The sequence below is a fragment of the Equus asinus genome, chromosome 27 (assembly GCF_041296235.1).
Source record: "Equus asinus isolate D_3611 breed Donkey chromosome 27, EquAss-T2T_v2, whole genome shotgun sequence".
NCBI classification, from domain to species: domain Eukaryota; kingdom Metazoa; phylum Chordata; class Mammalia; order Perissodactyla; family Equidae; genus Equus; species Equus asinus.
The window spans coordinates 14723394-14867572 of record NC_091816.1 but is presented as its reverse complement, the minus strand read 5'-3'; the positions used below and the strand labels follow the sequence as shown (position 1 = coordinate 14867572).

At 43.0% G+C, this 144179-nt stretch overlaps 1 protein-coding gene and 1 long non-coding RNA gene across 3 annotated transcripts; one reads left to right on the top strand and one right to left on the bottom strand.

Moving 5' to 3' along the window:
• Window positions 1-24321: 24321 nt before the first annotated feature.
• Window positions 24322-118856, bottom strand: MFHAS1 (multifunctional ROCO family signaling regulator 1). 2 transcript variants are annotated; one of them, XM_070499720.1, is made up of 4 exons: window positions 115688-118802; window positions 38600-38726; window positions 32412-32522; window positions 24322-27029 (listed from the first exon to the last, which is right to left on the bottom strand). In XM_070499720.1, exons 1-3 carry the CDS (start codon window positions 118665-118667, stop codon window positions 32495-32497), a joined length of 3135 nt encoding a protein of 1044 aa, XP_070355821.1. In that variant the 5' UTR covers window positions 118668-118802; the 3' UTR covers window positions 24322-27029; window positions 32412-32494. The 2 variants fall into 2 exon arrangements, with proteins under 2 accessions (XP_070355821.1, XP_014686019.3); XM_014830533.3 differs by lacking the exon at window positions 32412-32522 and having other exon boundaries at window positions 115688-118856.
• A 6235-nt stretch (window positions 118857-125091) lies between these two features.
• On the top strand, window positions 125092-143667 carry LOC123281468 (uncharacterized). The gene is made up of 4 exons (XR_006520976.2): window positions 125092-125532; window positions 139889-139982; window positions 140687-140889; window positions 143343-143667. It is a non-coding gene; the product is annotated as an uncharacterized lncRNA (long non-coding RNA).
• Window positions 143668-144179: the final 512 nt, after the last annotated feature.

The following is a 144179-nucleotide window of genomic DNA, read 5'->3' as shown; positions in this document are numbered from 1 at the left end:
TTCCTATTTTTCCTTATTAAAGATTTAAGTGACAGGAAACATTATTCACATAAATAAATGAAAATGAAAGGTACATTGTTACTGCAATATTATTCAAGTCTTCGAATTCCTTTGGAATGATGTGTGAGAACTACGCAGCCATCTTTCATGAGTTATTTCCAATCTTCTATCAGCTGACGCATCAATTAGCTTCTCTTTCATTTTGCACCTGATTTGCAAGAACCTTTGTTACCTAGACTTTGAAGTCCCACTGGACATCAATATATAAACCTGTTCTTTTCTTGGTCACCCCAGAGGTTTTCATGCTCCAGGACAATGAACAGCCTTGGTGGGGAGGGGGCGGTGGGAGGAAGAAAGGGTAGGTGGGGAAAAGCAGCCCCCTTGTGCCTCCACACGTCCACTGCAGAAGGATTTTAGAAAAAAGTACAAACGGAAGCTACAGATCCGTAAACGAATGCCCTGAAACCATCTTGCAAGAGACTCTTGTAAAGCTTCTGTATAACCTCAGGGCTGTACGTCCCCCAGTTTAACAACCGCTGAAGCGAAACTCCAGGACTACAGGTCCTTCCTAAGAGCACGGCCTGCGGAGAGAAGCGCTATTTAGTCAAGATGCCAAGGGACTGGAAACAATCCGCCTCTCCAGGTCAATGTTTCTCTAAAGGAGGTTCCTGGACCACCTGCATCAAATAAGATCTGGGTGTTTATTTAATACGTTTAATATGCAGATTCCTAGACTCTGCTCCAGACCAACCGAACTGGAATCGTTAGCGAGAGGGACCTAGGAAGCTGTTAATTTCACAAGCAACCTATGTGTTTCTTAAGCACCCTCAAGTTTGAGAAATACTCTCTCGGCCATCTAGTTTCTATTTTTTGCATCTAGCTGGAGCATCAGAAGGATACATACTTAGCTACATCTTTTGGTCACAGCTGCCTGTACTGAATTTCACCTTACGTTCTAAGATTTTGTAAAAGTCGTTATAAGAAACAGATAAATGCATGGCACTATTGTATCGGTTCATTAAAATGTCATGTTGCATATTGATATTTATATCACTCAGTCTCCCCTCTTGTAAGACCTGCTAAGGAAGTTGTTTTAGAAGGCAATGCTTAGAAATAGAGTTTTTCCCTTGCTGGTCTGGTATGAAACCCTGTTACACATTGCAACGAAAATTGTGCTGATCCTATTTTCCCTTTTGCCCTAACTTCCAGAAGCTCACAAGCTAATTTATTAACAGTGACTATGGTGAACCTTAAAATTAAAAGAGGGATATTCTCGTTTTTATTGATCCTGACTTTTTACTTCGTTTTTTAAAATTTCATGATCTATGTTTTTGTGATATGCTATATTCAAATCTAAATCTTTGATGAGACTTTCCACAAATAACGTAGGCCAGAAGGTTGGGTCACACCCTTTTCATATTTTATTCCATTTATTAAAATAATATAGGTTAATTAAATAAAATTTTAGAAAGTTTGAAAAAGTATAAAGAAGAATCAATCTTCTTTTCCTCTTTTTCTATACATATGAAATTTCTTTACAAAATTGGAATCATATTATACATTGTGAATCCAATTTTTTATTACTTAACATGATTATATCTATCAAAAGCATTCAACCATGTCATTAAATATTCTTAATAACATAATTCTGTTTATCACTTCTTTTGGTTATATCCAAAATTTGTATATCTCCTCTGGACGTTTCTAGTTATTTTCTGCTATACCAATACTGTGATAAGCATATTATACACACATTTTAGGCTCCTCTGAGATTGTTTTTGGATAAACTCCTAGAAGTAAAATTACTAGATCAAGGGCTGGGAACATTTAAGGCTTTCATGAGTTTTTACCAAGTCACTTTCTAGAAATTATCTCCGAATCTTTTTTAATTCTCCAGTTCCCCAAATTGCACAGCAATAAAACCCATCAATTTTCCTTCTGCAAATCCCTTTTTTCCATTTCTGCTGCCCTAGTTCAAGTCCTGTGGTCTCTCACCGGGGCTGTCAGGGAACTTCCCAGCCACGAGTCCGGCTGCCTCCTCCCTCACCTCCTCCTCTGCTCTGTCTTCTCCTCCCCCCTCACCTCCTCCTCTGCTCTGTCTCTGCCTCCTCCCTCACCTCCTCCTCTGCTCTGTCTCTGCCTCCTCCCTCACCTCCTCCTCTGCTCTGTCTCTGCCTCCTCCCTCACCTCCTCCTCTGCTCTGTCTTCTCCTCCTCCCTCACCTCCTCCTCTGCTCTGTCTCCTCCTCCTCCTTCTTCTTTTTAATTGGGATGATTTTTCTTCTCAGTATTTTTATTTTCCCTCTGCTCACATTACCTTTTTTTCCTCTTTTATGAGCATAGTTCTTCATTCCATGAGACAGAACTTTCCAGAGCTGACTAGTGTAGCGAGCAGCAACATTCTTTATCTCTTGTTAAAAATGTCCGTGATCAGGGGCCAGCCCCATGGCCTAGAGGTTAAGTTCAGTGAGCTCTGCTTCAGGGCCCTGGGTCTGGTTCTGAGGTGTGGACCGACACCACTCGTTGGCAGCAGTGCTGCGGCAGTGACCCACATACGAAATAGAGGAAGATTGGCACAGATGTTAGCTCAGGGTGAATCTTCCTTGGGAAAAAAAAAAAAAAGCTGCATTCTTATGATTATTAGGTGAGGCGCTTGAATGGTCCTAGGTCTTTGGCAGAAAATAAGCCACATTTGGGACATGTGCCCAACAAAACTCAGACATGTAAGTTCTTTGATCATGGATCTGCCTCTCTCATTTCTTTGCTTAAAAATGTTGAAAGGTTAATATTTCACTACCAAATAAATGAAGTCCACATTTCCTGCCATGGTAATCAAGACCCTCAAGATCTGTCCCAAGCCTCGTGTCTAGTGCCGTCACTCATTACCTCCACCTCCTGAACATGCTATACTCTAGCCAAAATGCACCACTAATCCTGCTGAAAATTCTCCCAGTCTACGACTTCATTTCATGCATCTCTCCCTTTCTTTTCCCTCTGTCCAAATTCTGCATAAACTTCAAGATCAACTTCGATGCTCCTCCGAGAAGCCCTCCCCTATCCTTCTGCTAGGAATCAATTGTTCTTCTCATCAGCACCCACAGAATCCCGCTGTGCCTAAGGCCTCCGGATGTATTGCCCTGCCTCTGCCACAACCCTGGCGAGCCCTCAAGCACAGTGACTGGGCGGATGCCGCCATCTTCTTTGTACTCACACGTCCCAGCCAAGCGACTAGCACATACCTGTGCTCAATAGATATCTGTTGTGTGAATGACTTAATACTGAACACGAGATACAAAAATGAAGAAGATGGGAAGCATGGTTGAGGACCATCCTCCACCAATATAGGGTTAGCACTCAATTACATGCACTAAAGAGATGTGTGATGTGGATTAGCATAACCGGAAGGCACCCTCCAAATCATTTCTAGCTGACAACATATGTTTCCTATTATCTTAAAACTGCATAGTGAGACAGCGTCTGTGGTGGAGAGGGCAGGATTACGGGGTGGAGGATGGGGTTATGCCTTACATTTTTCGGAACTATGGGACATCAAGATGGAGTGCGTGAAGACCCCGTAAGCCTCTTAGGGAACAGGGACAAGACCTTTGGCGTGTTGCCAGGATGTTGGACACTCTGATTGACATGTGTGAGCCAAGCCTGGAGATACTCCCCACCACTCTGGAGTCGAGGTGATGGTCTCAGCGGAGGACCAAAAACCTGCTAATTTGTTTGTAACCTGCTAATTTGATTGTAAACTAAAAGAGTCAAATTACCCATTAGAAGCCTGATTAGCAGCTGAAAATGCTAGTGAGTAAAGAATGCTCCTCATCTCAGGGAGAAGAGCCCGGAAGCCTGAGTCCAAAACGGCAGCAGGGAATACAGCAATTGCTAGTTGTCACCACCAGGTGGCGCAGCAGAACTCAAAACGCAGCCGTACAGGGCAAACCCACACCTTGGCAGTTTCCCCAAAGACGGTTGGGGATGCCAGAAATTTGACCGGAGGAGGGCTCAGAGGCAGACGCCATTGAGAACTTAACTGCACCTTTCTCCCAATTTTACACTAAGAGGTACTTGCAGAAAATGTATTATCTAATAAAAATGGCTCTTGAGAGCCAATTGCTAAATTTTCAGGAATCAAAATAACCTTTTTTAATTACTGTTAGATTATATAAATTTACTGTTAACTAAATTATATTTTTAAATAAATACTTAAAACTCATTATTATCTAATTCTTTTATTACGTGTTACTATATTCTGTGCTCTTAGGTCGTATACATCTATCGTATCTATATGACACACTGTGTAACGGGGTGCTGCTGCAAGTTCAATGGCATTAACGTGGTAATTTGCAGGCGGCCACTTGGAAATTGACCATGGAAACCGGCAGTGCTACAAATCAGCTTTTTAGAGGGTTGGCTGTTAAATATTTACCAGATACAAATGGGTGAGGAAACAGGGAGACCACCCATAAATTACGCTAGGAGGCAGAGGGAAAGGAGTTTGGCATTACAATTTGCCTCTAAAAATAATTCAGACACAGCCAAATGCATAGCTAAAAACTTGTACTCTGTAGTCAGGATTGAGCCTTTGACTCTATACTCGACCATTTATTAGCTGTGGACCTTGGCGATCGACTCTCGGTTCCTGTCTATTTATCCCAAAAGGATATAACAGTACCTACTTCATAAGGTTATTGTAAGGATTAAATGAGTTAATGTATATAAGTCACCTTGAATAACTGATAATAATAATCATTGACTATTATTATTGCTAAAAGGCAATGGAATTATTAATACCCATGACAGAAGTAATGATGATGCAAACAGCAGAGAGATGCTTCAATTCTAGGATCCGGAAGCCATTTACCCATCTTGTTATATTTTTACAGTTAATTTCACATCATGAGTTAAATTTGTTTTCTGGAAAGAGGCTAAACAATGTCAAATTTCAATACAGAATAATGGTTACTACCATAAATTCCATTTTTAATATTTGGGAAGTAAATTTAAAATTCCCAGGATTTTGTTTTAAAGGCTTTTATTCTGATTTCTTAGATCTTTTGTAAATAGAAAATCGGTTGGGTTTTCCCAAAGAGCGTGTCGTTTAACACAAGAGTCTATCTTGCATTGTCTGAGTCAAAGAGAGAGGTCGATCAGAAATTGGGTTAATAGAAACTCCACATCACATTCCTTTAATGAGGGGTTAAGAATTTTTCTCCATATTTGAATGGTGGCAGCCTTTGAGAAGAAATCCAGGAAATGATCTCTCATGGTGACAGAAGGGGTTGAGAAGAATCCAGAGTAACGAGACATGTGATGCTTGCTCTGAAACCACAAATCAAAGACTCAGCTTTGTGATGTGAAGAGCTTAACCAGTTGGGTCTCGATTTTGAGGGAATCAAAATCTAGGGTGTCCACTGTCACAAGGTTGTGAAAGTCCTTTCTGGAAGTTTTGGAGAATGTTGGGGTACAGCCTACCCTCTGAGACCTTGATGTGTTAACACTTTCCTGCCTGAAGTGAGAGGAAAACTCAGTGATCCATTAAAGTTACTTGCAGCTGGCAGGAACTGGAAAACTGTGAAATAAATTGGTCAGAGACTGTCAAACCCATTGCATAATCCAAACTTTAAAACCCGGGCTGCAGAGATTTCTACCCACACCAGCCATTCACACCTTTTAGATCCAATTTTCAATTAGTTAAGCAGACTAGTATTTATCAGCTCTGTATTATTTATGCCTAACACCCTGAGAAGTGCTGTTGTAAAATTTATTTTAAAATCTATAACTAGAGGGAAAGGAGTATTTTTCCAAGGCACCTGAAGATTAAGAGGGCATGTTCTATAAATCTGTAGTAAATAATAGTTTGCTTTAAAAAAAACTAATGACACTTTAACAATACAGACACACTGGAAGTTCATGACCCTGGAACTCTTATGCTGCCAGAAAGTGACAGGGTATTTCTGCACTGAAGAGCAGGCACATTGCCATTTTTAGAATTCCTTCTGTCATATGGTATACTCATCGCCTCAGGGGACAAACATGTGACACTCTAAGTCATTGGAGACCACAGCTGTCTTACTGTCATGATTCCATTCAGAACTATTTTGGCACTGCCACAGCTGCTGGGAGAGCCCAGATGGGTGTAACCACGCATGAGGAGGGTAGTGACACGAACAAGACAACTGACACTCACGAGGTGCATCATGACAGATCAAGGGCCACCGCTCCACTAGTGCTTCTTAAAGAATTAAACGCATATTATCAAAACAAATACATGCTCGTGGCTAGACAGCTGTAAAATATAAAAGCATAAAGATTAATTATTGATGTAATAGTTTCGTTAATATGTAATTCCAATATTGAGATGTAAACACTATTAACAATTTTGCGAAATTTCCTTTAGATGTGTTTCTGTGTGTGTGTACGTGTAAGGACGTGGGGGAACTTTCTTTTCTCACTCTCTCTACCATTTATTTTGAAATAGTTTCAGATTTACAAAAGTTGCAAAAATAGCATAAGGAATTCTAATATGCTCTTCACCCAGATTCCCCAAATATACGTTTTATCACATCTGCTTCCTCTCTTACTCTCCCTCGTATGTGTATATATTTTTTCCTGAGTCATCTGACGGTAAACTGCAAACTGATCCCCCTGGCCTCTCCATACTTCTGCGTCTTCTCTAAAAACAAGACCAGTCTTACACATACCCACGAGAGACCTAACAAAATCAGAAAATTAACAAGGATACTATTGTATTACTTAATCTACAGAAGTTATTTAATTTCACCAACTGTCTCCCCACTCCTCATTTAGCAAAAGAAGAAAAACATCAGGTCCCGGATCTGATCCCACGTCGCTTCCGGCATTTAGGCGCTTTGAGATCCTTGCATCTGGGCATTTCATAAGGCTTTCTTGTCTGACTTTTTGAAGAGCACAGGCCAGTTATGTTGTAGGAGAGTTGTGAGTCTGTTAATGTTTCTTCAAGGCTGGATGCGTGTTACGCATCTCGGGCAGGAATGCCACGGAAGGGAGGCAGGCAGGGTTTTCTCAGGGCATCGTATCAGGGGCACAGGCCCTGTTTTAGACACATTACTGGTGACGTCAACTTTGATCAGTCCGTTAAGGTGTTGTCTGCCAACGTGCCCCACATAAATGATACAATCTTACTCTTTGTAACTAAAAACTATCTTGTGGGGAGATAACGTGAATATCATGTAAATGTCCTATTAGTCTTCCAATTTTTACCATCCTTGATGATTCTTGCCTGAATTGATGATTATTATGATGGTTACCAAATAGTGATTTTCTGATTCCATCGTTCCTCACTTATTAGTTGGCATTCTACTGTAAGGAAGTGCTTCCCTCCTCCCCATTTATTTATTTATTCGCTTATTTATTTCACTATAGATACTCACAGATTCTTATTTTAGTCTGAGTTATAATCTGTTGCTATCTTTGTTTATTTTGATGCTCAAATTGTCCCAGATGTGGTCAATGGGAGCCCCTACAATCTGATTCCAATGTCTTTTTGGCATGTCCCCCAGCATCCTTTGAGCATGCCGTTACTTATTTGCATAGTAAGATGCTCCAGCCCTGGAATCAGCCAGTTCTCCAAGGAACTCCAGTTCTTCTTAGTGGAAAATGATGCTTGAAAACCAGATCTGGGTGTTGATATATTCATTACTACCGGGATGTCATTGCTTTAGATGCTGTCAGCAAACAGAGCCAGGAAAACACGTTTGTGTCCTGAGATTCATATTGATTTCTATATCTATATATTTAAAAACAATGTGTTTAGGGGCCAGCCCTGTGTCTGAGTGGTTAAAGTTCACGCACTCAGCTTTGGTGGCCTGGGTTGGGGTTTGGATCCCAAGTTCAGACCTCCTCCACTCATCGGCCATGCTGTGGAGGCATCCCACATACAAAATGGAGGAAGATTGGCACAGATGTCAGCTCAGGGCTAATCTTTGGTATGTACAAGCATAAGATTATTCTAATGTGCATTTCATTAATAATGCAGTTCAATATTTTCATATGTGTACTTGCTACTTGTATTTTTTTGTGAATTTTCCAAGTTGTTTGACCATTTTGTTAATTTTAATTAGTTTTTAAGGTTTTCTTATCGTATACTATCTCTTCATTTGTTGAGGTTGCAAACATGCTTTAAATTTGGCTTTTACTTTCTTATTTTGTCTGTGGTATTTTCAGATGGACAGAACTTTTATAAGATGCATATAATCAAATGTGATGATTTCCTTCATGGCTTTTGTCAAAAATCCACCCTTATTCTGATATTAAGTAAATATTCACTCTATTTTCCTGGTGTTTTTGTTTAATTCCAGTTTTTACACTTAATCTCCTTATTCCCCTCTGGAATTTATTTAGATGTACACTAAGAAAAAAAAAATTAACAATTTTTTCCCCACAGTTAGAAAAACACATTTTCCAGGACCATTTTGGTGGTATTTCTAAAGAGTTAATAGCTGTTAAAAAACATAGATTTCTATTTATATTGTCCTGATTTTCCTATCTGTAAACTGGGTATGATAATTTCCACCTCATCACTGCATCGCGCAGAAAACCTTAGGTCATATCCTGCTGGACCAGTGGGTTCTTACATGCTAGATAAGCATTTCGAAAAAGAGGACTATGGACCTCTCATGCCCTGAATTAAGGCACCAAGAAGGGCCTAAATTAATTACATCTGTAACTCATCTGGAGCCCAAATGAAGCACTTTCGGGGAAACAGTCTCACTAACAGTATTCTCAGTGTTATTCCTAAGCATCTTTTTTTTTTTTTTTTCCTAATCCCTGGATGGAGCATTCATCAGACACAGGGGAGGATAAACCAGATCAGCTGTAAGACAAGGACAGCAAACGAAGGAAGGAAGTGGGTGGTAAAATTCACCAGATTAGAAGAGAAATCTACAAATAACTTCAGCTGCATGAATTTGACTCCACATTTTTCCTTCTATGTGCTATTCCCATATTTATTTCTTAAACACACACATTTGTTCAAGAAAAAAAAATGATGTTGTGATGAACCGACTGTTGCCTTTACAGAAGTATTAAATTTTACAGATTCAACTCCTAACATCTAATCAGTAAAACTTCAGGTTTATAGAAAATATAAATTAGAGAATAAGTATGCTACCGCAAAATTATCTACTTTATGGATCCTTTTAAGGACTCAGCTACCCTGCTACATTTAAACTCTGACCCAGTTGACAAAATACAATGTTTGTAGGGACAGAAAATGAAGCTCATGCCATTTCTGTTTGGCTTTTAGTCTATTTATAACTGAACTTCTACCCAGGGAACACTGTAATCATCTCTTTGACCTTCATCCAGAAAGTATTTTATAAATGGTCTTACTAGTTTAATAATATAGGAACCCTTTGTAACATTTTATGATTACAAGCTTGGATAAACCATGGGGTGCATTATACACTTATAAAACAGTCACCAAACAGGGTCACCGCATCCAACTCTGCCCAACACGGTCAGCTTTATTAGCATTTCCGGCCTTGTGGCTCTGGGTCCTGTTCTCCCTCTGATGCCCGCATACACGAGCAGCTGGAAGCGTCTCTGCAGGGCCTCACTGTGCTGACATTATTACTGAAGCCTCCTTGTTGAAGGGCTCGTATTTTGGCGGTCTGTCTCACCAGTGGCGAGGTTACACTCCTCGTATGTCTAGTGGTGTGCCTTAGACCATTCAGGCTGTGATAACAAAATACCATAGACTGGGGGGCTTATAAACAACAGAAATTTATTTCCCATAGTTGTGGAGGCTTCAAGGTCCAAGATCAGAGTGCTGGTAGATTCCATGTCTGGTGAGGGCCCGCTCCCTAGTTCACAGAGGGCCATCTTCTCAATGTGTCTTCACGTGGCAGAAGGGGCAAGGGAGCTCTCTGGGGTTTTTTCATAAGGGCACTAATCCCATTCATGAGGGCTTCACCCTCGTGCCCTCATAACCACCCTATGGCTTCACCTACTAATAGATTTCAATTTATGAATTTCGGGAGAACACAAACACTCAGCCTAGAGCATGGGTTCAAAACAGTTTTCAGGCTTTGGGAAACTTTGAGGCCAATTCTTAGCCATCTATATAGTGGGGCTCTGTCCTTTTTGGAGGGAGTAGAACTCCTGATTTCTTTGGATCGTAGAGAGACTTTTGGGAGGAGGTAGGAGAGAAATAAAATTGGTGGAATTCTGTCCCAGAGAGTAGCAGGGAAAGAGTTAGTGGCTGTTGCCAGATCCTGAAAGAGGAGGTCTGGTGGCCTAGAGGTCTACCTAGCAAGGCTTCAATGATTCTATGGACTGACTGCAAATCCTGTGTTGAGGGCCTTTCCTCCCACCACCCCTCATCCCCACTCTCATGGCTTTCTGCAGGAATATACCATCTGATGGAGATGCTCAACTCACTGCTCCCATAACATCCTCTGTACCTCCCTCAAACGTTTACACGGCAGTGGTCCTCCAAGGGCAAGCCCCGGGCCAGCGGCACCAGCCCTGCCTGGGATACCCCGACTGACTGAATCAGAAAGTCTGTGGGTGGGGGTCCAGCAAGCTATGGTTTAAGAAGCCCCCCAGGTGCCTCTGATGCATGCTGAATTTTAAAACCAGAGCTGTACTGTGATTGTTAACTCATCCGCATTCTCAGCAGGACAGAAAGTTTCTTTAGGCCAGAGACAAATGTGTTTATCAACTCCTTTAAAGTATAGACTATCAGAAATCTCTGTTGAATGAAGGAATAAAGCAAATGAACTCCTGCACACTCCTAACTAGTTCATAAATGCTCAGCAAATACTTTCGACGTCATCAGACTTGAGGTAGATCCCTAATGAAGCAGAGCCAGCGAATCACTGAGAAAAAACCCTCCCCCGCCCCTGGAAATAAAAGGATCTCTCTCTGTGAAAACAAACATTTCTCCAGAATCCATTTAGTACCCATTTACGTAAACGTTTTTTGTTTTTTGCTGATGAAAAATGGAATGCAGTTTCATTGCAAAACAATTGGAAAATGCAAAGGATGTATAAAACAGAAAAGAAAAATTTATCTCTTACTCCATCACCTTCTGAATCTCTTCTATGACTTTTATACATGCGCCTCTATTATGATGTTAAAAATAAAAATAACTTTTTTCCCTATAAACATAACACATACTCACTCAGAAAGATTGGAAAATACAGAACAGCATCACAGGAAAATAACACCAATAATTTCACCATTCGGAGATGTTAATACCCCGGAGGATGTCCCTCCAGATTCTGTGTGTGTCTTTGTATGTATTTTAAAATGTCCTATTTAAGTTCTACAACCTCCTCATCTGTGAGTCCATCCCCAGATCCAGCGTTGCATGTGTGATTTCTTCCTGTGTTGTGTAACTTACAAAGCACACTTGCAGTTATCCCACAAGACGAACTTCCAGGAAAAGCTCCTGCACGGAACATGGCCCAAAGTCCCAAGGCTTGAAGACTATTCCCTGATTTTCCTTACCACCAACTTGACTTATTTCAGGATGAGATAATTTAGGAGACAAAAATGCTGGAATCTTCCTAAAGTTGGGGCTTTCAAAGAGTGAAAAGTCTGGTCCAAAAAAGTGTGAAATCTCCCGGTCTTCCTCTAGGATGGAGCTTTGCTGGGGCCACTCGGCTTTCTTCTATCCCTTGGGTGATGCTTAGGATTCCAGAGCCCAGCAGTTGTCCATGAACGCCCATCTTGCTGTGTTTCTTCATATTGTCTTCAAAATAATCATTCGGAAATAGATAGAATATCGCCCCCATCCACCCATCTCAGAATTTTCCATTAAGCCTGTCTATATGGGCTGTGACATTTGCAATCATCACTAACAAAAGTGAATTCTGTGGCTTTGATTTCCTCATTTTCAGAGTGTCTTCAGGGAGAAAGGAATGGTGGTGATGGACAGGGAGACGGGAAATCTCAGAAAAGGGAGGGGTGATCATCTAAGGAACACTCATCAGGTTTTTGTAATGATTTTGTAATTTCAAGGTAAAGCTTACTGCGGGTAATTTGGAAAGCAGAGTAAAATGTAAAGGAGGAAGGAAAAAATGATCCATTTTCCCAAATCTAAAGCAATCTCTGTTGGCATTATGTCTTCGGCTTTTTGTCTGCATTTATCTAGATGCGTGTTGAAAAAATATCGTATATAAAATTTGCAACCTCATTTTTTCACTTAAAATTGTAGCAGAAACTTTTGTACGTTATAAAACATTCTTCAGAAGCATCATTTTATGACATTTCCCATCATATACTTTACTGAATCATTTTCCCCTTGTTGCTTTAAATAGAAACATCCTTGTACATATACCTTTGACCATATCTCTATGATGTTTGGATACAGTTCTGACAGTGGGATTAAATTTGGACACATTGACACCTTTTGATGCTAATCCTAATGGCTTTCCAGAGTGGTCCAGCTCCCACTGTCATGGCCTCAGCATGTGAGCATAAAAGAGGCAAACTTGAAAAGCACATTGTTTGGGAACGTGCTTAGCTCTGGGTGGCACAAGATGCCAAAAATAAGGGCATTTACTGACATGATCCCTCTTAGCATCTTCCTTTTACAATCCTAATAATACAACACAAGTCCATTTTGGATTCCATCTGGAGAATCTGGACTCAGAAATGCTTCACATTATAGTCTAGTCAGTCCACATTTCAAAGACATGGGTACCAAGAACAGTGTTCTAGAGGCACCCCGGGGTGTCAACATTTCTGGTCAAGCCAGATTCACTGTATTCCTTTAGCTGTGTGAAATGTCCTCCTCGTTTTTACGAGGAATCACCAGTGCACAGAAAATGTATCACTCATCCTACCTCTCCACGTAAGAGCTTGAGCATTTAGTTCTTTTCACTTGAGTTTAAAAATAACACTGTGATAAAATCCGTGAAGGCTGGTGATCACATGAATCGGTCATTAACTGTCTCTTAGATTCTGTAGCTAAGGAAACAGCAGTTCTGGAGGTCATTCCCCTAACACCATGTATGAGTAAGAGGAAAAATGTCACAGCTCCAGCCAAATCCCATTACCTTAGGCTGTGGTGTGACTGATGCAGGGTTAGTCACAAAGATAACAAGGTCAGAACACGTGTGTGGATCAGTGCAAGTAGAAAAATGACCCTAATGTTGGAGGGTCCGCTCCAATAATTTTGTAGCTGTGCGACAACAGTGCGATGAACTGGTGTAGATTCAGCTCAAACTGTGGAAGGGACCTTCAACAATCATTGTATACAGATGAGCAGTCTAAGGCCTAGCAAAGTCCAGTGACATGCCCAAGATCCCATGGCTAGTTAGTGGCTATCTGGGTCTTCAACCAGGTCTTCTGATTGCAACCAAGTATTCTAGTACTGCATTAGCTTCATCTCTGGCTCATGTCCCTGGAGTCTTGGCAAGGTTAATGGGGCTTGGCAGAACTTGTTGAGAGAGAAGCCTGAACACAAGAGAAGATATCCCTTATCATGCTTTATGTTGCTGCCACCTGCATATAGGTAGTGGAATTCTCTGATGCAGCCCAGACACTGTCATCCACTTGTCTTCATCTGTGTCTCTCAGGAGGAAATAAAATTCACTTAAGAATTCATTTCCCCAGCCCCTTATTTATAATAAGCCCCTTATGCATGAAGGAATAGCTCCAAATCCAGATTCTTTTCTGATGAGATACAAACCAATCTGCAGTGAAACATGTAACCTGGGAGCTGTAATTTCCTGACCCCAACATCATTAAACCTCAGCAATGCCATCACATTAGCTTGTTTTCATGTCATTGTATAAACACAGTTTTGCTGGTTCAGAGCACTTGGAAGTATTTCATTATGCCTTCCTCCTAGCTGGGCAATACTGACCACATGCCAAGGCTCAAAAAATAACTCGCTTGTCTGTGTGCTAGTGATGATTCAGATTTGTAGGAAGGCAGCTGGACCAAAGTCTTTGGGTATGCGTCATCATTTTAACTTTAGTCCAGGAGATGGGGTGACAATGAGCGGCTTGTGACCATGTGCTTGGATGTGGAAGCTGGGAATAAGGGAAGAGGGACATGGTCCTCCTCACTCTCTCCCTTCCTAGCTCCCCCTAGGTTGGACTGAGTTCTGTTTAACCAATATGCATTGAAGGGATCCCATCTGGAAGGTTTGGTGATAGGCCCAACGGAAAGGAGGAATTGGGCCCATTTCCCAATCCCAAGGAGTTTAAGTTCCTGAAGATGAACAGGCACAGAAATAACTTTAACTCTGAGGCAAAATGGCAGAAGTGCCATGTTGGCCGCAGAAGTGCTAAGTGGTACAAGAAAGAGGAAAATTAATTTTGCCTGGGAGATTCTGGAAGGCTACGAGGAAGGGGTGGCGTTTGAGCTGGGCCTGGAAGGAGGGTAGTGTTTAGCAAGTGAAGATAATTTTAGGAAGAGGAACCATTCTGAACAGTGTGAGCCAAGGGCACACGGCCAGGGGTGTGCAAGCGCAGGGCACGGGGATGGGGGCAGTAATACAGCATGAGTAGTGAACGTTACAGTCTCTGACCACAAGATAATCAGCTCTCGGCAGAGACCTGGTCTGCCTTATCTAGTGCTGAAATCTCCAGTGCCCCAGACAGCACTCAGCACAGAATGAGTCCTGAGTAATTGAGAGAAGGCCTTCTGAGGAAGGCCTGTTGCTTCAGCTGGGTATTTTTGGTGCAATGCAGGGATCCATTCATGTTACGTCTAGCGAGGGGTGGGCCTCTGGGGAGGTGGGTCATTTAAAAAATATATTCGGACTGGAACAATTATCTCCAGACCTACCCACAGAACAATGATCTCCAGACCCACTCGCAGAACCCACTCTCCAGACCCACTCATGCCACTCCCAGTTATCTCCAGACTCACATGTTTCTGCATTGTTCAGCTCTCCTCTCTTTCACCCAGCTTCCGTTGCTTCATCCAGGTCTCTGCTCCACTTACCTTTGCTCTGGAAGTGGCCATGATGGCCAGTCTGACTGCTCTCTCCTCATCACAACATTCCCCTTGCTCCTACTGTTGGTTGACTCGGTCTTTCTCATTTCTAGTCCTAGGAGCAGGAAACTTGTTGGCCTGGACAATTTTTGCAACCAGGCCACCACATGCCCACACCTACTTCAACCAGCGATGTTGGACTGGTGGAGGGGCAGCAGGAGCTATGGGCAAAGGTGTTTCCCTTAGAGTCAGGTGTGGTTGCACTGATCGTCCCAAGTCACCTGTGGAGGGAATAGAGTTAACCTACATTTACACCAATTGACCAAGGAATTTGAACTGAACTCAGTAGGCACAAGGTTGTGGAAGGCTTCTACCATGTCATAGGTTGCTGGCTTTATGTCCTTCATGTCATCAGACTCCACCATGCCACTAGCCAGCAGCCTGACAACTCATTGCCCCAAAATATTTACCTTTAATTCAGTTTTGTGTCTTCACTTGAAAGACTCATCACTCCATTCTCGTTTTGGCTCACTCACTCTCTTCGTACTCTGAGGCTTTCTCACTGAAGCCTGTACCCTCAGTTTTCGCAATGGCAGATCACCCTCTACAATATGAGTGGGGCTCATCTAATCAATTGAAGCCTGAATAGAACAAAAGGATCACCCTCCTTCAAGTAAGAGAGAATTCTCCTGCCCGATGGCCTTCAAACTGGGACACAGGATTTCCAGATTTTGGACTCGCCAGCCTCCATAATCATGTGAGCCAGTTTCTTATAATACAGATCTTCCTCCATTTACAATGGGGTTATGCCCCATAAACCCATTGTAAGTTGAAAATATGGTTAAGTTGAAAATGTGTTTAATATGGAATATCATAGCTTAGCCTACCTTAAAAGTGCTCAGAGCACTTACATTAGCCTACACTTGGGCAAAATCATGTAACACAAAGCCTATTTATAATAAAGTGTTGAATATCTCATGTAATATATTGAACACTGTACTGAAAATGAAAAACAGAATGGTTGTGTGGGTACAGAATGGTTCTAAGTGCAATAGTTGTTTACCCTCACGACTGTGGGGCTGACTGGGAGCCGTGGTTTTCTGCCACAGGCCAACATCACGAGAGACTATTAGACCGTCTATCACTAGCCCAGGGAAGGATCAAAACTCAAAGTATGAAGTGTGGTTTCTACTAAATGTGAGTCACTTTTGCACCATGGTAAGCTCAAGAAATTGTAAGTGGAACCATCGTAAGTTGGGGCCCGTCTGTAAATCTCTAATATATGCCATTGGCTCTGTTTCTCTGGAGAACCCTGACTAATACACTCCCCTAAAAGAAACTGGACCCATAGCAGTCGTCCTCTATCCCTCCTCCCTCCAGCCCTAAGCAACCACTATAAATTTGCCTGTTATGGATATTTCATATAAATGGAATCATACAATATGTGGTCTTCTGTGACTGCTTCTTTTTACCCAGCATTACGTTTTTAAGGTTCCTCCAAGTGATCGCATATAACGGTACTTCATTTCTTTTTATTGCCAGATTATATTCCATTGTATGGATATACCACAATTTAGTTATCCACTCATCAGGAGATGCACATTTGTGTTGTTTCCACTTCTTGGCTATTATGAATCGGGCTGCCATGAACATTTGTAGATAAATTTTTGGATGCACATGTGCTTTTATTTCTCTTGGGTGTAAACTTGGAGTGGACGAGTAGAATTGCCCAGTCGCAAGTAACTCTGTGTTTGCCATTTTGAAGAACTGCCAAACTGTTCTCCAAAGTATCTGTGCCATTTTACCAACAATGTATGAGAGTTCCAATTTCTCCAAATCCTTGTCAACACTTGTTATTGTCTATATATTTTTATAATAGCCATCACAGCGGGTGCAAAGTGGTATCTCGCTGACGTTTTGACTTACATTTCTCTCATAGCTAATGATGTTGAGTATCTTTCCATGTGCTTATTGGCCATTGGTGTATGTTCTTTGAAGAAACGTCTATTCAAATCTGCTGCCCATTTTTTATTGGGTTCTTTATCTTTTTCTTTTCTTTACATATACTGGATATAAGTCCCTTATCACATATATGACTTGGAAATATTTTCTCCCATTTAGTGGGTTGTCTTTTCACTTTATTGATGACACTTTTTGCAGACTAGTGCTCTCCTACTTTTTGGAAGAATTAGTTCTTCTTTAATGTTCGGTATACTTCACAAGTGAAGCTACCTGGTCCTAGTCTTTGTGGGAAGTTTTTAAATTTACCAGTTCAGTCCCTTTTCTTGGTATACATCTATTCAGATTTTTATTTCTTCTTGAGTCAGTTTTGGTAACTTGTGTCTAAAGGAATTGGTCCATTTTCTCTAGGCTATTTAAGTTATTGGCATACAATTGTTCATAGTGTTCTCTTACAATCTTTTTTATTTCTGTGAGGTCAGTAGTGATGTCTTCTCTTTCATTCATGGTTTTAATAATTCTTTTTTTTTTTTTTTGATAAGTTCTGCTAAAGGTTTTTGAATTTTGTTGGCCTTTTCAGAGAGGTCAACTTTTGGTTTGGTTGATTTTATGTTTTTTCTGCTCTTTGTTTCGTCTGTTTCTGCTCTTTATCATTTCCTTCATTCTGCTTGTTTTGGGTTAAGTTTGCTTCTCTTTTTCTAGCTTGATAAGGTGATTAGTTTACTGATTTGAGACCCTTCTTCTTTTTAATATCAGCATTTACAGCTCTAAATTCTCTACGTGCACTGCCTTAGCTACATCCCATATGTTTTGGTGTGTTGTGTTTTCATCCTCATTTATCTCAAAGTATTTTCTAATTTTCCTTGTGTTTTCTTTTTTGACCCATTGGTTATTTAGTTGTTTGTTGTTCATCTTTATATCCTGGTTCATGTCCCCGATTTCCTTTCCTTCCTGATGAATTGACCCTTTTTTGTAATGAAATGTCCCTCTAGCCTTAGTAACATGTTTTGTTTTAGCATCTATTTTGTCTGATATTAGCCACTACAGCTCTCTTATGGTTGTTTTTTGCCTGGAATATCTTTGTCCAACCTATTACTTTCCACCTATTTGTATCTTTAAATTAAAATCTGTCTCCTGTAGAAAGCATAATTTTGCTGTTGTTATTAATTAAACTTTTTATTTTGAGATAATTGTAGATTCACATGTAATTGTTAGGAATAAAACATAGAGGGGCTGGCCTGGTGGTGCAGAGGTTAAGTCCACACGTTCCACTTTGGCAGCCCGGGGTTCACCAGTTTGGATCCCAGGTGTAGACATGGCGCTGCTTGGCAAGCCATGCTGTGGTAGGCGTCCCACATGTAAAAAAGTGGAGGAAGGTGGGCATAGATGTTAACTCAGGGCCAGTCTTCCTCAGCAAAAAGAGGAAGATTGGCAGCAGATGTTAGCTCAGGGCTAATCTTCCTCAAAAAGAAAGAAAGAAAGAAAGAAAGAAACATAGAGATGCTGTGTAACTTTTACCTAGTTTCCTCCAAAGGTAGCATTTCGCAATGCTATACTACAATATCACAACCAGAATATTGAGACCTTGGTACAATCAAGAGATTGAAGATTTCCATCACCAGGAGGATACCTAATGTTGCCACACTCACTTCCCTTCTGTTCCCATCCCACCTAACTCCCTGGCAGCCATTAACTGTTCTTCATTTCTATACTTTATTGATTTCAATAATGTTATATAAATGGCAGCATACAGCATGTAACCTTTTGGAATTGGCTTTTTTTCACTCAGCATCGTTATCTGGAGATATTCAGATTGTTGCATGTATTTCTAGCTCATTCCTTTTTATTGCTGAGTGGTAGTGCATGGTGTGGATGCACTTCAGTTTATTTAATCATCCACCAATGGAAGGACATCTGAATTGTTTCCAGTCTTTTACTATTATGAATAAAGTTGCTATAAACATTTGCATACAGGTTTTTAAAAACCTAAGTTTTCATGCTCTGGGATAAATGCCCCAGAATGCAATTGTGGCTAACATGGTAGTTTCATCTTTAAGTTTCGAAGAAACTGGCAAACTGTTTTCCAGAGTGGCTGTACGTTCCCATCAACAAAGTACAAGTGATCCAGTTTGTTCATATCTTTTATTTTTATTTTTTAATTTTTACTTATTCATTTGTTTATTTTGAGGAAGATTAGCCCTGAGCTAAGATCTTCTGCCAATCCTCCTCTTTTTGCTGAGGAAGACTGGCCCTGAGCTAACATCCGTGCCCATCTTCCTCTACTTTATATGTGGGACGCCTACCACAGCATGGCTTGCCAAGCGGTGCCGTGTCTGCACCGGGCATCGGAACTGGCGAACCCCAGGCCACTGAAGTGGAACGTGCAAACTTCACTGCTGCGCCACTGGGCTGGCCCCATTCGTATCTTTTAGAAAGCATAATTTTCAGCCAATCAGACAATTTCTGTCTTCTGATTGAGTTGTTTAGTCCATGTACATTTAATGTTAAATTCTGGTATGGTTGGATTTACATCTGCCACATTGATTTTCTTCTCTATATGTTGCATGCCTTTTTTCTTCCTCTATTTCTCCTGTACTGCCTACTTTTGCAATAAGTGGATATTTTCTAGTGTAACATTTTAATTCCTTTAACAATTTCTTAAATATATTTTTGAATTATTTTCTTAAGGGGGGCTCTAAGTCTTACAATATACATCTTAACTTACCAGAATCTGCTTCAGACTTAGACTAGCTTAGTTGCAATGAAATAGAGAAACTTTACTCCTATGTAACTCCACTCCCTCCACCCTTTTTTTGTGCTATTATTGTTATACATATCACATCTACATATGTTACAAAAACAATGCATCGTGATAACTACAGCTTTATATGTCTTTTAAAGAAGCTGAGCAAAGAAAGAAGTGGAAGTATATTCTATAACATTTATTATAATAACTTTCTTATTTACCCTTTTGGCTCATTTCATTTCTTCTGTTGGATTTCAGCTACCATCTGGTGTCATTTCACTACTCCAATGTAGCTTGGATCCACTGCCTCCTTTGTGCTTTGGTTGTCAAGTACGTTACATTTCTATATGTTATAGGACCAACAAAACAATTATATACATATTGCTTTGTGCCATTGTTTTAAATCAGTCAAGAGAAGAAAGGAGAAGACATATGCAATTATACAGTTTTTATCATTACCTACATAATCTCCTTTACTGGGGCTCTTTGAGGCTCAGATCTTTTTCTGCTATTTTTATCTTTTAGCCTAGCCACCTAGGGCTAGCCCCTGGGTCCGCATACCTCACTCATTGGTCAAAGTTGTGTTTAACTCCCTTTGTCAGTTCGATCTTTACCCTTTCCTGTTGGATGTGTGTTTAGCTTGTAGGTTGTTATTGCACTTCAGGGAATTCACATCTTTGGGTTCCACATCCAGCCAAGGACTAGCAGCTTGGAGTTCGCTCTCTGACCACTCCTGAGAGGACCCAGCCCTGGACATGCACAGTCTTCCAGGAATGAGTGTGATTTTAGTTACAAGCCTGGCCTGGCTTCCCAGGAGCAGCCCCTGGGTTGGAGTAGCCTATTGGGTTGGAGTAGCTTAACTCAGAAGTTGTGTTTAGGTCCTTGTGCCAGTGAGGCTCTGCCTTGCGATGATGGGTCTGTGTGTGGCTTGGAGATGCTTTGATTACTTTGTCTGGCTTCCATTACTCCTGAGTGGATGCAGCCTAGAGCACCCCCAGAATTGACTGTGATCCCAAGAGGGCTCCTCTTGGCTCTTTCCCTGGTTCTGTTAAACTTCTGGCTGCTCTGCTGTTTTACTTGCATCCTGAGCTACCATCCTCCTTTATTACTCTCCATCAAGATCTCCACTGTCTTCGAGAACAGCCTTAGGCATGCAGTTCTCCGGGCTCTGTTCCAAATATAGTCAGTCTCCTCAGGCAGAGCTGGGGTGATCTTTTCCCTTATGGCTTGCCTTTCCTCTGGGCAAACCCCCATGCCTGTGCACTGGAACTGAGGGTGGGGACCCTCGTTTTCTGAGAATGACATCCCTGCTCTACAAGTAGGCACTGAGAGAGGAAGAAGAGGTAGCCCCTGGTCTTCTTGGCTTTCCTCTCTTGTGGTGGCATCTCCACTCTATTGTGGCAGGGGCAATTGAGCCCCCAGTATTCTTGGCCTGTCCTGCCTGCCGTGAAGCTTCAGCCTGCAACTGGAAGGATGCCCTACTCCTCTCAGCCACTCCTGCCTGGAATAGAGCTTCTGTTAGCAGCCTGTCTCTCTCATGGTGCAACTGTAGCCCCAGACAGGAGTTGAGGGGAGAGAGAATCTCCATCTTCCTGGCCATGTCTGCCCAGAAAAGAGGACCTAGGATGGCATTTCTGGAACATGGAGCTATGAAGAAAGAGCGGGTGGGGACGTCATGGCTCAAATGTCATAGACTCTGGCTGATCTTATATTTAATAGTATATTTTCTTGAATGAATATTTCTCCATTTGCTGTAGGTCCTTAGGACAATTTCCAGAAATTTCAAATGATTGACTGTGTTTTTGGGTTTTTTAAAAACCATTTTCCCATTTTAGTTCCCCTGGGGAGAATTCCCACCGAGCTCCTTAGTCTGTCACTCCGTAAGTTCTGCTCATCTGCCATCTTGGCATGCTTTTTGGAGTAGGAGAGAAAATGAGTGAATGCATTGCTAGTGTGCCGGGCATTACATCTACCCTTGACACTCACTGGGCATGTGGCCTGTACCCAACTTAATTTCATGCCATGATTTCTCAAGTACTGAGTGACTATAAAATAAATCCAAGCAATTCGTTCTCTTCTACTCGTGCCGAATCGGTTAGTGGGTTTTCATTTTTATTTTTGATGAGTGAAAACATGAGTTCACTTTTTCAGTCTGGCTTCAGGAAAATATTCAGGAAAAAAAGTGTGCCAGCTAGAAGGGTCTTCTAAAAAGACATTAAAGATTTCACAAATCAAATCAACTTTCCCATTCACATTTCAGAGTTGAATTTATACGAAAAGTCTTTGGCTGCATGAAAGCAACGTTTAAGAAGCAGCAGAACTTATTTTAAATTTCAAATTTAAGAAATACTAATTTTCTAACAATATAACAATTCTTCTTTAATCTTTCACTGTTTTTCTGGCAGAAATTTTAAAACTGGGGGAAGTATCTTTTAAAGCTTTTGGGCTCTTTAAGACTCACGGGAAAACTGCCTGGTCTCTCTGTGGGTTGCATTAGACTGTGTCCCTCCCTCCTTTACAGTGCACAGTCACATGCCATTTTCATAATTTCTGCCATATACTCACCATTTTTGTCCTCTTTGTACCACCTGCACTTACTTAATATTTTTCTTCCTAATGTATTTTTAGATATTTCTTTCTAAATGCATTCATTTATCACTAATGTAGATAACCAACTAGTAAATATGATGAAAATGAAAATTGTTAAAAATTCTAGCTAGATAATGTTACAGACTCAGAGCTTGAGGCCTGCTTTCTTGGTAAAAAAAAAAGAGAACTATGCAAGGAAAGAGAATAAGATTAGCCATGTTTGATTGGTGCTTACTAGTGCTAGGCACGGTCAGAAGCACTTGACACGTGGTATCTCATTTCATATTCGAAACAACTGTAGGAGGTAGATTGTTTCCTCCATTGTACACGTGAGGAAACTGAGGCACAAGGAGGCTAGATGGCAGAGGCAGGATTCAAACCGAGGCAGTCTGGGGGGGGCTCTTACCATCATGCCATCCTGCCTGCCAGTAACATAACGTGCCTCCAAAGAGAAGGGGCTCTCATCATTTGATGCTATGCCTGCCTCGCCCCGGGTTGCACTGGCGGAGCACGTCCCATGCTTCGGCAACACTGGTGTCAGAGGACGTCCACAGATGACTCCTGGGACAGCTTCCTTCCACACTCAGATACACGTGTGGAAATGCACATTCTCCTTCCATCTTGGACATTCACAACTGATATCGACACCTAAAAGGTTCGAACTGACTTATCTCCAAACCTTTCACAGAGGAACATGGGTGAGCATCTCAGGAGACACGAATGTTTCAGGGGGCAGTTTGGGAAATCCTGAGTTAGTCTCAGTATTTAGAATGAAATTCATGTCATACAAAAATATTTCTTGCATATAAAGATGAAGAAAGTACTTCTTACTGAAGCTTAAATATTCAAATAGGGTTTCTGTTATCAGGTGAATTTTCTCCTGCCATCAGACTCAGATAACTTCAAAGGGTCACCTGTTTTATAAAACTTCTTCCGGTAACTCCCATCCCTTCCCTACTTGGTGTCACAGCACCAGGTCCTACTAGGTGTCGTTACCAGTACCACTGGGTGACATAAGCAGTCACGTAAGCACGTAAGTAAGCATGTAAACAGTCACAGGGCAAGGAAACCCTGGGCGTTTGAATTTAGCACTCAAGCAGCCACCACTTGTCAGGCATTGTGTATTCAAAGCAAAACTTGGAATCTACTTCAAAAAGCTCACAATTAAGCAGGAGAAATAGCCTTGGGAGGGAATGATCTATGTGATAAATTATGCACTTCTAATTGTCCCCACTGACACCCGCTTATCTGTGACCTGCTCAGCAAGTTTGAAGAACTTGATTCTTGGTAAAGGAAAACCAGGCCCAAAGCAATGATGTCTGTTCCTTCTGCTCTCTTCCACAGGAGGGAGAGCAGTGGCCCTCTGCTTCCCCGGGCACAGGCGGAAGAGCAAGCCTGTCCACATGGGGCACACCTCGTTCGGCTATTCTTTTGAAAACTCTAGCAGAGCTGGCCGAAGTACGTTTGGGTTCAGGGCACCCAATGGCTTCACCCACCTTCTCAGGAGTCTTACAATGAGGCAGGCCTGGTTGAGGGGGCCTCTTCCTCTCTGCACCCCCAAAGCCCCAGTGCCTCAGGGCCCGCTCTTCTGCTCTAGGTCCTTTCCTAAAGGCTTGTTGCTCTTAGACAAAGCAGCTACATTCTTTTCCTTCTCAACTGTCGCCTCTGACCCAGCACCTGAGGTCAGCTCTTTCAGCCCGAGAATACGGACCCCGGGGAATATTTACAAGGTGGTGGCCAGGACTTCTGCCAAGAGCCCTGGAAAGAAAGTTCAGAGCAACGGAACTTGCAAACCTCTCTTCAATTCACAGGCTTTGATTTAGGGGTATAGGAGAGCACTGGCAAAAGGATCTGATTTAAGAGAGAGAGCCGATATTCAAGGGTTGAACCCACAGCCTGAAAACAGAGGCAGAGTTTTAAACAGGCACTCTTCAGTTTTCATCTTGGGGACTCAATCCCCAACCACAGCTGCCACCATCCACCTCCCATAGCTCAACAGTGACTTAAGAACTAAAAATAAGTAGTTATTCTTTAACTGATAAAACTAAAAAAAAAAAAACCCAGAAATAACTAAACTCTGGAAATACAATTGCTTAACCATTCCTTTGTATTTTTATTGAACTTTTTTGATTTTTTTTTTAAATTTCTGCCCAGTTACGACAATTAAATGGGAAACCACAATTACAATTCACAAACTGTGGCATGAAAAAGAACACACACCCCATCAGGAATTACACCCAACCCTTTCCTTTTTATTCATTCAAAAGAGTCCAAAGCACAAGTGTCAAATATGAGCACTGTCATTTTTTTTCTTGGAAGGAGGAAAAACATTTATTCTGGCAGCACTTTCACAATTCCAGGAAGTGGTTCTGATACCACAAGTTGCAGGAATAGAAACCATAACAAACTTGGAGGGCGTCTGTTTGCGAGGCAGGGGACCACTTGGTTGGAAAAGACCCCGTTGTGCTTAGTGAACTGCCTGTCAGCCTCCGCTGGCTGAGTCTTCCCAGGTGTCGAGAGAGAAGAGTGAGTTTCCTGCATAGACGGCGAAAATTCTCGTAGAGCAGAGTGTTTTCCGGATCTCCAACCCTCCCCCCGACCCTGAAGCAAGTTCTCAAGCTTTTCTGGAGCTTCTTTCAGTCACATGATCCTCTATCGTCATGACCTTTTTGCTAAAACACATGTGACACCAAGATTTCTTCTTACACTGCTTCTCTAGGGTTCAGATGACAGCACAAGACGTCACTTGTCAAAAAAGAGCAGATATTAAGAACATGGGCATTTATGTTCATAGTAACAGCAAATACTTTGCAGGGTATGTCACCCAAAGGACCATTTTTTTTTTTTTTTCATTTCATATGGTCCTCTGGGGAGTTAGCCCGAAGTCACACACTTCAGAGTCTTTTTTCAAAAGACGGGTCAAAGTCGGTTAATTTGACAGTTTAGGAACTGTCTCATGCCAATTAAAAAATTTTTATGCCCAACAATTCAATGGTCCATAAAGCAATTAAATGTTATCATTCGGTTACACTTACACACACACACACGCACGCACACGAGAACTGTGACAAAAGGACTAACCAGATTAATCTTGAGAATGGGCTCAAAAAGAAAATGAAATCTCAAATCTGAGGCGTCATATTCAAGTAGTAAAAAACACAGAAATGGTCTGATCTCATTCGATTTTGTGATCATAAGAAATCATACTGGTTTAACTAGAAAAACCGATTTGTGAGTTTTTACAATGCGGCTGCTTGCTTGTTTGTTATTTCTCTTAAAAATAAGCTGAGACTTTGTATACTGTGGCATTCTAAGAGTCAACACTTTATAAAAGAAGTAACAGAATACTACTAGCTGACTCCCTTTTCTTGTCTTACTAACCTGGCGAGAAACAGTTTTACACATTTTCAATCAACACATGAAGGAGGCAGACGTAAAGGGTCTTTTACATTCTTCAGAGAATGCATTACCGTTGCAGCAGACGCTGTTTGGCCCCAATTAAAAGTTGAAGAGACAGCAATTTGTTTGGTTTGCTTTTTAAGTTTTACTTTGTGGAGATTTTTAAACACAGCTTTTACTAGCTCTGGGCAGTCAACAGTCCAATCAGAGGCTCTGTATTTATAAATAACCAATGTGGGATTATGCTCTCCAATTAGGCAGCTCACTATCTTAAGGTCTGACAGCCAGATGTGGAGGGCTTTCAAAGTGCTCTGCGAAATTTCACAGACTGTTCTAGAAAAAAAAAGGACTTAGGAGCAGAGCTCTTGGCATGCTTTAGCACTGACTCCTGATTAGCTTAAGCTATTGAAAGACTTGCTGACCCATTTACCCCGCTTACTAGAGAATCCTAAGACCAGGCCTCCATCAGCACATCACCTGTGACAACCCACGGTCAACACCAAACCTGCAGGAAAGGACACTGCCCGGCACTAGTGACATGTGGGGTAAAGAAAAGGAATAATCCCATTATCCTGCCCAATGGTGTGCCCTTATAAATAAAGGGACCTTTATTTAAAAGCAGGGGAGGGAAATGCACGTTTGCCTGAAATGCATGTTTAAGGTTCTTGCAGATTATTGACAACCTCTGTGAACCAACGTTTACTCCACGGGCAGACAGATATCTTTTTTTTTTAATCTGAGAAGGATTAAAGAACAAAGAATGAACAAAAAGGTCTTATGCTAAAATAAGAAATCAGCCCCATCTTGGCACAGTTCTCATGCAGAATATTGCACCCAGTGTTAACTAACGCTAGAAGCTTCAAACTGTATAAATTTAAATGTATTTGCATATTATAAAAATAAAGATAAAACATATACATATTTTACACTAGTTATGGAACAGCAACGAATGGTCAGTCGATCCCTCTTTCACATTTAACAGAACTGAAATCTGAGTGCTCTAAATACTGCCACCTGCACTGGAACTATGGCTTATATGTGCACGGAAAACAAAATCCCTGAGAAGCCATTCGACTTTTTTTTTTTCTTTTCTTCAAGTAGCGCTCTCCTTGGAGGATCACAGTTCTGAGGTTCAGGTTGTAAAACATTTGCTCCATATCCTCCCACCCTTCCCTCGGCTCTTCCCCCCCACCCCTCGTCCGCAGCCCAGGTGTGCTCCTCCTTTGTGAGCATCCTCAACACTTAGGCACCCAAGTTCACGAACACTCTTGGGAGCGTGGAGGGTTGGCCAGGTCCGAAAGATGGTCCAGGTGGGTTCTGATGCTCTCTTTTCTCCACAGAAATTCCACAGCCATACAAGTCACTGGTTTCTGTGCTTTTCGCCAACGTTCTTCCTACATGGGTAGATGAGAAGAAAGCACAGAAATGACCAAAGGTAATAGAGAATGATATTCTCAATGAGAAGAACAGGAAGCGATAATATAAATCTATTTTTTTGCATAGATTTTCATTGCTATTTCTAGAAATCCTTATAAAAATGTAAATGTCAGGCAATTAATGTTCCTACAAAGGAAAGTGTCTTTTTACTAGAAAGCTAGGCAAACATTTCTGTTTGTGAGTTAAATTCAGCTCAGACAGAAACAGGGGATTGCACTAATTAGCTATAACCACTCATTCCATAGTAATTTCACAGCTTAACTAGATTTCTAATTAAGAACCCCAAACTCTAAACACAGCACCACTTCCTTTCAGGAAACACACCTGGACACACACAGACACACGCTAAGTAACCCTCTAGGAGGAGGAATATTGTACAGATGAGAAAGTGAGAATGGATGTCTATCTGGACTAAAAGGCATGATTTTACTTAAAGTCTTATAAGCAAGGCTGTCAAACTGAAAACTGGAGTCAGACGAACAAAAAATGAAGATAGAGGAAAAAAAATGTCAAATGTCTCCACCCCTTATTTCAGCTTTCCAATAATGACATGCAACATGCTGTTTTTAGAAGTGTTTTAGCAACAGTTCAAAAACATACAAAGACAAAAAAGAGTGGTGATGTTCCCCCCCAACCTCTGCCACCTCTCATCTTCTCATCTCTCTTAATGCTGCCTCATTTTACAGAAACTGATAATTTAGTATCTACCTAAGACATCTCTCCAGCCCAGGTAAGCATTGGTTGAGCATAACTTTAATAACAACAGCACCAAAAAAATGCACCTTCCATTTATTAAGCACTGACTACCCACCAGGCATTGCACCATTCACCATACTGCATTATTTGATTAATCTTCAACTCATAACACTCCTACCAGGAAAGCTGCATCTTACTCTGCATTTTACCAAGAAAGAAACTAAGGTTCCAAAAGGTTAAATAACTTCCCCGAGGGGACACACCAGAGAGCGGCAGAGCCAGCCTTTAACAAGGGTTATTTGACTCCACAGCGCGCTTGACAGCTAAGAGCAGGGCTGAACTATTTGAATCTTCAAGACGTTTCACATTTCTCTGGCACTCAGCCAGGGGGACTTTTCGAAGGCCCATTAATATAGGAAACTTCTCGGTAGAGAAAGTTTTGAAAACTGCCTCAAATTCCAGTACTAACATAATAAATCTAATTGTAAAGAGGAGGGCCGTGTGAAAACGCACATCTCCGAAAGCAGTTAATTCTGGGGGTGCGAGTTTTGGGTTTGCGTGGGAGATGTGCTATGTAAATGTTTTTCTCACTGAATTTACAAACCTTCGGAAATGCAGACAGTGGTGTCTGGCTGGCTGCTCCCCTGAGCCACATGTAAGACTGAGAAACACAAGAATACCTAATCAAGGGCACCTGGAGGGAATATTCCACTCTTTAAGGGAGAAAAAGGAAAACTGGTTTGAACATTTTTCCACACTGATACCACTTTTCACATTTGGGCTCCCAGGGAAAGAAAAGGTCCACCACATTGCCAGCCTTCGCCACCTCTCACTGCTTGTCCATCTCAATAAATGCATCCTCATCTGTCAAGATCCATCTCAAATGCCACTTCCTGGAGCTTTTCCCGATTCTTCCTGATGGAGTTCCTTCTTCTCTGTGCCTACAGAACTTCGTTGATCCACCGATCGTAGCAGGTATCACATTTTAATTATAATCAGACACTCACAAGGTTGTCTGGTCAGGTCTTTGATCCCCATTCTCTCCAAGGTGACTGTTAGATTCTTGAGGACAGGGTCTATCTTAGTCATTTATGCATTCTCAGCACCTGGCACAATGCCTAGTAAAAGGCAAATACTCAGCAAAGATCTGCTGAATGGATGACGAATAAGATGTGATGAAAAAGTCACAGGTCAAAAATAGCCAAGCTGCTAAGAGCTCACTGCTCTAATGGAGGTGTCTAAGAAGTACAAAGGAGATGTGAAGGAAAGAGTGACTGATTACAGTTAGAAAGGCTGAGGGTGGCTTCTTGGAGGAGCTGACACATGCCCTTGGCCTTAGGGATAACAGGCCTTTATCAAGTAGGAGAGAAGGAGTGGCAGCTAGCCATGGCCTGAGAGCCAGACAGGGGCATGGTGTGGCTGACCTCTCCCACAGGAAGGGAGTGTCACGCATGTCAGCAGGGTGACTGGGGTCTGCTTATGAGTCACGGCCAGGATTTTGAACTTGAACCTATAATCACCAGGAAGCCATTCAAGGTTCTTAAATAGGGAGAGAAGTGACAGGGCTGACACTGAAAGATAATATTTGTTTGAAGGACAAAAAGACGAGAGAGTAGGAGGCCAGCTGAGACTCAATCATGGGAATCTTGGCTGAGACAAGTGGACAGGTGGACCTAGAGGAAAGCACAGGCCAAAGAGAAAGTTGTATGGCCAAATTCACTGACGTCAAGACGCACTGATAAGACGGGGTGACAGGTCTCAGGGGAGACTGCACATGGGGAACAGGGAGAGGGAAGCAGGAAGCTGAGACTCCTAGCTTGACAGATGGGTGCAAAGCTATGCCATGACCTGAGACAGGAAGCAGAGACTGAGGAAGAGCTTTGGGGGGCGGGAGGGGGGGCTATGAAACCGCCAACAGGACATTGTAAACAGAGGTCTAGAATGAAGGGAGAGGTCAGCTTGGGGGCTCAGACCCGGAATCCTCTCAGGTTCCTGAACCTGCTCTCCCTGGGATGCACCAAAATTATTCAAGGGATTTAGAAGCTCAGGTTGAAAATGAAGCCAGACCATGTTGTATTAACCATGCCTTTTATCTTCTGGGTTCTGATGCTTTGATATCTAGAGCCTTGCTGACCCTGGAGACTGCCCCTCCCAGCGCCAGCCAGTTCCCAGAGACAGTAAACAACTCAAATGTGAGTGTGCTTCTCAGATACAAACCAACTAACCCAGAGCCCACACCCAACCACCTCTTTTATTGGGCTGTCACTCTCTGGGCCACCATCCATCTGTCCTATCACTCCAGGGCCAGGTACCAGACAACCAGGGATACGCCCTATGCCCCACAGCCCGCTGAAATGATTCCAAAGGGGCGGTCCTTGGCCTGCTCACTCTGCCTTGCCTGTACCTTCCCGCAGACGCCACACTACAGGCTCTTGCCCACAGTGCTTCCCTTTCTCTCTCTGCCTCAGGACTGATCCCAGTGCTTCGCTATGTAGCCCCTCATGGCACAGCATGCCCCCTCCTCTGGGGAACTGCGAGTAATAAACCATCTTTTCAATGGTAATTGTTTCCTGATCTGTTGGTCTTCCTGGACCTCCAATTTTCCATTATTACGCTGTATTGTAAAACGAGCGTGCAAGCAAGAACGTGCTGTGAAAACAACACTGAACTCAGGAGCCTGATGTGGATTTCAGGCCCAGCTGTGGCACTCAGTAGCTGTCATGGTGGGAGCATACCTTGGTCTGGGACTCAGCACTCCCTGCCCTACGTGACTTACAGGGTTGTTAGGAGGAGCAAATGAGTCAGGGGGTTTCGTTCTGAGAAGTTTATCCAGGCATTGCAGGCATCTGTGACTAGAATATGGAAGAAATGATACCACTCACCGCCTCTTTATCCCAGGAAGATGAGGTTAGGGCATCAACATGACTGAGTAACTGCAGGTGGCCCTATAAACAGATCTTTGTGAATTCTACCTTGACTCCTTCATGGCAGTGGAGGGGAAGGTAAGCCAACGTTCTTACCTACCCATCCAGCACGCACATTTACCTTCCTTGGGTTGTTGTTACATGCTGTCAAGTCGGCTCCCACTCCTGGTGACCCTAAGAATGAGTGATGTCCACAAGGTCCTGTCCTCAACAGACCTACTCAGCTCCTGTAAACTCAGGCCTGTGGCTTCCTTTATGGAGTCCATCTATCTCATATTTGGTCTTCCTCTTTTCCTGCTGCCTTCCACTTTTCCCAGCATTACTGTCTTTTTGAAAGACTCTTGCCTTCTCATGATGGGCCCAAAGTAGGACAGCCTCATTTTTATCATTTTTGCCTCCAGCAATAGTTCAGGCTTAATTTGCTCTAGGACCCACTTGTTCAACTTTCTGGCAGTCCAGGGTGTCCGTAAAGCTCTCCTCCAACATCTTATTTCAAATGAATTAATTTTTTTCCTGTAAGTCTTCTCCACTGTCCACTGTTCGCACCCGTCCATAGTAATTGAGAATAGGAGGGTGTGGACAATCTTGACCTTGGTCTCTAATGACACTTCCTGGCACTTGATGATTTTTACCAACTCTCTCATTGCTGCCCTTCCAAGTCCCTGTCTTCTCTTGATTTCTTGGCTGCAGTCTCCATTTAAATTGATGACCGAATCAAGGGAAACGAACTCTTTAACAATTGCAATGTCTTCACTGTTTACGTTAAAGTTGTGTAGTTCTTCTGTAGTCACGATTTTTGTCTTCGTGATGTTCAAATGCAGTCCTGCTGTGGCACAGTCTTCTTTCATTTTTGTCAGAAGTCATTTCAAGTCACTGCTGCTCTCTGCCAGCAAGATGGTGTCATCTGCATAGCTTAGACGGTTGTTATTTCCTCCACCAATTTTTCACTCCTCCTTCATGTGAGTCTAGCCCAGTTTTCGTAGGATATGTTCTGCGTGCCTTGGGTAGGCACCTCAATTAATAAGCTAAACACTGCTAGGTAAGTCAGGGGGTGGATTTTACTCTAATATCTATATTTGCATTTGGGATTTTTAAATTATTACTTTTATATGCCATCTACAGTGTACATCACTAATATTCCTAGCAGAAATGACAGTGACTAAATTTACTGAGCACTGTTCACTCAGTGTATGGAATGATGCTAAATGCTTCCCCTGCAATTGTCTAAAAGCTCACAGAGATAAGTGCTTCTGTAATCTGCATCTGACAGATGTCTACAGTCACAGCGCTAACAAATCGTCAAGATTCAACCCAGGAAGCCCAGAGCCCATGGAAATGCCTTGAGAAAATAAATACAAACAGTGCTTTCAAAAAGCTATTTTGCTGTGTTAAACAACTTGAGCTTTTCCTGATGTTATAATCTTGCATAATATTAGAGTGAATTTTTTTAAATGACTTCTTTTTTTCCCACAAGGATCTGAATTACTGATAGATGCAATACTATATAGTAAATTAGGCAAAAGAATCAAGCGGTTTCTATATTTCTAACTCCCAAACGCATCTTGATTCTGGGTAAGTAAAAGATTTGCAATCTTACTATGTCCTGCTCTCTAGAATCTCTTCATCCCAAACCCCAGCCGCCCTTTTTCCCTAAAGTCTCCAAGTCCTTAGGAAGCCCTCATATGTTTAAGAAACCCTCTCTGCTTCCCAGAGACTTACCCTTAAGAATTGGTGCTCCTAAAGTCACAGATTGGGTACAGTAAAAATGATGGCATAAGGGAAAGAAGCACTATCTTTTCCACTTAATTTTCCAAGAAAGTATGGAGATACCTAAGCAGAGAGGGAATAAATTCCAGTATCAATGTGGTTGATGGGAGACGAAGGCATCAGAGCAACACTCTTCCTCCCAGCCCGGAAAAGCTGCAAGGCAACGAGCTGCCTCACTCTTTGCAAAGAACAAAACAAATCAACGCAAATCAATGTGACACACCCCACAGGCAGCCTCCACACTCAGCCTCCTTCTCTTCTGAAATACCACACCATCCCCACCCTCCATGTTTTAAAATTCTGCGGTCAGTGAAAAATTCTCCATTGTGATAAAGCCAAATTCATCTTGCTCCGTTGATTTTTTAAAAAATTGCATCAAGTCCATACTAACTAACCTGAGTGCAGATAAACACACTTTGCCTGTTTATTTGGTGAGATAAGAGCCACAGTCGTCATCCTAGGCTTTTATAAAAGGCTATTTCAATTGGTCTTAAATATTCTTATGTCATAACAATGTAACTGCCAAAATTCCTATGCAAAGTAATCAATATACTTTTGAGAAAACTTAGAAACAGTAAGTAACTGGAATTTTACTGGGATCTTGCTTGAATGAAAATGCTACAGTATAAATGCAATAATCCCAGTTTAAAAGGTAGTTTTGAAATGCAGTGTCTCCGCCTTGCCTTTTATTAGCGGTAGTATTTTCTGGAAAAGGGGAAAGCTTAGCCCAACAATTTTCAAACCTGCCCATTTTTTCTAATCCTGTAACACATGACCTGCCAAAATCAGAATTAACTTCCTTTTTCAGTTCCACCACTCCACATATGATGGAAGGCAGACAGACATGGTACCACTCAAGAGAGATGGCAACTGTCAGGAAATAAAAATGATATATTTCCATTTCCTGTCTGTTCAGGGGTCAGTCCATTAAGAAACCACATGGAAGAATGTGGGTTGCATTCCAGTATGCCTCAGGGTAAAACATTTTCATAAGCTAACCTGTTGAATTCTGTCTTTTAAATGAAAATCAGTAGATAAATTGGGTTATCTAGCAGTTAATCAAAGTATATACTTTAACTGGGGGAGGTGGGCTGGTCTAAATCTCTTTGGAAATGAGAAAGAAAAACATTCTACAAGATACCTAAAAATGAAATGCAAACAGCAGCCTGTCATTGCCTAGAGAAGTTCACACTTCCCTTCTGAATTGGAATATTAAGTGTCTCAACCTGCAGAGCAACAAGACAGAGACAGAAATCCACAAACAAAATTTTAAAAAATAAATCTAAGAAATTATCCTTCTACTTTCTCCTTACTTTTAACACTGAAAACAAATACATATATATATATATTTTTGAGGAAGATTAGCCCTGAGCTAGCATCTGCCGCCAATCCTTCTCTTTTTGCTGAGGAAGCCTGGCCCTGAGCTAACGTCTGTGCCTATCTTCCTCCATTTTATATGTGGGACGCCTGCCACAGCATGGCTTGATAAGTGGTGCGTAGGTCCGCACCGAAGATCCGAACCAGCCAAAGCAGAGCGTGTGAACTTAACTGCTACGCCACCCGGCTGGCCCCTGAAAGTACATTTTTGCCCTTTATCACTCCTCATGTCCAAGCCTCAGCATCCCTTTAATGTCTAGGGGTGGGTTAGGCTGTCATTCAGAAGTTCTGAAGGATAAATATGAGAGGTGATGGATGTGTTAATTAATTAGCTGTGGGACTCTTTTAACAATGTGTACATACATCAAATCACCACGACGTACATTTTAAATATCTTACAATTTTATTTGTTAATTATATCTCAATAAAGCTGAAAAAAAAGGTCAGTGGGTGCCAAGGGTAAAGGGGGTAGGAGGAGCACAGAGGATTTTTAGGGAAGGGAAAATACTGTGTATGATACTGTAATGGTGGATACATGTCATTATACGTTTGTCCAAACCCACAGAATGTACAACACCAAGAGTGGACCCTGAGGTAAACTATAGACCTTGGGTGATTATGATGAGTCAATGTAGATTTACCAACTGTAATGAATGCACCATTCTGGTGAGGGATGTTGATAGTGGGAGAGGCGGTGCGTGTGTGGGGGCAGGAGATATATGAGATCTCTCTGTACCTTCTGCTTTGTTGTCAACCTAAAACTGCTCTAAAAAATAAAGTTTATGTTTTAAAAAACGCCTACCTTGGGGCTGGCCCGGTGGCAAAGCAGTTAAGTTCACGCGCTATGATTTGGTGGCCCAGGGTTCACTGGTTTGGATCCTGGGTGTAGACCTCGCACTGCTTATCAAGCCATGCTGTGGCAGCATCCCACATATAAAGTAGAGGAAGATGGGCATGGATGTTAGCTCAGGGCCAGTCTTCCTCAGCAAAAAGAGGATTGTCTGCAGATATTAGCTCAGGGTTAATCTTCATATAAAAAAAAAAAAAGTCATCTACCTATACTAAAAAGAAAGTTCTGAGGAAGACGGATCCCCTCCGAGCAGCTCCACTTCCTCTCTACTGTCCAGTAAACAGGGGGCTGGCAGTACGGGGTGCAAGTCATGCCCCTTCACACTGAACTGGGCCTGGGACAACATGTGTTTATAAGAATTTCTTTAAAATTCACAAACCTGTTTAATAGCAACACACCAGGCAGCCAAACCATTCCTGAAAGGGACACTACAAATATTCATTTACTAGATGCAAGTCATGGCAAACGGGCGTGAAGTTTCTCTTTGGACTGATGAACATGTTCTAAACCAGATTGTGGTGATGGTTGCACAACTCTGTAAACGTATCAATAACCAGTGAATGGCAGCTTTATGGGATGAACGTATACCTCAATAAAGCTTTTAAAAATGTATCAGATCAATCCGTATCCTTAAGGAGGTCAGAATTTTTCAGAGCAACCCAGCAAATTGTTACCACATAAATTTTCATCTCATCTCAAAAGCAGATTTCCTTGATAATCAGCCCAGGATAGCCCAAGTGCGGAAATGACTCCTATTTCTACCTGATAATCGGCAAAGGGGACAAGAAGCCACTCAGCTCCTGAGTTTCTGCCTGGGGGGTGAGGTGCAGGAGGAGAGCATTTTATCCAGTGCATCTAACCTCCTCCCAACGGGAACCACCAACCACCAAGACAAGTTATGAGAGTAAATCACATTTTTTTAAAAAAATCACTACCTACTCTTCATTCTCTGTCTTTTTCCACAGGGGAATAAAACACCTAGGAAAGGTGTAAAATGAGAAATGGAAAAGCTTAGAATTCATAAGGAAGATCCAATCCAATGAGCAGTCATTGATGGTGTTTCTTTAGAAAGCTCATTGGAGCACCGTTATTTTACACATGGTCAAAGGCAGGCAGTTACGTGACAAGTCTCTGCTTTGACCTATAAAGGAGAAGACTAAACTAGTCACAGAAGAGCCTGGAATGTCTTTTTAAAAACCACCGTAAGATCTAGATCAGTGACCTGGAAGTGGGATGATTATGGCTGGTTGCTTGGGATGGCTCTGTTGATGCCTGTTGCCCCAGTATAATTATTAACAGCCCTCCTGTCCCTCTCAATCCTTTCTTGATTTGAACAATACATTACATGTTCAGCCATGAGGGTGAATTGAGGGTGGAATGGACTGTGCGGATTCACACAGCATAGATCAGTTTTGCCTTGCTGCTGCCAATTGGTTATTGACCAGAGAGAGGCCCTATGGTGAAAAATAAGGCCCACTGGCTGGGGAGCCCACCCTTGGAACCTTGGAGGAAACTGAGATAAGGAAGTCCAGCCTACACACATTAGATTCACCTGGGTGGCTCTTTTTTGTTGTTTTTTAAAGACTTGTGCCTGGCCCGTCCCTTTGGCAATTCTGGTATACCTGGCCTGATTATGAAAACCGGGTTCTTACCATCCACCTGTGTTTTATGGGATGATAGAGAAGAAAAGATCACTCTGCGGTGACATGCTTAAGGTAACTTAGCCAGTGCAATAGCCCCAGTCTCCCAATTTCTAGTGCCTTCTGGGACCCCAAGTGTAAATGTCATGTTCAGATCCAAACTGCGTTGACCTAATGACCACCTCCTGTGACAGCTTTCCTCTTTGATGCCCCAAATCTCCCACTTCTTCATGGATATGAGCTGTGTGTGCTTGGCAGCGGAGGGTTGCATTAAACCAGATGGCGCCAACAGGGGTTTTGAATCCAAGTGGATTTTATACAAATGGCCTCAAGAGAGATATTTCTTCCTTTGCCTCCATACTACAAATTGGTAATTTCCAAGAAAAGTCTTGCCAGAAATATGAAACATTCCTATCTAGAGAATATTCCTCTATTTAGAGTTGAGACACATACTCTACATTTGCCATCCATTTTATGAGAGTTTCTTTTTTTTTTTTTTTTTTACCCATTTGAAAATAAAACGATTTACATAGCTAGGTCAAAAGCAGTTAACCCTAAAGGTATTCCCTCCAGCATCTAGATGTCTGAGTCTATGTGGCTCTGATTATCCAAGACTTTCAAGCTGCTTGTTCATTTAGGTCTAACAAACTGTGAGAGAGAGGGGCTGACAGCACTGTTTCAGGTTGGCATCAATTTCCTTCTGTGGCGACACAACAAGAAGCCCACGGGAAAACACCGATAAAGCTGGCTCCGGGCCACTGGTTTCTTGTGCAAATGGATACAATAATTCCTACCTCTCCCTTGCCTATTAAATGCCTCGTGGTTATGGCAAAACAATAGGTTAATGTCTCTCCTGGCTCAGGAAAATCTATGCCAATGCAAGGTGTATTGAACAAGGGTTCCGTCCATTCCATATCCTGCTGTTTCTTTAATATCCCTTATCTTTGCCCTACGTGTATCTGAAAGAAAAGGACCAATGTACACGGATTCAAAGAACACTAACATTTCTGTTGTTTGATACAGGATGGGGATGCTCTGGTTAATATGAAGTCACTGTGATCCTAAGAAGCACTTGAAGATTTCACACTGTCTTAGGGTCCTACTGTGATGAAGTCTACCACGGACACTGGCTAAAATAGCATTCTGAATATAACAGCGTCAGATGAGAGTTTCCACTGGGTCTGCGCTGATATTTCCCAGCCAAGAGAGATTAGAGACGTTCTGTCTAATGAGTACCCGGTTTGGAGAAAAGGGTCAGCCCCTTCTACTGCAGTTGCTAACGGATGAGATGCCACTGCAGCCCCTCGCTCTGCAGAGAGCACACCAAAGGAGGCAAAGCTGACCCCTCAGGGCCATGAGCTCCCAGCACACATAGCTCTCTGGAAGGCAGCCTAACAGCAAGTCCCTCAAATGCAAACTTTCCAACCAGCCTATAAAAAGCTTACATACGAAAAAAAAAAAAAAATTCTATGTGGCCAACTAGGAAGAAAAATGAAAGTTTCCTGCAGGAATACCTTGCCATCTAACTCATGTTGCTGATACCTCCCAGATAACAAGATCTGTTCCAAGGAGACCTGCGGCCGCCACTTTTCAAGATTTGAACTAACAAAGTATCCATCTCAGTTTAAGAGTGGACTGTTTGGTTCTTAATACCACAAAAAAATAAACAGGATGAGTTTTACCTATAAGACTAAGCTAACATTCTATCCAAAAGTTAGTTCGCATGTGTACCTTTGTCTTAAGTCCATTCTGGGGAAGGTGGTTGCAAACTGCACAGCTGCTGATTATCAAGGACTGATAGAGAATCTGGGCCCCGTGGCAAAAAATCATCAATTACAGATTCTCCATAGGATTTTCCTTTTTAACGGGCCCTCACTGCTCTTTGAAGTGAGCGCCTACTTAATTCTGCAATGACAGAATTAAGACTACCCATCAAAAAACTGCTCTTTGTGGTTGCATACGCCTGGCAAATACAGTAAAAACCAATGAATTAGACACTTTGAGTGAACTGTGTGGTATGTGAATGATACCTCCAGAAAGCTGTTAAAAAGTCTTCTGACTTTTATCAGCAAAAGCAAGAAAAAAAGAAAATGACAAATAAAAAAAAGTTTCTAGTTGGCTGCATAAGCCATGGTGTCGATGTCACCCAGATCACCAGGTCTACCCTGGGGTGCTTTTCAAGGTTTGTTGAGAGGTACCTTAACTTGGCTTTTGGTTATCACACCCACCGAGGCAGGATCAGGAGGGGGGTCTAAGGGCAGTTCAGAACTCACTTGGAACAGGGGCTGATCACAGTTGGTGTGGGTGGGTAGACCAAGGCAACATTCACTCGCTCGCTGCCATTCTTGGGGCAAATGATCTCTGCCACTCCTTCTGGTCTGGGCTGACTCAGCAACTCCCCTGCAGGAGGAGAGAGAAAAATGCATTAATGAGATCTGCCTTAAGAATGGGACCACTTCACAGAGAAATACAGCGCTCAGGGATGGGGGAGGCGGGGAGAAGGGCAGGTATGAGGAAGCGAAGGGTCTACAGACAATGGAGTCAGGGAACAAATGTGCCAGGAGAACAGCAGAATTGGCTCAGGGCCCCTAGCCCTGCCTAATTTCCCATCTGCATCACCATGGAGAGCGTCCTCACGGTTATGGCAGGAAGGCCATCGTTCCAGACAAAGACAGCATCTGCCACTATTTTCCTCACCTTCCTTTTCACAGACTGACTCCAGAGACATTTATCTAGACGGCGCGGCAAATTGAGCCAGGGTCCCCAGAGACTGGCGGAGCAAGGGCTGCCGAGGGGGTGTTCCTAATGAGGATTCGGGGCAGATGGGATTCGGGCGGACGGCAGCGGCCTTTCAACAAAGCCCTGGGTAAACGATCTGGAAATGCAGCCGATTGGAGAGGTTATCAAGGTGAACAGCCCAGCTTCATACCAGCAAGAGGACTTCCTGGGCAGGTAGGTGTGTGGATTTGAAAGAACCAACACAATGCTCTCTTATGAGTAATGGGGTCTAGTAAAAACAGCTAATTAACTTAATGGATTACCACGATACCCAAAGGAAATCTGTGTACTCTGCACGCCCTGGATAGAATTTCTTTCCAACCAGATCTTATATCTCTAAGAGCAATGATGACTTCTGTACCTCGGTTTCCGCCCCATCATTGACTTAGCCAGCGCCACCCTGCCCTCTCTCTGTTCTCATGGCCAGCACGAGTTCCTTATGTCAGAACACATCTTTCCTAGAGGAGCCATCTAAAAATAGTATTTTTAAACAATGTACTAAGCATTGAAACATTCCTACTTTTAGGAAAGACATTTATTTCCTGGTTTAAACATTTTCCTATAGCTTTGCACAATCTGATCTAAATGTAATGAGTTCCTTAACGAAACCACTGTAATCACCGAATTACCACGAAAGTTAATTTAGCATCATTAGCTTGTATTGTGAACACATGGGTATCAGAACTACATGCCAACACCAGCTAGGAAAAGACCTCAAAATATAGAAACGCAAGTTAAAAATGTAAACATTAAATGCTATCAAAGTAATAAAACAAGCAAAGGAATAGCATGTTAGAGCTGGACTTCATGAACCTTTTAAATCATCCAGTCCAAAACCACCTTATAAGTCAGAAGCTCTCTGAGTTTAGCAGATTTGCTCCAAGTCCCACAGAGAGCTGGCATCTTTAAACCAACCAAGCCACCATGTACCACAGGGCTGGAACTGCAACAAGAGAGTGTTCTGAACCCCATAGGCCTGTTAACACCCCTGATCCTGGACAGCAACCCCCTGCTTCCTCATCTGATATTTTCAGTTTCTACTTTCTGTCCTAAGATTACCCCCCAGGCTTGAACGTCTACTGGGCTTCTCTGGTTTCCTCTGAGAACTTTCTCCTGCTTGGAATTTCACACAGGCCTCGGCTCCCCCTTGGCTTTCGGCCAGGACAACTGCAGAGTCAACACCCATCCCAGGCACCCATCCCCGGCATCAGCCTGGCACAGCTGGCTTCCTTGATGGGTATGTTATAGGTTTTGGTGAGCAGACCAGTTTGCCAGAGAATTTGAAATAATCTGCAGTAGAGTATTAAGCACTGATTATCAATTTCTATGAAACCAACAGCTTTACGGTCCCCCTCCCAGTATCCTACAGGACCATGTGACTGGTTTTGTTTAGGTCCTGTCTCTAGCAACACTGCCAGCCATGGAAACAGAGCACAAAGGCTGAAGGCACGGAGAACTTTCACGCATACGAAAACTTTGCTTGATGCTATAGTATTGAGCGACAAGCACAACAGTTCACAATCTCCGGGACACCACGCACTCCAGCAAGCTACTGCGTGGTGCCAGTATTCTCAGGATTTAAGAAACGTGCCCAGGTGCTGGATTAAGAAAAACAGCTTTTTCCTCAAAAAGACTTTCTTATTACAAATCCGAAGAGTGGTTCAAAACGTGCTATCTACCAAAATAGAAACTAGTGATTTCAAACTTATTTAGCACAAACTTGATCTTCAAACTTAAGTACAGTCACTCGTTAAGCATCTAATCAGGGACACTTTGGAGCGTGTGAGGAGCTGTAGGAGATGCAGTGGATACAGGAGTCTAAGGCAAGGCCTCTGACGTGGGGCATCTGCGCATCCGAGAGAAAGGCTAGTGCACACGCGGAACCACAGTCCTGTGACGGCGCCCAGGAAACTCATGAGATGCTAGGGAAGTAATGAGAAGGACAGGCTAACGCTGATTTGCAGGATTGGCAAAGACCTCCATGAGTAGGGAGCACTGACTCAAAAGACCCAGTCACGTTCATTATCAGAATGGAGAACAGTGCATGTGCGCTACCCTATCATCGCACTGTCCTATGTGTCAGACTGAAAAACAAACACAGATTAACCCTAGAAGAAAAAATGACCACAGTAGCAGCTAACATTTATCGAGTAGTCAGTATGTGCATATACTAGAAACATGTTATCTCACTTAGTCCTCACGCCAACCCCACTATGAAGTAGGTACAGTTACGATCCCCATTATATAACAGAGGAAAGTGAGGCTCAGAAGGGTTATGTAATTCATCAACGGTCACGAGGAGGAAGTGGCAGAGCCAGAATCTGGACTCAGGGCTGTCTGACTCTGCTCTTAACCGCCGTGTAACAGTGTCCTGTGGCAGGGACCGTGTGATGATTAAATTAGACAATGTATGGAAAGTGCTAAACGTCCTATCTGGCATCTAGTAAGTTCTTGACACTATTACTGTAGTGATAAGACTTTTTTTTAAAGTTTACTTTTCCAGATATATGAAGAATTGATACGAATATATGATCAGTACCTGGCCTCTCTATGGTAAAGCAGCACACAAGGATAGACCATGAATCATCTACATGCAAACACCACCTCTCCAGAAATCTGAAAACTTCAAATGAAAACAATTGAGGTTTATCACACATCTGTCATCACTAGCAAAAGCAAATAAAAAGATAAATCGCAAAGTTGGTGGGAGCTGTAAAAAAAAAAAAAAGAAAAAATTACATTTACAGAAAATATGTCAGTAATAGAGTAAGAAGAAATATACACGTAACCGGGTGTATTTCCATTTTTAGGAACTTGCTTCAAGGAAGTTGGCCTTTCTTTCTGACAAAAACTATATAATGATTGCTCATAGCAACACCATTTATAGAACAGTGGAAACTTGGTACCCTCTGAAATGTCCAACAATGGGGAAATGATTAAAAACTACAGCACATTCATAAGACGGCATTCTCTGTAGTCTTAAATATTATGCAACTGCCATTTCTACATAGAAATGTAAACTTGAAAGCACATTCTAACTAGAAACATAAACTGATAAAGAACACAAGTGACTTTAGAGTGAAACCGATCATTCGAGATTAAATAGTCCTGAGGTTATTTGTTTGTTTATTTTTATATTTGAGTCAATAATAATAAAAAAAAACGACTAAAGTATGTTTCACACCAAAGGGAGATGCCAGCTTTAAATGCTGGTGCTTTTCCCTTTTGCTGGAGAATTTTCATTCCATGAGCAGTTTACACTGCAACCAGTCTTTCTGAAGATGCAGAAATCGGCGTGATGAGCAGAACGCTGCATTTACTGAAGCCGTATTAGCCCACAGCACCGGCTCCTCGTGCCCATTAAACTTATGAAAATCTGCTCCTCATTACTCTGGCTCGGGATTTCTGGCACTAAAATGCTGGCAAATTCTTATCTACTCTTTTTCCCCCGTGGAAGGACAGATCACCAAGTTTATTACGATTTTTTCAAAACCACAGAAGATAAGTGAAATGAGCTCATCTTCTTCGACTGGCCACCAGAATTCTCAAATACTGGGCACATTATATAAAATATTAAAAATTTATCAGCCTGATGACCCAAACCACAATATTAAAAGCCCCAAATATTTCCTTTCAGTGCAAATAAAACCCACTTCCTGAGCTGGGATAAAGATCTAAGGTATGAATATCTCTCAAAACAGCAAAAGTGGTTTAGAAATTAAAACAATTTTAAAATAAACAATTATATACGTTCTATTAAGTAAGGAATTACCTAGATGTCTTTAAGACCTCTCTTAGCTCTAATATTCTAAAATTCATACCCCCTCCCCATTCGCCAAAGTCCACTGGTGTCTTTTCATTAAGAGTGGCTCTGGATGTAGCTGCAATGAGACGCACAAATGCATGCTTCCCACATCTTCTCAGAGCAAAGAAAACATCATCTGAAACCAATGAGCGAGAAGGTTCCCCACTTTGCAAGCCCCCTCAAGCTATCAGAGGCATCAAAGATTGGAGAACTCCATGGTCACTCTCACATGGAAGACGAAAAAGCCAGAGAGAGATAAAATGAGATCCTGTCTTAAATAAAACTCAGACAGTATATACACAGTGGAAGTAAACACTGAATGTTAAAATGTTCAATTTAAGATCACGCCACTGCGTGTACTTGGAGTGTGAAAAAAGGCAGCAGAAGAGTTCTCTCAACTCTGTTGGTTCCAACATAACCCACCATTTGCAGATTGCATGGCTTCTTCCCGTTTCAGGGGAGGGACCCCACGCCTGCACAGCATCCCACCACTGTGCCGCCCTCAGGACCATGGCTGGCGGCTCCTGCCCAGCTGCTGCTCAGAGGAAATAAAGTGAATAGACTAGATTGTACTTTTTGGTAGTCCTGATGATAAAACAAAAAAAAATCCATTTTGTGATGTGACTTTGGTCTCGGCCCTTTGATTATGAATTATAACTGTTTTCAGAAGAGAAAAGGCATGCAGGAAGTCATGCACCAAGTCTGGGCGAAGAGCAGAAACAGAGCTGGGCCTTCTGTCTCCAACCCAGGACTGTGCCCGTCTCTGGCGTCATCTTTCTCACAGAAGTGAAAATTAAGCATAACTATGGAAATATGTCCTTCCCAACCTATGAAAGTTGTCTTAAAGTGCCATTTTATAATAGCCAGTGGGAATAAACATAAAATTTTAAAATTAAATTTAAAAACCAAAGGATGTAGGTCATAAAATGTCTTTTAAAGGTATTTCCTATCATATTTAAACTAAAGGTGAAGTTTAAACGTAAATTTGAAATGAAAATGATTAAGGGTAATGCAGTTTTGGGAATTGATTTTAGAAATGTTACCATAACGTTTAAGTAAACAGAAGACGTCAATAACTGGGGGCCAGGAATTACTTTGCTGGTACAAGACATCCTGGTATAAATTAGATGAGAAATGAAAGAGGAAACTCCTAGGTCCTGGGCCTGGCCCTGCCACTGAGTTCACTCAGTCATTCAACGGATGCAACCCAATCCCCAGCTGCAGACTCAGGGAGGACGCAGGGAATAAAGCATTTAACCATCCCTGAGTTCATGGAGCTTATAGTTTAGAAGGAAGACTAATAAGCAACAACTACATAACTAATAAAAACTTGTTAGCCAGATAATTAAAACAGGCTGATGTGATGGAGAGCGACTGGGTGGCTGCTTACACGGGGTTGTCCAGGACACCTCGCTGAGGAGGTGACATTTAAGCCAAAATCTGAAGGATAAGAAGTGAGCCATAGGAAGAACATTCCAGGCAGAGGGAACCACTAATGCAAAGTCCTGAAGAGTCTGGCTGCCCAGAGAAGAGCCCAGCATGTCTGGATCATGGGGTTAAGGGGAAACGGGGCGAGAGGAGGAAGCGAGGCAGTGAGGGCCAGATGGCGAGGACTTGGCAGGCCAGGGAGAACATGTGGTTTTCATTGTAAGTGGCAAGGAGCCACATGCAATGCTTTAAACAGAGTAATGACATCGGATCTGGCTGCTGCGTCGGGTGGCAAGACGAAGACCATCAGGAGGCTCATGCAGGAAACCCCGCAAGAGACAGTGGAGGACTGGTCTGGGGCGGTGCTGGTGGAGACGCAGAGACTGGGGTATGTTTTGCAGACAGGCGACAGGACTTGCCAATGCACTGGATGTGGAGGTAAGAGGCAGAGAAGAACCAAGGATCATTGCAAACCTTTGGTTTGAGAAACTGGTGGATGTGGTACTACTTGCAAGACTAAGAGAGAAGGAAGTTTATGCAAAGGGGAGAAATTCACAGTTCCGTTCTGGCCAAGCTGGATTTGACTGTTAAACATGGTGATAGATATTAAGTGAGCAATGACATATACAATTCTGGCTTTGCTGGAAAGATTAAGGCTGGAGGGAGAGATTTGGGAGTAATCAGTAAACATAAAAGCGGATGATGTCACCCAGGAAAGTGAGTAGATAAAGAAGAGACAGGAACAGAGACAAAGCCCCAGGGTGCTCCAAATTCAGAGGGCGAAGAGAAGAGGAAAGGCCAGCCAGGAGGTGCGAGAAGGGAGAAGAACAAGAACTGGGCTTCACAAAGCCAGACAAACTCCCTCAAGAAAAGGGAGGGGTAGGGGCTGGCCCGGTGGCGGCAGCAGTTAAGTGCGCACGTTCCGCTTCAGCAGCCCAGGGTTCGCCGGTTCAGATCCCGGGTGCGGACACGGCACCACTTGGCAAGCCATGCTGTGGCAGGTGTCCCACATAGAAAGTAGAGGAAGATGGGCACGGATGTTAGCTCAGGGCCAGCCTTCCTCAGCAAAAAGAGGAGAATTGGCAGCAGGTGTTAGCTCAGGGCTAATCTTCCTCAAAAGAAAAAAAAGAAAAGGGAGGGATAGCTGTGCCAAATTCTGTTGAGTGGACGACCAAAATAACACCAAAATAACAAGAGAAGGGGCCACCGGGTTTGGAGGTTACGGGAGGCGTCGATAAAAGCAGCCTTAGCAGAAGGGTGGGGATGGATGTGTGACTGAAGAGGCCTGAATAAAGGGTGGGAGGTGAAGAAGTGGAGAGCAAAGCCAGAGACGACTTTTCAAAAAGTTGTGTTGGGGCCAGCCTGGTGGTGCAGCGGTTAAGTTCACATGTTCCACTTTGGCAGCCCGGGGTTCAACCGTTCAGATCCTGGGTGCTGACCTGTGTACTGCTTGTCAAGCCATGCTGTGGTAGGCGTCCCACATATAAAGTAGAGAAGATGGGCATGGATTTTAGCTCAGGGCCAGTCTTCCTCAGCAAAAAGAGGAGGATTGGTGGCAGATGTCACCTTAGGGCTAATCTTCCTCAAAAAAAAAAAAGGAGAAGTTGTGTCTTGTCACTTGTACTCTACCTATGAGCTGGTTATACCACATCTGAGAAAAACAATGAGGGAAGTGGACTTGATCATCTGAGTTTTCTCCAGCTCTAAGGCTCCATGTCTCAACCACCAAAATGAATGAGTGGGTAGAAGGAGGAGTGAGCAAGAGAAGGAATGGGAGAATGAATGAAAGAGCACAAGGCTCAGAAGACAAAGGACAGAAATTCGTCCTGGACAAATCCCCTGAAGGGCAATGCAATGAACTGTTTTGTTTGTTTGTTTGTTTTGGTGAGGAAGATTGGCCCTGAGCTAACATCTGTTGTGAATCTTCCTCTTTTTGCTTGAGGAGGATTGTCGCTGAGCTAATATCTGTGCCAATCTTCCTCTATTTTTGTGGGATGCCGCCACAGTGTCACTGGATGAGCAGGGCTAGGTCCATGCCCAGGATCCGAACCTGCAAACCCTGGGCCACAGAAGGAGAGTGCAGGAACCTAACCACTGCACCACTGGGCCGGCCCCATGAACTGCTATTTTGAAAAGATAATCGGGAGTGTCCAAGTCCCCTCCACATTGGGTTAAATAATAAGAAAGCCATTTGCGTGGCAGACATCGCCATTAAAAGAAAATAACAATGGTGAAATAACATTTGCTTTCTATTTAAAATAGATTTTTATCAAAAATATAAAAACAATCTAAAACACTTGAATCGCACAAATCAGTTTAATGGATATGAAACTGCTAGTCATAGAGAAACAATAACAGTCGGGCTCTGGAGTCAGACAGCTTTAGTTCCAGTCCTGGCTAAGATTTACAGATCAGTCAGGGTCTAGGCAGGAGACAGAGCCATAGACTAAGGTTGAATATAAATAATAATTAACTTTTTACAGGGAATTTACCACTAAGAGGAAAGAGAAGTCTAAAGAACACCCTAAGGCTGAAGGACATTATCTACGGAAGAACCCCTTGGACATGGGGGGAGCCTCCCCAAGGCTGAGATCAGACCTCGTTGGATAGGGTATGGTGCAGCCCCCTGGATGGTGGAGAGGCTTGCTAGGCTGCCCCGGGCCACACCAGTCCGTGGTCAGCTGGCCAAAGCTACCAGGGAACCGTCCTCTGGGGGCCAACAAAATTCCCCGGGAAGCAGTTGGAGGCATGGGGAGCATGCTGTTGAACTTACTAGGAAGCTGGATGGGGTACCCGCGGATGCAGTAGGAAGCTCCCTGCTGGGCCTATGGAGGTCAGCTGCGGTGCCCACAGGTCTCATCCAGCGCTTGGCCACATATACTCCTAGGGAGTTCTGGGATTCAGAGAGCGGTCCCCGAACTTCAGGGATGCTGCCATCGTCCTGTAAGCAGAGTTGGCTTTGGGCTCAACTAGTTTCTCTCCGAAACGAGTCAAACGGATGGGGCCACTTAATAATTGGCCACATCCTAAGGTGTGAACTCCAAAGGCGGCTGCGAAACTTACACCATCAGAAATCGCACACCTCTTCCAGAATTGTGTCTTCATTCTCACCAGAGAGCCCTGCAGTTGTTCAAGATGTAGGAATCCACTGGGTTCTAGGCAGTTTAAAAAGGTAAAGACATCTTCGTCTCCAGCCATTTGTTGAATTCCCAAGTCCAGTTTTGATTCCGAATGCTGGGACTTCTTTTTTAAAAGAACACTGAGAAATGTCCTTCTGTGCCTTGAAGCTTTGGGGACTGTGTGTAAAGTCTTATCAGTGAGAGAGGACAATCTACAAGCCAAACAGAAGCAGGCCAACTGGCGTACTTAGAGATGTCCTTGAACGAGGGGCGCAGCTCAGGACCTACTGTCAGAGAGTTTTCCTGGCCTGGTCATCAGGCTGCACTCAACAGATCACATGTCAACACTTCAACTTCTTCCCAACATCCTCCATGGTGGGGACAGTTACAGGCAGAAGAAAAAAAAAAGGTCGCACTGTGGATCCTTCTGTGACTCACACAACGATCCTAACCTGTGAGGCGCTCCGACTCTCCTGACGATTAATGCAACGGATGCCAGGCCGGCCCCACACCGGACACATGCGACTGACACCTTAGATTTTTTCTTTTATGGCAGGTGCTCCATCTGGAGCAAACAAGCTGGGCTTTTCCTCGTTTAGCCCAATTCTTGACAGAAGATGATTGTCCTAATGGTAATGTTTGCTTATAATTAAATAAAGCTTCTGTTTGTTGGTTCGAGGGACAGAAGGGGGTGACTGAGTATCTTAGGTACGCTATGGCAAGAAGAGCTCATTTGGCCCAGGGGACCCCTCCCTGATGGCTAATCACTCAGGTCTCTTCCACATCAAAAATGTCATGACCTCAGCTTCCCTCCAAAGCACTGGGCAAAAGTTCAACCAAAGGAAGAAAAAAAAACGCTAACAATTCCTTTTCAAATCTCCACTTGAGTTTTGTCACTTTCCTCGAATTACAAGCTAATACTTCCCTTTAAACGTCTTTTCTTTTTTGTTTTTTTATTCACACACATCCAATCCTCTGTGCCATTCTTTCCGACCCCTTCCCTCACGCTTGGCTACTGAAATTCCCTTGCCTACAGCCTCCTGTCTCCAGCACCTGCTGTGACCCACAGCCCCATCCCCTCCCCTCGGGGCTGCTGTTCTTCAGAGACTCTTCCACCTGCTGAAAAGCCTCAGGGCCTCGGAATCTCCAGAGTCCAGAGGCATTTCCTTCCCGAGTGTTCATCACAGCACTGGGACGAGATGCCAGGTAGAAACTTCAGGAAGATTCCACTTTGAAGTGTAAGGCCCCAATAGACACAAAATAAATATTCCTGGGGGCCGGAATAAACATCCCGGGACAGCAGGTGAACCTGGCTCATGTGATATTTATTAAAAGGGAGGCGAAATTACTCCAGGGAGGTTGCAGGAAGCTGAGGCGCCTACTGGGAAGGGCTTTGCTTTGGGTTCTAAAAGAGCAAACAATAGCAAAATAAAAGATTGTTCTACATCAAAGTTCTTTACACTTGCTGTCCTCAGCATCTTCATCAGTCCCAGATGAGCCCAGGTAATATTCATGTTGCGATAACACAAGAACAAGCGATCCAGTCTTTAGATTCTGTATGAGATTTCTCTAGAATGTCTAAAAGTGAACGACCCTTTATCCTAGAAACATAGAACCACGAGGACCACTTGAAGCTTAAATATGGTGGTTTTATGAGAAGAAAGCATTCATATTGATGGCAAGCACACTTTAAAAACTCACTACCCAGGAGAAGTGGGGTGGATGGGTCCAAAAATGTGTAGACAAATTCATGCAAGTAAACCAATGATGGGACACACTGAGAAGGCAACGCTTCCAAGGTTGAGGTGACAGAGGACAGCCCCAAGACCTTCTACAACACTGTTCTCTTAGCAACGACAAAAGAAGTGAACGAATCAATCATTCACATTCAGCCCTCCATCTCTCTGCAGTTAATTGATCGGCTGCTCGCTCAGCCTAAGCTGCTCCATAATGGCCTTCTGTATAAGCACGTCCTTCAGAAAATGCACGTGAGGACTTACACCACCCTCTCCTCACTGACACCGTCTGACCCAAGTCACAGGGCCAGCCCGCCCAGTCTCTTCCCGCCATTCACTCCTTCCAGCTCGCCTCTCCTCAGACACGTGCGCCTGCCACTTGGCTCCATTTTCACGGCTAAGGGTTTATATAAATACAAATCGACCCAAGAAAGGAAAAATATTTCCCTTTTTCCTGCTCTGGATCCAGTTCCAGCAGACTTGGCAGAGGATTAGACATGCTTCACAGATCAAAGTGTGCTGGGGGAGGAGGCCAGGGGAGCAGAGCCACGGGCCTTCCCTCCCTCCCAGAGCAAGTCAGGATTATAAAAAGCCCACACGGCCGGCCGCCAGCCGGACTGAAGTGCTTTCAAAAGGTTCCTCTTTATTTGGATAGCCTGTCACCTACTTCTTACTGGAAACGGTTCCAGGTTCAGAGAAGTTGAGGCAGACAGCATAAAAGCATTCCGACTAGAACTGTCTCCCTCCCACATTCGTTTTCCTTTCAACTGAAAATGGGAGGGACTTTTATGACCTGAACAGAAATTTGAAACACTGGCCCAGCAGCCTTGTCAAAATCTACCTGGTTGTGAAGTACAGAGGGAGCCCTTTGAAGTCCTTAAGAATGATCAGAAACCAGATATTTGCTTCTCCTCTCCTAACAAGGAAGATGACAAGGATTTCTGCAAATTCGTTCTTCTCTGAGCAAGGGAGAAAGGCAGAGGAGTGAATGTGGGTTGGGACGGGGTGGGGGGAACCGAGGAGCCCCTGCAGGGGCCTGGGAGACAGAGAAATCCCACAGACTTAGAGTCAGACCCACGGAGCCTTCCGGCTGGAAGGAACCTTGAGCCGGTTCCACTTCCTTATTTTGCACACGAATAATATCTCCCACATGCATAAACAAACACTACAGGGGAACTCTTTCCAGCTCGGATCCTCTCCCAACATGAGCTTTCCTTTATCTACTTCCCCTCCCCAAGTTCCATTTCCAGAAGGTCCAGCCTGGACTTGAGGCCACTCTAAACAAACAAAAAGCATCTATGATGACCTGAAAAACCTTAAATTGCACGAACCATCGAAACCAAGCACTCCATAGCCATGCCAACGTCTTAAAAAGTTGTAACTGAGGACAAGAAGGAATTCTCTATATTTCATTGCCCCTCCTCCTGCAGGCAGATGCAGCTGGCTTCCAAAATGGAGCCCCAATGCAGACAAAGAAAAGACCGTAATCAGAACAGCATTAAAGCCAGTATAGGATCGCCAAAGAGGACTGGCATTGTCAGAGGAGAGGGCAGCGCCATGGAGAAGCCACTTCTGGGGGCAGCTCGGTCTACAGGGAAAGCCCCACTCAACTGGGCCACTTGCCTTGCCATGGCCTCAGTTTACCTCCAGTCCTGAGCTCTTGCTTGAATATCAGACCAAGATCCAACTACCATTACTACTTGGATACTGATTGTCCAAAATCAAACTCTTGATTCCCACTAGTCCCACCTCCTGAAAGTTACTCCTTTCCCAGGCTCCCCTGTATGCATAAATTTCCACTCTGTTCTTCCAGTTACTTTGGACAAAAAACAGAGTGATTTTTCCCTTGCTTTTTCTCGCACGCTGCACACTGAATGCATCAGCACCTTCTTTTCCTCTACTTTCAAACCCATCCAGCATCTGACCGCTTCACCAGCTCCCCAGTCCAGCCACCATGAACCTGGACGTCCGCGGTGGTACCTAGCTGGTCTCCTTGCCCTTCCAGTCTGTCTCCCCCGGAAGCCAGATGGATTGTTTTAGAATGCAGATCAGATCATGTTACTCCTCTGCTCAGCAACCTCCATGGCCTCCTTTGTCACTCAGAACAAAACCCTAAGTCCTCACAAGGGTCTAGGGGCCCTATGTGATCTGTTCCCATCGACCTCCTACCCCTCAGCACTCCCTCATTCTGCTCGAGCCTCACTGGCCTCCTTGCAGAGCACACTCCTACTCCAGGACCCTGTCCTAACCACTCAGCCTCCCAGCCCCACCACCGTCCCCCATACACATTTCACTCAGGTCTCTGCTCAGCCATCACCGCCTCAAACAAAACTTCCCTGACCACCTTGTACAACACGGCATCCTCACCTCCCGGTCATTCCACATCCCCCTGCCTGCTCTACTGCTCTTCATACTTATGTCTGTCTGACATATATGGGTTCATGGTGTGTCGCCTCTACTAGAACGTCAGCTCCACAAACATGGGGATTTCCCCTATTCACTGTTGGATCCCAAGCATCCAGCACAATGCCTGGCACACAGCACGCCCTAGATATATGGTGAATAACTGAATCAATGAACTGATGAATCCGTAAATTAAGGGCATATACGAGGCAGCCGTTTAAGTTTCCTCAAGTCTGGGGTTCCAAATCTTACACTGGTGTGGAGCAGGCAGGCCATTAGGGCCGAAGTCTACACTCTCTTCTTCCAAAGGGGACACATGTCCAGCTAGGGTAGGTTTCCAAACTTCCCTGCACAGCGCTGCCTCCTCCACACCCCAGGCCAGGCACAAAAGCCGGAAGTGCTCCAGGAAGCCACCTGCTTTTCTGTCTTACTTGATTTTTGCATCTTTTACAAACTAGAGAGAAAGTACACCAAAGTCAAGATCCATTTGGGGAGGTTCTAAAGCCAACATCTTGAAATGTTTTCGAAACTTTGAGGATTACGTGACTCCAAGACTCCTTAGGGAAACCCCTAAGTGTAGCTAAAAATGCTATTTTCTGAACTGTAGCTGAAAACGGCTTATTTTGAGAGTGGTGGAGGTGGGGGAAGTGGAGGTACCATAAATTCTTCAGTGCTGGGTGTGGGGTAGGAGGAGAGCACAGCTGAAACAAGAGCTTAGCCCCTGTCCTTCTTTTCCCGTCTCAGATAGTCGGCTCCCACTCACGAGCTGATCAGCACCCCGCTCGGCTGCCCAGGGAGCCCTCTGCAGTTCTCTCTCCTTTCCAGTCCTCAGTCCTGCAAACTCTCGTCACCCTGGTCTCCTTAATTCAGAGCGTCTGCTGGGCTCTGCCTCAGTTTCCCCTCTCTGCACCACAGCCTGGACTCTCACGGCACTAAGCTGGGGCAATTATGGGGCTCACCTCATTCATTTCCTATAGCCCAGGATCATTGTTGCCTGATGCACAGGGTCTTGAAAAAATCATTATTTTGTATATTTTCCTTGTCTTTTTTTTTTCAGGTGCAAGAGGAAATACAGTGTCTGGTACTCTATTTTAGCTGAAAGTGGAAGTATGGATAAAAATTTTGAAGTACCTTTGATACTGTGAATAAAATAGTTTCTTTCTAAATGGTAAGCCCTTCATCAAAGTTAAAAATTTATGCTTTTCCAAAGACACTGAATGAAAAGACAAGACACAAACTGGGAGGAAATATTTGCAAGGCATATATCTGATAAAGGACTTGTATCCAGAATATATAAAGAACTCCCAAAATTCAATAAGAAGAAAATAAACAACCCAATTTAAAAAATGGGCAAAAGTCTGGACAGACATTTCAGCAAAGAAGGTAAATAAGCACACGAAAAGATGCTCAATGTCATCAGGCATTAGGGAAATGCAAACAAAATCAAAATGAGACATCACTTCACACCTGTTAGGCTGTCTAAATGAAAAAGGTTGACCATACCAAGTGTTAGTGAGGATGTGGAGGAACTGGAACTCTCATACACCACTGGTGGCATTTCCTGAGAAGTTGAAACATACATCTACCATGTGATCCAGCTATTTAGTCCTAGAAATTTACCCCCCCAAAAAGAAAGCGTAAATCCATGCAAAGACTTATGAATGTTCACAGCAGCTTTGTGTGACGTAGCCAAAAACTAGAAGCAACCCACATGTCCACTAAAAGGTGAGCAGGTAACAAATTGTGGTATATCCATACAATGGAATACTACTCAGCAATAAAAGAGGAATGAACCATGGGTATATACAACATAGATGAATCTGAAAATAACCATGCTGAGTAAATGAAGTCAGACCAAAAAAGAGTACATACTGTATGATTCCATTGTATGATTCCAATGAAAATGCAGAATAATTTATAGTGACAGAAAGCAGATCAGTGGCTGCCTGGGGTGGGAGGTGGGGGACAGGAAGGGACAGGTATGAATAAGAAGAAACTCCTGAGGGAGATGGATTTGTTCATTATCTTGACTGTGGTGATGGTTTTATGGGTATTACATAAGTTACAACTTATTAAATTGTACACTTTTAAATTGCACATTTTACTGTATGCCAATTATACCTCAACTGTATCTCAATTATATATCAATTAAAAACAAAACCCTATAGTTAACCAAAAACCTGAACTAAGAAACACCCATTGGTGTTACAACATCACCACCCTCCCCAAGAAAATGAAATGCTTGACAGATCTCGGGAAGAACAAATTTCATTTACCACATCCCATGAGTTTCAAGCTAAAAAATCAGGGAATCTCATTGAGCAAATCCATAGAAAGCGGAAATGCCGTAGAAGCATCTATCTTTTTGCTGAGATTCCTTTTCCAGCTTATATTTATGATTATTTCATTTGTGCCTCACTGTGATATCTGTAAAAGGAAAAGTATATTCTATTAGAAATGAAACTCAAGCTGAAGCTATACTCAATCATGTAGAAAGTTCTCATAGTAATAGTGGTGGATACTATCTAATACCTAATAATAATTGGTAGGTGACACTACCTACCAATGGCTATTAAATTAGTAGGTCAAAGTAGTCAAAGACAACTGATGGTTATAAACTTTCTTTTTTTTTTTTTCTTTTTTAAACTTTTTGCTTTTGTTTTAAATTTTTTTTCCTTTTTTCTTTCCCTCCCCAAAGCCCCCTAGTACATAGTTGTATATTCTTCGTTGTGGGTCCTTCTAGTTATGGCATGTGGGATGCTGCCTCAGCATGGCTTGATGAGCAGTGCCGTGTCCGCACCCAGGATTCGAACCAACGAAACACTGGGCCGCCTGCAGCAGAGCGCATGAACTTAACCACTCGGCCACGGGGCCAGCCCCGGTTATAAACTTTCAAGGAGTAGCAATGATATGGAAACACACCAAGGACTGCTGCTGAAGGACCAGACACGCAAGAACTGACACGTATGGTAACACAAGTCAAGAGAAACACACTCCCACCGACTTCTCATCAACTAGAGATGTGTACCCTGGCTTCATTCCCCTCTTCCTCTTCCACCACAGAGAATTACTCTCTGCCTATCTCAAGGTTAAGAATATTATAACTTAGAAGTGAGACATAAGTTTTAGTTCACCCAACATTATCCCACCAGACCTCCAGGAGAAGACAAGGCTAAAGGTAAGAAGAGATGAGGACACACTCCTTTCAGTCTTGAAGCACAGAGTTATTTGGTGGCCAAATCACAGAATTAGCTCCAAAGAATGCCATTTTCTCTCCACCTAGACTGGAAACAACACCAATTTTGATAAAATGAACAGAAAAGGGAATAGCTACCATCATAATCTCTATCAGTTATGAGGAAATTTACCCTGGTTTTTATGGGAGGAAAAATCTCCTTATTTCTTGAGCTGAGAAATTACACCAAATTATATCCAAGCTTTTTAACTGAAGCCCATTTGCATCAGAGGTCATTAGTCAAATAAGGCCATTTGAAACAAAAATTAGAGGCAGCTGACAACCTATAAACATTTGACTCAAAAATAATAAATGGCCCCATCAGTCTTAGCAACGATGCTCTTAACAATTCCGCCTAAGCAAGGCCTCTATAGCCCTGTATCCTTGGTCCCAGCCCCCAGCCCTGCTGCAGCCACACTCCTGAACCCTGTTCCCAGCTCACAGATGTGGGCACTCTTGCCTCTCCTATCTTCTTCCCCGCAGTGGCTCCAGCCTTCATCCAGCCATACACCCTTATCTATGCATTCCACTATGGGCTGAGAGCGCCCAGACATGATGGCCACCAGTACTCTTTTCAGAACACTGTAGGTTATGTGGGCTTTGTGGTTTGGCCTGGAAGCCAAATCAGCATTCAGAGCATCATTGCTTCAGGCCTGTGTCTTCTTTAGAATTAGTAGAAAAAAAAAAAAAATTTGGAACACAGCCCTTTGTGGGTTAAGGACAATCCATATAATCCAACAGCAAACCTTCTCTTTACATCCCACAAACATATTATAAGAGACTTTGGAGGCACAAGCAATGTCACACTCATAGGCCAATGCTAGGTGACATCAGTCTCCTGTAACTCATTGCTCAATGCATCCCCAGATTTGCCACAATGCAAGAGCTACAGAGACTTCTAATTTTCTGAAAGAGAGAGAAGGATCAAACTTTCTGACCAAGTCTGAAAGCTGGCCCTGCCACTTATCCACTATGTGACCTTAGGGAAGTTACATAGCCTCTCTGAGCCTCTTTTTTTTCTCATCTGTGAACTGTGGATAATAAATGCCAAATATATACCTCTGAGGAGTGCTGCAAGAATTAAATGTTGGGGCCAGCCCCATGGCCAAGTGGTTAAGTTCGTGTGCTTCACTCTGGCAGCCCAGGGTTTCGCGAGTTTGGATCCTGGGTGCAGACACAGCACCGCTCATCAGGCCACGCAGAGGGGGTGTCCCAAACAGCGCAACCAGAGGCACTCACAACTAAAATATACAACTATGTACTGGGGGGCTTTAGGAAAGAGAAAAAAAAAAAAGGAAGATTGGCAACAGTTGTTAGCTCAGGTGCCAATCTTTAAAAAAAGAATTAAATGATGATATTTGCAATTGATCTATGCCTACAGCTGGCCCACAAGAGCAGCCCAATGAATGTTTATTTCTTACTCACATGCTTATTAATCTGAAACCTAAGGTTTCAACAAAAATAACTTCTGGAAAGAGAAGTGCCTATGAGAAGAGCGATCAAAAAGGCATGGACTTTGCTATGGCCTCCTCAACAAGCCGCATCGCCACTGCTGTGCTCTATTCCACCTCCCCGCCAGCACCTGCTCTGTAAAGGAGAGCTGGCTCTTGCATCCATTTCTGAAGGAGGAGTAAATTTGTTCCTGCACTTTGGAGAGAAATTTGGCAACGCCACTCCAAGATATTTATTCTATGGAAAAACCTACAAATGTCAAAGGCAAGTATTTACTTCACTATTGTTTCTAAGGTCAAAGACCGAAAACAACTCCAATCCCCATTGCTAGAAGCCAGCTTACACAATGGAATATCATACGGCCAACAGAAAAAGAACCAGGCAGCTCTATGTGGATCAACATGTCCAGTAGATATTTTTAACTTAAAAGAAAAAAGACACAAAGCAGTGTTTATATTATGCTATCGTTTTTTTCCAGGGGAACTCTCTCTTCCCCTATTTATACATTCAAACGTATATTTGTAAAACATAGAGCAATGCTGCCAGGACACCCAGGAATCCCCCTCCAGGAGACGAAATGGATGGCGGACAGGAGAGAAGACCTTCTCTTACCCATAGAGCCTTTTGTACCATTTACATAGACAACGTATTAAACACAAAACTTAAAATAACCTACCCCAGTGTCAATTTAATTTTTCTTCCTTTTCTCTCCCTAGAAAAATCTCTTGCGTTTTTAATCTTACTTTAATTTTTTAAATTCTAAAAATAACACGTGCTGGTTTTAAATAAGTTACTATGAATATAAAATGCATGAAGAAGAAGGTATAGTCATTTTCCCCCCTCCCCCAAGTCCTCCTGGGTTGGACTGCTGTGTGCGCTTTCCGACCTGTCCCCTTGCTCAGATGCACTGACAAAGCATACATACACACCAGGGGGGTTTTGGGGCTGATTTCTTTTCTACCAGGCAGGACCATCCCATAAGCATAAGTGCAATGTTCTTTTCTTTCATCTGACAGCATATTATCTCACAGTTACGTTAGAGGGAGAGATGTATTTGTTCCCACTTTCTTTTTTATTTTTTAAATGTATGTTTTTGTTTTTGTTTTGGTGAGGCAGATTGGCCCTGACCTAATATCTGTTTCCAATCTTCCTCTTTTTTTTCTCTCTCTTTTCTTCTCCCCAAAGCCCCAGTATACAGTTGTATCTCCTAGTTATTAGTCCTTCTAGTTCTTCTATGTGGGATGCCGCCACAGCCTGGCTTGATGAGCAGTGTGTAGGTTCGCCCCCAGGATCCAAACTGGGGAACCCTGAGCCACCAAGTCAGAGCAAGTGAACTTAACCACTTGGTCACAGGGCCAGCCCCTATTCTCAGTTTCTTTATTCATCTAATCTCAATGTCTTTCTCTTCCCTGCCCCTGCCCCGCCCACCGTCATGCAATTTTACATAAATGGACTCAGAGCACATATTCACTTTTTAAATGGGATCCTTCTGTTTGTTTGGTTTTGCTGCCTGCCCCCCACCCCACTTCCTAAACAATCTCAGTCCCCCCGGAGGGTGGGTCCAGTGCCCACATCCCTACCCTGCGTTCCTCCCTGAGCCGTCCTGCTGGGGCTGCTGCTCTCAGGGCATCTCCGAGTCAAGTGCCCTGGGGCCAACTGCAGGCAGCTGGCCAGTCAGTGAATCAATCGTGGGCCCTGGCCAAGTGTGAAGTGTGATTCCAGACTCAAGCCGAGGTGCCATTTGCATCATGGGATTAAATGATCTAAAAGGAGAAGCCACTCGAAGCTTTTCACAAACCCAAATCACGTACCTGATTAAGAAAAAATAGCATAAGTGCCAGGAAAAAGCTGTTCAGCAAGTAAAGGTCTCCAGCTGGGGCATCCTTCCCCACCCCTCTTCCTTTAAAAGCCAACATACAGGAGAGAGCACTGAGTCCCAAGGGCATGTGGGTCTCAGTTACACAGACATCCCCGCTGGCTGCCCACAGGGTCCCAGGCCACTCCCCGCCTGGCCTTGGGTGTGACAGGGAGCAGCTGCCAGATGGAGCTGGAATGAACTGCGGTGGATTAGCGGCTTGTGCAAAGCTTACGGATGCCTCCGAGGCCCGTGGCAGGAGGTCACAGAACGGGGAGGAGGGAGTGGAAATGGAAGGGCACTTGCCACTGAGCCTTCCTCCAGCCTGCACTGCTTGGTTCCCAGACTTCATCACGGCCGATTGCACGGAAGGCGAGGAAGATTTACAACCTCTGTTCACAAGGAGGCGAGGGCAGAAACGATCACCTCCCTCCCAGAGACGCCTACAATTCTATGTCCACGCAAAGTCTTTACGGACGCCGGGGGTTATGGAAACACGAGTCAGTCACCACTGATTAGTCCAAATTTGATTTATGCCAGAGCTCCACATTTTCTCTCAAAGGGATGGAGGGGCCTTTAGAAATCCCAAAAACCGGCTAGCCGTGTTTAAACCTTACCTTGGTGCTTCCACAAGGACTTGACCTAGATCAAGGAAATCCTCCTCAGGCCCCAAGCGGAGCTGTTAGTAGATACCTCGTGCGAGGTTTTCATAAAATCCTACTGAGATCAAGCCCAGACTGACAGCCCAGGTGCCTTAATATGCTCTCATCTTTTTCCAAACACGTGCAGAAGAGAGATGGGTCTACTCAGCAGTAGAGCATTTTGGCATATTAGGAATGCAGTGATCACCTTCAGAAAAGCTCAGAATGAGAAGGAAGATGGTGAGGATGGCCTTCGGAGGCTGGCTCCTAGCTGGACCAACTCCTTGCCGTGGGTCCCTGGGCAAATGGCTTTAAGGGCGCTAAGCCTGAGTTCCCGCATCCCTATGAGGATACCGCCTACCCCACAGGGTTGTTGTGAGCCCTGAATGAGACGACACACACAAGTTTGGCTAACCCAGACCTCCTGAGGCCCCCAGGACCCTGGCCTCAGGACTAGATCAGGGCCGGTCACCTGGCCACGGGCACCCAATTCCAAAGTGTGGCTGCAACACGCATGCAGCCTGGTGAGAAAACTGCAGTAGGCGGATCAGAGGGCTCCCTGGGGAAGTGGAAATTGGGATGAGGGACAGAATTAGTCTGTGGGGGTGACCGAAGCAGAGAGAGGCTGGGGCGGTCATGTGGATCACGCATGAGCTGCAGAGCAAGCTGGTCTGAGGGGACAGAGAAAAATGGAGCAAGTCCTTAGGGAGAGACAGAGATGGCACTGAGAGGTGACCACACCTGAAGCGGAGGAAGACAAGATGTAAGGGGGACCAAAATGGCACTGAAGTGGGGACATGGGACCAGGAGGCAGGGGATGGGGGACCAAGTCAGGGGAACGGAGATGGAAGGCAGGTGGGCTGACAAATAGAATGACAGACAGGACAGGAGGTACCAACAGACTTGGAGGGGAGGTGGGGGGGCAGGGAGGAGAGGTGACATCAGACAGGGGACCTGGAACAGGGGACACAGAGAGAGACCGGGACCGAGCGACAGAGAGACACAGACTGTCCCAAGTTCCAATCCACATGCAGAAGGCCTGGCCTTGTTTCCTTTCCTCAGATTCTGGGGATCGCTCTACTCTTGCCACAATCCTGCTTTTCCCCCTTAATTTAGCTCAGGAGCTTTAACTAGGACATAATAACTAATAAACCACTTTTATTGAGAGTATCCATTTTTTTTCATTAAGTCTAAGTTATTATTTGCAACTTATTATGTAGCTCTAATAAGTTATTATAAAAGTACCTTTTAAAACTTTGGCTTTAAAATTAACGGTATATTTCTCTGTATCTAGAAAAATGTTCCACAAGGGCTCCAGTGAGCATTCCTGCCAGAAGGACAAGGGCAAGGAGCTAGACAGAGGCCTGGGTTCAGACCCCGGCGCTGCACTGACCCTGTGTAAGTCCCCCCCAAACCCTGACTCCTATGGGCCCCAAGCCCTCAGCTGCAAAAGGAAGAAGCCGACCTGGTTTATCTCCAGGGTCTGTTCAGCTTAAAACAGACTGTTCCGGCTTAAAATACTGTGGAAATGTATTTTCTACTGAATTCTCTAGGCTTCTCAAGTTAAACTGCTCGCAAATTTAGCATGAAGTGGAACAATCTCTTAAATAGGCCAACAAACGTGTCCTGGGCTCTCCCCAGCCACCCTCCCACTGCTTCCCCTATTCCCCATCCTCGTGTCGTGATACAAGGTACTGAACCCCACTGGCAACAAGGAGAGTTACCTGCGAGCTGAGTCCCACACTTAGCCCAGAGAACAGTCGAGGCGGAAAAAAGACAAGATACGGCCAATGAAGCCCTCCACTTAGAGACACGTGTCTCCCTGTGCTTCGAAGAACTCAGCCACATGGAGCACAACGTGCCTGTTACTCTGTTCTCTATCATGGCAAATTTCCCTAAAGTGAAAAAACAATGGTAGGGGCCGGCCTGGTGGGGCAGCAGTTAAGTGCACACGTCCCGCTTCACAGCCTGGGGTTTGCAGGTTCGGATCCCAGGTGGGGACATGGCACTGTTTGGCAAGCCAGGCTGTGGTAGGCATCCTACATATAAAGTAGAGGAAGATGGGCACGGATGTTAGCTCAGGGCCAGTCTTCCTCAGCAAAAAAAGAAAAACAAAAAAAAGAGGAGCATTGGCGGCAGATGTTAGCTCAGGGCTAATCTTCCTCAAAAAAACCAAAAAAAAAAAAAAACAATGGTAAATCATACAAAAAGAGGTGAGAGTTACTTTTCCATATAAATAAAAGTGCCTTCCAGGAGCTCACAGCTACATGCCCTTTAGCCAGACCTAAATATTTCCATCTCTGTGGCTCTCGGCTCTGCCACCAGTCTGTCCGCAAGGTGGACATGTGGACCAGCAAGGCAGCCCCACCCCACCCATGCTCAATGCTTCCGTGAGAAGAAACTGGTAAACCTCACAAATGAGGCCTCCCTCTTAGGGGCTCAGCAGGGAGCAGAAAGCCCCGAGGCCAACCTCTGACCTTCAGTCAAGTGAACACCTGCTGGAAAAGCAGGCCTGGGTCCCTACCCCCACCCCCCAGCACACAGGGGTCCCTGCAGTCCTTAACCACTGCAGCACAGAAAATGGGCCCTGGTTGGCCCCAGAAAAGATGGAGTGTCCCTTAAAATGGAACATGGCAGGTCATTTCAGAGTCCTCTGACCCTGGCCAAGGCCCGGCTCAGAGACAGTGCAGGGCTGGAGAAGGTGTGCAGACCCCAGGGGCTGGGGCTGAGCGCCTGGAGGGCAAAGGCAGTTTCTCTCTCTCTCTCTCTCACAAGCACGTGTGCACCCCTCCCCTCCTCCATCAGAAGTGGAATATAATTCTTGCCAAATACATATAATAAGGTAAAACTCTTATAAGAGGATGCTGCTCTCAACTCTCCCCAGGTGCACAGGGGCAAACCATCTCCAAAAGGCAAAATCCTTTGTGGTGAAGATGGATTTAGCAGTCAGAGGCCAGGCGAGCAAGGGAGAGCATCCATAGGTCCTGAAGTTCAAAGAAAGAAAAGGGATGAGAGAAGAGGTGAGCAAGCTGGAGTCAGGGCTCCAAGGAACGTGGGAATGAGGCGGGCGCGGAGTGAGGTGCTGGCCACACAGTAACAGACATTCGCTTCTTCCTGCCAGAGATCCAGATCTCCCCCACAAACGTTTACAGGGTCAGAGGACCGCACTAGTTTGCTAGGGTTGGCGTAACGAAGTCCCACAGACTGGGCAGCTTAAACAACGGAAACTGATTTCCTCACACACTGGAGGCTAGACCTCTGAGATCAAGTGTGAACAGGATGGTTTCTTCAGAGGCCTCTGCTTGGCTTGTGGACGGCCGTCTGCTCCCCGTGTCGTCACGTGGTCCTCCCTCTGTGCACGTCAGTGTCCAAACCTCCTCTTCTTATAAGGACGCCAGTCATATTGCATTAGGGCCCACCCTAACGACCTCAGTTAAGCATCTCTTTAAAGACCCTCTCTCCAAATACAGTCACATTCTGAGGTACTAGGGGTCAGGACCTCAACATACGAATTTTGGGGAGACACAGTTCAGCCTATAACAAAGACTTAAATAAGAGTCTCTCCAAAATGCAAGCTTTCGTTTGTGACTGAGGGAGCTGACTCAATCCTCCTCTTTGGTTCCTGGAGACTGCGCAATTAACCAGAGGAGGCTCAGACCTAGAGGGAGTCCAAGATATTAGCTAATCTAACCTCTCATCTCACAGCTGAGGCTGCAGCCACAGGCTCTGAATAACTGGCTGGACAGCGGTACCCAAGGGGTTCCAATAATGGATGGATGTCAACTTCTCTCCTTTAAAGTTAGCACATATTCACTGTTAAAAAAAAATCTCAGCAGGAAAGAATAATATAAAGTGAAAAATAAATGTCCCTCTTCCTCCTGACTGCCAGTCCATTCCAGAGTGGGATACTGTTATCCATTCCTCAGGCATCTTCCAGAAATACTGCATGAAACACAAATGTATGTATGTATGTGTGTATGTGTGTGTGTGTGGCACAGACATCTAGTCTTCTACTCAATATTCCCCCTCCTTTTGGTCCATACTCGCAGAACCCTGGATCGTGTGTGAGGGAAGAATGTGTACCAAACTAAAATCCCTTCCTTCACTGATGCTGTTGAAGGTCTAGTGAGCCAAGGGACAGTTCTCGCCAATGAAATGTAAACAGAAGTCTGCTGGGGATTTCCGGAAATGTTTTGCCTTTCATGACACAGGAGCCATCCCATCTTCCTACTTTTCTCCTAATATCCTTCTCTACCTGGAAATGCAGACGGGAGGTCCGGTAGAGTGCAGCCATCTTGCAGCAACAAAGGAAAACATATGAGGACAGGGGTGCACAGAATAAGGAATGCAGAGCAGAATGATGGAGCGTGCCCAAGGCACAGATGGCACAGACAGGACCCAGGAGCAATCCTGCCCTGCCCACCTGTGCAGACTTCTCATCACATAAGGTAAATACATCTGTTCAGGCTTTTTGTTATTTGTAGCCAATACCTTCCTGACTGACACACTGTATCTTTTTTATAAAACACAGATATCATCAGACTATACATACTGATTTGTTTTTTCATTTAATATCTTGAATCTTTCACAATCAAGAATTGTGACATTTTTAATCACTGCATAGCGTTCCACTGCATGTCTAGTAATGAATATACAGTTTGCTTTCATTTTTTCCTATTACAAACACTGCTACAACAAATATCTGTGTAGCAGATTTTTGTGCACTTGCTGGAAAATATTTATAGGGTCAGTGGCAGAATTACTCAGTCTAAGGATAGGTACCTTCTAAATTTGGATAATGTACAAATATTCTTCAAAAACACTCATCAACTACATATGTGTGCCTACTTCCTCATACTTTCACTAATAATGGGTACTATCAAACTTCATCATGGTCAATATATAGGTAAAAAAATGGTATCTTGTTGTTTTAATTTGAATTTTTAAATGGAGTGAAGTTTAATATGTTTTAATATGCTTATTTCTATCAATGAATATTGGTTCAACTACCCAGCTGTCCTTTTTCTTACTGACTTTTAAGAATTCTTTCTATATGAAAGGAATTAGCCCTCTGATACACACGCCACAAATATTTTTACCAGTACATTATTTGTCATTTGACTTCATTTATGGAATTTTTGCCAAACAGAACATCTTAATTTTCACGTGAAATTTTCCTTCTTGGAAAGTTAGTCTTTCCCTTTATAACTTCTAACTTTTGTGACGTGCTTAAGGAAAAAAAAAAAGTCTTCTATCTCCACTCCAAGATATATTTAAAATTTACTCATGTTTCTTCTAATAATCTTTACAATTTCATTATTAAGTTTAAATCGTTGAGCCATCTGTAATTTACTTCTATCTATTTTATTTAAAGAATGAAGAGGGATTTCAGCTGTCTTTTTTTCCAACAGGTATCCAGTTGTCCTAAACACCATTTAGCGACGAGTTTATTTCCCCCACTGACTCGTAATGCCACCTTTTCACATCTGCAGGCCGAGTGTGAAGCAGCCCGCAGCTGACAGGACTCTGACTCAGGTCCTAGCCTCATGGACGTCTCAGTCAACGATGTGGATGAAAATAAACAAGAGAGCTGATAAATCATTTGGTTGGCTTACAACCAAGAGAATGAATTAAGAGGATGAAACCAGAGATTTAAAAAAAAAAAATCTCAAAAGGCTGGAGCAACAGGAAATGGGTAACAAGATGTCTAATAGGAAAGCAGTTACGACATAGAGGCAGATGCAGTGAAATCAAAGCATCGAATACAGAATGGGAAACGAGACGGAAGCACAGACATGTCAAATCGTCTTTGGAATTTCATGAGCGGCTTTGATTTAAGGCTGTCAAAAAGCTGAAGTGACCTTAGACTGCCTTCAAAGAAGCAAGCCCATATCTTACGCTAGACCACTTCAACAGACAGGAGAGACGAGCCCACGGCCCTGTGGCTCAGGTATCCCACAGTCCCTGGAACATTTACTTCTGTTCTGGACACTGTCCTTTCAGGAGAATATTGACTACATCATTTCCGTGAGGAAGAGAGCAAAAAGATAAAGACATTTAAAACAATGTCACATGGAGAAGGAACGACTTGAGACGTCCATTGTTCACTGCCCCAGTAGACAGTGAAACTCTGGGAGGGGCGAGGCCCAGGCCGCCTTTAGCTGTGTATCTCCCAAACCCGGCACAGTCTCTGGAAGTAACTGGCCCCTAATAAGCAGCGGTTGAACAAAAGTGAAGAATGTGGGGGAAAGAACTTGTTTTTAGCTTTCTGACGCAGGTCCCTTACGGCCCCAGGGGAAAGCTCTAGCTGCTCACCCCTAGTTCAGTCCTTCATCATCTCTCCTTCAGACTGTCAGCAAGGACAGCGCTACCTGCTCCATCTCACCGCCCTCCCGTCCACCTTTCATTGTGCAGCCAGCAGTTATCTTCCTAAAATGCAAATCTCCTTGCCCCAACCTCCCAGATTCAAGTCAACTCCCTGGACACTGCCCAGGCCCTTTGTGATCTGGCCTCTGCCCACTTCTCTAGCCCCTGCCCCTTTAACATAAGCTTCATCATCAAACTTCTCAGTGTCCCGAGCACCTGCCATCTCTCCACGGCCTCTGCAAAGCTCCCCTCTCTGTCTGAGACGGCCCCGCCTCTGTCCCTCTCCCAGAACCCCTCCTCTGCCCCCATGTCCAGCAGACTCCAATTCACCCTGTGCAACTGGCTGCCCCTCAGCCTGGAGACCTTGCCCAACACCCTGATCCTGAGAGAACCAACTACCCCTCCTCCATGCTGCCTCAGCGCCCTGTGCGTCATCTTCACGGAGTTATCACACTGCACTACAGCCCACTCGTGGGCATTTCCAGTTCTATATCAGATGTGAGTTCTTTGAAAAATAAGACTGTGTCTTATCTATCTCTCTATTCTCAGTGCCTGGCACACTGGCAGAACCACTGGATGACTGCGAGTTCAACTAGAGGGGACAGGAAAATATATTCCAGGTCAACATCAGAAAGAAACTTGAACAGAACTATACAAAAATGGAACAGGTTGTCTCTAACGGCGTTGTCCTCAGAGGTGTCCAGAGGCCAGGTGGGAAGGCCAGAGAGGATTCTCAGTGTCCAGCTTGACCAGTGCTCCTCAATCTCTAATGCACAGACCTGGGCACACCTGATTCAGGAGGTTTGGAGTGCGGCCTGAGGTTCTCATTTCTAACAAGTTCCAAGGTGATGCCAAAGCTGGGGTCCAAGGACCACACTTTGAAGATCAGGCAGCTAGATGACCTCAGGGTCCCTCCAACCCTGAGATTTATCCGTGGACACTGATACAAGAGGTGGCCCCACAGCCTTTGCCCTGTGGAACCATTAACTAAGAGTTAATACTTGGGGTTCTTTGATGAGAAATGCCAAGCTGAAAGGCCCAAGGAAGGAAGGACTGGAAAAGCTCCTAAAATAAACTGAAAAGTCCGGCTCCGCAACAAGATTTTCCTGAAGCACTTCCACTAAAAGGGCACTAAGTTATTATTAGGTGTCAGCCACCGTTTGCAGTAAGCTATTTGGTTTTCAGTATGGTTTTTGTTTGACTATTTTAAAACCCGAATCATAGCATAGTGTACAAGTAAAAGAGGAAATCGTCTGGGATCCATCTAAAATTATAGGTTATTAGAGTTAAACGGGATATTGGTGGGGACTATTCTGAGTCCTCTAGACCAATCTTCCCATTTCGCAGGCAAGAAAACTGAGGCCCAAGGTCATCAAAGCTGGCACTGAAGCCAGGTCACCTGGCCTATAGTCTCAGTATACTCTCCTCGCCTTTAAGTCAGCTTAACGTGCAAGTCTAAAGAGAGATACACTTACTTCAGTTTTCAGAAGTAACTCGAATAAAGCATTTAAGAAAACAGTTGATAAAAGAAATCAAACTTAAAAATACATCCTCTCCATAACACTGCTTGATTTCAAAACTTATAAAGCTACAATAATCAAGGTAATGTGAATAGACATATAGATCAATGGGACAGAGCAGAGTTCAGAAACAAACACATCCATGGTCAATTGATTTTTGACAAGAGTCGAGTTAACTCAAAAGGGAAAAGGTAATTTTTTTCAACAGATGGTGCTGAAACAACTGGATATCTGTATGGAAAAAAACAAACCTCAACCCTTATCTCATGGCATACACCAAAAAAACTTGAAATGAATCCTAGACCTAAATGTAAAAGTCAAAATTATAAAACTACAAAAGAAAATTTAGGTGAAAATCTTACTACTATTGAGATAGCCAATAAATAAATAAATAAATAAATAGCACTAACTAGAAAAAATAAATAAATAGAACTGATACACTGAAATTTTAAACTATTGCTCTTCAAAAGTCACTGTTTTAAGAAAATGAAAAGGCAAGCCATCAATTGGGGCAAAATCTTTATAATACATACATATCTGGCAAAAGATTTGTATCCAGAATATATAAAAAGTCTTACAACTCAATAATAAGAAGGAAAGCAACCCAATTAAAAAATGGGCAAAAGATTTGAACAGACAGTCTACACACACAAAAACATATATAGGAATGGTAAACAAGCACACACACAAAGATGCTCCTCATTAGTTATCAGGCAAATGCAAACCGAAACTATACTAAGATAATACAACACAGCCAGTAGAAGGGCTAAAATTTAAAGAAATGACAAGGCCAAGTATTAGAACAACAAGAATTTTCGTACATTATTGGTAGGAATGTAATGGCATGACCGCTTTGGAAAAGTCTGGCAGTTCTATAAAGTTAGACATGTACTTATCATATAACCCAATAATTCTAATCTTAGAGAAACGACAATACATGCCTACACAGAGACTTACACGTGAATGCTTACAGTGGCTGTATTCACAATAGCTAAAAAGTGGAAATGATCCAAATGTCCCCCATGAAGGGACTGAATATAGCGTGTTATTCCATAAAATGGAATAGTACTCAGCAATAAAAAGGAACAAACTACTAACACAGGTAACAACACGAACAAATCTCAAAAGCATTGTGCTGAGTAAAAGAAGCTAGACCTGTGATCCCCAAACTGTGTACAAAGTCACCCCAGGGTACCACAGTGACCTCACAGGCATACTCCAGGATGTCTTAAATTTTTGATGGAAACATAGCAACAACTACAGGACACCAGACCAAGTACTTCTACTGAGTTCTCAGGACCGAATGGAACTGTTAGGTATTTCTTTTGACTTATGGCCCCAGAAAAAAAAATTACTGATTCTCTAAAGGTGTTATAAGCTGAGAAAGTTTGGTAACCTCTGAGCCAGACTCAAGGGGTACATACTATATGATTCCATTTATGTGAATTCCAGAACAGGCAAACCTAATCTATAGTGACAGAAAGCAGATCAATGGTTGTTTGGGAAGGTGAGGATTGAGGCACCTTTTGGGAAGATGGAAAAGTTCCATATCTTGATGGGGATGGTGGTTGCATGTCAAAACTCATGGAATTTATCATACACTTAAAATAGGTACATTTTGACTGTATGTAAATTAGACCTCAATAAAGTTTATTTTAAAATAAACTACCCCTAAAATTTTAAAACATACATTTAAAAATATATCTTCTTGGGGCCGGCCCTATGGCTTGTGGTTGAGTTTAGTGAGCTACACTTTGGCGGCCCAGGTTCAGTTCCTGGGCGTGGACATACACCACTTATTGGTGGCCACACTGTGGTGGCAACTCATATACAAAACAGAAGATGACTGGCACAGATGTTAGCTCAGGGAAAATCTTCCTCAACAAAAAGAGGAAGATTGGCAACAGGTGTTAGCTCAGGGCCAATCTTCCTCAGCAAAAAGAAAAATATACATATGTATATACATATATCTTCTCTCATGGGCCGTGAGCACCTTTCCAAGATGGCAAGCACCTCATAGCAGGAACTGTGCAACAGCCATCCCAGTAGCTGCCCTCATAGGGCCTTGTAAAGCCACACTGCTCACACTTGGGAAACATTTGCCCATTAATTCTCCAATTTTCCTCACAATGAAGATGTTTCCACAAGGAAATGAAAGCTAAAACTGAATTTCAACCATAATTATCTTTTTATGAGAACAAATTTTTATTTCAGGAATTTAATTTTTGCATTTATAAATATTTATAAAGCTTTTATCTCTTACTCCCTCATGATTCTAATCACTGAATAAGGTTTCAAATTAAAATTTTAAAAGATCATTTAGCCCTCTAAGAATATTTGAGACCCGAATAATACCATGTAGAAGAGGCAACATTCAGAGCCAGCTCTCAGTAACCACGTGTGGAGAGTAAACTTTTCATGGCCCCCTGCAATTATTTAGAACAGCGATCAGTAAAATAGGGCCCACTGCCTGCTCTTGTAAATAAAGTTTTATTGAAATACGACAGCCACGGCCAATCCTTACACAGTATCCACAGCTACTTTCCAGGCTGGCAGGTTGCTTTCCAACTCTACCACAATGGCAGAGTTGGGTAGTTGCCAGAGAAACTCTATGATCTGCAAAGGTAAAAATATTTACTATCTAGCCCTTTACAGAAAAAGTTTGCTTCAGAAAAATGAAGGATTTCTTTTTAAACATAACTAAACAATTACATGCAAGCTGTGATTCAGGAGGACATTTTATCATTTCAAATGCAAATTTCAGGCTACTCTGTTGTTTCCAACAAAATATGTAGCTTGAGTAGTGCCAGGGTCTGGATTGTGTCCTACTCAAAAAATCTACTTCTGTGGGTTGTTTCAAGTTGTAATTACCAATGGCTCTAAACTTCTTCAACAAAGTACCCAGTTTTCCATTTTAAACACTTCCTAGATGGATGGATCCATATACACATGAATTCAAGGTCTTTATGCACAGTACTAATTCAGTAGAGAACAAATGAAGTGGAGATGACTTCTTTGGTCTCCCTTCTTCTTACACGGGTCTGGAAAATCTGATTCCTTTCCATCTCTGAATCTTATTACTTTTCTGTAAGTGAACCAACCTTTCTTCTTTTCTCTTTTTTCTCCACAGTAATAGTCATCTTGTTGTTTATTTAAACTAGCTCTTTGCATATGTATGAGTCTCATCCTCTTCCTCTAATGTAGAAACTAAAGCATAGTTCCACACAAAAAATTTTTAGGTATTTTTGTACAAGTTGAACTGGGTTAGAGAGAGCAATGAGAGAACAGTGGCTTTCCGGTTTGGCAAAATATAACTAAGCTCTGTGTCTACAAATACTCATTTAGCATTTTGAAATAGGAACTGTGATCAATTTGTAATCAGCAACTAGATGTTCTTATTACTGCAGTTCTTAAATGATGGTACAAATGCTCTGCTACGTTGAGCAAGCTCTTTATATATTCTTGAAACAGATGACCAAATAAGATATCCTGCCAGGCTTTCATGACAAAAGATTTTAAAAAGGAATGAAGCAAAAGACTTGATTTTCTCTAAAGAAGACATACAAATGGCTATTAACCTCATAGAATGACGCTCAACAGCACTAATCATGAAGGAAATGCAAATCAAAATCACAATAGGATACCACTTCTTACCCATTAGGGTAGCTATTATCAAAAAAAAACCCCCAGAAAACAAGGGTTGGCAAAGATGTGGAGAAATTGGAACCCTTGTGCCCTGCTGGTGGGAATGCAAAATGTTGCAGCCGCTGTGGGAAACAGTATGGCAGTTCCTTAAAAAATTAAAAATAGAATTACTGTATAACCCAGCAATTTCACCTCTGTGTATATTCTAAAAAGGATGAAAAGCAGGGTCTCAAATAATTATTTCTACATCCATGTTCATAGCAGCATTAATCCCAATAGCTAAAATGTGGAAGAAACTCAAGTGTCCATTGACAGATGAATGGATAAGCAAAATGTGGTATATACATACAAAGAATATTACTCAGCTCTAAAAAGGAAGGAAATTCTGACATATGCTACAACATGGATGAACCTTGAGGATATTATTGCGAAGTGAAATAAGGCAGAAAAATACTGTATGATTCCACTAACAGGAAGTAACCAGAGTAGTCAAATTCATAGGGACAGAAAGTAGAATGGCGGTTGCCAGGACGTGGGGTGGGGAGAATGAGTTATTGTTTACTGGTACAGAGTTTCAGTTTTGCAAGATAAGAGTTCTAGAAATGAATGGTGGTGATGGTTGCACAACAATATGAATGTACTTAATACCACTGAAATGTACGCTTAAAAATGGTTAAAACGATAAACATTATGTATATTTTATGACAATTTTAAAAATGAAAAAAAAGTAACACAGCAAAGGATTTACATCCAGAATACACGCAGAACTCTTAGAATTCAATAATAAGAACACAACTAGGATATACAACCATGTACTGGGGCTTTGGAGAGGGGGAAAAAAAAGAGGAAGATTGGCAACAGATGTTAGCTCAGGGCCACTCTTCCTCCAAAATCAAAACCCAAAAAAACCGTACATCTACCAAAATGGCTAAAAATAAAAAGATAATACTCCAATGTAGCTGGAACTCTCATACATTGCTAGTGTGAATATAAAACTGTGCAACCACTTTGGAAAACAGCTTGATAGTTTCTTATAATCAGTTAAACATATACTTTCTATAGAACCCAGCAATTCCACTCCTGGACATTTACCTGAGAGAAATAAAAACATATGTCCAACACACAAAGCCTTGCACATGACTGTTCATAACAACTTTATTTACAATATAAACTGAAAACAACCTAAATGTCTATCAGCAGGTGAATGGATAAGCAAAATATAGTACAGTCATATAATAGAAGGTACTCAGCAATAAAAAGGACCACCTACCACATGCAATAACATGCATGAATCTCAAAGAGGTCACACTGAGGAAACAGGCCAGACAAGAGACAATCCTTCATGATTCCATTTATATGAAACTCCAGAAAATGCAAATATAATGTATGGGGACAAAAGGCACAGCAGTGGTTGCAGAGACTGGCATGAGAAGGACTGACTGAGAAGGAAGGGGCAGAAAGGAACTTTGGGGAGTCTCGACTGTAGTGGTGATTAGACACATGTATGAATTCGTCACAACTCATCGAACAGTACATTTAAAACAGTATGCTTTATTTTATGTAAATTGTGTACATCAATAATTTTCTTTTAATTATCCTGCTGGGCTTTCAAATCAAAAAATTTAAAAAGCAAAGCAGGAAGCCTGTCCCTTTCCCCCTCCACACCCTACCCTTTCTAACAAATCTCACACTAAAATTCCACTTAGCATCTCCAGCTTTCTCTTTCCCCTTCCGGAGCACCAGTCATTTTCATATTTAGAGGACGTGCTCTCTCTGGTCTAACACAAGGCAAATTAAGCAAATGAATGTATTATATTATATAGACACAGGGTTGTCTGATGCTTAACTCTATGCACGTGAAAGAGACTTTAACTCAATTGTCAGTCGCTACTTTACAAAGACAAAGGCTATTAAGAAATGAGAATAATATCGACAAACTAGAGCACTAAACTTTATGAGATCAATAAGTCCATTTCCTACAGGAACTATCTATCCTGGGTACTAATTACTGTTACAATTTCTCGTTTTGAGAAAATCAAACCCGGGGAAAAGACAGAATAAAAAGTAATAAGGATTTTAAGATTGCAAGATTTGATGCAAAAATTAACTGTGAATGGGAAAATAAATAAAGCTGTTTCTTCTCAAGTCTCGTTTAGTAATTTAAAGATAACATTTTTGCTTCAATTGTGAAGAAAATGTGATATCTATGCAGAAGCCCTGTCAAGCTGTAAAGTGCTGTACTCTTGAAAGCTGTCATTATCAATGAGCCACACTGTCCCTTTAACATGGAGTATTAGTCAGGATTCTCCAGAGAAACAGAACTAACAGGAGAGAGAGCGAGAGAGAGCGATTATATACGTAAAATATATTATTTACATATATATAAAATGAGATTTACTATAAGGAATTGACTCACACAATTATGGAAGCTGAGAATTCCCATGATCTGCCATCTACCAGATGGAGCCCCAGGACAGCTGGTGGTGTGGTCCACAGGCCTGAGAGCCAAGAGCCAAGGGTATAGATTCCAGTCCAAGACTGAAGTCCTGGGGATCAGGAGCACAGGAGGCAGAAGCTCAAGGTCCCAGCTGAGCAGTAGAGAGAGTAAATTCCCCCTTCGTCTGCTTTTTGTTCTATTCAGACCCTCAAGGGACTGGATGATGCCCATCCACATTGGGGAGGGCCACCTGCTTCAGTCCGTTCACCAATTCAAAGGCTAATCTCTTCCAGAAACACCCTCACAGACACACCCAGAAATAATGCTTCATCTGCTCTCTGGGCATCCCTTGGCCCAGTCAAGCTGACACATAAAATTAACCATCACACATGGCATCGGAGAGAGAACACTGACCCAGAAATCAGATATCCTAGTTCTGGTCCCAACTCTACAGATTATGAGCTAAGTGACCCTGGGCAAATAACCACTTGTCCTGAGCCTCCGTCTTCTTGTAGGCCAGCAATCCACACCCGCCTCATCTCAGAAGTGTACTGTGTCTGGATGTCTGGATGCACTCTAGTGTACGATTAGTTCTAGCAGACAGGCAAAAGAACATATATACTTGTTCAGGGTAACTCAGTGTGTTTAAAGGATTATTAACCACCACAACATATATCCAAACCCCAACTGTCACAACTCTCCCGTGAACAGAGACCCCAGGGATGTAACAAGGTGGTTCAGGTGCCCCTGCCTTGCCCTGTCCAAACCTCCAGGACTCAGCAGCTGTGACATTGCTAGTCACAACACCACCAAACACGTCACACTACTCATGAGAGCAAAGTGTCCTCCCAAGGTTTTAAGGCACAATCCTTTTTAATGGACGATCATTTCTTAAACATTCCTTTAGGGACAATTCCATTAGCTAGATGCTCCCTTAGACTCCCTGACCCCCAAGGCCCTCTCACTGCTCTTCAAAGATACTGTACTTCTGTCCACTCAGAAGTCCGATTGAGTGGCAGGCCTTGCCTTGTGTTATAAGCATACTCCTAACAAAGATGGTGTAAAAGGTAACACTTTTAAAAGTCCTAAAGGAAATTGTTGTTCTATTATAAATCCTTTTGTAAAACGATCCACTTCTTTTTTCTTTTTTGAGGAAGATTAGCCCTGAGCCAATCCTCCTCTTTTTGCTGAGGAAGATTGGCCCTGAGCTAACATCCATGCCCATCTTGCTCTACTTTATACGTGGGACGCCTACCACAGCATGGCTTTTGTCAAGTGGTGCCATGTCCGCACCCAGGATCTGAACTGATGAACCCCAGGCCACCGAGAAGTGGAATGTGTGAACTTAACCCCTGGGCCACCAGCGGGCCCCAATCCACTTCTTATACAAAAGTGTATTTTCCTACTGGGTTTTAATTAAGCAAGGCATAAAAACTTCAGTAAAAAATAATCAGGGCCTGATCCTACAGCAAAAGAATGAAGTGAAGGGCAAAGCAATCTGAGAGGCTGCATGTAAATAGGCTTTTCCTTTTGAATGAGCTGATCTAAGTAATCGGTAAACCTGCCTGACGTAGGTTTTAAAGGGAAGCCTTGGAAGAAGATGACCCACCCCTCCATACTTTTTGAGAGGCTATCATTTTAGAGACCTAATTTTTGATGTTAACACTTCCTCAGACCACAATAAATCATTCAACTTCAAAATGACTTGGGAGACACATGTAAATCCTACTAGAAGTCCATCTCTTAGAGCCTTGCTACCAAGTGTGGTCTGGACCAGCAGCGCCAGCAGCACCTGGGAGCTTGTGAGGAATGCAGAAGCTCAGGGCTGGCCCCAGACCTCCTGGATGAGCATCACGCATTTGAACAAGATGCGCAGGTGGTTGTGTGCACGTTCAAGTTGAGAAGCACTGCTTTAATCCTGGTTACTACGTGCACTGTCTCAAAGAAATCCCAGGATGCTGCCTTGTATTTCTTCCCAACTGTGATTCAGGACATACGGATACTCATATTCCATATTCTCTCTCAATTTCTCTCTTGTGTTTTGGCAATTTTGATTTGCAAATTAGCATGATTTGAACCAATATGAGAACAAGAAAGTAGGCATCTGTTTCGCATGTAAGAATGTGAGGGGGTGGCCCTTTGTGTGAGAGAAAGACAAACAAAAAGAAAGGTGGATAGGTACAGGATGGACAAGCAAGGCAGGGGAGAGGAGGAGACAGAAAGGACTGTAGAGGTGGGGTCACTCTCCCTTGTACCTCACCTTGTGCGCCCTCCCCATAAACACTAGTAAATTCATCCATATATTACAGGCTGTAAATCAAAGACTAGCATTTCTCTTAAATTTAGCTCTTAGACTAAGGTCAGTGATGATAAACCAAAAATGGAAAAAGTTGGAAACTGAAGAATTCTCTGGCATATCATTATCTGGGGCAGGATTACCTGCCTAAACAGGACAAAATATAAATAGAAGAAATCTATTTTATAAATGATTATACGATCAATTTAATATGATTACAAATCTGCTCTTCTCGGGGACTCTAACTGTATGGATGTCATGCTGAAAGACATGGAGATACAGACTCTCATCATCTGGAAAAGCCTGATAGGTGGAGAGGAAAAGAACTCCGGACTGCAGTGTCAGCCCTTCCCCTGACTGGCAAGGAAACCCTGGGCAGAGTCAGTCAGTCTCACCTCTGTCATTCAAACAAATAAGAGAAATCAGACTAGAGAGTTTGCAAAGGTTCCTCCACTCCAGCTGAGGAAAATGATATGACTTTAAGTTCCAATATTGTCCCAATATTACTACTTCTTTTAAAAATGGGGAAAATAGGGGGCTGGTCCAGTGGCATAGTGGTTAAGTTTGCATGCTCCACTTTGGTGGCCCAGGCTTCACAGGTTTGGATCCCAGGTGTGGACCTACATACCGCTTATCAAGCCATGCTGTCGTGGTGTCCCACATACAAAATAGAGGAAGATGGGCACGGACGTTAGCTCAGGGCCAATCTTCCTCACCAACAATAAGGGTGGGTGGAAGGAATAACACACAAAAGTTCTCACCAGATGCAGGATTCAAATGCGTTACTTGTTCAGTTTAGGAAACAGGACAGCCGTCTTCAAAATATGATTCCATTTATACTTAACCAGGTTTCTTTACAAAAATACACATAAAATATGCATGGGCACATACATAACTCCTGTCCTTGTTTAAAATTAGCATGACTCTTGCACCAGCTTCTTATCTGAAAAGATCTAAAACTATACAATTAAGATGCTATAATTCTGCAGAGGCATGCTGGCTCCCATTCACTTTCTCTGTCATAAACCAGGAGGCTGGTGCAAGGTCAGAGCTTGGCTTCAGATGCCTCCTTCTCAGATAATCCCACGCACTACCCATTGCTCCCATTGCCCTGACTCTCCTTATACTTACTCAAAGCTAAAATTACATATTTGCATACTGGATTACTGACCACCAGCACCCCACAGACATACCCAACTTAATTTTCAACCCCTGGACAGCAGGGGTGTTGCCTGTCACTGCTGCATCCCCAGCCCCTCAAACGGTGCCTGAAACATCAGGGTGTTCCATAAACACTGCTACATACGTAAATTTAAGTTCTAATACCGGTCACTTGGGTTTTTGCTTTATTTTTAAAAGACGGCCCAAATACTATTAGCATAACAAAGAACTCTTGGGTAAGTTATGAACAACAAAAGATGAAGATGGAAGAAAAAAAGAACTCATTTAGAATAAGAGGAGGACCATGAGGACATTCAAAACAGACTAAGCTATAACCTCCCTCGGTATTTTGAATGCAGATATGTTCCCTTCCCCTTAGATTTAAACTGGCCTGCTTTCATCCATATGCAAAGAAAATAAAGTGGATTTTTTTTTTACATTCTGCTTCAGTTGCCATTTTCTCTCAGCTGAACAAATAATGGAGTTTTCCAGGTTAATTCATATAAAAGTCAGAAACAATTCTATAAAAAAAGGAAAAAGCTACTTTCACAGTGAATCCCAATATTAGCAAGATTATAGTTGATCTGTCTGTGACGCACCAGAAAATCCATATTCCTTTTTAGTAATATTAGCCCCATCACACAGCATGTCAGGTAGCAAAGTCCAACCTGGGTGCACACCCAGTTACAGCCAGACGCTGGAACAAAGGGTCGTAAACGGCATCGGTGAGGCTGTCTGGAAAAGGCTGTCAATTAGAAGGCTACAGTTTAATTAAACTGCCTTTTATCAGGCCCTCCTGCTGGGGCCCATATCATGCTCCTGGGGATGCTTTTTCCTAACCAGCCTTTTCTGGTCTTTATCCTGAATTTTCCTTTCCTTGACTTAATGATTCCATATCTTAAGCTTAGTGTTGTCCTGAGATTTATTAATAAAAGCATACTTATCCCTATGGAAAAGCATGGGGAAGATGGAATGAGACAATAACAGCTTTTAATAACTACCATAATAAAAATCTAAACAGTTCCCATACTCAGCCTTTGATTTTCCTCCCAAAATCTCCTCCTCTCCCTGTCTTTTCCAGGCAAGCCCATCATTCTGGATGCTCAGGCCAAAAACCTTTAGGTCACTCTATTTATTTCTCTCTCTTATAACCCAGAGCTAGACCATGAACCCTCTAGCTTTATCTTCCCAACAGACCTAGAATATGACCACTTCTCACCAGCTCCACTGCTCGTACGCTCGTCCATGGTACCATCATTTCTTGCCTAGACTACTGCACAAGTACTACCTCACCACCCTGCTTTCTTCGTTCCCTATTCACTACACACCCTCCGGAGTCTTTTAAAAATATTTAATTTAGGGCTGGTCCGGTGGTGCAGTGGTTAAGTTCCCACGTTCTGCTTTGGTGGCCAGGGGTTCCTGGGTGCGGACCTAGCAGGCTTGTCAAGCCATGCTGTGGCAGGTATCCCACATATAAAGTAGAGGAAGATAGGCACGGATGTTAACTCAGGGCCAGTCTTCCTCAGCAAAAAGAGGAGGATTGGCGGCAGATGTTAGCTCAGGGCTACGCTTCCTCAAAAAAAAAAAAAATTAATTTAAAATTTTCTGAGCTCAAAAATCTCATTGGCTTTCCAATTCTCATAGAGTTAGTGAGATTACAAGTGATAATTTTCTTCTTTCATGTATTGACCATAAACATATTTTACTGTCCCTAGAAGCGACAACTACAAGGTTTTTGGTTTTTGTTTCCAATAAACTCGTTAGAAACATCTTGAGAGATGAAGATTCTCAGAAGTAGATAGAATTTACTTCAATTGTAGGAAAAAAAGATGAAATAGAATAGGAATTGATCACTGATAAGACAGCTGGTGGTTATATGCTAAGAAATAAGAATAACCTATATTTAAAATTTTCATGTATTAACTACCTGAATGAGGACACTTCATTGCATATGTATAAACCAATTTTGCAGTAAATTCCCTGCACATTCCAGACCTTCAGAAAATGCGTGCTGACTAAAATTCTGCCTTATCATAAATGGTGAAAGGACTACTTTCATCCCCAACCACTGCAAACAGCAGGCATCTACACTCAAACTGCCTTTGATGGCACAGCCCACTTAGTATAACCAATATTCGGCGTGTAGCTGAATAACCTCAACTTCCTGCCACATTTGTGCTTAAAAAATCTGCAGACACTGAGACGGATGTATACTTGGCATGGCAAAAACAGGTAAGATATAAAGCAGTCTACAAACATCCCCTCCAATTTAGGGATATTTCCTCCCATCCTATAACAAAAGGTGAGAAAAAACAAAGCACAACCTAGACCCCAATATAACAGGATTGCTGGGAAATTCATCCGGGCAGGGGCCACTGTTTTCTGTATCGATGGGAAGGGCTGCACTAGCCAATCCCTCTGCTTTCATCCCTGTTAGCTGGGCCCAGAGGGTGTCCCACCTGACCCCAAGAGGCTTGAAATGGCCACTTGTGCCCTTCTGTAGTCTTATCTTTAATCATTTCCAGCACATTTATCATAACAGCACTCCTCCTATTCTTCAAAGAAAGGATTACGACCCCAATTTACACACGGCGGAACACGTGTTAGTCATTTTGAAGGAAGGACTCTATGCTCCGTGTTATAAAGAGCCAGCCGGGCTTCAAAATGAAGAAAAGGCGTCTAATTTCATTTCCTTCTCCATCTCAAGCAAAGGACTAAAAGGAAAAACCATTCAGATAAAGGGACACAAATATAAGAGCAAACGGAATTCCTGGGGAGTCAAGCCTCCTCCTCACGAACCCTGAAACTGAAATATTAAAACGCTTCATGAGATGAAGACAAGCCCTCTGACTAATAACAGAGCTGGATAATTATTTTTAAACAATAAGTAAAATATTCAACAGAGAACTGAGAAAGCTTTTTGTCCTTACAGTAGGACTTTTTTTTTTAAAAAAGCAAACAAAATGAAAAATGCAGGCTACTGTAGCGAGCTACAGCCCACAGGCTTCTTGACGCAGAACTAAATGTCCACAGAACCACTTTTAGCAAACACAGTGCAATGTGGGCTCCACACGCAGAAGTGGTTTGGAAAAAAGATGTTCAATCAAACAATCTTTTTTTTTTCTTTTTTTCTCTAAAAGTGACAGGGAGATTTACTTCTGATTTCAAGCCACTGTTATACTTACTTTTCTCTTAAATTGCTACCTGGCTGAATTTATCATTTCCCCCAGATAGCATGGTAAAGATACACCGCTGAAAGTATGGTATTGCACTCTGAAACAACTCTGAAAATCAACGGTTCGCTGATTTTTATTCCTTCATCTACTGGCATATGGATGTGAGTATGTGGGTATATATACACACAGATGTATACACATATTCTACGTCAGTAATATTCATTATTAGAATGATACAGTAATATAATACATAGTAATACATATTACTATATAGTAATATTTTAGATATCTATGTCTGTTACTATACAGTAATATTTTATATATCTATGTCTGTAAGGAGAATGTGGGGTTATTACAGAAATATTTACCCAGCCACATATTCATACCTTCACGGTTCTCTCTGAATTCAGTCCAAGTCTGGCACCAACAGAGCCTCCAGTGGGCTGAAAATGCATCTGTGTCTCCTAGACACGATGTGAGCAGCCTAAGTGGCGCTTTATTGTGGTCAAGGGAAGCATGCTTTTGTATAAATCTACGATTTCTTTCTCTAAACGACAGACAGGTAGGAGTAGATCAGCTTTACTATCCAGCAAGGGCAGAAGTTATCTGCTTTCCTCTTCTCGCAAAGAAAACCAAACCCTGGGGGAAAGTTTTAGCCAAAGCCCTGATTGCCTGATGCGACCCGGAGAAAATTCCATTTTAAGAAAGTGTACTTTCCTTAAATACTCTGAGACAGAAAGCGCCAGGTTTCTGAAGAAGCCACTAGACTTTCTCAGGATGGTAGAAACTTTTAGAAAAGCAAAAGAAATTAAATTACTTAAACCTAACAGTTTGAAATCCATACCTGGAGCAACACTGATAACTAACACTAGGTCTATTCTGTTGCAGATAATTTTATATGATTCATCTATTCTTGACCAGTTTTGAGGCTACCAGAACTAAAAATCAGATTGTAAACTTTTAGATCCAGTGGCAACTGCCAGCTATTCGACTAGTTAGCACTTATAAACTATTAATGCTCAACTATACCCCTGGGTAAATATTAATAGTCACTTAAATTCTCTTTGCTTACATGAAACACAAATAGCTTAACATGAATGCAACAACAGATACTAATAATTTCTTACTCTGTAAAATGTTAATAGCAAGAGTAGCTCTTGCTGATACTCAGCCTGAAAATACTTCCCATATTAGAGAGGTAGACAGTGACGCTGATATTTTGCTAATAGTGTATTTCCAAATGACAGCAGAATTTTTTAACTGGAAGAGACTTTAGAAATCACTTAATCCAGGCCCTCATTTTAAAGATTAGGAGACAGGGGGCCGGCCCGGTGGCACAGCGGTTAAGTTCGCACGTTCTGCTTCTCAGCGGCCCGGGGTTCGCCAGTTCGGATCCTGGTGCGGACAACGCACCACATGGCAAAAGCCACGCTGTGGAAGGCGTCCCACGTATAAAACAGAGGAAGATGGGCATGGATGTTAGCTCAGGGCTGGTCTTCCTCAGCAAAAAGAGGAGGATTGGCAGTAGTTAGCTCAGGGCTAATCTTCCTCAAAAAAAACAAGATTAGGAGACAGGACCAGAGAGTTGAGATGCCCAAAGTCACAGAGTTTCTTAGTAGAAATATCAGAAGACCCTGAATACCCAGACTACCACCCTACACACCAACCCAGCTAACCCTCCACCACTCATCCCAACAGAACTCTCCTCTTTCCTCGTCTGTCTCCAAACTAGCCACTCTCTCCTCCAGCGGGGGCCATCTACACCCCAAAAGCCCTATCAATGGTTTTACAACCCCTGGAACTAATCACCTACAGCCCATCAGCTTTTCCTTAGAGAAAACCTCTTCTACTTCATAAGCCAGAAGGCTGACCTAGGGTTATGTATGTAAGTTTCCCCCAAGGGCTTAGGAGAAAATTCCAGAGCCAGGTGAATTACAGAAAATTAAAAGTACGAAGTTTGCTTTCCCTTTTTATGACACTTTGGTTGTTTTCAGGAAGACCAACTCTACCAACGAGAATCGACGCTTTTCATTTGTGCTAAGATTTCGTCTTGGGTGTCTGATTCATAGGAACTAGATTTTGTTGTCTGATCCCAAATATTGCTATTTAGTATTCTTCCGGTGCTTGATATTTGCAAAGTTTCTGTCATTTAAATAAGTACCACACTGGCGAGTGAGGAGGGCACTGGGCCTCCTGCGGACGTGATGAATGGTCCGTAAACAACAGCTGCACAAATGCATGAATAAGTGTGGGAGAACACTCTTAAAGTGAGGTATAGACACCACAGAGCAGCCTCTGCACACTCTCTGTACAGACATGCTATCTCAACAAGATGACTAACTCGCTTGGCAGTTTAACCAAATTTGTCGTATCATGTCGCGCTATAAAATGGAGTTTCAATGAGTTGTTCAATAACCAGGGAACAGAACATTTCAAGTACTTTTCTACTATTGCAAAACAGAATTGGAAACGAGACTCTATTATTTAATATTACACCCCTTCCTCTTGCCTTATTTTTCTCTTTCCATTCACTAAGTAACACATTAACCAAAGAATGCCCTCAGAATAAAAACAAATACAGGAAATTAATCTCAGCAAAACACTAGCAGTAATGTTAAACCAAGGTAAATGGAAAATAGGAAGTTTCGATGCTTCCCATAAAAAGAGGTTTTCTGGAACATGAGACTTCAAGAACAATCATCATGGCCTCCATTCTCAGTAGGTCCTCAGGGAGAGAGAGAAAATCATTTCTCTGGGCGCAGCTGAAGTGTAAGTGTAAATTCCGGGTCCCCAGGCACATCCCTGCCAAGGACTGAATGCTCCTCAGAAACACCTCCACAGAGCCCGGTTTCAGAGGTGCAGGGAGTCGGGTGGGACACTAGCTTCCTCCACGGAGAGCTGGCTCCAGCACCAGGCCAGCCACCCCCACACCAGTCTGCCTTCCTCAGGGAGCTGAGGTTTCGGCAGCACCTGGCATGTTACACGTGTCCTTAGCACGACCACTGAAACCTACCAGACAAGGTCTTACAGCTATCGCCTGCTGGTTTCAGTGGCTTCAAAACCAATGAGAGCGTTTTATTTCTTTGCTAATTCTGTGTTCTCAGGACACCATCGCCCTTCATTAAGGCTGAGGTTTCAACTTCTGTGGCCATTTGGCACCGATGCTTTTAATAACCGTCCGGTGATTGGGTTCTCAAGTCTAGAGAAAAAGCGTGCTATTTTTGCTTTTCCTAATAGGGTACAGCCAGCAGAGCACAGCCCGCCCCGGAGAGCTCTAATTTGGCTGACATCAGAACAAAGTCTGTTCAACTGTTTCTTATATTAGGCTATCATTGTTTTTAGCCCTAATGAGTCAACTTTACATTCTGGGAGAAGGACATGAGTCCTCACTTCCAAATACTTCAGGTCAGAACTGTTTACATTTCCACAAAAATATTTATACCCAGACCTATTTCAGAATCTTACTTTGTGGATGGGAAGATGGCCTAAAAAAACCGGTAGAATCCAAAGGAGGCGGGAGGTCCTGATTCTATTCTGAGCAGCAGCAACTGCCTGCCCCAGCCGGTGTCTCTGCCCTGGAGTCCCCCGGCTTCAGCCCTGCCTGCTCCACTCTCTCCCACCAGAAAAACGCGGATTTACCATCCACTCACGCTCATGTAGTTATACTGTGTATATACACCCCCCCACACGTACACACCCACGCGCTCCACAAAAAACCAAAGACATAATACCGCACGTCGTCAGAGCTTGCTCTGACGCTCTCTCCCTCTAGCTCAACATATGACAGCTCCCTGTCCTGCCCGCCCCGGCCCAGCTGTCAGGAAGGAAGGGGAGCACAGGAGAGCTGTACTGAGAGGAAGAGAAAGGGTGGGAAGCGAGAAGGGGGCCAGTACCTGACAACCACAGTTCCATAATCGCAGACAACTAGTTTATTAGGTAAAATGCACCATCTCCCAAGAAGGCTGCTTATTAACACAGAATGCTTGGATTCAGAGTACCTGGCTCAGAGAAGGCAAGAAGCACTAGCAAACCCATTAATTCCCGTCCTGGCTACACGTTCCTATTGTAAAGGCTATCTTGCTGTGGGTGAGACAGTCCGTCTTCACTAATACAGTGGGTGAGAAAGGGCACTTACTCCTGCTTGCAGTTCCCATCCTACATTTCACAGAAGAGCCCAAGTCCACTGAATGCCTCGATTTGCCTTAGTTGGGGTCACATTATAGAATTATATCTATTTTGGTTCAAAAAAATATGTTTCTAAGTAATGGACATATAGGGTTGGCAGATTTAGCAAATAAAAATACAAGATTACCAATTAAATCTGAATATTGCATGGGATGTGTTTATACTAAAAAATTGTTGCTTACCTAAAATTCAAATTTAGCAATATATGTATACATGGGACATACTTAAAATAAAACTTAGTTGTTGTTCATCTGAAATTCAAATGTAACTGAGCATCCTGTATTTTACCTGGCAACCCTAACACTGTACCAGGACCTGGGAGAACAAAGATGAGTAAGACATGGCCTCTGACCCCAGGAGCTCCCTGGTGAGACCCAGACCTGAACAGGAACAGTACGGGTTACAGAAGAGGACTAGAGATCCTTATCAAGTGCTTTCAGAAACACAGGCAAAGGAGCCATTATATCCTAATTTAGCACACCAACATCCCTATGCTTCATAATGAAGATAAACATTATAGATTTTTTTATTCCAGAATTCTCTATATTCTACAGAGTCAAAACCCTGATTCGTGAACTTGCTAAGTGTTCTAAATGTTCTTCCTTGACAGGACATCATCCATCATTCTCTCTTCAGGAGCAACATCCACAGCTTAAGAGGTAAACCCCAAGCTAGGCTGAAGTTCCCGAAACTTCCAGGAGTTGCCTTAACCGGGACCTATGATGGTAACCTCACGAGAGCCCACGTGAAAGCAGGGAGCACGTGGCTTATGTGCAGGGGATGCTCAGTCGGGGTCATCTGGATAAGAAAAGTGAACTTTACTAACGCCACACACCTTCACCTGTAAACCAAACACCTGAACGATTGCGGAGAACACTCAGTACACTTTCTGCCGTTTCTGCATCGGAAGCAAGTTACTGTCAAGATAATCTGGGGGGAGTCGGAGAAGGCTGACCACAAAACAGATTCAAAGAGACAAAATAGAAAACACGCCGAATCGTTTACAACGTCAAATAATCTTCGTCACTTGCGATCTGAGAGCTGGCACAGTCTGAGAGTTCGCCTCGTCAGACACTTCGAGTGCAGCCTTTACCAATTCTGCTGAGATGAGGGACTCCCCTCACACTGCTCATGGGCCAGCTCTGAAAGTAAGATTTTGGGCCCATATTTGGAAAACTAGCCCTCCTTTTATATCTCGAGCTCTTTTTTGCATCAGCGGCCAAGGGAGCTGGGCAGGGCACCCAGAGACTGGCCAGGTGGGGTCAGGCAAGGACAGTGCCAGACAGAGCTGCCCAGGCTCACATTATTCTTTTTGTGGTGCTAGGGCAGGCGTGATCTGCACAGCCTGGCACAGAAGTCACCTGAACCTTCTCATGAAGAGCTGCCTCATTTCCCCTTGATTTCGAGATCACAGGAGAGAAAGCAAAAGGGAGGCAGGGAGAAAAGGAAGCTAAGAAATAGGTGGTGTGTAACTATTTCCTGCTGGAATTGCCTCAGACCACAGGAAAGAGGGCATGATGATTAGGTGGGAAATCTAGAACATAATTTATATCAAAGACAATAATTCAAAGACTTAAAATTGCATAATTAGCTTAATATTATTTTACTTACAAGGTCTCATATTTCAGTATTAAAAATGCTAACGCTTTAAAAAATAAAATTGGCCTTTTATTCCTAGCCTATTATTCTTTGCATCCCCGGCACTGAGCATTGTCACGGCACTTAGCACACACCCCACTATGTTTGATAAACTGATGAGTTAACGGATGAGGTTTCAACCCTCTGGGCCAGATTCCCTATGACAGCCACTCGTTCGTTTATTACCGCGCACGGGAAACTGTCAGCCACAGGGTTTTGTTTATACATTTTCCTAACAGCCAACATGATTCTCCAAGTGATAAAGAGAAATAAGTCAACTCAAGTTCTCATCTTTCAGGGCCCAACATTAAAACTTACTCAAAACAGCCACTTTTACAAGTCAGGAAAGTAAAAACACTATTTCATAATATGTCAAAAAAAAAAGTCAACCTGTTTATAATTTTGTTTTGGAAGCAGTGCAGAATGAAACATTTTGGAAAGCACTGCCAAATTCTAAAAAAAAATCTCATAAAGCCAAAACCAAATTCAGCTCATTAAACAAAGTGGGGGGAAAAAACTGTATCGATTCAAGGCAATAAAAGTTTAAACAGAAAGTTCATGAAAGATTAATAAATTCCAGATGTGGCCCCGCTTTTTAACTATTAAGCAGTCAATCCAACTTCCATTGGTTAACCAACACAGGACAGGTTTGCTTCTAATTTATACTCCTTTCACATCCCTGACTCCTTAAGAAGGTATCTTCCAAGCCAAAATATGCTAACTTTTTCTGCCTTGAAATAAACGTGTGAACTTTCTGGGCTTAGGTACTTTCTTCTTCCTCTTATCCAGCCACAAAGGTCTAGTTAACTCCACCGCATTGAATAATATATGAGTAATTACAAATTAAAACATATATATGTTTATGTAGTAGATACATCAAGTACTATATAGATAAGTAGTGTGCATATAAAATCAAAAACAAGTAAGATAATGGCCAAGTGAAATGAATTAAAATAATGAAGTTAATTCTAAGAAGAATTTTAATCAAAAATGAATTCAAAATTAATCAGTCTTCTGTTTTGTGAATTCAACAGATGTAAGTGACTTTTAACTGGTAATCTAACCAAAAACGACTTTCACAAACTAATTTTAAAAGTACCTAAAGCCTAAAGCAAGTTTTCCTCTACAGTTAGGCAAGTTCGGTCTGCTGATCTGCCCCACTTGTTGATACATACACACTGCTGTCAATAATCCACAAACACCAACTTTTGATAAAACATTTTCTAAACACATTGAGGAAAATCAAGATGATTCAAATATCTGAGCTGCACCTAAAAAAATGCTATAAGACAATGACCAATGTTTACCGACCTGGCTCATTTCCCTGCCTCCAAGCCTGCCAGCCCTTGACCCAAACCAAGCAACAGCCATCCGTCTAGTATCTGAACTCAGACTGGCAGAGGGTGAAGGGATGGTTCAGGAACCAGGAAAGGAATTGTTCAGAAGTGCCTACTATGTGCCAGGCATTGTTATGCAATTTTACACACATTGTCTTATTTAATCCTCACGACAGCTCTATGAAGTAGAGTTAGGTTTTTCACAGCAAAGGAAACAGACTCAGATGTCCCCATGTCATCTAAATATAAATATTATCAAAGTATTCTTTTTCACACACTCTTTTTATTACTTTTTGGTTTATAAGAAAATTCTATTAAACGGCCCATCCAATTTTGGAGGCTAAGATGGGTTGGATATTGAGTTATTTATTTTACTAGGGCCTAGAGCTATAGTCTATGCTACATAAAATAATTATGTGATACTATGATTACAACTAGATTTAAAATGCTTGTGCCTTTCAGGGTGACGGATATGTTCATTTTCTTGGTGGTGGTGATGGTCTCACAGGTATACACATACATCAAAAGTGATCAAACTATACAACTGAAATGTGCAGTTTATTGTATGTCAATTGTACTTCAATAAAACTGTACAAAAAACTATGTTCATGGATCAGATCTAAATAGAAATTTAAAAAGTGAAACATCCATAGTTGATAGAGCATTCTGAATCAAATGAGCTATACAGTGATTGCAAACAAGATTTCTCTATCGGCATTGCTCAATGTATAGTGTATATAACACCAGCTCTAGGGGATGTTACAAGTGTTACACACACACACACACACACACACAACAATGGAGGGTTGTTAGTGGAGACCCACTAGTCAAGCTATGCTGCAGAAATCCTCCTGACTATATAGTCCTTCTGTATCACTGCCCTAGGGTACAAAGTACAAGTTGAGCGGCTTAAACAGCAGAAATGTATTGTCTCACATTCGGGAAGCTGAAGTCCAAAATCAATGTGTCGGCAGCTGAAAGCTGCGAGGGAAAATCTATCTCAGGCCCCTCTCCTTGGCTTGTGGATGGCCATGTTCTCCCTGTGTGCTTGTCTGTCTCCAAATTCCCCCATTTTATGAGGACACCAGCCGTACTGGATCAGGACCCATCTAATGAATTCATTTGAACTTGATTACCTCTATAAAGAGTGTCTCCAAGTACGGTCACCTTCTGAGGTACTAGAACTTAGGGCTCCAACATATAAATTTGAGGGGGACACAGTTCAACCTGTAACACTCTCCAATAGTGCTAACCTGGCAAGAGATTCCTGAGAAGTCCGGTTTACAGATTTACCCTCCCTGTGGAAGTCGGAATCTGACAGAGTCTTACCCACCTGAGTGTCCTTCTTTAATGTTCTAATTTATACTCTGGTTTGGTAAGGTATCCTTATTCCATTATGTAAACAGACTATCAAAAAATTTTTCCTTCATCTGATATCTACATATGGATGCCTTTTTACTATGGTTTCTGTTAATGATCTACCCATTCTATGTCAGGCACAATATTCATCATCCTCACATCCCTTTAGAGCAGGTATTTTTCATATTTAGAGGGTGGGAGGGGTCAGGGTACCCTCCCAAGGTCACACAGCTAGCAAGGAGCAGAATGTGGGGATTTAAACCCAAGTCTGACCCCAGAGTCCCCACCCCTCCTCTCTAGCACACCGGGTTCTAAACAGGGGCCGGCTGCACCATCCTTGTACTTTCACTGAGGTTGAATTCACCCAGCGAGGAGAGAAGCAGCTTTGAAAGGGGAAAAAGAAATCAAGAGTTCTATTTTGGACATGAGATGCCATTAGATATTCAAGTGGAGATATAAAATAGGAAGCTGAATATGTTAGTCTGAAATGCAAGAGACAGTTGGAGCTGGAAGAATAAACTTTTCATTCATCCGCATATGTGTGGTATACTAAGACCAAGGATTGGACAGCATCGCTTCATGATGCAGAACAGATACCAGCAAACTGGCCACAGGCCACTGCCTGTTTTTTTTATGAACTGTGAACTAAGAATGGTTTTTACATTTTGAAACAGTTAATTAAAATATTAGAGTCCATCAGTAGTTTTACTGGAGCACAGCCACACTCACTCATTTGTATAACGTCAATGGCTGCCTTTGTGCTACATCAGAGTTGAACGGCTGCGGCAGACTGTATGGCCCACAAAGCCTGAAAGATTTAGTATCAGACCCTTTACAGGAAGTTTGCCAATCCTGCCTAGAGAGAGGAGAGAAGCCTGAGGATGGACCCATCCCTGGTGGTGACACTGAGACACCGGGATGAGGAAACACATACAGCGAAGGCGACTGAGCAGAGCATCCGGCGAGGTAAGACGACAACTGGGCATAGGATGTCCCCAAGGCAGCGAAGAAACCGGAAGCCAGGGGAAAGCAGTGTTTCCACAAGGAAGGAGGGAACAACAGTAGGGTCATGTAGGGGGAGGACTGAGAACTGACCACTGACCACATGGGCATCACTGAAGACCAAGCATAAGCAGCTCTGGAGAAATGGGACAGAGTCTGACTGAAAGAGGTTCAAAGAAGGAACAGAAAGCAAGGAAGTAAATATGGAGGCTAAACAAGGTTTTCAAGAACCTTTACTATTACTGGGGTGGAGACAGCAGCCAGAGTGGACCACAAGGTAAAACACACGCTTTGGTTGTTCACTTTAAGAAAGGAGATCTTACCGTCTGATGAGATGCTGACAGGAATGATCAAGCAGGGGAAAAATGATGAAGCAGGAGAGAGGGGGAGCAGTCACCGTAAGAACGAAGGGCTTCAGAGAGCACAAGGGTGGATGGTGCCTGTGAGTCACTGGCCAGGAGCAGAGGTGGTCATCTGTCGTAACAGGGAAGGGGAGGGAGGGATATGGGTATGGATACAGGTCTGCCGGGACAGGCAGTGGTGGGAAGATGAGAAAGTTCTCTTCCTACTCCTTTTTTCTCAGTAAAATAAGAAATAAAGACATTAGCTGACAGGGGACATGGGAAGGTTGCTGAGCATGAAAGGAGAGGACAAGGCAGGAATCTGTCACCCCAGAGAGTGAGAAAGTAAACTGACAAGGGTGGTGTGCCAGGATCGTCTCACAGCTCTCTGGGAGCACTGAGAGATGTGATGTCATACATCTAAGGAGAAACCATTCAGCGGGGTCGTGGTAGTTTCTCTCCAGCTACGTTCAGACACTTGAACACCAAGATGCTTATGCAGCAAGGAAACTGGACTAAGGGAATTGAGGGTGTACATATGCAAAGAGTGGCCATTCAATAATGGACCATGGAACCTAAGTTGGGTGAGGATGTGAGGACATGAGCAGGGGTTGAAAGACAGTATAAAAGTGATAAGGTCAACAAACCCTGGAGGTCCCAGTGGGATCAAAGAATTTTTAAGTGGATTATGTAAACAATTACCCAAATATGTACTATGAGTTTAGGTCTTCAAATATCACATTTTTTAAAACCCTAAAGCAGAGTCTTGCCTAGAATTCTAGCTGGTATCTGATGGGATTACAAAAATGTAATAGCTTAAGCAGCAGTCGCCCCTCACCACCTATCAATCATTCATTTCCTCCTGTCAAGGGAGAGAACTTGATGAAGGTCATTATCATTCCACTCATGTCTTCTCTGTGCAGCCATGAGGGATAAGACATCTGAGGATAGCACAAGGGGAAGAGGGAAGCAGGCTTTCGGGGGAAGCAGGCTTTGGGGGCACTCATGAGAGAGAAAAAGAAGGGGAAGAGAAAGGGAGTGAGAGGAGGTTGAGAGAAAGAAGGAAGAGAGGTGATAGCGACAGTAAGGATGAAAATCACTTTAACAAAGGGTAAAGAAAGTAATGAGTTCTCCACATGATGGTCATCAGCAGGAGGAAACATCCAGATGTCATATACTGAGCAGTCATTAGCACCGAGACTCCAAATTTATCAAACACCAGGTGTCCTTTCTTCCAATACAGAAAGGAACTGTCATTTTAAAAAATCATTTGTATTAGGACAGTATCTTAGTGTTCTAGGGCTGCCCTAGAAAATACCACAAACTGGTGGCTTAAACCACAGAAATGTACTGTCCCACAGCTCTGGAGGCTGGAGTCTGAGATCAAGGTGCCAGCAGGGTGGTACCACTTAGAGTTGAGAAAGAGAATGTTCCACGCCTCCCCTCTCACTTCTGGTGGTTTGCTGGGAGTCTTTAGCATTCCTCAGCTTCTGCTGCACCACCCTGATCTCTGCCTTCATCTTCACGTGGCTCTCCCTGTGAGCACGTCTGAGTCCACATTTCCCCTTTTTATAAAGACATCTAGTCATATCAGATTAGGGCTCACTCTACAGATCTCATTTAACAGAGGTAAGGAACAGAGCTAAGTACTCTGTAATGACCCTATCTCCAAGGAAGGTCACATTCTGAGGTACAGAGACTAAGACTCCAAGATTTCTTTTTGTGACAGGAGCACAATTCAAGCCACAACAGACAGGAAGGCTTGTCTCCGTTTTCTCTCTTAAATTAGAATGCACGTAACGGAGCCCGGCCAGTAGCACAGCGGTTAAGTTTGCATGTTCCGCTTCGGCGGCCCGGGGTTTGCCAGCTTGGATCCTGGGTGTGGACACGGCACCACTTGGCAAGCCATGCTGTCACAGGCATCCCACATACAGAGGAAGATGGGCACAGATGTTAGCTCAGGGCCAGTCTTCCTCAGCAAAAAGAGGAGGACTGGCAGCAGATGCTAGCTCAGGGCTAATCTTCCTCAAAAAAAAAAAAAAAGAATGCAAGTAACCTAGGGGCAGATACCATTTTTCAAAGAACTCTGATTGCCTCAAAATCAGAGGATTTTACAGAAAAAGTGCATATTTTACAATCTTGGTTGGAGTTGATGTTAAAGGTGGTACAAAACAGTTTTGTTAAATTTCCTATCAATGTATGATTTCATCAGAAAGAACCTCAAAGCCGAGGAAGTGGTTTTGAAATTAGATTTTCTGGAGTTTAGTTTTTCCAATGTGCAGGATTATGCATTTCCTGAGAAAGAGGTGAAGGCAGAAGAAAAAAATTACATAGTGCCCTCCCACACACTTCTGCCACAACATAGAAAAGGAATTCCTAACATATATATTTTTTTTATCATAAGCTAAAGATTTTCCTTAGTTTGGGGTGACATGATATATAAATTAAGCATAATCTACATCCCAAGACCCTTTTCAAGAATAAGTCTTTGCGATGGAAGGAGGAAGTGATTATAAAAGGGCAGCAGGGGGAGTTTTTGGGGGGTAATAGAATTTTTCTGTGCCCTGATTGTGGTAGCAATTATAGGAATTTACATGAGTTAAAATTCATAGAACTGTACACTCAAAACAGTCAATTTTACTATATGATAATTTAAAAAAGAATATTAGAACTTAGCATTTATTTTTTAACAGTTTTAAGTGACATCTGGTATTAATCCCATTTTTCAGGTAAGGAAAGTGGTGGCTTGAAATTAAATAACTTGCCCAGGATCTAACACCTTAGGTGGAGGATTTAGGATTTGAAACCACATCTGGCTGGCTCCAAAGCCAGTACTCTCTTCTACTGGCCCACAATGCCACCAAGAGAACTACGAAAGTACTTAACCTGGCTATGCCTGCTCCCGCTCAGAGCTGCAAATCCTTGATCAAGAACAAAGGCTATTGTCAGAGGGAACACACACACAGACCTAGGATTCCAAAGAGAGAGCACAGAACAAAACATGGAAACCCATCCCACGTACATAACATCATTTCTTGGGTACACTTGCTTCTGTGGCAGATGTCCAAAGACAACAGCCTATGTGCTGTGTGTCAACAGTCTCAGCTCTGATTGCTAGGATAAGCTCTATTCCACATGCAAAGAATAATCACCTGCCGACTCAGGCCTCTGTACTTAACTACTAGAAAAAGAGAGGGAGAAAATATGCCAGTCAGGAAACGGAAAGCATGCATTCTGTTCTTTTCCATTTTGCTTGGATGGGTCTCCACTTAGAAACATAAGAAAACAGGGCATCAAGTTGACCAGCCTGGGCACACTGTTGTATTGAATTCTCTAGAATAGGTCTTTAGAAGTTTCCAGGCATTCTTCATTTGATGCTGAGTGTGGCCCCTGTCGGCGTCTCAGCAAACAAGGAAGTTTAATCTTAGGATGAAATGACAGCACTTTCCCAACATCTTCTGCACTCCAAATAAGGCCATGAAGACACCCAGAAGCAAGCCTCCTTAAGTACCGATCATCTCACTTATGACTAATGGCCCAATGCATTCAGCAAATACCTAAGGGAAGAGTCAGTGCGAGGTCATCCACTAAGTAAGGGCAAACTATACAGGCTCTTCTTGAAAAAGGTTAAGAGAGGCTTGCTCTTGACAGACTGTTCTGATTTTCAGGCAAACTGCCGGTCTTGTTTTCTTCAGTCTCACATGCATACGTGTCTGTGTATACAAGTCCACTTCTTTCTTCAGCAAGAAAACCCAAATACGTTCTTATAACTACTGCAATGGAGACAAGAACAACTGAGAGTCAAGTTTCACAGTGCCGATTATTATGACAAAGTCTGTACATGTCTTTTAATTTCATCACCTAAATTCCTTCCGGCAGGGACAACTCATCTTCATATCCATCCACCGGAATTCTAACTAGAATGCCCTGAATGCAGTATAGATACAGGAAGCATCTACTGAACTGAATTAAAGTGAAATGAGGGAAAATGAAATACCTAATTTAGAACAAAAGATTTAGGCTTTTTGTCTTACAAAACTGTTGAAACCTAACCACTGCCACATAATCTTGAGCTGGAACCACTGCCAAAAGTCTTTCCAATGAACTAGAAAGCAAACAAAATTTTTTCTATTAGTTGAACCATATGAAATTGCCAATTTTGTAGGTCAAAATTTACTGGATATCAACAATTTGACACAGTTCATTCTAATAGAAAATAACCAATCATACAAACTAAGCTGGAAAATCTAGATTTATCTTCATCGTACGTTTCACTTACAAAATACTCATATACAAAGGATAGCTCACAAGGCATAAACTACGTTAATGTAAAAAAACGTGTTTCAGGATACATAAGGAAATCACTTTAATCAGAACTTATTTTTAAATTAGCTTTAATAACATGTAATTTACATATAATAAAACTCACTAATTTTAAGTGTAGAATTTGATGTGTTTTGACAAATGTATCCAGTCTTGTCACCTCCACCACTATCACGCCCCTAATTTGCTTTCTGTCGCTATAGCAGTTTCGCCTTTTCTAGAATTTCTCATAAATGGATTCACACAAGACGTACTCTTTTCTGTCTGGCTTCCTTCACTTAAGCACAAGGCTTTTGAGATTCATCTACACTGTTTCATCAGTAATTCATTTCTTTTTATTGCTAACTAAAACCACAAGTGTTTATCCATTCACCAGGTAGGTTGTTTCCAGAATTTGGCCATTATGAATAAAGCTGTTATGAACATTTGTGTATACATCTTTTTCATGTGTGTGTGTGAGGAAGATTGGCCCTGAGCTAATATCTGTGCCAATCTTCCTCTATTTTGTATGTGGGATGCTGCCACAGCATGGCTTGACAAATGGTGCATAGGTCTGTGCTCAAGACCTGAACCCACAACCCCTAGGCGCATGAACTTAACCACTATGCCACCAGGCCAGCCCCTATACTTCTTTTTTTATACATAGATTTTCATTTCCCTTGGGCCAACACCAAGGAGTGAAGTTCCTGAGTTGTATGGTAAATGTATGTTTAACTTTATAAGAAACTATCAAACTGTTTCCAAAAGTGGTTATCTCATTCTACATTCCCAGCAGCAATGCAGGAGAGCCTCAGCTGTTACAAATCCGCACCAACACTTGGGATGGTCAGTCTTTGTAATCTTAGCCATTCTAGGGGCTATGGAGCATATCCCTTAGTGGTTTTAATTTGCATTTCTTTAGCGACTAAGGACACTGCTATCTTTTCACAGGCTTATTTGTCATTCATATATCCTATGTGGGGAAGTGTCTATTCAAATCTTTTGCCCAGTTTTTAATTGGGTTTTACTATTATTATTGAGTTATAAAAGTTCTGTTTTGTTTTTTTATCAGAAATATATTTTGAAAATATGTCTCCTGAACTATGGATTGCCTCTTCATTTTCTTAAGAGGTCTTTCGAAGAACAAAAGTTTTCTGGGTTTTTTTTTGAGGAAGATTAGCCCTGAGCTAACATCCACTGCCAATCCTCCTCTATTTTGCTGAGGAAGACTGGCCCTGAGCTAACATCCCATCTTCCTCTACTTTATATGTAGGACGCCTACCACAGCATGGCTTGCCAAGTAGTGCCATCTCCGCACCCGGGATCTGAACCAGCGAACCCCGGGCCACCGAATCAGAATGTGTACACTTATCCCCTGTGCCACTGGGCTGGCCCAGAACAAAAGTTTCTAATGTTAAGTCCTATATGTCAAAATTTTTCTTATATAGTTTCTATGCTAAAAAAAAAATCCTTACTTATCCAAAGGTTACAATGAGTTTCTCCTATGCTTTCTTTGTAAGATTTTATAGTTTTAGCTCCTACATTTAGATCTATGATTCATTTCAAGTTAATTTGTGTGTACAGTACGAGGTATGGGTTGAGGTTTGTTTTTATGAATATAGAGATCTAATTGTTTCAGCACCATTGGTTGAAAAAGATTTCCTTCTCTCATTGAATTACTTCTCTACCTTTGTCAAAAATCAATTAAACATATACATATGGGTCTACTCTGTTCCACTGATCTATTTGTCTGTTCTTATACAAATACCACACTATCTTAATTACTGTAGCTTCAAAAGAAGCCTTGAAATGAGGCAAATTCTTCAACTCAGAACAACTATTTTTAAGTAATTTAATAACTGGTGACTGATTCCCCACGGAACAATTCACTTCCAATGGATACATCAGAAGACCACCAACTGATGCTACTGCTCACTCTATCCCCCACCGTTTTGTTGTTGTTGTTTTGGGTCTTTGTGGTGTGGAAGATTGGCCCTGAGCTAACATCTATGCCAATCTTCCTCCATTTTGTATGTGGGACACCACCACAGCATGGCTTGATGAGCAGCATGTAGGTCTGTGCCCGGGATCCCAACCCACAATCCCTGGGCTGCCGAAGTGGAGCGCAGGAACTTAAACACTACACCACTGGGCTGGCCTCATATCAGCCCCCTCCCTTTAAAATTAAGAGTGGCTGCTTCCACACATACCAGTGGGGCTCCAAAGCCCCTCATCTACTTCTTGCTTAGATAGGGCATAAAGAATTCATTCCCAGTTGACCTCACCAAGGATAGCCTGTCACTTTATTGTTACCACTACTGCTCTTTTCTTGTTCCACCAGCCATGACCCCCTGGACTCTTGGTCTCTACTCCTTAGATTTTTCCAGACCACATTACCAAAAAGTTCCCAACCTCAGTTTTGGTTACTGGATTCCAACACCTTTGGCCTGCCTCAGAGACTGATATTCCTGGGGTGCTGGTCCTAAATACACACTGTGACCTGGTTCACTCTGAGCTTGGACTTTCCCCCTCAACAGCCATAACCACGGATGAAGAAATGAATGAACAAAGATAGTTCCACTTCACCCCCAACCAGACCTGCTACTAATGGCCCAGAGGGCTGTTCATGGCACTGCTCCAGGGCCACTGCGCACACTGCCAGCAATGGAATTGTGCAACAAAATGGCGCTGCCCCCACTCTTCCACCTCTTCTCCCCATCCCCCACTCACACGTCTTCATATGAAAAATTACCAAGCAAAAATAAATGTAATGTTCCTTGAACCAAATTCATATTCTAAATACTCTCAAGTTGACCTTGATGTGTTTCAGGTAGGTCAAAATTCAGAACAGTACAAAAACTGGTTTGGTGAAATCACTTTTCAAATTCCTTTTTCCTAAATTACTCAAACATATATTTACATCATCTATTGAAACATAATAAGTCTGAAATTAGCTATCCCTTTCCTGTAATTTGTACCAGCTATCTACCAGATGATTTTGAAATTTATTTTATCACATAACATGAATTTTCCCACTTGCATCCCAGGAAAAAGCCCTAGGACTTGGCGTCATTTGGCAGTCATTTTACCTTTCAACTCACCTAAAGGCTCTAGGTTCTATTGAAAAAAAGAAAGAAAGAAGGAAAGAGAGAGAAGGAGGGATGGAGGGAGAGAAGGAGGAAAGGAAGGAGAAAGAAAACAGGGACTAAGATAAGATGTTATAAGGTTCTACAACACAGCAGCGAAATTTTCTCATCAAAAAGATTACCTGAGATTTCTTTTGGTTTTACGAATGAATCGCATATTAGCTATTAAAAAGGATATCTAGTTTCTGAATAAATCAACTAGGCATCCACCTAGATTAGAAAAAAAGAGTTTCACGCTCAAAATGAGAAGCTTAATGCCACAACTAGAAGGATCCACAACTAAAAATATACAACTATGTACTGGGGGGATTTGGGGAGAAAAAGCAGAAAAAAAAAGAGACGCTTAGAAACTGCTTCCTCATAAAAACCTAGCTCCATTTAGTTTAAGAAACAGAACTCAAAGGGCAAAAATTGGAAACCCCTGGATACAACGATGAAAAATGGGTAGAGAGACGAATGGGGTAGAAGGTGGAGACGGAGGAGCTAGGAGTCCATCTAACTCAGATGCACCACTAATCCAACCAGGGACACCGTCCAGGAAAGCCCTACAGAAGGGGACTCACGCTGAAAAGCAGCAAAGGACACGTGATATTCATTACTCTCTGGACAACTTCTCTTCACTGTAGAAAGGGACTGTTGAGGACAATTTTACGTCATTCAACCGTCAAATCTTAGGCTGTCAAAGGTGAGCAGTCTACAACTTCTCTAAAATTCCTAGCAATTATTATAAAAATCGGGTTACCAATATTAAACCAGACAGCCCCTTAGACCAACTAGTTTTTGTTCTCAAATCCGACGTTCAGTATCTCAGACAAATTTAATTTTCACAGTCCAGAAAGGCCAGAAGCCCGGTTTAGATAAAACAATTGGTGTCCTATTATTTCCCTGGGGAAGACAGAACAATTAGGACAAGGATTACTCCTACAACAGAAGAGATGTCCTCCACACCCCTCCTCGCACACGTGGCACAGAAAAGCACCAAATGGTGTCGACCTCAAAGGAGGTGATGACGAAGATGCTAAAATGCTGGGTCCCCTGGGACTTGGCTGGGCAGTTTGGGGAAAGCTTTACTGCGGGCTGACATGGCTTTGTTATTCTCTTTCTCGATGCAGGAAGAAGATAGAAAAAGAGCCAGGGAAGCTGGGAGGCTCCTCTTTACCCATTTGAGTAGCAGCCCCTCGACGGGCACCTTATCTGCAGCAAGCGCTCTCCCTAACTGATCACGGTTTTTCCAGAAGATAAATTCAGGTATTTAAATAGGGACTTAGAAGAGGGAGCTATGGTTACCTAGTAAAGATTAGAGCTGGTAAAAAGGGTCAGTGATACTAAATGGCCACTGATTCTCTTCTCTTTCTCCAATCTCCGCCATATTCTCTGGGTGACTGCTTCCTTTATTTTCTGCGTGAGATAGAAGAGCATGAATATGATGGAAAATGTTCATATTACTACTGGATCTCTCTGGTCTTGCGAGCTACCCTAATAAGCAATCACCTTGTGGAATCCTAAAATAAAATCATGATATGAATTCATGAGTCAAGGAAGTGCAGTTTACTTGTATAATTAGCCTTGTATAATTGAGAAGAGGGAAATGCATATCAGATACAAGACAATTTTAAAAGTAGAATCCCATCATTTGCAAATAACTAACTATAAACTTAGAAGGTGACACTGGGCCAAAAAAAAAAAAAGAAAGGAAGAGAAAGAGAGAGAGAGAGATGGCTTGATATGATCTACTCTCAGCATTCCGGTAGTGCAACGACACAATATATTCACAGTATTTCCTGTACTACTAAGATGCATTAGTGTAATAGAGGAGGGGAAACAAACCAGGCCTTCAGACTAAAGGAAAGAAGATAATAAAGCAGATGGATTGAGCTCCTCAAGTTTGTGCTGGCAGAGAACGCAATTAAATATGGGCTATGGTTTAATCAAAATTACAGTGGTTAACAGTGTAGAGAGACTCACTAAATTCTTCACCATATCAACTTTCTGTCACATTTTTATGGCACAGGCTAAAAGTATCATCTCACACGATTAAAAGTATGCTTTTAACTGTTCCCAAGAAAGCAAAAAAATAAATGTTTCTAAAATAGCGTAAAAATAAAAGGAGATTCGTATGTGCCTCCTTATATGTGTCACATGGAAAATTTTTTTAAACAATCAATGTTTCTACTCTATGATCATTAATTCAACCCCAGGATTTTAAAGGCAATGCAAAGCGTCATTACATGATAACGAGCTAATGGTAATTCAAAAATTGTGAATTACGATACTTTTTTAGTTAACAGGTTAAAGGCCCACAGATTTGATGATTTCTCTTGAATTAAAAAAACAACCATTTTAACTCTGTCCTTTAGGCAGGACACCCTTCCCACCTCTACCAAGTGGAATTCAAATTCCTCCATTACCCACCCAGGTGGAAGGAGCATCTTTCTCCTCTGAACTCTCATGGCGCTTTGTCTAGAATCATCGTACAATGTCCTGCAGGTGTCACCAGCCCGACCTCCCCTTCTGGACCAAGGCCCCTGAGGACAGGCTCCAAGGGCTATTCCTGCTGGCTCTCCCATGGCGCCTGTACCTTGCCAGAAGGCCTCAGTAAAGTCCTGCTGTCTGAATACAGGATTAAGGGAACAAATATCCTGACAAACATCTACCTATGTGTTAACTCTGGATGTTATCCCATTTCTCTATATTGCATGAGTCAGGGTCATGTCTTTTAGTTAACATAGACAAACAAAGGTAAATGATTTTTCTGCAAATTTTTTTTCAATCTAGTATGAGCTAAAAACCATAATGAACCACTGAGAAGGATGGCCCCAACGTTCTTCAACTGACTATTAATCGGAAGGAACTCTGACTACCACATGCGAACGGGTCCTCGGGAGATGCGTACTTCAGAGGGGGCCAGGAAGCCCGGAGCTCGCCTCGATCTGGAGCTTTCTCAACTATTTAGATGTTTCCTTGGCTCAGGCCACAGACGATCACCTCAGTTCCTGGAAGATGAGACAGCTCCCCAACCCATGATAAAATACATGGGTAAGCCCTTTCTAATTAACTCCAGATGAGCCAGACATGACACCTGCGTCTGGGAGGCTCCGCCTTCAGGAAGTTGATGGCCGCTTCCACTCCAGGAAGCAGTGATGAATGACTAAAATAAGCACTGTTCCCATTGGCTTCCACTTAGAGTCATCATGACTTCACGTGTGAAATTTAAACAGTACCTTTGATCTCTTACTCAGATCCTAAAGGAATCTTTGCTAGGGGTGGGGGGAAGGACAGAAAAAGCACAAACTAATTCTCTGCTGCGTTTCCTGTTTTTAAGCCTCTCTAATTGCATCTAGAGTCTAGAGAAAATTAGTGGGAGAAAAGATCATAGGCACGTTCTTAATAGTTTATTCCAATTTATTTTATTATTATTATTAGGTTAAAAGGTAGGTAAGGCCTAACCCGCTCTTACACAGAGCATTTAATGAGGGTGCAGTGAGGAGCGGCGGTGGGCGGGGGGGGGGGGCAAGAAGAGAACTGCTTTAGAGGTGCAGTGAACCCAGAGGAGGTGCCCGCGCCATGCTCTGTCCCTAGCCCGCCCCGCAGCTGTCAACACCCCAGGGGCTTCTCCTCCCACTGTCCCTAAATCCCATCCTACTGTGGACCAATTTGATAATGAACAAACAAAGCACAGCGTTTGCAACTAACAGGGCAGGACAGCAAAAAACGAGCATCCTGCACAGAACAGATCTCTTTAATGCATTTGCTCTGACCTCCTCTTTGACAGCACCACCAGTGAAAATCAGCTAGAACAAAAGATGATTCGTTATGCACGGCCATAAAGAAGAGCAGGGCGTGCTGCATGCATAATTCATGATGCAAAGCAAGCCCCCACCCGCATCATTTACCCTTTCAATATTTTAAAGTGGTGAAAGCTTACTGGATATTTATAAAGTCTCTTATTTCTACGCAACCCTTCCAAATTTAAGAACGAATGGGGAACTTTATTCTGCTGCAAATGACATTACTTACAAATGTAAGACTATAAATCTTCTAGAATTCACTTGGTACCCATCATAGGAGGGCGCCTACACGACTCTAGCAAACCAATTAAATCAGCAGCCAATATATATCAGTTCTGTGGAAATTAATCTTCACAAATCATTTCTGTTTTAAAAATAAATGCCCCAGTTTTCTTCCCAGTGTGGTTGAAAGTCATCCCATCCCTTACGCCCAAATCAAAGAGACATACCTTCTGCCTCATACAGGAGGAAACTGAAGCCCAGAGAGGTTACTGGGCATGCCGAAGATGTCACAGCCATCTCCTCTGCTCCCCTACTTCACTTCAATGGCCTGGGGGTTTGCAGAAAGTCCTTGACCATTGCCTCCTGCTCCCAACCTTCCAACCCCACCCACCTGGCTCCAGAAAGCCCCCTCCTCAGGCCTCTCCTGGCCTCTCAAGATCTTTTCGTTCTTTTCATCGTGGCATTTATTACACAGCAGGACAATTGTAGGTTTACTGCTTGCTCCACTTCCCCGCAGTTTCCTGAGATCAGGGCCTTGTTCAAGCCCGACTCCCCATGACTGCCTAACGCCTCATCACTGCAGATTCCCAGTCAGTGTTTATGGTCCAGCACTCCAGAGTTTCACACACGCTATCCTGTTTTCCATTCAAACAACCCTCATTTTTGACAGGTGGAAAGTCATCCATTTCCTGAGAGGCAGTAAAGCGTGGTGACAAAGAGCATCAGTTCTGGAGGAGGGGAGCCTGGGGGCCTACCACCTACCGTGTGCGCCTGGCCATGTCACTCAGCCCTCCTGTCTTAGTGTTCCTTACCTGTAAACAAAGATCACGGGGCCCACGCGGTGGCTTAGTGATTAAGTTTGCACGCTCCACTTTGGCGGCCCCGGGTTCAAGAGTTTGGATCCTGGGCTCGGACCTACATGCCACTCATCAAGCCATTCTGTGGCAGCATCCCACATACAAAATAGAGGAAGACTGGCACAGATGTTAGCTCAGGGCTGATCTTCCTCACCAAAAAAAAAAAAAAAAAGATCATGAGCTAACATTTATTGAGCACTTACTATATGGTAACAACTACTCTGGACCCTTGGCATCTATTAATTCATTTAATCCTCACAACAGCTAAGGAGGCTGTGACAGCAGGAGCAAATGCTTAGGACCTGTTTGTGAGAATTATTTCTCCTCATCTACAGATGAAGAAACTGAGGCTCGGGTTGGCTTCTCAGAGGTCCAGGCTTCTCTACTTGATAATCCACTGGCTTTGAAAAATAAAAGATGTCCGGCCTCTTTCTCTGATGCTGGTTTAACACAAATCAAGAAAGCTGCATGGCAGTATTCATTTCCAGCTATAGCTAAAGGACACTTGTCCTATGCCACCCTCCACAGGAAACTGTGTAGTCTCCCTGAGGTGAAGATCTGTCCCACTCCAGGAAGGAGCTAAGTCAGAGGAGGAGGAAGACGAAGAGGAAAATTATTCGTACTTTAAGTCCCAGCACACACTCAGATTCCAAGCATTATACAATTATCGCGTAACGCGTGCACATGCATCCTTAGAAGGCAAGAGAGCGTGCGTTTGCGTATGGATGTGAACAAAGCCACCGACACACCACCAGATTCTTCAAAAGCAAATATATGTCTACAACCAAAGGACCAGGATTCTTTTCCAACAAAGAACACTGACCACCATTCTCATTCCCGACTCTCCCTCCTGGTTTACACCGCGTTCTCATTTCAGTGGAAATCCTCTCACGAAGGAACGTGTCTCGAATCACAAATGGCACAATAAATCAGAAGATTTATGAACTGTAAAAAGGCATGACATGCGCATTCCAACCTTCGTGTGGAACACCTGGGGCCGGGAGCGCAGCAGTTGATCCGTTCCTGGAAACAGTCACCTGTTTTTTGGCTCAGCAAGAGAGAATTTTTAAGAGCCCTGGTAATCAACAAGATACAATCATCCTTGCTATTTGGGTAAGCTTTCGATAGTGCACTGTGTCAAGCAGGCAAGTTTGGATGCATCAACAGTTTTCGAGAAGTGCCTGAGAGGCTAAACAGACCTGGAAAGTTCTGTCTAGCTGCATCAAGACCTGGCCCAACAGCCTCAAAGGCAAATTCCTGAAATGACCAAACAGAAAACAAGTGAATTTTCCTTCTCCCTACACCAAGGAGAGAAGATGGAAATAATGTAGCAACCAGGAAGAATGCACATTACATGGTAACCAGAGGGCTTACATGTGTGTTTTTCTAGGAGAGAGGGAAAAGGCATACTAGTCACAGAGGCTTAATAAAAGAAAGAAATCAAAAGAACACCTGCCCAATCTAGATGGGGAAACAACCAGGGCCGTGCCACTCAGGAGCCATCTGGGGGTGAGCGGTGACAGCCAAGTGGACAGATGCATCCTACAGGGACTTTGCATCCCATTTTTTGTTACTGTACCCCACACACAAAACAGCCCAGCTCTCAGCAGACCAGTGAGCTGTTCTTGGCATCACAGTGTTCTTCTGGAAAATTCACATCTCTTTAGTGCTTCCCCATGCGATTCATGAGCAACAAGACCGCTGAATGAAAGGCACCACAGCTATGCCATGCTGATGTATGGCGAAGGGAAGTCAAGAGCACCCCAGAGAATATATATTTTTAATAACATGTTCAGAAAATGTGGCACGCTCTTTTCTTCCATAGTGTCTGCACTGATTAGGACATTAAATATGAGATGGAGGATTTTAAAGACCAAATACTTCAATGAGCCCTGTGAAAAATCCCTTTCTTCAAGAACCTGACTGGTGATTTTGTATCTTTAAACACAAAAGCAACTCTAACAGGATTTAATTGTTTACTGTTTACAGGTCAAACACATTTTGGAGTCCTAGGTTAGACCCATTCTTTATTCATTACACACACACAAGAGCAAATAGTGTAAATAATCTCTTAAATTTTAACCCCCTGCTGGTACCAGGATGAAAAGTATAATGGTGTGGAACTCTGGGGCTGGTTATAGGACAGAAATGAAAACTGCCGCACTGGCAAAGTGGATTTTCTTTTAGATGACAGTTGAGGCAGACAGGCAGAAGCAATGTTTTCAGTCAATGAGATACAGTTCATTATCAATTATTTTTCATTAATATCTCACATGGACACAGCATTATTCTTTCTGCCACTGTCTTATTTTGATCAGTGGTATATTTATTTGTAGACATGTAAGATTTGTAATTATTGCTGTCTAAATATTGTATCACAGTAGAATGGATGAATTAAGCTGTGAAATGCATAATTACGCTGAAAACAATGGTATTCCAATATACATCACAAAAGTCAATTAAAAAGATTATCCATCTTTTAAATCACAAAGTTAAGCTCTTATAATTCCCAAGCTCCTTTTTAAATCCCATCATTTTGACTCAGAGATTTGCTTCTTTCTAACTGCATCTCAACAGTGTTCTGAGCACAGAAAGGGATAACCAACCCTGAAGGAAATAAAATTCATTATTTCTCAAAATTCTGGAAGGTGGAAAACTTAGCTTAAAGTCTATAAAACAATCTGGAAAGGATCAAAAGCCTGTCAGTATAGAGCTAACTAAACAGAACATCCACAGGTAGAATATTATGCTCTGTGTGTGTATAAGTTTGTAGGTTTGCAACTGCTCATATAGAAGCATCTCCCAAAACATATTTTAAGTGACCAAAAGCAAGGTACAGAACAATGAATATAGCCTGATCTCTTTCAGTTCAAATATATGCAAACATATGTTTTCTTTTCCTTGAAAGAAATCACATGAAATATTTTACAGAGAAGAAAGAGACCTGGGGAGGGGGCTATGAGAGAGGAGCTTTTGCTTTTCAACAGACCATCCACATACAGATATTACTTTTTTATTGTCAGTAGAGGTTATACGGGTAGAAAAATTATGGTTCACTATGTGATTCTTTCTGTTACTTCTCTGCACCTAGAAAATAATGATATTTCATTTAACCATAAAGTAAGCCATCAATACATCGCATCGAATGAAATTTAAAACTTCAAAACAACATAAGCTTTTAAACATCAAAAAGGCAAACAAGGGGCCAGCCCAGTGGCACAGTGGTTAAGTGCGCACGTTCTGCTTCAGAGGCCTGGGGTTACTCAGTTCTGATCCCAGGTGAGGACATGGCACTGCTTGTCAAGCCATGCTGTGGTAGGTGTCCCACATATAAAGTAGAGGAAGATGGGCACGGACGTTAGCTCAGGGCCAGTCTTCCTCAGCAAAAAGAGGAGGATTGGCAGTAGATGTTAGCTCAGGGCTAACCTTCCTCAAGAAAAAGGCAAACAAGCTAGAAAATAAACGACTTAAGTATGATAGACAAAAGGTTATCTTTAGTATATAAAGTGTTAATATAAACTGAGCCCTGTGATTATAAGAAATCACTGTGATTAAAAAAAAAAAGCCATTAATGGGCTGGCCCTGTGGCTGAGTGGTTAAAGTTCCATGCACTCTGCTTCAGCAGCCTAGGTTTGCAGGTTCAGATCCCGGGCACAGACCTACTCCACACTGTGGAGGCATCACACATACGAAATAGAGGAAAACTGGCACAGATGTTAGCTCAGGGCAAATCTTCCTCAAGCGAAAAAAAAAGACAAAAGAAAAAAGAGGAAGATTGGCAACAGATGTTAGCTCAGGGCAAATCCTAGTCACCAAAAAAAAAAAAAAATTAAATGATGCCAAAAGACATGATCAGATAATTCACAAAAGAAGCAACATAATTAGGCAACATTCATAGAGGAAAACATTCACGTTCACTAATTAAAATTTTGAAACATCAGTGAGATATTGTTTTGCATTAATTGTCAGTGCATTTTTAAGACGATACCCGGTGCTGAGGAAGTAGTGAAACCAATGTTGCATCCTCTGCAGGTGGGAGCATGACCTGTGTCCCCCTCAGGAACAGCAACGTAAACATGTATTGGCTCTTAGACATTCTTTGCCTTTGACTCAGTGATTCCACTTTGGAAAATATTGCCCAAATAAGAAAGAGCTTTTATAAAGAAATACAGTCATCACAGAATTACTCATAACAACAAAAACTTGAAACAACTTAAGTGTCTAATGGTTAAACAAACAAAGGTAAAAATCCCCTTGATGTCCTCTTATGCAAGCATTTATAATTACTGTGTACATACTAATACCATGAAATCATATTCATGACACTTAGGTTAAAAAAAACAATATTTAAATTATTTATACAATATGATTATGACTATATATTTGAATAAACCTAAGCTTAAGGGGGAAAAATTGAAAAGACATAGAGAGAAATGTATTATTGTGTTAGATATCAGCTATGAGTGGTTTTTTCTTTTTTCCTTTACCTTCCAAAATTTCTATATGTTTTAATAAGGGGGAAAAAGCATTTTTAAAAGAGCATAAGATGTTTATGAATAGAGATCACACTAGACTACTCTCCTTCTATGAAAAAAGAAGAGTTTTATCCATAAGCTTATCAGACTTCCAAATATTTGTTTAGACTTGCGCTTTCTGGAATAACTGGTAACAGCAGCAGCAGCTGACATTGGGTTTTTGCCATGTGTCAGGCATTGTTCTAGCATTTTACATGTACTTACTCCACCCTCAGGACCACCCTCTGAGATAGAAACTATTATGACGCCCAAAGTCACACAGCTAACAAGTGGTGGAAAAGGGATTCGAACCCATGGGTCCACCACAAGAGGCCTGGCATCTAACCACTACGTTAACGCTTCCATTGCAAAATGCCACGAAAAAGTCTAAGTGTTTCAAGTCAAAATATATAGTAAATAGAAACAAACTATAAAGTAAAATTTTAAAATATCGTGCACCTCCTTGGATTCCAGTCAAAATGTAACCAAGTAGATTCTGATGAATTGAGAGGCAAGCGAAGACAAACTCGAGTGATGATATGACGAAAGATGCAAGGAAATGCTGTCAAAGTGGGGTAGGTGTCCAAACAAATGAAATGCATACAATGTGGCATCCTATTAGTGCAAAATTAATAAAAATCAGTATTTTCAATCAGTCTGTGATGTCACAAAAAAAGTACAAAGTAAGGAGAGTGAAACAGTGCACAACAAAATGCTAATTGTGTTGCAGCCAAGTTTGCCTTTATTGCCAGATGTGTTATGGTAAGATTTAGGGGAAGGAAAATCAATGTTCTCGGGTACATTCCTGGGGCTTACAGAGGCATGCGGCCATCTGGCTGTTAGAATAACCAACACTCCTTTTCTGTCAGTTCTCAGACATGGAGAAAGTGACCAGCGGCACGCTTAGACAGGGATCTACGGGACAGGCGTCTGTCAGCCCAACAAGGACTTGATTACGGGTCTCAGAAAACCATCTGAAACTTCCCTTCCGTTCTACGAGTCATAAATCTCCTCCACAGTCTCAACAGAGCCCTGCCAGGTGGAAAAGCAACAGACTAGGACAATGCTTCCAAAACTCCAGTTTACGGGCCAGCAGCGGTCACCAGCAAACTTGTACCAGTCCATAAATGTAACAAACACAGAAGCCTCTTCCTTACTACGTTGCTAACTGCTTTTGTGCACCCACGCCCACCCCAGGCACGGCATGCTGAACTCTCTGTGTCCTCGTCCTTTTTAAATGCCATTCTAATTTGAAATACTCTTCCCCACTTCTCCATGCCGTTAACTGGAAATCGCCCTTTACCACTCAGCTGCAGGGTAGCCCTTACAGGCACCCCTCTCTGAGACCCCCACCTCTCCCTGCACCCGACAGTGACCTCCGCTGCTCTCCGTGCGGGCGGGTCCCATGCATTTTCAGAGCCCATATGCCAGCACTGACCACAGTGCCCAGCACTTAGTGACATGGGATGGACACTCGGAAAGAGGGAGGAAGAAGTGAGTTTGTGCATGTTGGAAAGCAGTGGGCTACTTCACCTTGAGAGGCAGGGCAGGACAGTGGGGAGAGCAGAGGGTCAGGCTGAAATCCCAGAGCGCTCTAACCCTGGGGAATTCGCTAAACTGTCTGAACCTCAGTTTCTCCCCCTGACAATGAGGACAATGACAATACCCACCCCTAGGGTTGCTGGGAGTATTAAATGAGATCTCCCACAAGCAGCACTTAGCACCGTCCCTAGAACATGATGACAACTCAACAGTATCACTGATTCTCCTATTTTTCCCCAACCCTATGCCCTTAGAAAGACTGATGTGAGGATTAATTCAATAACCTTTATGGCATGAAAAATACGAATCTTACTGAAACAATAAGAAAGTTGATAGGTCAAACAACAGCCTCTAGGAGAAATATCATTTTGCTAATTTTATATTTTCTCTCTCCATTACTTTTTTAAACTCCCTCTTTTAAAAAACAAAAAAGAAAGAAGGGCCAGCCTGGTGCACAATGGTTAAGTTCCCACATTCCACTTTGGCGGCCCAGGGTTCACTGGTTTGGATCCCAGGTGTAAACCTACACAGTGCTCATAAAGCCATGCTGTGGTAGGCGTCCCACATATAAAGTGGAGGAAGATGGGCACGGATGTTAACTCAGGGCCAGTTTTCCTTAGCAAAAAGAGGAGGATTGGCGGCAGATGTTAGCTCAGGGCTAATCTGCCTCAAAAAAACACCAAAAAACAAAAAGCTGATTCATTCTGGAAGTTTTTAGGAATCCTCAGATACAAGGCATTTTCCTGTTTCAGCATCCTCTCAAGATCTGCCTGAGATTTCTTGCAAACAAATGATCCAAACTGAAAATCGACGGAAAAGAATGACTTGGGCTTGACGCATCTATGTCAAGCAAATTCAAAGCTGTAGCTCGTTTTTCTCAGCACAATCATATTTTTTCCTGGGAAAATCAAAAGCCAGTTCTTTTTCCAATAATTCCTCAAACATGCAAATGAAATTTCTCCATTTGTGGTCTGAATCCACATACACAGGAATCAAGGATTATGTCAACCAAAAGCCCAACTCAGCTCCTTGTGGCCACGGCTATGTATTTCATTTTATTCTCTTAAAACTCCCAGCTCAGTGCAGACTTCTGTGTACAGCAGGTATTCAACAGTGATCGATGACAGAATCCAGCCAATAAACTTATGGTACACTTGTCTGTGTAATCTGCTAATGACCTAATTTTGCATCAGCGCAACCCCATCCCCGTAACCCTCACATGTGTCCATGAACTTGCCAATCATTCTAGAGTTCTACCCAAAATTTATGCGGAAAAAAAGCATTAAACAGAAGATAGTAATTACACAGTACTTATTTGCGCTTCTCTTCTAATGTGTTCTTTATGTGTCACTCCCCCCATTAAATCACATATGTCACAGAACAGACCAGAAGGCCCCATGGTCCTACTTTCTGCTCTCCCATCAACACTAAGTAAGAGGACTCTCCTGGCAGCCATGGTACAAGATGTTCATCAACGTGGCATCTTTAGGTCCAGCCTAAAAAGCCCTCTCTCCTTACATCATGCTTTAGAAGAAGAGTTGCCACAAAGAGCCTGGCAAAAGAATCCCCAGTCCATTCACCCCAGGAAGGAAGCCATCCACCTCACCTGCTCCTTGCCTCAAGGAGCACTTGGCTTGAAGGTGTGACTGTGCAACCTTGTGAATGTGCCATGGAACTGTTCACTTAAAAATGGTCAATTTCACGTTCCGTGAATTTCACCTCCATAAAAAGGAGAAGAAAGCAAAGGCGAAGACACCAGTGCTGCAGCCAGTGAGCCAAACCATCCGAAAAGCAGAAAGGCCCACACAAAACAGGAACCTCCAAAGAGTAGTCTTGACACAACTTCCTTTCCTCCTGCCTTCTCCCGAGTGCCCTTGAGCACAGATCTGCAAAAGCAAAGGAAACAGCTGGAACAGCCTGGGTGCCTAGGGCTGCCTGTCTAGCAGGAAGTTCCTTCCTGAGGCCAGTGAACCGGCCTCCAGGCTCACAATGCCCATGCGAACCCAGCACCAGTACCCGGAGCCTCCATCCGACTCCCATTCTCCCCCGTCCGATTCTTTCTCTGTTTGTATTCTTTGCCTTCTGCAAATCTACAGCTAAAGAAAAAAAAATTGCCGGTGGTTTTTCACTAATTTACTCTTTAAGAAACATAGCATCAGTATTTTCTGCTTAGAGATTATGTTGAGGAAAGGAAAATGTTTTCAAGCATTCAGTGCCCAAAATAAAAATAACTGAAAATTTTTCCTCCTCCCTCTCCACAAATAAGTCAGCCCCACTGGCAATGGTGTCTGGGAGTTGTTATCCATAGTATACAGTATATATGGAACCAACTCTGCCTGCAGGACAGTCAGCCAACTCTTCCATGGTCTTCCATGGATTCAAACCAGCAACTTCACCCCGTATGGAGTTTCTGGAAAGTAACTGCACTTGGAAGAAGGTGAAACAGCTGGTACGAACTGTGGAAAAAGTCTTCTTTCCTGCCGCCGCCAACACACCTTCACTTCCCTCACCGTCCACACTTCCCCTGTCTAGAGGCCAGTGTAAGGGAGGGTTGGGGTTAGTTAGAAAGGCGAGCTATGAAACAGCAGGCTTTGGGGAGGGGGTGCTCACCGTCTCCAGGAGAGCCAGGGTAAGGTCGAGGGGAGCAGGCTTTCTGCTGCAGGTCCTGCACGTCACTCACCTTGGCATCCTGATGAGCTGCCCTTTGCCCACGCCTCCCCCACTTCTCTAAGACTGAGGAGATGTCTACAGAGGGCAGGAACGTATGTTCCAGAAAAATCGCATGGGAAAATTATACACACTTATCTTAAAGTATGCACTTTAAGATACAGAACAACATAAACAACCCAAAAAAGCACTTTGCCAAGGAACCAATTAAGAAACACTAGCATTTCTTGAGTTCTTAAAAATAACCAATGCACTTTGAGCCCCTTCTGCCCACTCAGCCCTGTGCCAGGCACTGAACCGGGAGTGCTGTGCCAGCACAGGAAACCTGAGAACTCAGAGATGCGAGTACAACGCTGCAGAGGGAGACTGGCATGCCTCACAGAGGAGAGGGTCTTTACGGTTCAACAAAGACACAGCATCCTACGTATTCTATGGTTGTCTGAGATGCCTGTCAATCACTCTGGGTTCCACAGGCTGTGCAGACAGGAGGAGCCAAATGGAGATCAGAGCGTCAGCTGCGCTAAGGCTAGAGCAGGACTGGGGAATGCAGGCCAACCTGGGGCCTCCTCCTCCCTCCCTGCCAAAGTGAAGGTGGCCAGCCCCCGGAGAGGGTAAACCTGACAAGCATCCAGCAACTGGTTTTGCAATCAGAGCCGCTGAACCAGAAAGAACAGAGAGCTGGCTGGGCCTGCCCCAAGCAGACCCTACCTGGAACACTTTCCATAGAGCATGAAAACACAAAGCAACTCTCCTCTCCACCCCTGGGCACAGGAGTGCCAAGGCTGCAGGAGACAAGAGAGGGCAGGAGATGACGCCAGCGCCTGCCCCATGGTTTAAAAAAAGAGCATCCTAATAGATGGATGGCCAGGTCCATAAAGAAAACAGGCTCCCATGGAGAAAAGCAAGTTAGTGGGTGCACGGAGAAAGTAGCCAGAAACGTTCACCCCAATAACAGCCCCCACGCCCATTCTGTACAATGGAGCAGAAGCCCCCGACTTCTTTACAGAGACAGGAGGAATCATCGTTTTCCTCAACACATCCTCTCACCTAATTCCCAAAACAACTCTGTGAAGCATGCCCTATAAATGTTTCAGGTGTTAAGATGAAGCAAATGCCTAAACTAAAATAATCAGGTAAGGTTTCCTGGGGACTAAGATGAGCAGGCGGCAGAGCATGACATATAACATTTGTTAACAAATAAAAAATACTTTCTCTAGGAAACTCTAAACTACTTGTGCAGAGATGGACTTGAGATTCTTTTCTAGAGTTTAAAGAAGAGACACCTAACACTTAGAATAATTTGAACACTCCAAAGGCCTTTCAAGTCTTTGAATTCTATCATGCACGGTATTTCTTTCTCCCACTGCGTGATTAAGGTTTTGATTTTTATATGAAACGAAGCCCAAGAGAGTTCAAAGAGGACTGTTCACAAAAATAAAAGCCCAGAGGCATCAATATTAATAAAGTTAAACTAAAAAGATATTTAATAAGCTTTGTGAAATTAAAAACAATGACTAATTCAATCCAAACAACTAGGTCATGCTAAAACTGCAGAACTCTCAAACTGAGACATAACAAGGCAAGAATTCTGCCTTGCTTCAGTGGTCAAAATGAAGGGCCCATTCAAGGGAAAGACCAGTAATCCGGTCACAATAGGGACACCAGAGGGACATTCGGGGGGCGAGGGAGGGAAGTTCGGACACAGGACAAAGCAAGATGATCACTACGGTACCACCTGGGAATTTGACAGAATACGTAACAAAGAAAAAAAGATGTTTCTCACAAAAAAACAAACAATCAGTCAGCAAACATCTGAGAGAGTCAGAGAAGCTACAAAGCTTGGGGCGTGTCTCCTGCCCAGGGGAAGCAAGCGGGGAACGTCATCAAAGAGATATGAGGACAGACACGAACACCAACAGAACAAGGCAAAATACACTGAGCGCCTCAGAAACACACGCAGTGTGCATGCACTGAACAAGGGCAGAAGGCAGTGGCCTTGGAACACGTGGAAAGGCATCCAGCAACTGAGGGAATGAAAGAGATGGAAAACAAAGAGGACCACATATGAATTCCCTGTCCACTGCTTTGCGGTGCTTCCTAATTATTCTTTAAAACGATCTTTAACAATTTGGAGAGTAGGATATTTAGTGAAAAATCACACTCAACCCGAGTTCAACTCACTAAGGCACAATCTTCCAATTTGAAAACACACAGCATTCGCTCGACCACTTAAATAGAGCATCAGAGCACTAGAATCTTGCAGCGTATCTGTGTCCCAGCCTCCACGTCTTACTCAATACACCACTCATCATCCGGCCTCAGGAGTATTCAGCTTTTCTGGTCTAGAGGTCATATTGGTAGAAAAGAACAAAAGCATAAATAAAATATCCCACAAGAAGAAACTTACTCTAGGATGAGACTATCCGATCAAGTGATGAGGAGAGAGGCTGGCTCGCGGATGCTGGCAGTGTGGTCAGTCCTGCAGAAAGCAGGCCAACTCACACACCTGACATTTAGGCTCCCTCACAGGCCTCCTTAGAGTTTCCAGAAGCATCGCCTGTCACTCACCCATTCACCTTAAATATGATAAACAGGTAATCTCTCTGACAACGTGAGTACATCTGTTTTTACAAGAACTTTTCAAATCAAGAGGTTGTTGGCTGAGAGTTTTCTAAAACACTGCATTTCTTTTGTACACCAAAATCAGAAAAGAGAAATCTAGGATTACACAGCCTAGGCCAACTACCTGGGCACAGCTCAGGCCAGAAAATTCAACGTCCTATTGACAGAGACAAGGCCAAAAAAGGCTTTTCGCAAAAAAACATTTTAACAGGTATTAATGCAAGTCTATGTTTCTTCTGTATAAGAGCAAAGGAGACACTAATTTTCTATTTAATGTTAATGTCCCAAAGTTGAAACAATTAGAAATCCAGGAGTTTATTACTGTATATAAAATTATCAGTTTACAGGAGAACTTGACACTTTAATAACATGTAAAACTAAGTAACCAACTTTTCTAATGTTTCTAAAGAACAAAATGACTTCTTAAAAAAGACAAAGGCTACCAATAGATTCAAAGGTTTCTGCTGAATTAAAATATATTTTAATAATCTAGAGACTCGATGAATGTACTTTTAAATGGATGCCCTAATTGAACACCCAACATTAAAATTCTGTTCTTACATCACTTTCCATCTTTTTATTATTTTAGCTCTTCCCAAATCTTCCAGCATTGTGACAATTATTAACAAATGACAGCTATCAAAAAAATATGAAAGAGGAATATGTGTTCTTTTCCCCTGACTTCTTTCTTTATTTTTAAATTGTTTTATTGAGATATGTAACATTATATTAGTTTCAGGTGTACAACATAATGATTCGATATTTGTGAATATTGTGAAATGATCACCACCATAAGTCTAGTTAACATCCATCACCAAACATAGTTACTTCCTTGTCGTCTTAATGTAACAAATGTGCTATTATCATCTTTTCCCCCTACTTTGTGCCCTTTGCTACTTTTGGAAGAAATACAATCCTAAACCAATGAAAAAAAGGTAACATTTCTTTGACCATAACTAAGACAGAAATGTAGAGTCTATATTATAAAAACAACTGATGGTTTATTCCTACTTAAGATATAAGATAATTTGACCATTTTCAACCATTTATTTGTTTTTTATGTTGAAAAGCATCATCTCTTCCTCAGAGTCTGGACTGCACACCAGGTGTGCCTCCTTTGAAAGACAAACACACAAAACAATAGCAAGAGAACAGGCTCATTTCTGCATCTGGGGACAAGCTTGTTTGTGGAATTTATGACTGTCAAAAAAAAAAATAAAGACATTAGGAAAAAAATTCCAACCTCACTGTTTGCTCTTCAAAGTTCTTGGAACTCCTCTGCACAGATCTTTACCTGTTCAATAACCTATGTCCTTCCCTGTGTTGTTAGTAACTTCAGTTTTACTGACGCTCCATCTTTGGATTAAGAATTGGCTTTAGGCAGCCCCTTCAATAAGCTACTCGGTGAATATGTAACTCTCAACCACTTTATTCAATTGAGCAACACAATAAAGAAGTATCTGCTTTCATGAATAAAATACAATGGCAAATATATAACAAACTGAACAGTCTATCAAGTCACCGACTGTGACAAGACACCACACAATCACACAGAACGGATGGCTCAGGGGACTGGTAACTGAATACGGGAGCTTCTTTCAAACTGAAGAATTAAACTTGGCCTAAATCCACGGCAACGGAAAGATGTTACCTTTGGAAATACTGGTGTCCAATTCCTTCCTGATACCATTATGAGCTCCATTCAGACCAGGACAAAGATCGGAGTGGCAAGCAGGCTTCCATTTCATCACTGCTCAATGTACCCTGGGGGTGGGGGACCGAGGGGACAAACTGGCAATGATGCTATCACTGGGTTTGTCCTTAGGACACTTAGAATGTTGTTAACAAAAATCAGCACTGTTTAGAGACTTGCTCCAAAGAGTGAAGAAATGAACACAATCCCAACTAAAGACTCAGGATACCAATTAACCAGGATCCAAAAATCCCACTAATCTTGGAATTCTCTCATCTATAATGGTTCAAAAATGCGCAGGGGTGGGGAAGTGTGCTGGAAAACATTCCCCAAAACAGAAAAAAACTCTCGTCGCTTTTTGTTCCTTTCATCTCTTATAGAGTACTTCCAAAAAGCTCCACTCCCTAACACTTACCAAAAAACCAAACCTTGAGATGTCTGTAAAACACAAAACCACCAGGAAATACCCGAGGAAACTCCCCTCAGAGACTTCAGTAACCTCTCTCATGCCCTGGAGCGTGCCGGGTGAGACAGCGACCCCGGGATCCAGCTGTGTGTTACAGACTAAAGTTTCTGTCTTAACCAGCACATGATTCACCCTGATTACGAAACATTCTTCTATGGAATTTTTTAAGAAAAAGGAGCAATAATTTTTACTTTCTGTTCACACTCTGAATTTAAACAAAGAATATGACAACAGACATCTCAAACTCAGAGCACTCATTCCAGATGTGTCTAACACGCATTATAACCCAGACTGAGCAAGAGGCCAGTGTCAGACACGCTCCATCTTCTGTCCAACCACTTGACGTTTCCTTCCATGAATGGTGGGCTAAACTGGGAAGAGGGAAGGGAGGTCGAAAATGTTCTGTCTGGAACCCGCTTTGAAAGTCTGACCCTTGAGACTGCATCTCATATTGCTTACGTACTTCTGCCTTTGATTTGTCCCCAAAGCCCCCTGTATTTACCTTGAAAAGCCTTCCTGGGGAGCCTGTGAGGTTAAGCAAATAATCTGCCACACGGGAAACAAATACCTTCAAAAAACACATCTTAAAACATACCACAGAAGAGCCACGGCCCTCTCTCCACTTACCTGGGAAAGCGTGTGGATTGGGTGACCCTCTCTTAAGGCACTTAGAACAGAGAATGTGCACGGTGTAGTGCAGTCCAGGCCACTCCTGAAGTAGGACATTCAGTTCCTCTACCAAAGGGGTTATGGCTTGCCATGCCGTCCATATATTTGGTAATGATGCATGGCTGGCAATGGACAGAGTGTCTGGGTGCAGGACCCCCTTGGCAGGTCTGTAACTCACCACCACTGGAACTTTCCCCCGATAGGCAAAGATCTGAAGTTTCCCATCGGACCTGTGCACCACATGGCTGTTGATTTGGACGCTGTAGCGTGCAAACAACCCAGGTGGGAAGGTAAAGGGAAAACTATATTCAATCTGCAGTTGCTCAGCCACGAAAGACTGCCCCGCCAGGTTGGTCCCATTAATCCAGGCCTCCGCGTGGGGCACTTCGTTCTGCACATAGCATGGGAACTTGTACCAGGCCGTGGACCCATTCAAAGGCTTGCCCTTGGGTTTATTGAGGCAGTAACAGAGTCCCATCTTCTCCAGCAGCTCCAGCAGCAGCTGCAAGTCCTGCTGGGCCTGGACATGAGGCTTAAGCAGCAACCGAATGACATGGGCTGGCAAGAGCCCATGAAGCAGAAAGCCCTCTACATAATGATGGAGCTGGGTGGCCCGCAGCAGGTCCTGGCTCGGGTTGGGCAGCGCCACCACGGGGGAGCTTTCCCCCTCGCCTTCGCCCTCTCCGCTGGTCCCTAGGAGCAGCTTATGCAGCAGCAAGGAAGGATCCCTCTGGAAAAAGACATTGAGAATGTCGATGAGGCGGGTGAGGTTGTGGAAGACGTGCTCCTTGAGCGCCGGGCTGTCCTCAAAGTAGAGCAGCTTGCCGCTCTCGTGCAGGTAGGAGAGAGCACTCTGCAGCCGGTCCTCGGTCAGACCCGCCTGCAAGCCCAGGCGCGCCGAGTCCCACCAGCTTAGCCAAAGCCGCTGCGCCTGAGGGGGCTGGAAATGCAGTTCCTCCAGCACCTGCCAGGATCGAGGCAGTACTCTGTGTAAGTTGGGGAAGATTTCCCGGTGCTCGGCCACCGAGAGCAGTTTGTCCCGAAGGCGCTGTAATTGGCGGGGGTCCCTGCAGCTAACAGGCAACACCGGGGAGAGGATCTGCAGCCGGTGGTTGAGCAGGTACTGAAAATGGGCCTTGCGCCGCCGAAGGTTCTTGTCCGAAACCCCATAGTAGGCTGCGTGGGGGCTGGCGGAACGCAGCTCGAAGTCCCGGGCCAGGGCCTCGTCCACCACCTGCGCCAGACGGCTCAGCCCCTCCGCGTCGTGCTTCTCCTGCAGGGCGATCTGGCGGTGGATGTCCAGACACTTCTCCTCTAGCTCCCGCTCCCCACACAGGTCTGCGTGCGTGCCCACGATGCACACCACGGCGTGAGGCACCCGGGCCCCTACCCGATGCAAGAAGGAGCCCACGGTGGTGGGAAAGCCGGGTGGCTCATAGGTGGCCAAGTTCACCACCAGCACATAAAGGGCTCCTGGGGAGAGGAAGAAGGGCTGGATCACCTCGTAACTTTCATCGCCAGCTAAGTCATACACGATGAACCGCAGGCCCCGGGAAGCATCGGCCGTCCAGCTGGTCACCTCAATGCCCTTACTCACGGGAGGAGGTGAAGGTGGGTAGCTCTTCTCCTTGTCCCCTCCTCCTTGGTTTCCCTCCACTCTCTCCTCGGTGAGGCAGTGGCGGAGTAAGGTCTTTCCTGCAGCCTTATGGCCCATCAGAAGCAGCTTGAGGCGCGGCTGCACCGCCGGCTGGGAATGAGCCAGCTCCTTCTGGTAGGCTGCGATGTAGGGGATCCCCTTCATACAGACCTCGTAGGGGGGCTGGATCAGTGGGTTGTCCTTGATCTTCCACAGGCCCACCCGGGAGAGCTGGCCAAAGTTGTCCGGCAGCACAGCGATCTGGTTCCCCTGCAGCACCAGCTCCTCCAGGCCGGTCAGTTCCACGATGGAGTCCGGCAGGTAGCGGATCCGGTTATTATCCAGCCACAGGGTGAGAAGCCGACTGAGGCCCGAGATGAGGGATGGCACTGAGGTGAGCTGGTTGCGGCTAAGGTAGAGCTCCTCCAGACCAGCCAGGGGCAGCAACGCGGCAGGGAACTCCTCAAAAAGGTTGGAGGAGAGGTTGAGCATTTTGAGCCGCTGCAGACGGCTGAACTGGGCGGGCAGAGCCTGCAGCCCGTTGTTGTCTAGCATGAGGCTCTCCAGGCTGGCCAGCTCACAGAAGCCGCTGGGCAGGGTGCCAAGCTCAGCCCCACTGAGCCAGAGGATCTTGAGGGCACGCAGGGCACTGATATCCTCAGGTAGGCCCCGCAGCCGGTTGCTGGACACGTCCAGCTCCTCCAGGGCCGCCAGCTGCAGCAGCTGCCGGGGAAAAGCAGTGAGCTGGTTGTGGTCCACGTCGAGGGTGCGCAGGCGGTAGAGGCAGGAGAGGGAGTCGGGCAGGTGCGCCAGCCGGTTAAAGCTAACATCCAGCTCCTCCAGGTGGGCAAGGGCGCCCAGCTGGGCGGGCAGGGCGGGCAGCTGGTTGTGGCTGAGGTTGAGCTTGCGCAGCTCCCGCAGAGCACTCACCACCTCTGCGCCCAGGGCGGTCAGCCGGTTGTGGCTCACGTCCAGCTCAGTGAGGTGGTGGCCCAACTCGGCCACCGCCGGGGGCAGGCGGGCGAAGCGGTTCCTGCGCAGGACCAGGACACGCAGGCTGCCCAGCGCCGAGCCCAGCCCGTCGGGCACCTCCTCCAGGCCGTTGTTGCCCAGGTTCAGCACCTCAATGTCCCCAATGTTGGCCGGCAGCACGAGCTGGGGCGCGTCGGGGGAGTCGATGGGGTCGGCCCCGGCCGCGCTGAGCGTGAGCTGGCGCAGGTTGCTCCGCAGCTTCCTGGCGCGCAGGGCGGCGTCCCGCCACAGCCTCACCGTCTTCAGGTTCCCACTGTCCTTTCCAGCCATGGCGGGGCCCCAGGCCGACACCCTCACGAGGGCGCGGGAGCCCGCAGCTACATGCCGCGCTGCGCCCGGGCGGGCGCCACTCTCCGGGGCGCTGTCGATCCCGCTCCCCCCTTCCCACCGCCCCTCGGCGACCGGCGGCTGGGGGTCCTAGCGCAGCCAGCGGCCGGGCGCCCGCAGCTGGGGCGCGGCGGCGACGCGAGCAGCTCCGGGGGGCGCCGAGCACGCGGCGCGGGGGCAGGCGGCGGCGGCCGGCGGGGAGCGCCGCGCGCATTATCCTTCCTCACGGGCCATGGGCGCGCCGGGCCGGCAGGGCCGCCGCCCGCCCGCCGCGCCGCGGAGGATGCCTGCAGCTCCTCCTCCCGCTCCGCCCGCCTCGCGCCGCCTCGGTGCCGATCCGGTCCCGCTACCCTCGCAGCCGCGGCCCCGCGGCCCGCAGCGTCGTGGCCTCCGCGAGCGGCTGCAGGAGGGCGGCGCTCGGCTCGGCGGCGGGCATGGTGCGGGCGCAGGGCCGGGGCGCCTCCTTGTCTCCGCTTCCCCGGGCCCGGGCGGGAGCGCGAGCGCCGCGTCCCCGGTGCTGCGAGGGCGCGATCGGGAAGCGGCAGCGCCGCCCGGCGGAGCGGCCCCCACGTGACCGGCGGAGGCGCCGCGTGTTCCCGGCACCGCCCCGGGGGCGGGAGCCGCGGAGGAGCGCCGGCTGCGGGGCTGGGGCGCTGGCCCGGTGCGGTCCCGCGATGCGGACCGCGCTCGGCGGGAGGCGCGCTGGGAGCCCGTCCTGGCTGCGGCTCCGGGGCGCCCGCGCTCTCCTGCCTGCGGTCGCCGGCGTCTGGCTCTTTGTCGGCCCTGAGCTCCTAAGGATTTCTTTTTTCTTCCCTCACGTGTCGGATCCGCTGGCTTCTCCTGCTCGTTCTTTACCCCCTTCCCCTTCCACTCACTCTACATCCATACTGTAATGGAACTGGCAGAACTCAGAGGCCTGGGTTTCCTTGTAGGAGCTTAGAACCAGAGTGCGACTAAACAAAAGAGAGAAAAGCAGGCAACCAGTCATTCATTTGGTAAATATTTATTGAGGCCCTATTTTGTGCTCGACCAACTGAAACAGACGTTCTCACTCCCCGGGGAAAGGCTCTGAGCAGGCTCCTCGCCGGCCTAATGGGGGGCGGGGGACGGGGGGTACGCACCGTGTTTTATATGGGGTATCCCATTCATCCTCGCCCCGTGCAACAAACACCTTATCCCCAACTGTACAGTACTTGTAATGCTGTAGGTTCAAGAAAATGACAGCGGGGGCCTGCCCAGTGGTGCAGCGATTAAGTGCGCACGTTCAGCTTCGGTGGCCCGGGTTGGCCGGTTGGCATTCTGGGTCGGACATGGCACCGCTTGACAAGCCATGCTGTGGCAGGTGTCCCACGTATAAAGTAGAGGAAGATGGGCACGGATGTTAGCTCAGGGCCCGTCTTCCTCAGCAAAAAGAGGATTGGCAGCAGATGTTAGCTCAGGGCTAATCTTCCTCAAAAATAAAAAGAGCTGTTTCAAGCAAAATTCACAGCCCACTGCTCAACTCGGAAGTTTATTTTGTGTGTGTGAGGAAGTTTCTTTGAGATCATATCTACACTAATAACTTCTTCAGAATTTACCAAAACCTTGAAACCTATCAAGTCTCCAGATGCCACCTCCATCACTGCCTCCAGATTGGCTGCTAATGAAGCAAAGAGTTTTCAGAGACACAAAATCGAATGTAATTGGTTAAATGCACCGCTTTACACGTTGTGGCTCTCTCCCACACATGCCATTGCTATCATTGGGGGACCCAAATTCGGTGCAAGTATTTGAGTTGTAATAGTTTGTCTCTTCAAAGAGAGCGCCTGAACGTCCCAGGCTGGAAAGCTGCCCCAGTGATGGTTATCAAGCCTGGGTCGTACATCCTGCAACTGGACGATGCTCCCAGGGTCCAGGTGGGTTCCACGGGCTGGGACACCATGGGTGAAATGTGAGTACGTTAAACAGGGCAAGCTGTGTTCACCCTAAAGGACTTCTTGGGAGACCTAATTGCCCAAGGGTTCCCCTGGCCCCCTACCCCAAGAAAAATTCTAAATCATCTAGGCTGACCCTTTGTTTTGCAGAGGAGGAAACAGGCCCAAGATAAGTAACTTCCCAGTCAGCCAGCCAGGTAAAGGGTAGAGCCAGGTGTGCTAATTCCCTTTGTGGGGGTAATCTGCTGAGCACATCCCTTCATGGGATTCTTGAGTCAGACCCCAAATCCTCCACCCTTTAGCTCCTTCCCACCAAACTCGAACCTCAGCCTGGGGAAGAAGACAAAAAAGGCCTCAGCTCCCTAACCTACCCTATTTATTTATTTATTTTTAAAGATTGGCACCTGAGCTAACATCTGTTGCCAATCTTTTTTTTTTTCTTCTTCTCCCCAAAGCCCCCCAGGACATAGTTGTATATTCTAGTTGTAGTCCTTCTGGTTGTGCCATGTGGGACGCTGCCTCAGCTTGGCTTGGTGAGCAGTACCATGTCCACGCCCAGGATCCAAACGGGAGAAACCCTGGCCCACCGAAGCAGAACGCGTGAACTTCACCACTCGGCCACCTGGCTGACCCCCTCCGTACCCCACTTTGAGTGCTTAAACTGAAGTCTTAAAGTGGTTTGTATTGGATCTAAATAACCTATGCTAAACAGTTCTTCAGAACTAAAAACTAAACAGTTTCCATCAGAAAATTATACTTCCAGCTTTAAGATCTTTGAAAACTCTGCTCTTCCTTCGTCAGGAGATAGTCTGTAATTTGCTTCGTCTGATAAAGATTGCTGGGTAGGATCAGAGAACACCCCGTCTGGGGCGTCTTGCTGCTCCCTGGAGCACGAAAGCCTGGTGTAAATGAGTTTGCTCAGCAGGAACGTTCTTTTTGAGCCCCTCAGCTTGCTGTGGACTGTTGCAGTCAATATTGTGGGAAGCCTTGTAGTAAAAAGCCTTGTCCAAGCGTTCTTTGGAAGTCAGATCAAGAGAATGCCAGGATAAAATATAACACCAGGAAAAGAAATTGTGTCCAGCATGGCTCTTCAACTCAGAAAGAAGGATCCCACCCTGGGCACCCAACCTGGCACTCCTCTTGCCACACCCCACCCCTTATGGTAGAGTTTCTGATGGGCCAAGGGGTATGAGGGACGAGCCCCCTGGACCTTCTAGGACACGCTTGGTATGAGTCCCTGAATTCTGGTACAAACAGCCTCAAGCCTGCTTGGGAAGGTGGGGCAGTCTTTCAGAGTCATTCAGGGGTTGCTGATGGGAACATTCCAGACCTCTGGGCGTGGGTGGAGCTTGATGTGCCCACAGGCTCCTCACTGTGCTGGATGGAGCCCAGGTTAGGATGAGAGGGAGCATGGGTATTGCCACATTTGTTAGCCCGATGTAGCACATTTCAATATTTAAGCATAGAGTATATGGGCCTCCACTTGTGCTCTTGCTCCTGGCCCTGCACATGTTAGAGGTGGCCTTGCACATGTTGGGGTTTTCCTAAAAGCAAAACCCAATCATTTCAGTTTGGAAAAGAGGGACTCTGATTATTGGAAGTTCTCTTGCCCTGGATGTTTATCCGACATCATGGACCTAATCTATACACTTTCTAAACTTTTCCATTTATCCTGTTTTTCTTACTCTGAGACTGTTTTCATTTTGGCTGCTGCCATATAATTGCAATTGGCTTTCTCCCAGAGTCCAGACCCTCTGCTAAGGCATGATTCATTTAGGGCAATGAAAGCTAGGTCTTGAGCAAGGCCAAGATGTGGCTAGCCAGAGGTTAGGATCCCTGGGCACTTGGGCCAGAGTCTTCCATTCCATGACCTGTCAGTGTCGCAGTCTGAGTGGCCCAGCAGCAGGGGTCCTTCACTCCCAGCCTTCTGAGACTAGCAATAAGCTCCGTGTAAGCTTTCATCCCTGGTTTCTTTTGCTCTGTCTTCAACATGCTCAACTTTCCTCTATCCCGGCAGATTTTTCTCTTGACCTTGCTACTGCCTCATTGCTTGATTCTTTCCCTGTCAGATATGTTGCATAAGTGGTCTGGGGCTGGTCTGATTCCTCTTCACTGGTTCCCTCCTTGGGCCCAGTAATCTGGCTTCTATCCCCACCCACCCACAAGGTTGCTCTCTAAAAGATTCACTCACCCTTTCTCCTTCCTTGACCTCCTTCCCATCGCTGAAAATGTTAAGCAACTTCCTTTGGAAACTTTCTACTTTCTTGGCCCATAGAATATTTGGTGTCGTGTTAAGGTCCGGTTTTTCAAAAAGAGCCCTATGAAGGCTAATTAGTTCCTTGTAGGAATCAAGTTTGCAATTAGAATAAATGCTATGAAATGAATCGCTATAACTACATAGACAAACTGGCCAGGAATTGCCTAGTTATGGATCCTTTTATGAGAGTAGTTAGTCATTATGCTTTTTCGACTTATTCTATTTATGTTAAAGATGGTTGATTTGGAAAATCGTGTTAGTACCCTTTTCCACTGAATTTTAATTTTATCAACCGCAATGTAATCAAGTTTTTATTTTAGGGTGACCAAATGTTCAGTTTGCACAGACTGAGGGGTTTCCCAGGATAGGAGACATTCTGAGCTTAAAACCAGAGCAATCCTAGGAAACCAGTACGGTTAGTTAACCTCCTTGGTCCTTCAAAAGATCACTTTATCTTGCTCTCCCTTTCCCCTTCAGCAGTTCAGAGGGCATAGCTTCCCAGAAATGCAGGCTTTGACTTCCTCCAGCTGCTTTAGATTTTCAAGAATTCTGATTTCATTTACTCAGTAAATGCTTACTGAGTTATCAGAGATGACGTTCTTGGGCTTGACATTCTAACTAACTTTGGAGTATGGAAACTCCCTGTCTAGTTTTAAGAGGAAATTGGGCCAGCCCTTAAGCCTTCAATGCAAACGAAACCCAAAGCTAGGATACAACCTTTCATGACGAAATTTACTCAGTTCTCGCCTTGAAGTCTGGAGGGGCCGGGTATATGCTGCCTGTATCATGAAAAGATAAAAGAGAAAGGGCTTCCCACATATTTCCTTTTTTGTGATTTTAGATCCAGCTAATAGTTTGCTTTGAATAAACATTAACAAAAATCCCCGCTCCTATCTGGCTAAAGGTAAGTAAGAGAAACTCTCACCTCCAGGATTTTAATCAGGCCACTCCATTCTTTGGTTTTCTTGGAGATAGAAGTAGAGGAAATCAAGGGAAAAATAGAAAAAGGAAAAAGGAGGGATGCCCCTCTAACAGGTTTTAGGCTTGCTCCAAAGAAGAGGATTAGAAATAAAGCCTTAAGAATTGACATAAGGCAGTTTAGCCACAGGAGATCTTCGAGGTCATGTCATCTAAACTCTTTGATACTGGGCATGTCCAACCGAGGTATCCAAGAATAATGCCCCGTAATAATAGCTAACATGTATTAAAGGTTTTCTATACACTCACACCCTGTGCTGTATGCTTTTCATTCAGTATTTTATTTAATCTTCACAACAGCCGTGAGTAGCAGGTTCCTTTATGATTCTCGTTTTATAGATGGAGAAAAATGAAGGCAGAGCTATTGAGTGGCCGAATCCAGACTCAACACAAGACAGAGTCCAAAGCTCATGTTTCAATCACTGTGCTCTTTCTTGGGGGGTTGGTGGGGTGGAGGGGAATGGGTCTTAGTTCACTGTCAGCTGACTGTGTATTTTAAGCTGTAGAGAAGTGGTACCAGCTGGAGAACAGGGCTGACACCCGGTCTTCAGGATAAAGTGAATTTGGCTCTTACAACATTGAAGAAGGTCATATTGGGCAACCAAAAGCTGTAAGCAAACACTATCCCCAACTACGAGAACTGGGATTAACATCTGTTGTTAAATGTGACAGCAGGAAGTAGTATTTCCATGCCACTTTTAGATAAGTTGAGTTTGATTTGTTTCTTTCTTTCTTTGCTTGTTTTAGAGAGAAAGGATTTAATATGTGTCCCCCAAAAAGTCTATACTTCAATTAGAGAGCATTTCAGATTCTGTCTTTTGAGAAAAACATTAAAATAAAAAAAACCCAGAAAGACAGAAGACTAAATTATCGAGCTAAGATTAGGTACAAAGAATCTGACATCTTTCGTTTGAAGAAAATAAAAACTTAAACTTCCTCCCCCTTCTTTCCCCAAATTTAATAAATCTGCCTTGAACTCACTGTCTGATTTGAATTCGAGCCAGTTTGTATCGGCATTGGCTAAGAAGTCTGAGAGGGGTCACTTAGCTACCAACAGGGAACACAGAAAATTCTTCAAGAGACACTGACTCCTCCAGAGAGCAAAGGCAAAATTGTACCAATATGTCTGTTGTTTTTTCTTTCCCTTGCTCGACAGAAAACAAATTTATCTTGGAATGGGCAGCGTTAAATTTAACATTGGATCTCTTTGTGTTTCCAGGTCAAGTGGGAACACATATGCTCCCTACTGAGAAAAATAAACTGCAATGTATTTTTAGCATCTGTTGGAAGTACTTTCAGCTGAAGACATTCTGCAGGATCCAGTCTGTTTCACCGAAGGCTAAAGGATTTGCCACAGTGTCACCTAGAATTCCAGAGCTTACCCTGGGGGTCTGTAAGGAGCAGTGTCCATGACCCTCCTCCCTGGCCCACCCCCACCATTCTCAGTCCCAATCCTGGTGCAAACATCCTCTTTCTGACAAAAGGAAGGAAAACCATTCCAGTGAAAGTTTAATGAAAAACATCTGTGAAATAGTCATGACAAATGAAGCTAACTATAGCACACTTGGCATTTTAAGATGAAGCATGTCCAGGAGGAGGGAACAGGGAAGATGGGGAGCAGAGAGGCTGCACCCGCCTCCTTTTGTGCCTAATGCTGAAGGTAAGCCATGGACAAGGAGGAGCCATATGCTGTGTCTTTGTGAAAGGTGCCTATGGGTGCCTTTGTGTGCAGTGCACAAATTGTGCAGCCCCAGTAGTGGAGGTTTAGTTACTAGTCTGAAATGTAATGTTTGTTTGTGAGATTTGGTGTCAGTGAGACAAATGGTTTAAGACCTTGCTTCTGTCTGCACAGTTTTGATAAATATCTCCCATTTTCAAAAACAAATTTAGTTAACTGCTGGCTTTTAAATAAATGACACAAGGATATTGCATCCTCCTTGTGAAACATTGGATTTCTAAAATAGAAACAAAGTCTATGGTGACATAGTATAACACACATCATAAAGCATAGCATAGCATCAAAAAAGTGAAATCTTCTCCGAGAACCGTAATTTTGACTATTCTTATAATAAAGCCATGTATTTATTAAAATACAGGGAAGCTGAAGTTACCATTTGTGTTCTTCCTGCTATTTTATTACTCCTGTAGCAAAAAAGAGTTTGTTTACTCTTCTGTAAAATAGAACAATGAAATCGGATTCCCACCTCCTCTGCTTCATCCCATGAAATGGGAGGTGCCTTGGAATAAGGCCATGTCAGTATGAGGGACTATGAGGTGTCATAATAGAAGCATCCCAGTTGGTCATAACTTCATTGTTAATCCAATGAATATTTGCGTAAGGCCCTGTGCAGGGTGCCTGAATACAAGATAATTTGAGAAGATTCTGCCTCTGTTGTCTTTATCAGAGTGTAAAAATAAAGCCTTGTCTACTGTTGATTAAGGCAGTCTTCAAAAGCTGTGGTCCTGGGGCTGGCCTGGTGGCGCAGCGGTTAAGTGCACATGTTCTGCTTTGGCAGCCCAGGGTTCACCGGTTCAAATCCTGGGTGTGGACATGGCACCACTTGACAAGCCATACTCTGGCAGGCATCCCACATAGAAAGTAGAGCAAGATGGGCACGGATGTTAGCTCAGGGCTGATCTTCCTCAAAAAAAAATAATAAAATGAAAAGGTAAAAAGAAAAAGCTATGATCTTCTTATAAATTAAAAAGATACTGTTTCAAAATTCCCAGCACAGATTGGATGAAAGTCTAGATAAAGCAGCAGCGGACTCCTGAGTTTTGTTCCTTTGTTCCCTAACTGCAGCGGCTCATCAGATGTTAAAGAACAATTTGAGGAAGTCCTTTTCTTCCTCTGTAGAGTAATATTGTTCTGCGGTCTTGGTGGTTCTTGAATACAATTATATTAACATATTTTACATTTTAAAAACTAAGAGTATTAAGTTTGTCTCTTAGGAGTTTGGGTTTTGTTCTAGTATAGAATAGTATTAAATCTGTTATTCTTCTTTGGCTTTTTTAAATAAGTTTTTTAAATAACAAGTTTAACACAATGTACAAATTAAATGAAAACATGCCTCAGATTAAACTGGAAAAGTTATAGGAGGCTTGTCCTAGCAGTTTAGGTTTGTAATGGAGGGAAAATAATTTTCCCTCTACGCTTCTGAGTTCTTGGCTGAGATGCCCGTAATAAAAGACAGATTAACAAGAAAAAAACAAACAGATGTTTATTAACTGTACACCTCATGGATACATGCGAGATAACTGGGGGAAAATGCATACCCCAAAGAGGTGGCTTAGAACTCTGGCTTAAAAAACCATCTTAAGGGCTGGCCCCGTGGCCGAGTGGTTAAATTCGCACACTCCGCTGCAGGCGGCCCAGTGTTTCGTTGGTTTGAATCCTGGGCGCGGACATGGCACTGCTCATCAAACCACGCTGAGGCAGCGTCCCACATGCCACAACAAGAAGGACCCACAACAAAGAATATACAACTATGAACTGGGGGGCTTTGGGGAGAAAAAGGAAAAAAATAAAATCTTTAAAAAAAAAAAACCATCTTAATAGGGAAAGGGGAGGGGACATGTAGGCCTCTTAGGGGAGAGTAAATGATTTTTAGGAAAGATGAATGGGCTCTTAGAAGAAGAGATGGGAGGAGTGATAGTTTGTGACAGAGTTTGTCTGGCTGTGGTGTCATTCCTGGTGTCTCTCCTCTCCTGTCATGAGTCAATCCTCCCTGGTTGACAACACTCCTGGGGAGGGGATCTACGACAATTGAGTTCCTTGTGGAGGATCTGCCTGTAGGCAGAAAAGGGGAGTTCAGAGAAAGCCTCTCCTCGCATTTGCTGTTTTTCAAGTGCCTATTGCTCAAAATAATCATATACCAAAGCAGCACATTTTGAGGTGGCGTGTCCTGCCTCCCCCAGGTTCCGTGCTGCATTTGGCATAGTCACACAGCCCTACTGCTTGTCCTTATTGTGTCCCAGGCTTCATCTCTGCAAAAACACTGAAGGTAACTGGGACGAAACTCTCCGCTGGTGTTTTTTTTTTTTTGTTAATTTTAATAGTCCCCTATTTACGGATGATATTCTTAAAATGGATAGCTTTATTTTTAAATCTCCTGGTATATAACATTAAATTTGTGATAGAAGATTATAGGGTGTGATTTTTAAAAATACATTTAATGTCCGGGGCCAGCCCTGTGGCACAGCGGTTAAGTGCGCACGTTCCGCTTCAGCAGCCCAGGGTTCACCTGTTCGGATCCTGGGTGCGGACATGGCACAGTTTGGCAAGCCATGCTGTGGCAGCCATCCCACATATAAAGTAGAGGAAGATGGGCACGGATGTTACCTCAGGGCCAGTCTTCCTCAGCAAAAAGAGGAGGATTGGCAGCAGTTAGCTCAGGACTAAACTTCCTCAAAAAAAAAAAAAATACAGTTAATGTGATGCATGACTTTTCGTATCTGTGTAAATTCACAATGGTCCCTTTAACTGTCCCCTGTCCCCCCAGCAGTGGGCTCCCAGCAGCTATTTGTCCATTGAGGCCCCACACTCCTGCCCTCAGTTAATTATATCCAAAGCAAGTAATTAATTGAAACTGGGGCAAAGTCCCTATCCTAGAAATCTGGAATTGGGATTGTAGGAGAGGAAAATAATTTTCCCTCTAACCTTCTGAGTTCTTGGCTAAGACCCCTGTAACAGAAGACAGATTAACAAGAGAAAAGCAAACAGAAGTTTCTTAACATGTATACCTCATGTATAGATGGGAAACATCCAGGGAAAAATGAGTAATTCAAAGTGGTGGCTTAGAACTCTGGCCTATATGGCATCTTCAGCTGCAGACATAAGAAAGGTGCGGAGGAGGCCAGTTAAGTGCAGGAGACGGAGGGTTGTTATGCACGTTCAAGTCAGAGCCTTCTCCATCGATGAGGGTCTGAAGTTGTCTCTGAGGCTTAACCTTTGTCCTTCCTGGTTGAGAGGGTAAGAGAGACACCTCTGTAAATTTATGTCCTGCTTTTAGGCAAATAGGGGAGGACAGGGAGCTTTTCTTGTGTCTGTTTCTCCTTAATTGCCTTCAGCTCAAAATAATCCTTATGCCAAAGTGGCATGTCAGTCTGGGGTGACATACTCTACTACCCTTCAGGACTATCCTATAGGAGAGTAGGAAAGTCATTCTTTCTGTGGGTCCTCACTTTAAATTGGAAACCATGAGCAGCCATCTCCAGATTGTCAGAGGTACTTGGGAGCAAAGGAAAGCCAGCTCACAAAGAAAGAAAAAGGCAGACATGAAATGATATCAGATACAAGAAAGAGAGTGTATTTCTTGGATTTCCAACAACGCTTTGGTTTCTTGCCTAGTATTCTTGAGTTGTAGCTACATTCTCTGCCCTAAAGACTTACAGTAAATCCTCTGCTTTTGCTAGAGCACCCTTGAATTGGTTTCTCTTCCTTGAAACCAAAAGACACTTAGCATAGAAATTTTTATGTGGAAGTAAGTTTGCAGGTTACAGACCATCAAAGAAAATTGTTATGTCAAAGCAGATGAGGTGGGAAGTGGGTAGTCCTGGAAACAAAGGAGGTTTGGTAAAGTGTGTTCAGTTCGTGCAGCTTTTCAAGGAAGTGGAATGAAAGCAAGAAGGAGAGAGGCTTCAGGCCAAGGTTGCCTAGGCAAAAGCAGACAGAGAAAAACAGTAAGAACACAATTACATACCACAAGCCTTTCTGACCACAGCCAGCCATCTAAGACTGCTCAAAATCAGTCTAAAAAGCCTGTAAAAAAACACAAATCAATACAACCAAATTCTGTATTGTAACCACTTGAAAATAAGATTAGTGTGTTTACCGAGAAAATGTATACTCTTGGCAATTAGAATGGGAAGATCTGGGAGAAACCAGAGGTGCTGAGGACTTCAACCCCAGAACCTCAGCTTTAACTCCCCAAACCCTCATTTGCGTCCCTCGCATTCACCCCACTGCAGAAACGTGATGAGACCTGCCCCCGCTGTAAAGCAGGTCAGCTCAAATCACCCTGGGAACACAGGTGCCATTTCATGATACATGAGAGGAAAAAAGTGCCATCATAAGCTAAAGAAAATGACAAACCGGGGAAATATATTCAATAGTCACGCACCGCATAACGACATTTTGGTCAACAACAGACCACGTATACAACAGTGTTCCCATACCATGACTGCCATCTAGCCAAGGGGTGCAGTAGGCTATCCCATTGAGGTTTGTGTGAGTTCTGTAGGGGAGGGAGAAATTTTCCTCTACCCTTCTAGGTTCATCTGGCTGGTCTAAGAAGTAAATTGGCATGAGGCAGATTAACAGGAGAAAAACAAAAGTTTAATAACATGTATACATGGGAGAAACCCAGGAAAACCCTGCAACTCACCAAAAAGGCCGAAGCCCTCATCTTAAATACCATCCTCAGCTAAGGACAAAAGAATATTTTCAGGGTGAGGAGAGTCAGGGACTTCAAAGGGAAGGAAGGCAATTCACAGGTAGGTAAAAAGGAGAAAATATTTGGAAAAGAAGAGTTTGGCCACGCAGAAACAGAAGAACACAGAGGGGAGCCCAACAAACAGGCTTTTCTAGGTTCCTCCCTCCCCACTGTCTGGTTCATGTTATACTAAGGTGATAGCTTGCTTCCCGAGACAGGATTTTTTATTTGAATTCTTTTAGGCAGTTAAGGGGGAGGTAACAGGTAAAACTTTCTAAGTCTTTTGTTTCTTAAAAATAATCTGCCTGGGGCCGGCCCGGTGGCGCAGTGGTTGAGTTTGCACGTTCTGCTTCTCAGCGGCCTGGGGTTCGCTGGTTTGGATCTTGGGTGTGGACATGGCACCGTTTGGCAAGCCATGCTGTGATAGGCATCCCACATATAAAGTGGAGGAAGATGGGCACGGATGTTAGCTCAGGGCCAGGCTTCCTCAGCAAAAAGAGGAGGACTGGCAGTAGTTAGCTCAGGGCTAATCTTCCTAGAAAAAAAATAAATAAAAAATAATCTGCCTAAAGTAATCCTTGTGTTAAAGAGACACATTTTGGGGTGGCAAATTTTGTTCCCCTGCAGTACACCCTATGATGTTCTCGAAAGGACGAAATTGCCTAATGACACGTTTCTCGGAACGTATCCCCATGGTTAAGCGATGCATAACTGTATGTTACTATATAGGGGTTATATTGAAGATATATAAGGAATTCCTACAAATCAGTTTGCAAATGATGAATATCATAATAGAAAAACAGGTAAAGAACACAGTTTACGTTAGTAGAAATACACATGGATGATAAATATGTGAAAAAAATAGTTTAACCTCACGAGTACTCAAAAGTAATGCAAATTGAAATAGGATACCATATTTAACATATTAAATTGGCATAGCTTTTTAAACATACATATCCATGGAAGAATAGGGAAAAGGATTGCTCTCGGGTATTACAGCCAGGAGTATATTGGCACAACTTTGTTCAGAGCATTTAATAATATGCAGCAAAAACCTAAAAATATGTTCTACTCTCAGGAGTTGTTCCAAGGAAATGGAGATGCACCCAAAGGTCCACATACAAAGATATTTAGTGGGGAAAACTGAAAACACCCTGAATTTCCAACAGTAGAGTAAGGATTGGTTAGGTAAATGTTGGCATACGTATATGATAGAATCTATGTAGCCATTAGAAATTGTTTTCCAAGAAAATTTAATAACTTTCAAATATACCTATGTTGTAACATTGCTGAAAATTTCAAGATACAGTTATTCATATAAAGCATGACCTTACTTTGATGTAGCGACGTCATACCTATATGTATGTGTGTGTGTGTGTAAATGTACATTCATAGAAAAAAGCTGAATATATATGCTTCAGATTGTCAGCAGTTTTTATCTCTGCATGCTAGAATTACGACAATGTTATTTTCTTCCTTCTTTGTTTTCCAAATTTTTTATAGTAGGTATTATCTTAATTATTAGAATAAGTTATAATTCAAAAGAAAATCATGCAAAGAGAACATATATTTTGTTTAGGCAATCACAAGAAGCGCTTGTTATTTTTAATGTTATATTTCTGTATTTCCATTTGTGATTTGCTTGAGAGCAAAGATGATCACGAGGAAATCCCCATCTTTCCTGGAATATCAATCTAAGCTTCCTTGTTGGTCTTCATTCAACCCTTATCCAACATGTGCAGTTTCTCCAAGTTAATTGCATGAAACTCATAAAATTGGGGATTTTTAAATACATTTCAGTGTCGGGAATATGGTTGCCTAGTATTACAATACCAAAGATACCCAGAACTCTCACTTTTAGCTGCAAAATTATTTTAAACTTGGGGCCGGCCCGGTGGTGCAGCGGTTAAGTTCTCACGTTCCACTTCGGGGGTTGGGGTTCACCGGTTCAGATGCCCCGTGCAGACCTACACACCACTTATCAAGCCATGCTGTGGCAGGCGTCCCACATATTAAAAAAATAGAGGAAGGTGGGCACGGATGTTAGCTCAGGGTCAGTCTTCCTCAGCAAAAAGAGGAGGATTGGCAGCAGATGTCAGCTCAGGGCAAATCTTCCTTAAGAAAAAAAAAATTGAAGGAGATGAAGTTCTGGAAATGGTTTATTTGCTTCACTTTAATCCTGGGAAAGAGTTTTCTGCCCCACCTCCCTTTTTTGACACGAGATTTCTCTTGCCTCTCCTCTGTGTTCTGCGGAGCTGGGCATTGGAGAAGTAGGCAGATGCCTAAGGGCATCAAGGTCAACAGCAGGTGAGGAGACCAAGAGTCCCAAAGGAGAATTCAAGGTGGGAGAGGGAGTCTGAGCCTAATGGCCCATATCATATTCTAGTTTGCTTTCGCTTGACGTTTGAATGGAGGACAGTGTTTAATGTCTTGTCCGCGTTAATACAAGTATGCAACCTGAAGACCCCGCATGTAGGAATTTAAGGCACTGCCAGAGGCTGAGTGAGGAGATACCTTTGGGCAATAGTGCCTTTCCATCAATCATCTAAGTTAGGTGAACTCTTACTTTAAAGTTTCATAACCAAGTGGTGGTAAAAATCACTTTGCAACTAGAGTGACCTCTCTACCCGACCTCACTTTGTGGCTCTGGGTGAGTCGCATAGCCACCCTGATTCTAATTCCATCAACCAGTAAAGGAAGGAGTTGAATTACATCAGATGCTTAATTTGGAGTCTGACAGTGTGCATCAGCAAGTCCATGAATGTGGGAAATTATAGCAAAATTATATGCATTTTTCTAGGGAGAAGATCCATAGCTTTCATCAGTTCTCAATTTTTGAATCCAAAGAAATTATAGCCCCATGAATTGTATAATCTTTAAATTCCATTCAATATTAATATATATGCATATTTTGGACAGCATAGATATCTTCCCAATTTTTACCTGATTAGAGAACTTGATTTTATACCACGTTAAGTTTACTCAGACTTCATGTTGGTGAGGCCAGACTCCAATGTGAGGCGAAGATCATTATTTCCTTTCGTTTATAAGGAATTTTGCTACAGGAGGGGTCTGTATATGTACACGTATGAAAGAGCTACAAAATTCAAAAAGCTTATTAAATCTCTTCTATTTTATGTCAGTGATGGAAATTTTGCAATTATGTGAAATGAGACATGATTTTCTAGTTTAGTTGATCTAATTAAGATCTTTTAAAATGAATGTATGTTAAGAACGATGTAACACAGTGTTATCACTATATGATCCTGATGCTGACCTTAGTATAATGTTTTTAAAGACTATATTAGTATATAATAATAAATAATATTTATTTTTAGATACATAAATAACTAAATATAAATAATAATATATAACAATATATAAATAACTATAATGAACTCAGAATCTTCAAATTTTCATTCCCTGCTTGATGTCAGTGATCCAAAATATCTATTCACATCAGTCTCTCTGACATTTACCTGTTCTTTCAAGAGATGGCATTAGAAGTGACTTGATGATGTAGGCATCTAGCATTTTGGCGCTCTGCAAGCTGACTTCAGATATATTGGGAAATTCTGTCTGGGAACAAACACGGGCAGTGTCTCTGCCAGGGGCACTGAATCAACGTGACAGAGCACAGTCCTCTTTCCCAACCAACCAAGCTGGGCACGCGGAGCTGACCTCGCTGCTGCTGGGTGCTCTGCAGTGATGTCTTACGTGTGACAGAGACCGTAACCACTACACAAAAGAGCAACCTGGCCCTGCAACTGCGGAGAGCAGTTTGCTCTTATTTTTGAAGTGGTTAACTTTGGATTGTTAGAGCGCCTCTAAAGGTCTTACAGAGGTTTTAAATTCTGTCATTTGATTTCTAGATTCCTCATCTCTTTGAGTTTTGAAAATATCACTAGCACTTGTTTTATGTGCAGTTTTGGCCCCCAAAGAATTCAGTCAATTTGCAATAAAGACTGAAATAAAATAGTTAAAAGAATTATGAGACAACTAGATAAACAAAATTTGGTATATCCATACAATGAAATAGTCTTAACTAGGAAGGAAATTCTGACACATGCTATAACATGGCGGAACCTTGAAGGCATCATGCTAAGTGAAATTAGCTGGACACAAAAGAACAGATATTGTATGATCCACTTCCATGAGGTTCCTAGACTGGTCACATTCATGGAGACAGAGAGTAGAATGGAGGTTGCCGGGGGCTGCGGGGAGCAGGGGAATGAGGAATTATTGTTGAATAGGTACAAAGTTTCAGCTTGGGAAGATGAAAAAGTTCTGGGGATGGATGGTGGTGATGGTTGCACAACCATGTGAATGTACTAATGCCACTGAACTGTACACTTAAAAATAATTAAAATAATAAATGTTATCTTGTATATATTTTACCACAGATTTTAAAAATCCATTGAATTAAAAAAAATTATGAGATGATACAGGAAATTTGAACACTGAGTGAATATGGAATGATATAAAGAAAGTATTGTTCAGTTGTTCTTGTTTTTTTTTTTAAAGACTATCTTTTAGAGGTACTAATGAAATATTTAGAGATAAAATGATATGCTATCTGTCATTTGGGTAGAGATGAAACAGTTTTGACTATGAGTTGATTAAATTTACAGAGAGAGAAAGAGAAAAAAAGATCAAGGCTATATAAGCATGTATTGCTGTTAACTTTATGTAAGTGAAATCAAAATATGGATTATAGATTTTTTTAACAAAAATGCACTATCCCTTATATTATTATCTATACTTTTTTGGTTTTCCTGAAATATTCCATATTTTTCAAAACTTTTCTTATTACTTTGATTATAAACATCTTAGTACGTTTTCCATTGTCAGTACTATATTCTATAAGCTATACACTTCCAGAAAGCATTGACTGTTCTTCTGGATGATCTTTCAGCCTAATCAATAAACTTAGGGACTTATTTGAGATCCTACAGAAAACGTAAATTATTCCTTTGGAGTCTTATTCCAGTGTCATTATTTTTGAGGAGTCCCTTTTTTCTTACTATGCAACTTTGCTAGGTGAAAAAAAAAATGGCATAACATCACCATAGAATCTGCCTAAACACTAACACAAACTTAATACTAATATAATTTAGTTTCATCCATACTGAGAGTGAACAGATGTATGTATTCTCTAAACTATGTACTCCTTGAGAACAAAATCCGTGGTTTTTTTAAAGTAGGAAATAATGAGTACTAATAAATATTTGACTAAGAATAGAATGTCCAGGACTCCATTTTTGGGATTCCTGTGCTGACCTGTAAACCGTCGTCATATACTTGGCAAAGAAGTCTAGATGTATTATTTTAACTCTTACAAAGCATGGATTGTTGGTAATTTAAAATAAAGCCCCTCACTCACTTCATCCCAGTTGTGATGGCCTTTGTATTATTCTTGAAAATCTGGAGCACTTTCCTCTTACAGTTCCCTCTGGAAATCTCTCCTAAGATGTTTGCATGAACTCCTTCCCTGCTTTTTCTTGTAACTTTCCTGGAGACCTTCTCCAACCACCCCAACTAAATTTGATCCCTCTCCCGCCCCGTTTAACTGTCTATCTCTTTACCCATCTCTTCCTACCTCCTCCCCAAGTGCTTATCATTACCTGGTGTATATTGGTTTGCTGTCTGTTCCCCACACACGACTATAACTTCATAAAGACAGGGAATTTTTTTTTCACCCCTGAATAACCTAGGCCTTGGCACACGGTAGGTCACAACTGAATATTTATTGAATCAATGAATGGACAAAGAGTTGAAAAGGAACATACGGTTGAAGAGAGTCTAACTTTTAGCTAGAACAATGAACTTCAGTCATATCTTCAGCAACTTCCATGGGACACTCATGGAATTTAATTACATGTATTAAATATATTAAATCTTCAAAGCACAGTATAAATAAGTCTTTTAATACCTCCATGAAACAGATGCTAATACTCCATTTTATAGATGGCAAAATGAAAGCACAAAAACGAAATCCCTAAAGATCGATGAGTGAGTCAATGTCAGAGCTAGATTTAGAGAATTTTGAATATTTAGTCTCAAGCAACTGACTCCCGAAAGTCATTTGTCTATATCTTGTGCTTGTTACAGCTCATTTAAAAGCGTTTACTATTCCTGAATTTGAAAGCCTCTCAGGTAAGAAATTGGCTTGTTGTGACAGCAGGTGGTGACTCAGTTACTGTAAATGTTCTTTCAAGAACTCGTTCTCCATCTATATCCAGCACTTCACAAAGTAAGTTGCTGTCTTGGCAGAAATATATGGTCTGTAAGTAAGTTACCAATTAGTTTCATTATGCTTGTGCCTCATTTAATTTTAAAATGGATTCCTCCACCCAAATCGATTGCAAAAGCAGGGGAAACCCTTTATGCAGTGTCTGTAAAAGATTTTCTCAAAGTCTAATTGTACTTTTGATTCTTCAGACATTGCTGGAAATTATATGATCCCAAAATTCAGTACACCAGAAGGGTCACACAACCCCGTTTTCTTCGAGAAGTCTCTTTTTATATAAGGACAGTGGTTCTCAAACTGGGCTACATTTAAGAATCACCTGGAACATTTATCTATACTGATGCTAGAATCGCACCCCCAGGAATACTGATTAATTTGGTTTGGGGTGTGACCTGGACATGGTGATTTTTTTAAAGAAGCTTCTCAAGTGCAGCCAAGATGGAGACTTTTGTAGCAAAGTGTCAGTTCATGGATCTTCCGACACGACCTGAGAATGAAATCCGAGGAGAAAAACGAGAGGACCATGGATATAATGATTTTTAGATTTCTCTGTAATTCCAGATAATGTACACTATTTCAATATTGTTAATATCTTATGGTATTCTTCACCCTGGGGTTATTTTTCAGAAGGATCTAGCTTTACGTATCTAAGATTTAAGTGAAATTGGTCTAAGATGAAAAGGATGTCAAGGTGACAACAACTGGGATAAAGTGTATGAAACATTCCTTAAAATGTAACAAGCTATAAAAATGTGAGATACAATTATTATTCATCAAAATTTTGACATGCTACATGAGCCATACAGGACCAAAGTGGTCATTTATATGATATAAACTGCCTCCAAAATAATTTTTAGTGATAAACAAAATTCACTCAAAATGTGTCTACTTTTATTTTGGAGACATCGTGTCTTCATCATCAATCACTCTCACTTGCAGAAAAAAATGGATTTAGTTTTTCATGCCTGAAAGTTTTACCCATTCTAATACCTACAGCTTAAAGTAAAACAGAACCCTATTGTAACACACTAATTGCGGCTGACAATTCAGATCCCTCTATAACGAAACCATTATGAAGAGTTACACCCATATATGGTCTTCGTTTGTTTTCTATCGTGTTCTCCCACTTGGTACTTATTTGGTTTGCTTGCTTATTTAATTGTGAGTGTTAACAAAGGCAACATAGAAAAATACAAATGAGGAAAAAATTACTGAAAAAGAAATGCTTTTTCAGAAATCATTGAGAAAAAACACATGACCTCAGCTCTTTAAGAGCAGGACTAGAAATTCTGCCTCCATCAGTGGCTCATCCTTGGCATCTCGTTTGGTGCTTCCAGAACCCCGTTCTCCTGGGTCCCTCCCTCCCTTCACTGGCTGTGGGTCTTGGGTTTCTTGTCACTTGATGACTTAACCTCTTTGAAAGAGTTCTTTTCCCCTGCTTTGCTCCAGGCTGTTGGGTTTGCTTTTTGGGAAGGTTCTCTGAAGCAACAAGGCTGGTGTCATTCAGCACTCCTTTGTAAACGCTCCCTTAATTCCTCCGGTTGAGTGTGGCTCATTGGGTGTTGCCCATAAAAAACAGTGACTTTTGTAATCACAATTAGAGCTGGGTGGTGTGACTAATCAGTCAGTTCACTGCATCTCTGTTATCTTTAGTGAGGTGAGTCTGTTTCAACGTGAGCTTTATGTTCAGATGTCACTCCCTACCTCATGTTCAAATCGATATTTGTTCCAGACTCCAGATGTTAAAAAAAAAAGAGGGGGCTATTTGTTTTCTTTCTAAAAACGTGTTCTATATGCCTTGTCAGGAGTGGAACTAAGTGCACAGGAATTTGGAGACATTCCATAATGCTAGCTCACTATCCAGAATTCACAGGGCAGGGAAGCCATATTTGAGGAAGATTAGCCCTGAGCTAACATCTGCTACCAATCCTCCTCTTTTTGCTGAGGAAGACTGGCCCTGAGCTAACATCCGTGCCCATCTTCCTCTACTTTATATGAGGGATGCCTACCACAGCGTGGCTTGTCAAGCGGTGCCATGTCTGCACCCGGGATCCAAACCAGCAAACCCCAGCCCACCAAAGTGGAACATGTGCACTTGACCACTGTGCCACAGGGCCGGCCCTGTTCAGCCATTTATATCAGTTTGAATTTGAGAATTTTTTTTTTAATACTTTGGTTTATAATCCAATAAATCCTTCTTTATTTCTTTTCTTGCTCAAATTTTCCAGCTTTGGCCACCAGTAGCTCTTGCAATTGTTTCCTTGTCCCTTTGACATACGCCTTCATTATGGGCTTTTTTTTTCTTTTGAGCGCTTCCTTGATTTCTGGCTCTACAAGATGCTCCAGGTTCATCGCATATATTTCCTGCCCCACTTCTAGAATCAGTCATATCTCTAAGGAGCCCTGGTTCCTTTTGTCGGAGAATGGTAGTAGAAATCAAGATCTACGGGCCGGTCCGGTGGGGTAGCAGTTAAAGTTAGCACATTCCGCTTCTCAGCAGCCCAGGGTTCGCCGGTTCGGATCCCGGGTGCAGACATGGCACTGCCTGGCAAAAGTCATGCTGTGGCAGGTGTCCCACACATAAAGTAGAGGAAGATGGGCATGGATGTTAGCTCAGGGCCAGTCTTCCTCAGCAAAAAGAGGAGGATTGGTAGCAGATGTTAGCTCAGGGCTCATCTTCCTCAAAAAAAAAAATAAATAAATCAAGATCTGGGTGACAGATATGCTCATTGTTACTCTGGGGTGCCTTTGCTTCTCAGCTGAAAGAGAAAGAAACTATATGTGCATATACTAACCCATGTATCTACATATATCCATAAATATTTCTATATGTAACCGTTTGTATCTATGTTAAGCAAAACAGGAGTTCATACAGATGTCTCTAACTCTAATTCATTACCACATTGATCATTCCAACCACCTTCTCTTGCTTCAACAGTGAGTAGCCTGGCTCCGACCATCCACCACCCCTTTCCTTAATTGTTCAGTTCCAGTATACACGTATAGCAGTATCTGAACGTTTGCTAACCTGTACCCCTGTGGGAGGCAACCTTATCAACTAGGGTTTTCTAGAAAGTCTGGAAGACATTATTCTGGATGGCCATGAGCCTGATATCATGCAACAGCTCTGGTGCTGAGCAGGAAGGGGCAAATTGATAAGGGAAGACGGTTAACGGTCTCTACCATGGAATGCATTTCAGTGGCAGCTCAGGGAAGAGAAAAATACAGTGGTTTATTTTGAATTTTAGCTGAATTTCTATGAAAAGGTAGGTTGTTTTCTTCCTCAGACTGCAACTTTTTGACACAACGCTCGTTTCCTTATTTTGCCGTAGCACGAGTCCCATCTTCTTTCAGCCTCCAAAGCCGTCAGTCGTCCTGGACAGAAGTCAGAGGAGCAACCTTATTGGGTACATCATAAACTGCGAGGTGAGAGGGCACAGCAGGGTAATGAGGTGGTGAGGGATGGATGGATGGAAGCATCCGCTAGTTATTGAGCAGCTGAAGGTGGCACAGATTGTAAACAGGCGCTGCCTGATCCAAGACATCAATACAAGGGAAAAGAAACATGGGCGATGGGATGGGCTTTTACAGTTGACTATTAATGAGGTCCCCCGACAACTTGGACGAGTCTGTGCCCCATCACTAATCTGTTACCAAAGTAGCTGTCAATGCGCCATTTTCATCCAATGGCGGTTGGCAATTCTCAAAACAAACCATTCCACACCCACTCTCCAAACCTGATCTGATAGCCAAGAAGCGTTATGCCAATATATGGGAAACGGCGAGCAACTCTACACCGGGAAATCTAAACTTCTCCCTATCAGATGAGGCGACTCAGAGTTTAAGATTCTTCAAGAGAGGAAATGACATGATAGAAGGAAAGGGGCTTTGGAGACCCTCTCCTCTGGGTTTGAATCCCAGCTCTGCCATTTAACAGCTGTGCAACCCTGAGCAAATTTTTGCTGTTGTTTGTGTTAAATTGATATTAAAATACCAAATTATTAAATATAATTTATCCAAATAGCCAAACGATATATTTTATTAATATTTAAAGTGATATGTGACAAAACCCACAGAATTTTATAGCACAAAGAATGAACCTAATGTATGTAAATTTACGAACCATTTAGGAGGTCAAGGGAATTCCAGGATGGAATGCAGAATGTGACAAAACTATCTGCACTACAATGTATGAAATAACTTCGCTGCGCGGTGAGGGGGCAAAATGTTAACCTAAGAGACTTTGGAAATGAGTGGAATCTGTTAGACTGCAGGCAAAAGAAACTGTATGTCAACACTGCACTCTACTTGGAAGTGGAACGTGGAATTTCCAGTAAGTGTCCTTAAGGGAGGGGTGGGCCTTTCTCTTCATTCTTCTTCTTTCCTGCTGAATAGAATAGGACATGACGTCCAGGTGGAACACCCGTCTTGGACCACAACCAGGTGGCAGACAAGGGTTGAGAATGATAGAAACAAAAAATAGAAGAAGCCTATGTTCCTCTCCCAATTGTGGAGCCACCATACCAGCTAATTTACATGGAATGAAAAAGAAACTTCTGTCTTGTTTACCTTGCTCTTATTTTGAATTTCCTTTCACAGATTAATCCCAACTACATAGATTTTCCTTGTATCTTTTACTCCCTGCCTTTTATCCCTCCACCTCAGTCCCTCAGAAAATGAGGGTACATAACTTTTCATAGTATAACTCTCCTTGTAAGCCCCCACATTCTGAGATATTCTTAAGCACTTAACTGTAGCCAACAAAAGGGGTGCATAAAGTGGACTCTTGTTCACAAAAAGATTATGCCCTTGCATGGAATAACAATTGATCGGTAGCATAATTTGCATTAACTCATCATCTAGCCAAAAGAGTTTTTTAAATGATCCAAACAGTATAAATTTAGCTTTTGTTTCGTTTATATCAAAATTATACACTTTCTGCATTTGAGGAGAAATGCCAAGAAGTATAACCTTTAAAAATGTAAAGTAACTAAAATATACAACTATATACTGGGGGGATTTGGGGAGAAAAAGCAGAAAGAAAAAAAAAAGAAAAAAGAAGATTGGCAACAGTTGCTAGCTCAGGTGCCAATCTTTAGGAAAAAAAAAAAAAGGAAAGCAACACAAAATAAAAACACTAACATGCTGTTTTGGAAGGTGGTAAGTTTGGGGTCTAAGACAATGGAAATATTTAGAAACTAGTCATTTATGACTAGCATGCTGTTTTTCTTTTAAGTATTTCCGTAAATAGGCACTAATAGTCTGACATCTCTCTATCTTTCTTGTCTCCTCCCTCCCGGACTTTGGAAGTTATACTGAACTTAAGAATTACTTGTCTGTTCATAGAATGATAGAGCAGAAAAGGAAGATGGCAGTTAATAGTTGCTAGGTGTCCCTTTCAAAATGGTTACCTAGCAACAGTTGGAGCCTGTAGCTACAAGGAGTGGTACCAGTACAGTTAAAGGTTGCTTGAGCTACATAGTTGCTCCACTGAAAATCTCATCAGTATGGTTTTTAAAATAAGAATCACATTTTGGGGTCATGTGGGCTGATGCACAACTGACCATCTGTTTTATTTGTTTTGTCTCAACCTCTGACAAGAGGAATGTGCTTGCTGTGTTTACAGAAAACCACTTAGGTTGTGGAAAAAAAATCTGACAGAATTTGTTGCTAAAACAAAAATCTCTCTCAAAGTTCCTAGATGCCAGGGATAGCAAATAGGCAAATCTATAAACAGATTTTTTTTTTTAACCCAAAGTCCACTTTTATGTAAGAAAATTAATGGTTTACTTAAACCCACAAAATAAGTTTGAAGAGTTTAAACGAGTATTAAATAAAATAATTTTCACTCAAGTTAAATATCGTTCTAAGATCACTCAAACTGAGCCAGCCTCCCCTGTTTCATCGGCGTACATTCAGTTCCAGGAAACTAAGACAAAATCTATTAAAGGAGAAACGCAGGATGTATTACAGTGGTTGTGGTATTTGATATATATATCCTGTCATTAGGCTGCACCTTTGTTTCCTTTGTGTTAAGCCTCTCTCTTTGTTTACACCAACTTTCTATCTGTCTTTCAAAATCATAAAAGTATTTCATCTGTATGATTTCTCCATAAAGTCTTTGGAGCTCTAACATCTCAAAAGGTAAATTCTCAATAAGGTTTAAATGCACATCACCTATGCTGTGTGGGTTAGAAAGGAGATTCTATTAAAAATCAAATTTTTAGGCACTCAAGTAGATATTTGTACACCAATGTTCATGACAGCATTATTCACAATAACCAAAAGGTAGGAAAACCCAAGATGAGCAGATAAACAAAATGTGGCATATATAAAAAATAGAATAGTATTCAGCCCAAAACAGGAATGAAATTCTGACACACGCTCCAACATGGACAAACCTTGAAGATACTATGCTAAATGAAATAAGCCAGACACAAAAGGCCAAAGAGTGTAGGTTTCTCTTATATGAAATACGTAGAGTGGTCTAATTCATAGAGATAGAAGGGAGAAAAGGTCACCAAGGATTGAGGGGGTCAGGAAATGGAGAGTTATTGTTAATGGATACAGAGTTTCAGTTTTAGAGAAGAAAAATTTGTGGAAATGGATAGTGGTGATGGTTGCACAACATGGTAAATGTAGTTAATGCCAGTCAATGGTACACCTAAAATGGGTTAAAATGGTAGATTTCAATTATGTACATTTTACCAGAATAAAAAAAATTAAATGCATTTATTTAGTCCAGACCAAATATTAACAATGCTGTGATTTTCCCTTGTGCTCCAGTGTCCTGATGGGAGATAATTACAGGGAGAGAAAAGTCTGCTGTGGGTATTGTGTAATGTGCACCCAAGTACAGAAGAATAAACCACGCCGTTATCCAAAGAGTAAAATCATGCCTGATTCTTGCTGGGAATTCTGACATCGGTTGAAACAAAACTTAAAAAAAAAAAAAAAAACAGTCAAAGAATGACTCTTTTGAAGAGAGAAGGGGCTGGCAACACATATTCTAACAAATACCCATTGTATTGTTTCTTGTTGGCCTTTTTTCATCTATGGCCAGACATTTCTTAAATTTGTCTATCCTGAAGAATTTAATAAAATGTATTTTAAAAATGAGCTAGACTTGAAATTATATTCTACTATTGCTTCCCCTAAGCAGAACTTTCCTAACCATATGTGGCTTATATAATTGATCCTATTCAGCAGCATAATTACAGTATTAGAATTGCGTGGTTTTTTTTCATCTGGGCCCTAGGCTGAGACAGTGCAGTAACTGTTTTATATAGATTCTGCCATTTTAATTACAGTGCCTTGAGTTAGTCAGGATGGACCTCAAAGGAAGACCAAATGAGAATTGGGGGCCGTTCTGAGTCACAAAATTACAATGTGTAATTTTAATAAAGAAGACATTTCATTTTAAAGCATGATTTTAATCTTTTCATATACATTTTCTTGAATATTTTTCCCCATTGCAAAAGTAAAGTGTATCTATTATAGAAAAAATGAGAAATACCTAATATACCCCCATAGTTGAACGGCCACACAGAATTCTATCAAAGAAGCATGGTGAGCCAGCATGTCTGCCTCTAACGGTGCTGCGCTGGTTATGTGTCATTAGCT

Bases quoted from the DNA above. Each gene is read 5' to 3' on its own strand.
- MFHAS1 (XM_014830533.3), bottom strand. From the start codon at position 118,667: ATGGCTGGAAAGGACAGTGGGAACCTGAAGACGGTGAGGCTGTGGCGG. The intron at 38,727-115,687 runs GTAAGTGGAGAG...CTCCTCCTGCAG, and splicing joins CAATCCACACGCTTTCCCAG to GGGAGTTGCTGAGTCAGCCC. The intron at 27,030-38,599 runs GTGAGTTCTGAA...CTACCCATGTAG, and splicing joins GTGATCAGCCCCTGTTCCAA to GAAGAACGTTGGCGAAAAGC.